We start from the raw sequence: 121896 nt of genomic DNA on the forward strand, positions 1-121896 counted from the left end.
GGGTGATGGCGAGAAGGGGTAAGAAGCAGTCAGAGCAGCGATCCCCTGGATCCCCTGTTCCTCTGTATAACAAGTATTCCATTTTGGATACTGTTGGCGGGGGGGGGGGACTTAACAGGGGTAAGCCATGGGGTACAGGTCTCTGGCACAGAGTCTGTCCTTGTTGCTCAGAAGGGAAGGGGGGAGAGGAGTAGAGCATTAGTTATTGGGGACTCCATAGTTAGGGGGGGAGATAGGAGATTCTGTGGGAACGAGAGGGACTCGCGGCTGGTGTGTTGCCTCCCAGGTGCCAGAGTCCGCGATGTCTCAGATCGTGTTTTCAGGATCCTTAAGGGGGAGGGGGACCAGCCCCAAGGGGGGGGGGGGGGGGAATTTGCTAATGCTCTTCAGGAGGGTTTAAACTAATTCAGCAGGGGGTTGGGAACCTGAATCGTAGATCCAGTGTACAGGAGGTTGAGAGTAGTGAGGTAATGGATAAGGTTTCAGCGTCGCAGGAGTGTACTGGCAGGCAGGAAGGTGGTTTGAAGTGTGTATACTTCAATGCCAGGAGCATCCAGAATAAGGTGGGTGAACTTTCAGCATGGGTTGGTACCTGGGACTTCGATGTTGTGGCCATCTCGGAGACATGGATAGAGCAGGGACAGGAATGGTTGTTGCAGGTTCCGGGGTTTAGATATTTCAGTAAGAGCAGGGAAGGTGGTAAAAGAGGTGGAGGTGTGGCATTGTTAGTCAAGGACAGTATTACGGTGGCAGAAAGGACGTTTGATGAGGACTCGTCTACTGAGGTAGTATGGGCTGAGGTTAGAAACAGGGAGAAGTCACCCTGTTGGGAGTTTTCTATAGGCCTCCGAAAAGTTCCAGAGATGTAGAGGAAAGGATTGCAAAGATGATTCTGGATAGGAGCGAAAGTAACAGGGTAGTTATTATGGGGGACTTTAACTTTGCAAATATTGACTGGAAAAGCTATAGCTCGAGTACTTTAGATGGGTCAGTTTTTGTCCAATGTGTGCAGGAGGGTTTCCTGACACAGTATGTAGATAGGCCAACAAGAGGCGAGGCCACATTGGATTTGGTACTGGGTAATGAACCAGACCAGGTGTTAGATTTGGAGGTAGGGGAGCACTTTGGTGATAGTGACCACAATTCAGTTATGTTTACTTTAGCGATGGAAAGGAATAGGTATATACCGAAGGGCAAGAGTTATAGCTGGGGGAAAAGGAAATTATGATGCGATTAGGCGAGATTTAGGATGCATAGGTTGGGGAAGGAAACTGCAGGGGATGGGCACAATTGAAATGTGGAGCTTGTTCAAGGAACAGCTACTGGGTGTCCTTGATAAGTATGTACCTGTCAGGCAGGAAGGAAGTGGTCAAGTGAGGGAACCGTGGTTTACTAAAGAAGTTGAATCTCTTGTGAAGAGAAAGAAGGAAACTTACGTAAAGATGAGACGTGAAGGCTCAGTTAGGGCACTTGAGAGTTACAAGTTAGCCAGGAGGGGACATGAGAAGTCTTTGGCAGGTAGGATCAAGGAAAACCCTAAAGCCTTCTATAGGTATGTCAGGAATAAAAGAATGACTAGGGTAAGATTAGGACCAGTCAAGGACAGTAGTGGGAAGTTGTGCGTGGAGCCTGAAGAGATAGGAGAGGCGCTAAATGAATATTTTTCGTTAGTATTCACGCAGGAAAAAGACAATGTTGTCGAGGAGAATGCTGAGATACAGGCTAGACGGGATTGAGGTTAATAAGGAAGAGGTGTTAGCAATTCTGGAAAGTGTGAAAATAGATAAATCCCCAGGGCTGGTTGGGATTTATCCCAGGATTCTCTGGGAGGCTAGCGAGCCTTTGATCTTTATGTCATCATTGTCTACAGGAATAGTGCCAGAAGACTGGAGGATAGCAAATGTTGTCCCCTTGTTCAAGAAGGGAAATAGAGACAACCCTGGTAATTATAGACTAGTGAGCCTTACTTCTGTTGTGGGCAAAGTATTGGAAAGGATAAGAGATAGGATTTATAATATCTAGAAAGGAATAATTTGATTAGGGATAGTCAACAGGGTTTTGAAGGGTAGGCTGTGCTTCACAAACCTTAGAGTTCTTTGAGAAGGTGACCAAAGAGGTGGATGAGGGTAAAGCAGTTGATGTGGTGTATATGGATTTCAGTAAAGCATATTTCAAAGAGAACAACAATTTTGTACCTAGGTGAGTCTTGTAGCTGGAGGACCAGTTTCCTTCTCCAGGCAAACTCTGAATCTTTCAAAACAGGTGACCTGTGGCAGCCATTTTAAAGATCAACAGTGTCTCTTACTGATATGTCTTCATGTCAGCTTGGCCTGACAGGGTGCAGAATGGTTGGCAAATGGGCTCTGGGTGAGGCATTGCCTTGGGAAATGCATGAGGGAATACGTATCTCCCATGTTTAAGTTTAATTGAAAAAGCTGGAATATATGGCATGATCTTTCTGCTTGCAGTGTACATAGAAACATACATGGAAAATAGAAGCAGGTGTAAGCCATTAGGTGCTTTAAGCCTACACTGCCATTTATTATGGTCATGGCTGATCATATTCAATTCCCTGATCTCTCTCTTTCCTCCCACCCCCTGCCAATATCCTACTTGAAATCACTACTTTTGTGGTAGTGAATTCCACAGATTCACCATTCTTTGGGTGAAGAAATTTCTCCTCTCCTCAGTCCTAAAAGGTTTACCCCTTATCCTCAAACTATGATCCCTCGTTCTGGACTCTTTCCTCTCCCACCCCCCCCCCCATTGGGAACATTCTTTCTGAATCTACCCTGTCTGATCCTGTTATAATTTTGTAAGTTCCTCTGAGATCCCCTCTCTTCTAAACTCCTATGAATACAATCTGACTGTCCTCATATGACAGACCTGCCATCCCAGAAATCAGCCAGATAAACCTTCATTGTACTCCCTCTATAGCAGATCCCTGCAGTATCCCATTAGTCACTGGCTGCCAATCAGGGAAAAGACTCGTTTATTCCAATTCTTTGCTTCCTGTCCAACTAGCTTTCTATCCGTCTGCTGACACGACCCACAATTCCATGCGCTTTAACTTTACGTAGTAATCTATTATGTGAGACCTTGTCAAAAGCCTTAATATTAATAACTGTAGCTTCTAACAAGTGATTTATGCTGCACGTCCAACTAATAATTCATTGTTCGTATAATTCCGAGCAAACTAGCTTGTTCAGCAAGTGCTATCCAAGAATGAATTTTTTTAAAAATTGTTCATGGGATTTGTGCATCGCTGGCTCACAGTACTCTCCCTGATCAGAATAACATACAGCTTCTAAATGGCTCGAGTGTGATACGAATTAATTCAGCTAAAGCCCAGATAGCCTATTTACTTTATTTTCTGATGCTTTTTTCACGTGACGATCAAGAAATCAACATCCATTGCAATAAATATTCAGATTAGCTACATCTGTATATGTTTGAAACTGAGAATTTCTACAACTAGAACAAGCTTGCAAAAAAATTGTCCACGGGATGTGTGCATTTCTGGCTGGGCCGACATTTATTGCTGATCCCCAAGGGCAGTTAAGAGTCAACCATATTGCTATGGCTCTGAAGTTAGCAGGTGAGGATAGCAGATTTCCTTCTCTAAAGGACATTAGTGAACCAGATGAGTATTTGTGACGATCGACAATGGTTTCACGGTCATTGACTTTTAATTCCAGATTTTTATTAAATTCTAATTTCACTATCAGCCATGGTGGGATTTGAACCCGGGTCCCCAGAGCATTCCCCTAGGTCTCTGGATTACTGATCTAGTGACAATACCACTGCACCACTGCCTCCCCTAATGTTAGAGGAAATCTGCCATTCTTTCTTGGTCTGGCCTATGTGTGACTCCAGATCCACAGCAAGTGTGTAAATGCCCTCTGACAAGGCCCATTTCCAGGCAATAAATGCTGGCACAACCAGTCAGTGATGCCCACATCCCATGAAAGAATATAAACTCTTAAAGGCCTAATAGAGGTCTTTAAAATTATGAATGTTTTGATATTGTGCTTTCTGCTTGTGGGGAAGAGCAGAACTAGAAGCCATCGAGAAATCCAATACTGAATTCAGAAAGTACCTTTGTGAAAAGAGCCAAGAGTGTGGAACTCTGTACCACAATGAGTGATTGAAGTGAACAGTATAGATATGAAGGAGAAGGAAAGATGGTTGCAATAGTAATTTAGATGAGACCCAAGTGGAGCATAAACACTAACATGGATTGTTGGGTTGAATGACCTGTTGCTGGGTGATTTCTATCCTACATAATATCCTATGTAATTACAAATGGTATGTTGGTCTTCATTGCAAGTTGACTCGAGTACAAGAACAAGGATGCCCTACTGAAGTTGTACAGGGCCCTGATAAAACCACATGTGGAGTTTCATGTGCAGTTTTGGTCTCCCAAGAAGGATATACTTGCCATAGAGGGAGTGCAGCAGAGGTTCACCAGACTGATTCCTGGGATGGCAGGCTTGTTGTATAAGGTGAGATTGGGCCTGCATTCACTGGAATTTAGATGAGAGAGGATCTAATTGAAACACAAAATGTTGATACAGTTGAATAGATTGGATGCAGGGATATTGTTTCCTCTGCCTGGAGAGTCTAGAACAAGTGATCACAGTCACAAGATAAGGGGTAGGCCATTTTGGACTTTGAGGAGAAACCTCTTCACTCTCAGGTGGTGAATCTGTAGTAATCTACCGCAGAAAGCTGTGGAGGCCAAGTCATTGAATATATTTAAGAAAATGGATAAGATTTCTACATTCTAAAGGTGTCAAAAGGTATAGGGAACAATGTCAGGAATATGGTGTTGAGAGAGGATCATCATGTTGTTAAATGGTAGTGCAGGTTCAAAGGGCCGAATGTCCTGCTCCTATTTTCCATGTAGTCGTGTAGCATTACCATTATGCTACTGTCCCCTTAATTTAAGGTTTTAAATGACAGGTTTATGTCACTGCAACTGGAACTGTTCACAGTACTCGACCCGATCAGAGTAACATTCAGCTTCAAAATGGCCTGAGGGGGATGTGAATTAATTCAGCTAAGCCCAAATAGCCTATTTACTTTATTTTCTAATGTTTTTTCACGTGATGACATGATGATCAAGAAATCAAACATTCATCCCACTAAATATTCAAATTAGCTATATCTGTATATGTTAGAAACTGAGAATTTCTACAACTAGAACATGCTTAGAAATTCTCAAAAGGTACTCTAGACAGGATTTATAGGTAGAACATGACCACACACACACACACAAAATACTTAAGAGTAGTTTATTCTCCCAATTTCATTTTTTAAAATAACAAAAACACAATCCCAAGCAAAAAGATTTATTTGTGGCTCATATGATAAAAATATATCATATCTATCATGCTTAAAGCTATATTCTGCAAATTATTTTCATGCTTACAGTATTTTTTCTTGAATAGGAGCCTGAGATTTTAGCAGAACTCTAAATATTCATAAAAATGTTTGTAATAATGTGCTTTGATAAACTAGATCTTATAACTCATTTTAATTTAAAATTAGTATTAAATTGCTATTAGATAACCTGTGAGATTTATCATCTTTAGTTTGCAATTTTATTACAATGCAATTGAAAAAATATTGCACTTGCTTTTATATAGTTTAATTTGTACAACTATTAACAGCATTGATATGAGTAGACTTCACAGTTGACAATAATATATAAAGATACATGCAAGAGAAAGGACATATTAATGCTGTATCGAATGGATGAATCTCAGTACATTAGTGTCCGGTTACATAATCTCAATTTTAGCCAATACTCCAGCAAAAATGCTGGAGATGAAGCATCTTCTATGTCCACTCTATATGGCTTGTTGCTAAACAATAAACTACATAAAACAAAGACCAAAATATCCATCCAATGGGTCATCCAAAGGAACTGATCAATGGGTCAAAGCACTCCATTCTATTACGACAATTCAGGGGGGGATATTACTTTGTGTTTGGTAGCACGCATACACTCCCATTATATAATCTTTGAATTATGAACCACAAAGGAAAAAATATGTGCCAAATTGCTTTACAAGCAATTTTTTTTATTTTTAAGTGCAGTCACTATTTTATTGACAAAGACAGCAGTCAATTTGTGCACAGCAAGATCCCACAAGCAGCAACTGAATAAATGACCATATAATCTGTTTTGGTAATATTGGTCGAGGGAATGTTGGCCGGGATAGTAGGAGGACTTGAGTGCTCTTCTAAAGGTTTTTCAATGAAAAAAATGAAATCCTTGGTTCACTGATACCCAACTGGCGAGGAATTTGACCAAAGAACTGTAAGGTGCAACATTTTATTGACTGATTTCTAGCTAAAACACTAGAAATGATCAATTAAGTATTTTATATTTTTCTAATGCTTAGAATTTCCCATTTTCCATCCAAAATCAATTTTAGCTATATCACATGCAGCTAAACTGACTTACATTCAATAAGATGACAGTGTCACAAATTTAAAAAAAATAAGAGTACAACTTAAAGATAATTATTAAATTCATCCAGAGTTAAATTAATTTAATTATTTGGTTCAAGTATCATTAATGTCATAGTATTTAGTTACATACAGTGCATTCGTGGTAGCATCAAAGCAAAATGCACATAATTGGACTACATTAAGGTAAAATACCACTGAATGAACAAACGCAAACCATCATGTCACAACTTCTATGCTGTCTAATTTTCTGAGTTTGCAGCCTTCACAATCCCAGGTGGATACCTAATTTGGTTTTCTGGAATTTGAGACAGAAATGAGAAAAATTCAGTGAGGTTGCAATCATTTCTGGTGAGTAGAAACCAAAAGAACTTATTCAAACTTTACCTCTTCCTCCTTTGAAAATACACATGTACCAATAACTGGACGACAACAGGCCAAAGAATTGCAAATGCTATAGTACGGCCAGAAACATCAAAAGGCCACCAGGATGGTCTCTGAATGGAGAAAAAAAAACACACATACACAAAACAAATGCTGTCTTTCAGCAATAAAAATATGAATTGCATAAAACATACAAAAATTAAAATTATACACAACATAAGCTTTTTTCATAGTAACTTCATTGTGGCGTTAATGTAAGCCTACTTGTGACACTAAAAAAATAAACTTAAAAACGTTGAAGAAGCAATATGATAGTGTTGTGCCTGGCTACATAAATTAATACAAATAGAAATTTATTAAAAGAAAATATAATAATTAAAGCTATTATCTATGAAAACATATGTGCTGGGGAAATAGAACATTGCAAGTTTAAAAACTTAACTCTACTTCCTTAAATTCTTCAGAATGATTTACAATTGGTTATATTAATATGCTGTAACAATTACCTTATCACTTTTACCATGCTTAAACTTCGATTGGGCATTTTCAGCCTTGGTCTGTGATAGGAAGGAAAGAAAACAAATTTCATAGCTTTGCTTATTGAATTAAATGTAAGCAAGGTTGTATGGATAAAGAGAAAAGCATTTTACAAATGCTACCATTATTCCAATTATTGATGTAAAACCATTTCAAACTAAGTACACTCCAATTACTATTAGTGTTCATAAGGAGACTCTCCTGAAATTGCTCTTTCATCTTTTATATACTTATGGAGACTTCTTAAAAACTCCAGCATTGACGAACCATATCTCCTTTCATCCTATAGTATTTGCCAATATTAAGCAATTGCAAATGGTCTCTTCTCTTACCTCATGGGGAAACACAAACATCTTAGCACTTCCACTGATGGTCTAGTTAAGACTGGGAATGCACTCTAGTACAAATCTACTCCCCATCCCTTGATTCACCACAATAATGCATTAATATCCATGGGTCTGCACCATATGATCTTATATCATAAAGGGCGGCACGGTAGCACAGTGGTTAGCACTGCTGCTTCACAGCTCCAGGGTCCCGGGTTTGATTCCCGGCTCGGGTCACTGTCTGTGTGGAGTTTGCACATTCTCCTCGTGTCTGCGTGGGTTTCCTCCGGGTGCTCCGGTTTCCTCCCACAGTCCAAAGATGTGCGGGTTAGGTTGATTGGCCAGGTTAAAAAAAATTGCCCCTTAGAGTCCTGGGATGCGTAGGTGAGAGGGATTAGCGGGTAAAATATGTGGGGGTAGGGCCTGGGTGGGACTGTGGTCGGTGCAGACTCGATGGGCCGAATGGCCTCCTTCTGCACTGTAGGGTTTCTATGATCAAAGAACTTATAAATCATGAATCGGAAGAACACAATTACATACTTGTTGAGATCTACAAATACTTATTTTTTTGTGATTAGCGCACACCTGAGAAGCAGTCACTGCTTCTAACATATGAAGCCGTTCCAACACACTCTGCATATCTTCCTGGAGTCTGATGAGTGCTACTGTGATCTGTTCATTGACATTGCCTTTTTGTAGCCTTTCCGAGCCCCTTCGTTCCCCATCACCACCATTACCCAGCTGTGCAATCTGAAAACCATCTCTCGAGGGCTGCATCCTATTACCTAAAAGGTAAACAGGAACACAATATAAAAACTCAATTTATCAACAATACAGAACAAACGCATAACTGTCTGGAAAGATGAATGGTTACATATATTTTGATGTTCTAGAAAATTCAATGGCAAAGACATTCAGATCCAAGAATATTAAGGAGTGACTCAATAGATGTCGTCAACATGAGGAAGAATTATGGCAAGATGAATTGTTTCTACTGGTCAGCAAGATTGTAATGAGAGACAATTATAAAAATTAACAGGGGTGGGTAGAGAGAAATCTTTTAATAAATGATGGTTAGAATGTGGAATTCTCTGCCATGAAAAACTGTTCAAGCACAGAATATAAATAATTTAAAACAGAATTGGAAAGTTCATAAGACCATAAGACATAGGAGCAGAATTAGGCCAGTCGGCCCATCGACTCTGCTCCGCCATTCAATCATGGCTGATGTTTTTCTCATCCCCATTCTCCTGCCTTTTCCCCATAACCCCTGATCCCCTTATTAATCAAGAGTTCGAGCAATGCTTGTAATTACGAACTCCATATACTTTATTTACAGGAGGGGGAAAAGGTGAGACGTCTTTCCTCCCTCTTAATTTTGGGCCGGAATTTTCCAGCCGTTCACACCCCGTCGCTTCTGCGAGTATGGAGAATTTGGCACTCAGCCAAATCTCCGTTTACTGCAGCGGGACCAGAGAATCCCATGATTGGCCAGAAAATTCCAGCCATGGTCAACACATGGAAGTCAACTATAGGATTAAGTGAGTGTTTCCTGGGAGGCGATCTTCAATTTTTTATAGAAGGGAAATGTGCAGGACAAGTGTAGCTTCAAATATAAGAGGAAAGAAAATAAGCCACAACCTACAAACAACAAAATTGATCACAAAAACAAGTCCTTGGGACATTTTTGTGGGACAATAATTCAAGTGAAGATCCTCTTTCAATCCAAAACATACCTCGCCCTCTCCTGGGCACATGAAAATCCGTTCTTTTGCTGGTTATCTTCTCTTTGTGAGGGCCACTTCCACCTGACTTTGCATCTTCACCACCATGGGTAACACCTCCTTCTCCTCCCAAATGCTGTAACTTAGTTGTTCTGGGTTTCCCAAGGGAATTTAGGGAATGTTCTAACTCTGTTTTGGAATTATTTATGTTTTCCAATACCTGACCATGACCAAATTCTGAGATTATCGGAGAACTGTTAAAATTCTCTCTGCCACGGAAGTCAGCTTCTGAAATCTACAAAAATGAAGTAAAACAACATGTTTACAGTGCTTGAAAAGATCAAATGATTACTTATGCACTATTCACGTTTGAGCATATTTAAATAAAAATGCTGTAACCCAAGAAAAAAAAACTTTAAAGTTTCATTTGATTAGTAAATTCACGTTACTTGTTCAGACTAATATAATAGGCTTTTGTTTCATTTATGACCATTAAGAGTAATTTCTGAACATGCACACAGTGAAGAAGTTTCTGGTACAGGTGGTAATGGAAGATAAGTTTGGTTAGGCCAGGCTTGTCCCACCTTTTCGTGCAAGGAAGTACATTTCAATATTTTTCTCACTCAAAAACATAAGTAAATTTCAGAAGGATAAGGTTTGGTCCAATATTAAACATGAATTTCCCTAAAGTGTTGAGGTATGAGGAAAAGAAACAGTTAAAAGCAATGTCAGAGTAATACATTGGAAATGTTAAAAATAAGCAATTAATGAAGAACATTTGAGTGAGGGTCAAATTGGGTTTGTCTGACTCACTACCAGCTCAGAGTGCTCTCATTCACTCACCCCATCTGCAGCCACCCTCATTCCCACACTAGTAGCCTCTTTCTTGCCCTCCTCCACCAGCAGCCTCTTTCACGTCCCCATTTTTCCCCTCACCACTTCAGCAGCAGCAGCGTTCCTCACCCCACGCCACCCCCCCCCCCCCAAGATCAGTAGTCACCCTCTCCACGCTCAGTAGTCGCGCTCTCCTCTGCTCAGTTGTCATCCTCTCCTCATTCCCACCCGCCCCGGCTAGGTAGTCACTCTTTGCTGCTGCTCGGGAGTCACTCTCTGGCCCCTGCTCATTAGTCACTCTCTCACCTACTCGGCTGTCACCCTCCCCACCCCCGGCTAGGTAGTCACTCAATGCACCCAGAGAACTCCCTCCCTCCTCCTCTCCACCCACCCCCAACAGATTCACCATTATTTTTGTGCTGTTTTTCAGGCCTCAAACTGAAGGAAGTTGCTCTTCCAATTAGAGACGGTTTGTCTCCAACTTTTACTGCTGATTGGCTTATTAGTGATCCTATCAACAGAAAACATCTGTGATTGGAGGAGCAGAAACCCAAAGAATCTTCAAATTTACTTTCCAGCATTTTGAACACAGGTCCAGAGGCCAGATAGAAAGGCCTCACAGGCTGCATAGTGGCCTGCAGGCCGTAGATTGGACAAGCCTGGGTTAGGCAGTAATAGCAGAGGTGAAAGATGATCCTAGGTTAGCAACAAAGAGAATTGCTGCCATATCAACAAAGCCATTTACTATACTTTAGTTTCTCAAATTTCTGACTACATGATATCTCCATGAGAAACTAATCTCAAAGTACCACATAAAATAATTACGACAAATCATTCGCATTGAAGGAAAGACAAAGTCCAAAACAACAATTTAAAAAAACACAAACAGAGGATTTTAACAAAACTATCCTTTTGGCTTTTTACATTCAAAACGGAGATGGGAAATTTAGAAGCATTTTCTGAATGGAAATGCCCCATATCACATCTGTGCTAATTTGTGGAATTTTCCTGCTCTGGGACAGGTGAGTGCAGGTCACTGAAATACTTTCACTTTCTACCAGCTCCCTTGACTTGGTTTGAAAATACTTTCATGGCAATTCCAGGAGCATTTAGGGCAATGGTCTCATTTTTTTTGTTTCAGATCCTTTTGTTAAGGATGAGCAATTTGTGATCATAAACTCCAGGAGTATCACTTGAATAGGAGAGAAAAAAGCTGCAAATTTAATGGTAGTTGGGAATCAAGTTGAGGCTGCTTGAAACTTAACTCACGTCCTTATGGTTGGCAGAGACAACTGGCTTCCATCCCATCAGTCTGGGCTGGTCTTGACCCTACCAAACTATCCACATCACCCAAATAATTCTTGCTGATAGACAGTGAGATAGCAATCAAAACAGGTACAAATAGATAGTGGTAACAAGGGATAACAAATAGAAATGGAACAAGAGATCAAGATAGATAAGATGTAAAAATAAGAGTTGAATTAATTATAACATTGTTTTCTATCAATCATTTTAACATTCATCTAACTGAGGGCCTTTATTGGGTATAAATAAAGCATATATACAGGTCAGGAACAAAGAAGAGCATTGGATTTCTGCACAAATCTGTTGTGGAACCTTTGCTGTTTGTTGTGTTAAAAAATTATAAGACGACATGCATTTCATAATTCAAAAGTTCCTGGTGACGTTAAACTATGTAACTAGGTGACCAATGTGCAGGTTAAAGCCTTGAAATGTATCTGGAAAGATAAGGAAAACTTGTCCAACACTGATCAGCTGACCTTCAAAAAAGAGTGACAAGGAAAGTTCAGAGTAGATAAAATAAAATGAAGTCTGGGTATGGGTGTAACAAGTTGATTTGATTTTGAAATTAAGTCAAAATAAATGAGCATTTAAGTAAGTCTAGAAATCTGTCCACCCCAATAGAAAATAAACACTGATCTAAAGCAGATAATGTCACATTATCTCCTTTAACTTCAAAATGTCTGGCTATGAAATATAGATATATAACACATTCTGCAGGCCTACTGCTTTACTCTTTTGGGGATAGATTAGCTCATTTGGCTAGATTATGATACGGTATGATGCCAGTGGCATGGGTTCAATCCCCATACCAGCTGTGATAGTTCATGGAGTTCCTGGTCATGTCCCATGCTTGTGAAGTGGTGTCCCTTAAGTTACTTATAAACAATTGTCTCTCTCTCTAATGGAGAGAGATGTCTACATGGACTATGGTTAATTACCGATACCTTAAGCCTTCTTTCTAAGCAGACCACTACAATGCCATTGGTTCACAGAGTAACGTTCAGGATTTTTAAAACTACATTGGCTGATGGAAAGAACACACCAATACTTGTTGTTGCATTTGTTCCTTGCACGACATTTATTTGATTTTGATAATCACAAGGATTGTTGAGCACTATTCTCCATATAAGCATTTACCTCTTCAAGTCCCAGCTGTTCCATTGAGTCACAATATACTTCACTGTCTGAATCACTTGTAATGTGCTGAATTCCTGAAAGCTCACTGACTTGATTTTCCAGCCCATCTGTACAAATATAAGGATGAATAAAACAAGTGATAAGCAGTAACAAAATAAAATGTTGAGAGCACATTAAGAACTGAGGTAACCAATGCATGGAGCCAGAAACTTGATGACATACTCATAGAATCATAGAATCCCTACAGTGCAGAAAGAGGCCATTGAGCCCATCAAGTCTGCACCGACCACACTCCCACCCCGGCCCTACCACCATATTCCTAAACATTTACCCACTAATCCCTCTAACCTACGCATCTCAGGACACTAAGGGGCAACTTTAGCATGGCCAATCGACCTAACCCGCACATCTTTGGACTGTGGGAGGAAACCGGAGCACCTGGAGGAAACCCACGCAGACACGAGGAGAATGTGCAAACTCCACACAGAGTGACCCAAGCTGGGAATCGAACCCAGGTCCCTGGAGCTGTGAAGCAGCAGTGCTAACCACTGTGCTACCATGCCGCCCACCAGAGCAATGTTTCACACAAAATGTGAGGAATTTAAAACTATTAATGCAAACTACAGGGTTAATTCTAAAAAAAAAAGAGGAAACCGATCTCTTAAAAATAACTTGGTTATTCTCTTCGAAATTTAAAAATTGATTATATTAACCAAATGAGTGCAACTTAAATTTTAAAGTTGGCTTTTCATTAGTCTATCAAGTTTATTAAACAAATATCAATTTCAAGAACATGCAACATACATTTATTTGATTTTGATAATCACAGGGATTGTTGAGTGCTATTTTCCATATCAGCATTTACCTCTTCAAGTCCTGATGTGGAGATGTTGGCGTTGGACTGGGGTAGGCACAGTAAGAAGTCTCACAACACTAGGTTAAAGTCCAACAGGTTTATTTGGTAGCACAAGCTTTCGGAGCGCTGCTCCTTCATCAGGTGAGTGACTTCATCAAAAGTTGGACTTTAACCTGATGTTGTGAGACTTCTTACTCTTCAAGTCCCAGCTGTCCCATTGAGTCACAATATACCTCACAGTCTGAATTACTTGTAATGTGCTGAATACATGTAACACTGGTATTGCTCGTCTCTGCACATTTTTAATCTCTGCAGATGTTTCATTTAAAATTCAAGTGAAGAGTTAAACCCTCACTATAAGACTCTATCAGGGTTGAAAAGTGTAGGAAGAAAGTAAATCAAGAAGCACACTGGTTAGGCCACACTAATCAAAGAATCACACAATGTTTAAAGTGCAGGAGGCAATTTGGTCCATCACGTCTGAACTAACTCTCCAAATGGGTTTCCTCCGGGTGCTCCAATTTCCTCCCTTGGTCCAAAGATTTGCAGGAAATAAGAAATCTATAAATGGATATGGATAGGTTAGATGAATGGGCCAAAATTTGACAGATGGAATTTAACATGGATAGTGTGAGGTTATCCATTTTGGTTGGAGGAATAAAAAGGCAATTTATCGAAATGGACAGAAACTTAAAAATGCTTCAGGTGCAGAGGAATCTGGAAGTCCTTGAGCATAAACCGCAGAAGGTTAGTATGCAGGTACAGCAGGTAATAAGGAAAGCAAATGGAATTATGGTTTTCCTTGCTCATGGAATAGAGTACAAAAATAGGGAAGTGGTGTTGCAACAGTATATGGCATTGGTGAGACCATATCTGGACTACTGCGCGGTTTTGGCCCCCTTACTTGAAGAAGGACGCAAATGCATTAGAGGTGGTTCAGAGAAGATTCACTAAACTGAGCAGTTTAGGCCTATACTCATTGGAGTTTACAAGAATGAGAGGAGATGTAGGAATAAGTGAAGAACTTCTATGTGTAAATCCTGTTGATCCAATCTCCATTTCTATGGAATTATGCATTACTTAAAAGGAAAGAGATAAAGATGGTGGATGTATCTTGGATTTTTCCAGAATTTTAGCCATGAGTGAGGTTGTATTGTACATGAAAAAAAAAAATTTTCTTTTTCCAAAATAGGTTAATCATCATTTTTTGCAATTATTCATTGTAAAAGTCAACAAATTTTATGCAAATACAAAAGTAGATCAAAAGCATAAAATTTTCTCTTCCTCTGTCAGTTGCATGGTGAGTAAACACCAAAGTGCAAGAACAAACTGCATGATTAAGAAAATGAATATGGCTTTGTAATTATTATTCATTATTCCATGTAACCTTTTAAGTCATGGTTTCAGAATGCTTATGAAAACAATTATTGCAAGCCATACCTATTTCACCATTAATATCAGGTAGATGTATGCTTTGAATCTTTCCTTTCTGTTCGTCTTCATGGTCCTCTGCATTCAGCACTGATTTAGGATCTGGAGCATCATCGTGGACACATGGGTTTGCCATCTCCCCAACAGTGTCTGGAGAGAGTAGGAGTCCTGATTTCACATCTTCTAATTTCACATCTGCTGGTCCCTTCAGTTTCACTACTTCATTTTCTTCTAGAAGTAAACCCACAAGAACAGGGTGAATATTTTAATTGATGCAAATTAGCTTTTTCTTTTAAACAAAAAAGGTTTTCCTTCAAAATACAACTAAAAATGGATAACAGAGCTACATTACTTGGCACTTCCCCATTTAGACTTCAACCAAGTTGCTCAAAAGGACAAGAGCTGTAGTTATGAAGGGAAAGCGAGGGCTTTCAGATGCTGCATTAAAAAAATGGTAGTCCAACTCAAGAATTATGCAACAAAAGCTTCCAGACAGAAAATAGCAAACTTGAAGGCTCAAAATGCCTAACAATTCATATTTTGGGTTGGAGAATGTTGCCCAATAGCATTCAAAAAAGTTGTTTGGTAGTACAGAACTTGAGTAGTGCTAAAAAAGACACATTGTCGAAGTTATTCATCTTGCACTCATCAGGACAATTTGCAAGAATACCAAATGTAAAGGGAACAACAATATATCATTTACATTTGGAGGAGCTTTTCTATTGATGACTAGCTATTTTGAACTGCACTTGCATTCTGGGGATGGTGGTGAAGAAACAAATAAAAACAATTATGTTTTCTGATATTTAAAGCAAGGAGTTATGTAAAATATTTTCGATCTGATGTAATGTACCATTTACTTGATTTTTCCACATAAAACCTTTCTCCTGTGTTTTTTTCATTACACCTGCTAATCTTTATTTACTTATAAATGGTTTTGAACATTACCAGTAAAACTTCTTGGATACCAGGGGAAGTCAAAGGGCATTGGATTGGTCAAAAAAGTGGAGTTGAGATCAAAGATAAACTATCTTGCTGAGTGGCAGAGTAGACTTGAATGGCCATATGACCTACACCTGCTCTTACTCTATGTTCTTATTTTGCCGATTTTGCAGTTTTTAATTGTTTATTCAATTAATTGCCACTTGACCTTCATTAAAGTGAAGAGTTTTTAAGCTGTGTCTGAAACATTGGAATCAATATTAATAACTATATAAATTTACGATGTTTCAAGTATTTTTAAGTCTTCAGAGAAATGACTTTCATTTCCTCAAGGGGGAGCAATTGCTACATTATAATGGCACTATTAGAAAATCATTTTTCATCTGTGTCATAATTTGCAGTAAATTTAGGAACTACTGCAGGTACACTTACTGAAATCTTTATCCAGAAACAGATCAAACAGGCTGGAAAAGGGTTACTCAGAAGAGTGTTGACTTCTGTCATACTGTGTCACTTCAATGTTATTCCAATTACACAGCCTTACCTTGAGGCTTTTCCCTGCCTGGTTGATGTTCTCTAACTAGAGAGTTGAAAAAACATATTTTTTATTATGAGCTTCTAAGAGGTCATTCCGCATCCAACAACCTGCTCTCAAAAATTCTTCTCACATTTTGACAGCCATGACAAATTTCACCACAGCTGCTGAGACAGTCCACAACATTTTAAAACAATCAACGTCTTTCTAAATAAAACAACCCACAACATCCTAAAAAATCAAATTGCTCTATCAGGAGGTGTGAGCGGTTTCTTTAAAAAGTCTAGGATTGGGATTCAGAGATTTGCCAAAAGCCAATCAGTTCTTTCTTGGGTCCTACGTTATCGGTGTACCAAGGTTTTTGAAATCCATCCATTTTTTAAAAAACAAAATATGTTGTTTACAGACAAACAGCCTTAAAGGGGTGAAAACATTCACTCTGCTCATCTTAAGTGGAGGAGGTAAAAACCACATCCAGAACAACAGCTTGTAAAAGAAAACCCAAGCTGAAGAACACCAATTGATTTGTCTAGCTTATCCTGCCACATTGTGCTGGTATCACAATCACAATATCCAACTGCCTCCTGTATGACTCCAGAATTCTTCAACTGCTCCTCAGTGCATTACAGGTATTAGTCACTCTTTCCATGAAGCAGCATTTCCTGACATCCGTCTGTCACTTGATCCTAACATTAAAGTTCAACTTGACGTGTTGCTAAGAATTAACCACTTCAATTACATTTTTTGTCTTGCCTTCTTCTCATGGTTTAAGAGTCCAGGATTTTCAAGCCTTTCCTCTTTGCTCAACTGTTGTAACACCCTGTTTGAGCTTGGATGTTTCCTAGTGTCAAAGTGACTATAACTGAACATCCTAACCCATAGACCGCAATCAGTAAGGACAGGCAACTACATCTCCTCCACAATTATCCTCAACACCGGTGCCCCACAAGGCTGTGTCCAAAGCCCCTTACTATACTCCTTACACACCTATGACTGTGTCACCAAATTCCACTCCAATTCGATTTTCAGATTTGCTAATAACACCACCGTCGTGGGTCGAAATTCAAACAATGATGAGATGGAGTACAGGAAAGAGAGAGAGAGAGAGCCTGGCAAAATGGTGTGATGACAATAATCTCAACCTCAATGTCAGTAAACGAAGGAGATTGTCATCGGCTTCAGGAAGTGTAGTGGAGGACATGCACCTGTCTACATCAACGGGTTTGAAATGGAAATGGTCAAGAGCTTCAAGTTTCTAGGTGTCCAGATCACCAACAATCTGTCCTGATCCCTCCATACGGACGCCATAGTTAAGAAAGCCCACCAACACCTCTACTTTCTCAGGAGGCTAAGGACATTCAGCTTGTCTGCTACGACTCTCATCAACTTTTACAATGCACTATAGAAAGCACCCTTTCTGGTTGTATCACAACTTAGAATGGCTTCTGCTCTGCCCAAGACCGCAAGAAGATACAAAGGGTTGTGAACTAAGCCCAATCCATCACACAAACCAGCCTCCCCTCCATTGACTGTCCGCACTCCCGCTGCCTTGGAAAAGCAACCAGCATAATCAAGGATTCCATGCACCCTAGACATACTCTCTTCCACCTTCTTCCGTTGGGTAAAAGATACAAAAGTCTGAGGCCACATACCAACAGACTCAAGAAAAGCTTCTTCCCAGCTGCCATCAGACTTTTGAATGGACCTACCTTATATTAAGTTAATCTTTCTCTACACCCTAGCTATGACTGTAACACTACATTTTGCACTCTCTCCTTTCCTTCTCTATGTACGGTCTGCTTTGTCTGTATAGTGCGCAAGAAACAATACTTTTCACTATATACTCATACATATGACAATAATAAATCAAATCAAAGTTGCAGTTCTACAATAATTGGATATAGCCAGTGTAGAATCGATCGATCACTCTCGGATCTCTTTCAGCCTTTTCCTTTTTGGCTCAACTTAATTCACTCATTAGATCCTCCATTTTCCCATTCCAATGTACAATATTGTACTCAACAATAGGTACTCAAGTACCTTGTACTTACCTATGCTGAATTTAATCTGCCATAGTTCTACCCATTATAAGTATTGTCGAGGCCCTTTTGCAAATCTTTGAGCATTTCATCAGACCCCACTGAAGTTGGGAATCAGCTGTGAATCTGACTATCCAGATCAATCAGGAGCATAAACTCAGAAAAAAGCACAGATCCTGAGGTCACTTTATATAGAAAGCACCAGCCTTAACATAATGTTTCTAACTGCTTCCTGTCTTTCAGCCAATTCTTTACTCAACAAGATTTGCCTAGGACTGTTGTACAGGAATCTTTCATGTGGATGATGCAGTTATTTCAGGTGAAAGCTATGACTGAGAGTTTTGCAGGACTAACAGAGAAAAAAAAAAAGAAACATCAAATATTTACTACCTTACATTTTTAAATCGAATGTCAGATCAATAGAATGTGGTGAAAATATCCGAGTAAACTATGGAGGAAAATATTTTCTTATCTATGCAGTCCATCCATTGGTTTTGGTGCATTGAACTTGACTTTCAATTTAAAAGAGATTAAACAAACTATATGTATTATGTCACAATTTAGCAGTATTGAATTATGCAGCAGTTTGAATCAATGCTCATGCAGGTTAATATTACACAGTAAATTCATTTAGCTGTAATGACAAGTCTGCATATGATCTGATATTTATAAAGTAATTGGGTCAAAAGCCCAAACCACAAGGCGTGAAATAACAGTCGGCCATCTGCCACTGGCAGCACAAATTTCTGATGATTGCAGTTGGAGTGTTGCACTTAAAAATAATATTTTTTACAGAATGCTTTATTAGAGTTATTTGGTATAATTTGGAAACCTCATTTTGAAAGTGTACATGAGAGGGCTAACTGATGGCTCAAACAGTTAATGAGTATTTGTGCTCTACTGATCAAGAATTTCTGAATTTCAGTCCATGGATCTATGAACTAGATGATAATGGACATGGCAACAGTAGGGGTGCTACAATAGAAGCTGAAAAAAAAAGCCCTAACAGGCTCCTATCCTAATACCTATTCTAATGACTTCTGCTGGAAGCATGCATCAGTTGAGAACAGGATCAGGTTGAGTGATGATGCAACTCCAGGTCAAATAGCTTGCTGACACCTGCAAGACTGTCACACAAATAAAGCAACTTACATTCATACTGCAACCGTAATACAGGAAAAACAAATAAAAAACACTGGTGCACACCAATGTATGTATGGTGCGCATGTGCGCGTGCATGTGGATACAAAATTAATACGAATGCAGATAACAAATTAGCATAAGTTAAGGAGCAGGAGATCCTGTAGAGGTGGAGCAAAATCAGATGCCTGGGCTAATATATGAAAATCACCTTGATGTTATGTTAAAACAGTGTCAAAACTGGTGGGAATTACACCATGCAGCAGTTTTATAGATTCGATAGGTGAATCAGATTGAGGGGTGCTCAAGACAAAGATGTAAACTTTGACAAGTGTGCAATTGAAAATGCCCATCCTTCAAATGGGAGCACTGTGAATTTTTCCAGAATGAGTAGATGTGATTAAAATGTACATTATATCTTTGTACAGGTCGAGTTGGGGACAGCTAGGGAAGAATCTCCATTTTCTCGCAACAATTTACCTTCTCCAAAAAGTGAATATTAAAAAGGACTGAATGAAAAGGTTGGACAGAATTTAGTTCTCCTCCTCATGGCAAGTTTGGTGCAGGAGGGCATTTAAGCAGTTGGACGGGTAATGGATGAAGACCCGGCCCCATCTCACCTTCACCCCACTTAAGTCCATAGTGGAAAGGCCCGAAGATGGCCCGCTCGTCCCATTATTAATTGACGTCCTTAAATGGGACATTAACACCAACTTAAGGGCCTCGTCCTGTAGCCACTGATAGTAGAAACGTAGAAAATAGGAGTAGGCCACTTGGCCCTTCAAGCCTGCTCTGCTATTCAATATGATCATGGTTGATCTTCTATCTTCTCGCCATGATCCCAAACTCTCCTCATATCTCTTGACTCCTTTAGAGTACCTTGAGACTTGTACTTTGTACCTTGAGCAGTTGTTTAAGTGCTCTCTCATTTCCTTGTTCTAGACCCCCCTCCAGAGGAAACATCATCCCTGCATCCAACTTGTCCAGCTCTACCAAACTTTAATACGTTTCAATGAGATCCTCTGTTATTCTTCCAAACTCCAATGAATAAAGGCCTATTCAATCCTATCTCTCTTATGATGATCCTGCCATCCCAGGATAGCAGTGTGGTGAATCTTTGCTGCACTCCTTCTATGGCAAGTATTACATTTCTTAGGTGAGGAGACTAAAATGATACACTAAACTCCACGGGCAGAATTCTCCCCCAAAAATTCTAAGTGTTGAATTTGGGTGAAAATTGGAGTAATTCACGCTAGTTTTTTTTCCAGTGGGAATTCAGGGAAGAATCTCCCTCGCTGTACACTGCAGAGACCACCAGTGTGAATATCATTAGGGGCGGGGCCTATGGAGAGGTTGAAATCAGCGTGCTGAGAGGATTACTGTGCATGCACTGATCCGTCAGTGCCAAGATTGGCACATGCATAGTGGCCCCACACTAACAACCTCCGGATTGCTGGCCAGCCCCGCGACTCCCACAACACAAGCTCACTGCCCCTTCCCTAGGCCCCATTCCCCAATATGCCCCCTGCACAGTGCCAGGGCACACAATATGGCACCTTCAGGGTGCCAATGCCCGGGGGCTCCCGATTGCCCCCCCTTCACTCCAGTGGGGTCGAACTGCTAGTTCCCCATTAGTGGGGAGCTACTGTAATCCCCGCTAGAGTGAACTACTCTGGTGGAGGTGTGTGTGTGTGTGTGTGTGTGTGTGTGTGTGGGGGGGGGGGGGGGGGGGGGGGGGAGAAGAGATTTCAGTCCTGGGCCCGCTAATCACATTTAAATTATACGCAAATGACTATTTAAATTGTCTTTGCACCTCCTTGCTGATTTCTGGTGCATATCGGACGCTGCCAGAAATCTGGCGCTCGGAGATGCTAGTGGGGTGCAAACGCGCATGCCGATCCCCTGAATCAGTCGACGTGCGAATCTCCCAGCCCATTGCACTAAAAGATTAGCACAGCGGGATGGAAGAATCGCAGCCCACGTGTGGTCCCAACAAAGCTCTGTACAACCACGGTAAGACATCCACGCTTGTGTATTCAAGTCCTCTTGCTAACTGCTCTGTAATTGCCTGCTTTCTCGTCCCTCCAATTTGTCAGGTTAGTTCCAGAATCTATAGAATTTTGAAAGATGACAACCAACGCATCTACTATTTCCATGGCCGCCTCCTTTAGCACCCTGGGATGTCGATTATCAGGCCCTGGGGATTTAGCAACTTTCAGTCCCTTTAATCCTTCAGCACTATTTTTTTAGTGTCACTAATTTCCATCAATTCCTCCTTCTTACTTAGACCCTTAGTTCCCTAGTATTTCTGGGATGTTATTTGCGTCTTCTTCAGAAGCTATTATAAATTTTCCTGTTTCGGACTGATTTATCTGCATAGAAAGGAGTAGGCCATTCGGCCCTTCAAGCCTGCTCTTCCATTCATTTTGATCATGACTTATCGAATTCAATATCCTGATCCCCCCCCATCCCGCCATATCCCTTGATCCCTTTAACCCCAAGGAATTAATCTTCATTAATCTTTTTCTTTTTACATACTTATAGAAGCTTTTACAGTCCACTTTTATGTTTCTTCCCTGTAAGATGCAATGCAGGGCTTTCCAATTGGTGAGCAGCATTGAGATATATTCTATGAGGATGTTATTTTGTTCCAGGAAACTTAATACTACAATATTTGAAAATAGTCAAAATAATGCATAAAAGATAGGTAAACAATAGCAATCATTCCTCATAAGATAGACCCACTGAGGCTTTAGAAACACTAATCATTTGATCAAGAACTTGGTAAGTACACTAGTTGTTAGGAAAACCTTCACTTTGTATCTTGGGTGTGAGGCAGTTAGGAAGAGTGGAAAAAAATAAAAATCTTGCATTAATAGAGAATAGGCAATTATATCTCCCCATATCCTCAGAACATTTTTTTTTTGTTTTTATCTATTTTTCCTCTAACCTGGGCAAGCTTGACAGGCACTTGGCACATTCTTAATATCACACTGAATGCACAAGGCAAACTGAGCCTTATCATTCCTATTTTAAACATTTCTAGTTGCGGTGCTACAGCTTTGAGAAACAATGTTAATGTAAAATGATAGCATGGTTAAATACCAGCACTGCACATCAATTATTCTTCTGCAAAAATCCTTCACCAAAACATCTTTCCATGGATCACAAATACCCTGTTTTTTTAACAGTGGTGGCAGGAAACAGATGTACCCAATTCTCTGCCACAAAGTGATGCAATGCGTAAAAAAGTTTGTCAGTTGATTTATTTATAGAAACAAAGAGGATGCGAAAGGATGCGGTACCATCAGTCCTAAGTTTCACAATATCAAAAAGGAAACACATTGAGAGAATTTCACCACCAGGACTACTTTATAAAAGTAGAAAATAAAGAAAGGAAATTTTCAGGCTTTATAATCTTCAGGAAGGACAGGAAAATTGGCAGTGTGTAGATAATAGATCCAATTATCACAATAGAAAGTAAAGTTGGTGATCAGGCGGTGGAAGTACCATGGGTAAGGAGTAGCAAAGGTTGCAAGACACTGACAGTAGTGGATTATGCATAATAGAGCTCAGGGAAGCATGCATCAAAAGCAATGCAAATGTGACGCCACTGTTTAAAAAAGGAGGTAGACAAAAGGCAGGTAACTATAGGCCGCTTAGCTTAACTTCTGCAGTAGGGAAAATGCTTGAATCTATCATCAAGGAAGAAATAGCGAGACATCTGGATTTAAATTGTCCCATTGGTAAGACGCAGCATGGGTTCATGAAGGGAAGGTCATGTTTGACTAATTTGGTGGAATTCTTTGAGAACATTACAGTGGACAATGGGGAACCTGTGGATGTGGTGTACCTGGATTTCCAGACGGCTTTTGACAAGTTGCTGCACCAAAGACTGCTACATAAGATAAAGGTGCACAGTGTTACGGGTAATGTATTAGCATGGATAGAGGATTGGTTAACTAACAGAAAGCAAAGAGTGGGGGTAAATGGGTGTTTTTCTGGTTGGCGATCAGTGACTAGTGTTGTGCCTCAGGGGTCAGTGTTGGGACCGCAATTGTTTACAAATTACATAGATGATTTGGAGTTGGGGACTAAGTGTAGTGCGTCAAAATTCGCAGATGACACTAAGATGGGTGGCAGAGTACAGTGTGCAGAGGATGCTGAAAGTCTGTAAAGAGGTATAGATAGTCTAAGTGAGTGAGCGAGGGTCTGGCAGATGTAGTACAATGTTGGTAAATTGATGCATCCATTTTGGTAGGAATAACAGCAAAATGGACTATTATTTAAATGGCAAAAAATTGCAGCATGCTGCTGTGCAGAGGGACCTGGGTGTCCTTGTGCAGGAATCTCAAGGAGTCGGTTTGCAGATGCAGCAGGTAATTAAGGCGGCAAATGGAATTTTGTCCTTTATTGCTAAAGGGATGGAGTTTAAAAACAGCGAGGTTATGTTGCAGCTGTATAAGGGGCTGGTGAGGCCACACCTGGAGTACTGTGTACAGTTTTGGTCTCCTTACTTGAGAAAGGATATACTGGCACTGGAGGGGGTGCAGAGGAGATTCACTAGGTTGATTCCGGAGTTGAGAGGGTTGACTTATGAAGAGAGACTGAGTAGACTTGGGCTATACTCATTGGAATTCAGAAGAATGAGGGGAGATCTTATAGAAACATATAAGATTATGAAGGGAATAGATGAGATAGAAGCAGGGAAGTTGATTCCACTGGCAGGTGAAACTAGAACTAGGGGACATAGCCTCAAAATAAGGGGAAGCAGCTTTAAAACCGAGTTGAGGAGGAACTTCTTCACACAAAGGGTTGTGAATCTGTGTAATTCCTTGCCCAGTGAAGCAGTTGAGGCTACCTCACTGAATGTTTTTAAGGCAAGGATAGATACATTTTTGAACGTAAAGGAATTAAGGGTTATGGTGAGCAAGCGGGTAAGTGGAGCTGAGTCCACGAAAAGATCAGCCATGATCTTATTGAATGGCGGAGCAGGCTCGAGGGGCCAGATGGCCTACTCCTGCTCCTAGTTCTTATGTTCAGTTTGAATTTCAAGAAAGACGAGCTTCAAAGGGATGAGCAATGGACTGACCATAGCAAACTGGACTGACCATAGCAAACTGGACTGAACTGTTAATGGGTGGCCTACAATTATGTACTAAATATTAGTACATTACCCTAAAAGACAATGGTGCCACTTACAGCATTAAGCAAGCATTGTCAAGTAAGCAAGCATACCAGAGAACAAGAAAAGGGAAACCCTTTTCTAAGGACTAAGAGAATTGTTAAAAAAACCTTGCAACCATTGGAACCAGGAAAAGAACCATTGAAGAAGAAATGTTGACACATTGAAGATGGATGGAGGCCAGAATATTATGGATTTTAACAAAATGCACATTTACTCAATTAATATTTTATATCCTTTTACCACAATGAAGGAATGAATCAATGGCATAAGTTCACGCAAAAATGAGTGAAGTGTGATGGCCCAAGTGCTTTTGGGGAAAAATCTTTATTTTAATGTTGGAGTTATGGTCTTTAAGAACTAAGTTTCTCTGATAGATGATTTCTTGCAAAAAGCAACTTGCTCCCAATAACTGATTTTGATTTGATTTATTGTCACATGTATTAGTATACAGTTAAAACGATTGTTTTTTGCGCACTATACAGACAAAGCATACCGTTCATAGAGAAGGAAAGGAGAGAGTGCACAATGTAGTGTTACAGTCATAGCTAGAGTGTAGAGAAAGAAAACTCAATGCGAGGTAGGTCCATTCAAAAGTCTGATGGCAGCAGGGAAGAAGCTGTTCTTGAATCGGTTGATATGTGTCCTCAGACTTTAGTATCTTTTCATTACTATGTGACAAGCTCCGTGGGAGATAAACCATAGAAAAAGGGTCAACAGAAGTTAATTATAGTGGGGAATAAATTTTGGTGTGTGGTTCTGTTTTGAAGCAGTTTTGATTTTAGTCGAGAAGAAGTTGGCTGCAGGGAGGCATTTTTTATAAACAGAATTCAGTTGAAATTCTATGTGCTGGCTCAAGGATTTTAAACTATTTCTAACCAAAGGACTCTACTGACAGTGATTTGCACTTCTGGGATAGCCAAGCTAGGAGGAGAGAAAGAATTCTTAGATATGATTCCAAAAGTAAATAATATTAGACGATTGCTGACCCAAGATGGCTAAAGATGTGAGTAACGCTGGTGTTGAACAGAAAGGCTACACCATGGGACAGTTGGATGAGATTTGAAGGGATAACCTTGCTTGAAGCAAAGGGAAGGCTCAAGAAATTTCAACACTTGTATGGCTGAGGGGTGACCTTATAGAGGTCTACAAAATAATGAGGGGCATAGACAAGGTAGATAGTCAATATCTTTTCCCAAAGGTAGGGGAGTTTAAAACTAGAGGGCAGAGGTTTAAGGTGAGAGATACAAAAGTGTCCAGAGGGGCAATTTTTTCACACAGAGAGTGGTGAGTGTCTGGAACAAGCTGCCAGAGGTAGTAGTAGAGGCGGGTACAATTTTATCTTTTAAAAAGCATTTAGATAGTTACATGGGTACGATGGGTATAGAGGGATATGGGCCAAATGCAGGCAATTGGGATTAGCTTAGGGGTTTTAAAAAAAAAGGGCGGCATGGACAAGTTGGGCCGAAGGGCCTGTTTCCATGCTGTAAACCTCTATGACTCATTGTTCTTCTGCAGCGAGGCAAGGAGGAGCAATTTGTTGCAGGAGTGCTAGGGTGAGAAATTGACCTTTAAATTACATGTTCGTGGGCTTTATTTATTTATCTATTTTTTAAAGTTTCAAACTGTAAACCGGAAGTAGGCCGCGGGGTGTTCTGGGAAGGGTTTTTTGGAGTGTTTTTTTTTTAGCGCGCGGGAGGTTTAAATGCAGGCCGCACTATTCAGCGGGCAGCGTTGTAGTGGGCAGCGGAGTGAGCAGGGAGCAGAGTGAAAGCTGAAGGGCTTTGGCTCAACGGGCTTCGGCGTAAACAGGCAGAGGCAGGGTAGGTTCTGTTCTTCGTTCTTCCAGTAATTTAAAGAAAGGGGTAATTATGAGTGGGAGGCCAGTTTGTTGCTGTCGGTGTCGGATGTGGGAGTTCATGGAGTCGCCTAGCCTCCCGGAAGTCCATATCTGCACCAGGTCCGTCGAACTGCAGCTCCTGAGAGACCGCGTTAGGGAACTGGAGCTGCGGCTCGATGACCTTAGTCTAGTCAGGGAAAATAAGAAGTTAATAGATAGAAGTTACAGGCAGGTCGTCACACCAGGGCCACGAGAGGAAAATACGTGGGTCACGGTTAGGAAGGGTAAAGGTCACGTACCAGAGAGTACCCCGGTGGTTGTCCCCCTTAACAGTAAAGGATGGGTGACAGACAGGAGAGAGGAGGGGAGAGAGCAGTCAGTGATGGGATCCCCTGTGGTTGTCCCCCTCCAAAATAAGTATACCGTTTTGGATACTGTGGGGGGGGGGGCCTCCAGGGGTAAGCCACGGTGGCCAGGTCACTGGCACGGAATCGGGCTCAGAAGGGAAAGAGGGGGACTAGGAGAAAAATAGTAGTGGGAGATGCAATAGTTAGAGGCACAGACAGGCGGTTCTGTGGGCGCAAATGAGATGGTAGTCTGCCTCCCTGGTGCCGGGGTCCTGAATGTCTCTGAGCGGGTAGGAAGCATCCTAAAAGGGGCGGGTAACCAGACAGACGTCATTGTCCACATTGGTGCAAATGACGTAGGCAGAAAGAGCAGGGAGGTCCTGCGAGAGCAATTCAGGGAGTTGGGTAGTACACAGGGGGTCACGGGTTCAAGGTGAGGGGGGCAAGGTTCAACACAGATGTCAGGGGGACGTATTTTACACAGAGGGTGGTGGGGGCCTGGAATGCACTGCCAAGCAAGGTGATTGAGGCGGACACGCTGGGATCGTTTAAGACTTATCTAGATAGCCACATGAACAGACTGGGAATAGAGGGATACAAACAAATGGTCTAGTTGGGCACATTAGCAGTGCAGGCTTGGACGGCCGAAGGGCCTGTTCCTGTGCTGTATTGTTCTTTGAATCTATCTTCAGATTAAGTGCTGAATTTTCATATTTCTGACAAGTATCTGACTTGAGGTTCTGGGAGTGTAAATCAAATGAGTATAGAAGGAAATCAGAATTAAAAATTATAGTTATCAGAGCGCAAGTTGCTGTGTTCATTGCAGTTTAGTTTAAATAGTCAGTATGTTAAAAACATGGAGTATAATTGTTAGTATTCATGTCCTTTGATTTGTGTGTGGTAAAATCATTTTGTTTTAAACCGTGAACCTTACGGCTCCTAAATTATTTTCAGGGGTTTTCAGAGATCCAAAAGTTAGAAACAATAAAAACTTTACTGGTCTCTAGCAAGATCACAACAGATGGGAAGGAACTTAGCTGATTTAACACAAGCTCTAAATAAAAAACAATGGAGAAATTACCGAGCACACAATAGACAATTCTTTCCACCCCGGAGATGAAAGGAAATTGGTGAGGAAAATGCAGACGTATTAGTCATAATTTTCCAAAGCTCTCTCGATCCATGAACTGTGTCTTTGGATTGGATAATTGCAAATGCTGCTTCATTATTTAGGAAGGGGGGGCATAACCAGTAACTGCAGGCCTGTCTGTTCAACATTAATTGTGGAGAACATATTGTAATTGATCAGAAACAGAGGGCTGGATTATAAGTAGAGAGCTGGCTCCCCAGCATAAATATCAGGAGTGAGCCCACCTCTGCTCAGCTGCCTTGGCCTACTCTAATATTTCGGTCAATGAGCCTATAATTGTAATGAGATAAGATGTTTACTCCATTCTCGGAGAGCTACTGGCCAATTGGAGGGAGAAAGATGGATGCGGGGAGGGAAAGCTGAAAGGGATGCAGAGGAAGGGGGCAGGATAGACACGGGGAAGGAAAACCATGGTTAGGGGATTCTGATTCACATCAGGGACCCAGAAAGGAGGCACCTCCTCCCTTTCATTGGCTCATCACTCTTAGAATGAAGTGTTACGCGTTAGGCATAAACCTCACCCATCACCCGCTAAAGGCTAATAAAATAAGAGTGTAGCACACAGGAACATAGGACTTGGGAACAGGAGTGGGCCATTTGGCCCTTCAAACCTGCTCCACCATTCAATAAGAACATGGCTGATATAGTTGTGCTCTCAACTCCACTTTCCGATCTGCCCCATAGCCTCGACTCCCTTATCTACCAAAAATCTAACCCGGCCGACGATCAAGCTTCCGCCACTTAGTGAGGAAGAGAATTCCACAGATTAAAGACCAGAGAAAAAAAATGCTCATCTCTGTCTTGGAAGGAAGACCTGTTATTTTTAAATGTGTCCTGGAGTTTTAGTCTCCCCAGCAAATGGAAACATCTTCCGAGAATCTACTCTATCGAGTGCCCTCAAGATCTTATATGTTTCAATAAGATTATCTCTCATTCTTCTAAACTAGAGTGGGTAGAAATGCCAACCTGTTCAATCCTTCTTCGTAAAATAAGCTTTTCATCCCAAGAATGAGTCCAGTGAACCTTTCTGAACTAGTAAAGAGACCAAATCTGCACATTCTACTCCAGATGTGGCCTCACCAAAGTCGTGTAGACTTGCAGTGAAGCTTCCTACATTTTATATTCCATTCCTTTTGCAACAAATGGCAACATTCCATTTGCCCTCCGAACCACTTGCTGTACCTGCATACTAACTTTGTGATGCGTGTGCCAGGACATCCAGATCCTTCTGCACCATCAAGTTCTGCACTCTTTCTCTATTTAAATAGGGTACTGCTTTTCTGTTCTTCCTGCCAAAGTAGAGAAGTTCACATTTACCCACATTATACTCCATCTGCTACATTTTTGCCTACTCACTTAATTTGTCTATACTTCTTTGTCGTTCCTGACAACTTATTGTCCTATCTTAGTATCATCTGCAAATTTAGTGACCATACATTGGGCCCATGATCCAGCCATTGATAGTTGAGGCCACAGCACTTATCCCAATGGTACACCACTAAATACAGCCTGTCAGTCTGAAAAAGTCCCATTTATCTCTACTCTCTGCTTCCTATTAAACTAACCATCTTTTATCAATGCTAATATGTTAAGTCCTACACCATGTGGTTTTATGTTGATGTGTCGCCATATCAAATTCCTTTTGGAAATCTACCAGTTTATCCACCTTGCACATTACTTTGCCAAACAATTCTAATAGATTCAATAAATTAAACACAATTATTTTTGTATAAAGCCATGTTGATACTTACTGCATGATCACATTGTGATTTTCACATTGAGATCCTGCTATAACTTCCTTAATAATAAATTGTAACACTTTGCCCATGGCAGAAGTTCAGCTAATTGGCTTTTTGTTAAAAACTCTTTCAGGATATAGGCATTTCTAGCTTTGCTAACATTTTGTTGCCCATTCCTAATTGCCCTGAAGGTGGAGGTGAACGGCCTCCTTGAGCCACTACAGTTCATGTGATGTAGGTATACCTACAGTGCTGTTAGATAACATAGAACAGTACAGCACAGAACAGGCCCTTCGGCCCACGATGTTGTGCCGAGCTTTATCTGAAACCAAGATCAAGCTATCCCACTCCCTATCATCCTGGTGTGCTCCATGTGCCTATCCAATAACCGCTTAAATGTTTCTAAAGTGTCTGACTCCACTATCACTGCAGGCAGTCCATTCCACACCCCAACCACTCTCTGCGTAAAGAACCTACCTCTGATATCCGTCCTGTATCTCCCACCACGAACCCTATAGTTATGCCCCCTTGTAATAGCTCCATCCACCCGAGGAAATAGTCTTTGAACGTTCACTCTATCTATCCCCTTCATCATTTTATACACCTCTATTAAGTCTCCCCTCAGCCTCCTCCGCTCCAGAGAGAACAGCCCTAGCTCCCTCAACCTTTCCTCATATGACCTACCCTCCAAACCAGGCAGCATCCTGGTAAATCTCCTCTGCACTCCTTCCAGCGCTTCCACATCCTTCCTATAGTGAGGTGACCAGAACTGCACACAATATTCCAAATGTGGTCTCACCAAGGTCCTGTACAGTTGCAGCATAACCCCACGGCTCTTAAACTCCAACCCCCTGTTAATGAAAGCTAACACACTATAGGCCTTCTTCACAGCTCTATCCACTTGACTGGCAACCTTTAGAGATCTGTGGATATGGACCCCAAGATCTCTCTGTTCCTCCACAGTCTTCAGAACCCTACCTTTGACCCTGTAATCCACATTTAAATTTGTCCTACCAAAATGAATCACCTCACATTTATCAGGGTTAAACTCCATTTGCCATTTTTCAGCCCAGCTTTGCATCCTATCTATGTCTCTTTGCAGCCTACAACAGCCCTCCACCTCATCCACTACTCCACCAATCTTGGTGTCATCAGCAAATTTACTGATCCACCCTTCAGCCCCCTCCTCTAAGTCATTAATAAAAATCACAAAGAGCAGAGGACCAAGCACTGATCCCTGCGGCACACCGCTAGCAACCTGCCTCCAATCCGAAAATTTTCCATCGACCACCACCCTCTGTCTTCGGTCAGACAGCCAGTTGCCTATCCAATCGGCCAACTTTCCCTCTATCCCACACCTCCTCACTTTCATCATAAGCCGACCATGGGGGACCTTATCAAACGCCTTACTAAAATCCATGTATATGACATCAACTGCCCTACCTTCATCAACACACTTAGTTACCTCCTCAAAAAATTCTATCAAATTTGTGAGGCACGACTTGCCCTTCACGAATCCGTGCTGACTATCTCGGATTAATCCGCATCTTTCTAAATGGTCGTAAATCCCATCCCTAAGGACCCTTTCCATCAATTTACCAACCACCGAAGTAAGACTAACCGGTCTATAATTACCAGGGTCATTTCTATTCCCTTTCTTAAACAGAGGAACAACATTCGCCATTCTCCAGTCCTCTGGCACCATCCCCGTGGACAGCGAGGACCCAAAGATCAACGCCAAAGGCTCTGCAATCTCATCCCTTGCCTCCCAAAGAATCCTAGGATACATTTCATCAGGCCCAGGGGACTTATCGACCTTCAGTTTATTCAAAACTGCCAAGACATCCTCCCTCCGAACATCTATTTCCTCCAGCCTATTAGCCTGTAACACCTTTCTCTCTCCGTTAGGGAGAGAGTTCCAGGATTTTGACCCGACGACAATGAAGAAATGCCAACACCATTCCAAGTCAGGATGGCATGTGGCTTGGAGAGGAACTCGCGGATGGTGGTGTTCCCATGCATCTGCTGCCCTCGTCATTCTAGTTGGTAGATATCACAGGTTCGAAAGGCGCTGTTGAAGAAGCCATGGTGAGTTGCTGCAGTGCATCTTGCAGATGGTACACACTGCTGCCACTGTGCATCAGTGGTGAAGGGAGTGGATGCTGAAGGTGGTAGATGGGGGACCAATCAAGCATGCTGCTTTTTCCTGGATAGCGTCAAACTTCTTGTGTGGAGAGTATTCAATCACATTCCTGACTTATGCCTTGTAGATGATGAGGTACTCTCTGCAAAATTCCCAACCTCTGATCTGCTTTAGTGGTCATACTGATCCAGTTCAGTAACTGGTCAATAGTAATGCCCAGGATGTTGATAGTGCGGAATCCAGCAATGGTAGTGCCACTGAATGTTAAGGCGAGATATTTGGATTCGCCCATATTGGAGATGATCATTTCTTGGCACTTGTGCGAATGTTATTTAACACATATCAGCCGAAACCTGAATGTTGTGCAAGTCTTGCTGCATCTGAAACAGGCTGCTTTAGTATCTGAGGAATTGCAAATGGTATTGAACATCCTCACTTCTGACCTTATGATGGTGGAAGGTCATTGATGATGCAGCTGAAAATGGTTAGCCTATATTTCCCTGCTTGCTTCCTCCTCCTTTCCTGACTAACAGGGTTACATTAGCTATTTCCCAATCCGTTTGGACCATTCTAGGATCAAAGGGATTTTGGAAGGTTATAACCAATGTACCGACTATCTGCACTGCCTCTTCTTTAAAGACCATAGGATGCAGGACATCCAGTCCTGGGAGCTTATCAGTCTTTCGGTCTGATACTTTTCCTAGCACCTTTTAGTGATTGTGATTTTTAAAATTCACCTCTATCACTTCTTGATTATCAAGTATCTTTGGAAAGTTTTCCAAGTCTTCTACTATGAAGACAGACACAAAATACTTCATAACGCCTCCACCATTTCTTTGCTTCCCATTATCAATTCCTCCGACTTACTCCCTAGAGGACATACTCAAATTCTTGTAGAAACTTGCAATATCTGTTTTATATTACTGGCTAGTTTTCTTTCATGCTTTGCTTTCTGCCTCTTATCTTTTCAGTCATTCTTTGCTGGTTCTTAAAATCTGTCCAATCCTCTGATCTAGCACTAATATTTGCAGATTTGTGCCGCCTTTATTTCAATTTAATATCCAAACTTTCTTACTCAGCCATGGATGATGCATCCTTCTCAAAGAATCTTTTCTTCTCATTCTCAGTCTTTTTTTCCTCAATGGGTTAAATGTTTGCTGAGAGTTATTGAATATCTCCTTAAAAGTCTGCCACTGCATCTCTGCTATCCTACCTTTTAACCTAGTTTCCCAATTCACCTGGGCCAATGGACTTCATATCCTCGTAGTTACCTTTATTTAAGTTCAAAACACTAGCCATGAACCCAGACTTCTCCTTTTCAAATTGAACATGAAACTCTATCACGTTGTGATCGCTGTCACTTCGAGGCTCCTTTGCCATCAGGTTATTGATTAATCCCGTCTCATTGCACATTACCATGTTTAGGATAGCCTGATCTCTGGTGGGCTCTAGAATGTACTGCTCTAAGAAATTGTCCCAAAAACACACCATGAACTCATTTTGCAGGCTACCTTTGCCAATTTGATTTTCCCAATTCTCATTTATATTACAGTCACCCATGATTATTGCTGTACCTTTCTTACACATCACATCTTCCTGTATTCCCTGTCCTACAGGTGCAACTACTGTTAGGAGGCCTATAAACTACAACCAGAAGTGACCACTTACATTTACTATTTCTCATTTCTATCCAAAAGGATTCTGCATATTCTTCTTTCAAAGTAAGGTTATCTCTCAGTACTGAACTAATGTCACCCTTAAGAGAGCTATCTTGCCCCCTTTTCTTAGGATGCAGGGGTAAGGGGAATTACAAAATTAATGGTAGAGGAGAGGGTGCAAGTGAATGAAGGCGGTAATTTAGATAAGGGAGTAGAGGGAGAGGGTGTTCGCGACTCATCAAAGCGGGTCCAGATAAAAGCTGGAATAAGGACACTTTGCCTGAATGCACGAAGCATTCGGAACAAGGTAAATGAGTTGATGGTGCAAATCAGCACAAGTGGGTACGATCTAGTGGCCATTACAGAAACGTGGCTGAAAGGTGACCAGGACTGGGAGATGAATATCCAGGGGTATCAGGCGTTTAGGAAGAATAGACAGGAAGGAAAAGGTGGTGGGGTCGCGCTATTAATAAGAGATAATATCAGGGTAGTACTGAGGGATGACATAGGCTCTGAGGAACAAAACGTGGAATCATTATGGGTAGAGATGAGGAATAGTAGAGGGAGAAAGACACTAGTAGGTGTGGTATATAGGCCCCCAAATAATAATGTTGAGGTAGGGAGGGCTATAAACAAGCAGATAAGGGATGCGTGTAAAAACGGAACGGCAATAATCATGGGGGACTTCAACATGCACATTGACTGGCAGACTCAAGTCGGTAAGGGTGGAATGGAGGAAGAGTTCTTAGAATGCTGTCGGGATAGTTTCCTTGAACAGCATGTTACGGAACCGACGAGGGAACGAGCTATTTTGGATCTGGTATTGTGTAACGAGGTAGGTAGAATTAAGGATCTTATTGTGAAGGACCCTCTTGGGTCTAGTGACCACAATATGGTCGAATTTCTGATTCAGATGGAAGAGGAGAAAGTTTGGTCCCAAACCAGTGTCCTCTGTTTGAACAGAGGGAAATATGATAGGATGAGGGATGAATTGGCTAAGGTAGACTGGGAGAGCAGGCTGGCAGGTAGGATAGCTGAGGAACAGTGGAGGATTTTTAAGGAGATCCTTTTCAGTTCTCAGCAAAAATATATTCCAGCAAAAAACAAGGATTGTAAGAAAAGGGAGAACCAGCCGTGGATAACGAAGGAAATAAAGGAGAGTATTAAAATAAAAACAGCTGCGTACAGAGTGGCCAAAAATAGTGGAGAAACAAGTGATTGGGAAAAATTTAAGAAACAACAAAGAGAGACTAAGAAAGCGATAAAGAAAGGAAGGATAGACTATGAAGCTAGGCTAGCAATTAATATAAAAAATGATAGTAAAAGTTTTTATAGATATATAAAAAGGAATAGAGTGGCTAGAGTGAATGTTGGACCCTTGGAGGACGAGAGGGGGGAGTTAATAGTGGGAAATGAGGATATGGCCGAGTCTTTAAATAAGTTTTTTGTGTCGGTCTTCACGGTGGAGGACACAAATAGTTTGCCAAATATTAACAATAGAGGGTTGGCAGCAGGAGAAATACTTAGTACAATTAATGTTACTAGAGAGGCAGTGCTGGGTAGACTAATGGGACTGAAGGTGGACAAGTCCCTGGGTCCGGATGGAATGCATCCCAGGGTATTGAAAGAAATGTCAGAGGTAATAGTGGATGCGTTAGTGATTATTTATCAAAACTCGTTGCATTCTGGGGTAGTGCCGGTTGATTGGAAAACGGCTAATGTTACGCCGCTGTTTAAAAAAGGAAGGAGACAAAAGGCGGGTAACTATAGGCCGGTCAGCTTAACGTCTGTAGTAGGGAAAATGCTGGAATCCATTATTAAAGAGGAGATAGCAGGGCATCTGGATAGAAATGGTTCGATCAATCAGACGCAGCATGGATTCATGAGGGGAAAGTCGTGCTTGACGAACATGTTGGATTTTTATGAAGATGTGACTAGGGCGGTTGATGGAGGAGAACCGGTGGATGCGGTGTTTTTGGATTTCCAAAAGGCGTTTGATAAGGTGCCCCATAAAAGGCTGCTGAAGAAGATTAGGGCACACGGAGTTGGGGGTAGTGTGTTAAAGTGGATTGGGGACTGGCTATCCGACAGGAAGCAAAGAGTCGGAATAAATGGGTGTTTTTCCGGTTGGAGGAAGGTAACTAGTGGCGTGCCGCAGGGATCGGTACTCGGGCCGCAACTGTTTACCATTTATATAGATGATCTGGAGGAGGGGACGGAGTGTAGGGTAACGAAGTTTGCAGACGACACAAAGATAAGTGGAAAAGTGAATCGTGTGGAGGACGGAGAAGATCTGCAGAGAGATTTGGACAGGCTGAGTGAGTGGGCGAGGATATGGCAAATGGAGTATAACGTTGAGAAATGCGAGGTTATACACTTTGGAGGAAATAATAACAAATGGGATTACTATCTCAATGGAAACAAATTAAAACATGCTACCGTGCAGAGGGACCTGGGGGTCCTTGTGCATGAGACGCAAAAGCCCAGTCTGCAGGTACAACAGGTGATCAAGAAGGCAAATGGGATGTTGGCCTCTATTGCGAGGGGGATAGAATATAAAAGCAGGGATGTCTTGATGCACCTGTACAGGGCATTGGTGAGGCCGCAGCTGGAATACTGTGTGCAGTATTGGTCCCCTTGTATGAGGAAGGATATATTGGCATTGGAGGGAGTGCAGAGAAGGTTCACCAGGTTGATACCGGAGATGAGGGGTTTGGATTATGAGGAGAGGCTGAGGAGATTGGGTTTGTACTCGTTGGAGTTTAGAAGGATGAGGGGGGATCTTATGGAGACTTATAAGATAATGCGGGGGCTGGATAGGGTGGAGGCGGAGAGATTCTTTCCACTGAGTAAGGAAGTTAAAACTAGAGGACACAGCCTCAAAATAAAGGGGGGTCGGTTTAAGACAGAGTTGAGGAGGAACTTCTTCTCCCAGAGGGTGGTGAATCTCTGGAATTCTCTGCCCACTGAGGTGGTGGAGGCTACCTCGCCGAATATGCTTAAAGTGCGGATGGATGGATTCCTGATCGGTAAGGGAATTAAGGGTTATGGGGATCAGGCGGGTAAGTGGTACTGATCCACGTCAGATCAGCCATGATCTTATTGAATGGCGGGGCAGGCTCGAGGGGCTAGATGCCCTACTCCTGCTCCTATTTCTTATGTTCTTATGTTCTTAGCTCCCTGTCATTCCAATATGTCAAATACCCTTCAACATTCAGCTTTGGTCACCTTTTAACTGCATCTCTGTAATGCCCATCAGGTCAGGCATATTTATCTCTGTGTAACAATTCTTCCCTTTAGTTACAGATACTGTGTACATTCAGACACAGGGCCTTAAACTCTGTTGTTTTTAACCATTTTACCACATCCAGCCTTGTGTTGGTGCGCTCCTATGATTGTAAATTCTGTCCCTTCCTGTCGCAATCTGGTTCTTCTTACCCAAATTGCTGCCCTGCCAAATTACTTTGTTGTTTACCTTTGCTTTACTACATTTCCTCTCCACATAATCCCCTCCCCCCACTATTCAATCTCGCTGGTTTTTATTGTGCAGTGAATGAAATTCAAAATTGAGGAATGGAGCTAGTTTAAATTCATTGAGAGATACAATCAGCTGAATACAGAGAAACTATTTCCTCTGGCAGGGAAATCCAGAACAGGAAGGCATAATCTTAAAGTTAGAGCCAGGACATTTAGGAGTGAAGAGTTAGAGCAAAGGCATTTAAGAGTGAAATCAGGAAACGGTCATTCAGACAAAGGATACTGGAAATTTGGAACTCATGTCCTAGAATGGATGCTGGGTCAATTAAAATTTACAAGATTGATGTAGCAAGAATATGGAATCAAAAGGTAAATAAATGGAATTGAGGTAAATAGCAGGTATTATTTAACTGAATGGTAGATAGCTGCAAGGGGCTGAATGCTCTAACTGTGTTCCTTTTTGGCACATGGGAGATAGTGTAATTTACTTTTGGTTTAGAGAGAAGCAAGTTTAACATGAGTCACTCTTACCATTTGTACTTTTGACTCATGTCATTTCTATGAGTGAAAACAAGATTAGCATGTTCAACACCTCTTAGAAGATTTGAATTGGAAACTTATAAATTAATACATCCAGTTTTAATAATCAGAACTGAACTACTCCATCGTATTACTTGCTGTTCTATTTATCGTCTTCAGCTGTTTTTTACTCCTTTAGTAGGAGAACTATTGTTTACTTAACTAAGCCATCCCATCATTTCCTCTGTTGAAGTTAAATAACTTACTGCAGACTCATAGTTCCTGCATCAACCACACCCAATGGCTTCACTTGCATTTAGTAAATGATGTAATTAGAGGGGAAAATCTGCTATGGAGCACTGAAATCATAGATGAATTCGGCAAGAGGATCAGATGGAAGAACATAATTAAAAGAAGGGAGTGCAATTGAATGGAATAAATGATTTCAACTGATGTTTAAATACAAGACAGGTTTTGCAACAGCAGAATTATCCATTTCCTGCTAATTTAATCCATCATTTCCGAAGAGTGACTTTCATGCTAGAGTTTTGGATCTCACCGGGCAACGATTCCCGTGGCAGGCGAGGCCAGAAAATCTGCCCCATTGAGTTTATTGTAATTCACAATTTAATTGAAAGAATATGCATGGAGATGTGTTGTATACTTATGAGGGGCGCAGATATAGTAGAAAACCCAGTTACCTTGGACAAAAATCGCAAAGCCCAAGCTCTATCAATGAAGTTCAAGCATTCTATGCCCATTTTGAGCAAGAGGTCAGCGAGAGCACGCCCTCCATCCCGGAAGCCTCGGACGAACCTGGATCGAGGTCACCTTTGCCGATGTCAGAGCAGCCTTCTCAAAAGTCAATCCACAGAAAGCAACTGGCCAAGATGGGGTACTCGGACGAGCACTCAGGCTCTGCGCGGACCAGCTGGCGAGGGTATTCGCAGACATCTTTAACCTCTCTTTACACCAACCTTTACACCTACCTGCTTCAGTAAGATGACCATCATCCCAAAGAAAAGCCAGGCAACGTGCCTTAATGACTACTGTCCGATGGCTCTGACATCCATCATTATGAAGTACTTTGAAAGGTTAATCATGACACAAATCAATTCCTGCCTCCCAGACTGTCTGGATCCACTACAGTTCATCTATCGCCGCAACAGGTCCACAGCAGACGCCATCTCCCTGGCCCTACACTCAACCCTGGAACACCGAGATAACAAAGACACCTACCTCAGACTCGCATTCTTAGACTACAGCTCAGCCTTTAACACCATTATCCCTACAAGATTCATCTCCAAATTTCGTGGCCTGGGGTTCGGCTCCTCCCTCTGCAGCTGGATCCTAGACTTCCTAACCCACAGACCGCAGTAAGTAAGGATAGGCAACAACTCCTCCTCCACCATCATCCTCCATATTGGTGTTCCGCAAGGCTTTGTCCTCAGCCCCCTACTATACTCCTTATACTCCACTGACTACATGGCCAAATTCCCCTCCAACTCAATTTTCAAGTTTGCTGATGACACCACCGTAGTGGGTCAAACAAACAATGACGAGACACAGTACAGTAAAGAGATAGAGAATCTGGTGAACTGGTGCGACGACAATAATCTCTCCCTCAATGTCAACAAAATGAAGGAGATAGTCATCAACTTCAGGAAGCGTAGTGGAGGGCATGTCCCTGTCTATATTATTGGGGATGAACTAGAAATGGTCGAGAGCTTCAAGTTTTTAAGTGCCCAGATCACCAACAATCTGTCCTGGTCCCACCATGCGGATGCTATAGTTAAGAGAGCCCATTAATGCCTCTACTTTCTCAGGAGACGAAGGAAATTTAGCATGTCCATTAGGACTCTCACCAGCCTCTGCAGATGCACCATAGAAAGCATCCTTTCTGGTTGTATCACAGCTTGGTATGGCTCCTGCTCTGTCCAAGACCGCAATAAACTACAAAGGGTCATGAACAAAGCCCAGTCCATCAGTCAAATCAGCCTCCCATCCATTGACACTGTCTACACTTCCCGCTGCTTTGGAAAAGCAGCCAGCATAATTAAGGACCCCACACACCTCGGATATACTCTTTTCCACCTTTTTTAATCAGGAAAAAGATACAAAAGTCCGAGGACACATACCAACTGATGCAAGAATGGTTTCTTCCCTGCTACCATCAGACTTTTGAATGGACCTACCTTGTATTAACTTGAACTTTCTCTACACCCCATGACTGTAAACACTACATTCTGCACTCTCTCCTTTCCTTCTCTATGTACGGTATGCTTTGTCTGTACAGCACACAACAATGCTTTTCACTGTATACGAATACGTGACAAAAATTAATCAAATCAAATGAATTAGCTGCTTATCAAACAGATATTATTGTTACTTTAAGTTACTTTAAAAATCTGTAGAAATCCATTCTGCAATTCACAATTTCAGTCAGAACTATAATTGGTTGCTAGAATCAGCTGTCAGGACAGCTGTAGCATACTGGGTCAGCCAGCCATAGCTGTAGAGTAGCTAATGGCAGCTGATTCTTCAAGTGTCTTACAATTTGTGCCATAACTGATTTGAACAAGAATAAACCCGTAAGCCGGAATGGCAAAAGATTAAGGCAGGACAGCTGCTTTAAACAGATGAAACCAAATGCACAAATCAGCTGGTTATGAACAGCTTGTACCACACTATAGCAGCCCAATCTTCTGAAATATTAGCCAAGATACTAAATTGGACAAGTTTCCAAGTAAGTCTCAGATCAAACAGCAAGTACTTAGTAGTACTTTAAACTTGCACACTGATCTACAGCTTGGTTATCTCCTGTTCTGAGGACCTGGGTTCGAATCCTGACACAGCAGATGGCGGAATTGAAATCCAATTAAAAAAATATCTGGAATTAAGAATCTACTGATGACCACGAAACCACTGTCAATTGTCGGAAAAACCCATTTGGTTCACTAATGTCCTTAAGGGAACGAAATCTGCTGCCCTTTCCTGGCCTACATGTGACTCCGTGGTAACTGCTCTCAGGCAACAAGGGATGGGCAATAAATGCTGGCCAGCCAGCGACGGCCATGTCCCACAAATGAACAAAACAAATGTTGTAAACCAGAACATTCATAAAGCTCAAGTTCATCCAGTAGGAAATATGAAATTTCTTGTAAACCCACATTTTAAAAATTGCTAAATAATTCATGCATCTTACAACACAAAACATATTTCAGGTGTTGATGTCATTAGAATGTTGCGATGATTAAGAAAACTGTAATCAGAACAATTTACCTGTTTCATCATCATCATCAGTTATATCATCACCCGCCTGTTCAGATTCTGCACCACTATCATTGCCTTCAACTTTTCCATTCATTTTGTTACAGTTATTGGGTGAGTTGAAAACATTGCCAAGATCTGGATATTAAAAAAAAAGTTGTTTGAAATATCAGCCAAATATATCAAGTATAGAAGAAAAAATCATTCATCCCACAAAAAATATTCTTTAGATAGTATACATTTCAATATTCAAATTTTTTTTTTAATTAGACCAAACTACAAATTTGGAAATTTGACAGAATCTAACAATAATTTTTTTTCAATAATAAGATGTGGGCATCGCTGGCGAGGCCAGCATTTATTGCCCATCCTCAACGGCCCTTGAGAAGATGGTGAGCTGCTTTCTTGAACCGCTGCAGTCCATATATTTGCAATAATCGCCATCTGCCATTCCTTTGGTTATCCACTTAATTGTTCAAGTTTTCTGGAATTCTATTAATTTTCCCTGACTCTTGCCCAAGTTACAAGGTTATGGATTCAAACCACACTCCTGGACCTAACATCTAAATAAAGTCTGAGAGAGAGTGTTGCATTGTTGGATGCAATGTTAAAATCAAGGCTATTGTCTGCCCTCCCAGATGGATATAAATGATTCCTCAGCACTATTTGAAGAAGAGAAAGAGATTTCTCCTGGATAATATATATCAAACGCCACCAAAAAAGATCTAGTTATTTTACTTCATTGCGTGCAGATTTGCTGCCATATTTCCCAACATCATAATGATTCACTTCAAAAATGCTTTATGAACTTTAAAATGCTTTGTGATGGCCTAAGGTTGTCAAGAGTGCATTATAATGCAACTATAATTGGTCAGTTGGTATCATAATTTAATTGCAAATTTCAGGACATTAGAGCTATGGCTGAAAAGAGAGACGTGTTGCCAAAGCTTTTAATATTTTATTCATCAGGACAAATGCAAGAATGCCAAATTTCAAATGGTTACAACAATGTACAATACAGGAGAAAAGGGTGCTGATTGTTAGCCAAGATGTTGCCATGGAGGAAGCCACAGGAAACTATAGGCATATGAATAAACTACAAGCGACTGGATAATACTAAAAGGGCGCAAGGCCTGAACATGTTCTGTTTGTTTGCAGATAACAGGTCCCTGTACATGAATGTAGATCACTTCTGGCAAATAGAAATGAACTACCTTAGGAGCTTAACTGATTATCTTAAAATGGTTGGTAGCATAGCTATTAGCGCACTCAGCATTGTTCAACAACTGCTGCCCGATTCCAAATCACTTAGCAGTAGATATTTTGTATTGGCCTTTGCAAACACAGACTGGTTGGGTACAGTCTGTGCAAGATGAAAAGTTTCAATATCATGTCTCTCTTTTCAGCAATATTCAAATTTGGTACTAACCAAGCAAACATTAGAATTTCCTTCTCCAAACTATTTTACAATGCAAATTGCAAGAGACACACTGCAAAAATGTTTTATTTTAATGCAGCTCCTGGAGGGAGTTGGAGAAATTGGAGTGGGAATTCCAGGGCATCGGATTCACATGGTTCAAGGCAAGTTAACCATGATGGGGTAAAGGAAATGGTGGATACACAAGGGTCTAGAGTTGGAGAAGTAGGGATCAGAGAATTGTAGGACTGGAAAATGTTTCAGCAATAGAGGAGGATGAGGCCATGAAGGGATCTGAACAGAAGGATTTAAATTTATGTCATTAAGAGACTAGCTGTCAATGAATTTCAGTGAGAAAGATTGCTGCAGAATAGGATACTAACAGCAGGATTCCAAATATACTGAAATTGATGGAAGGCTGTCCAGAAGAGCATTGGAGTACTCAAATCTGGAGATGACAAAGGCATGGGGATGGGTTTTGACAGCAGATGCCTCAAAGCAGCAGGGGAAGAGACAGGCAATGTTACTGAGAGGGTCATTGTGATGGTAAGGATATGGGGTCAGGAGGACAGCTAAAGGTAAATGGTATGCCAGTGCTTCAAAAAGTTTGGTTGAACTGGGGACAGTGGCAGAGGAGTGATATGTATTTTGCGGAAAGGGCAGTGCTTTCGTAATGACTGGAGATCGTCTCAGGGTTTAATGATAGGAAATTGTGGCTCATCCAGGGCTGCATGCCCTGGATAAGCCACAAAGCCACAAACAGGCTGACAATATACAGGGGCAGTGCAGCAAGAACTGTCAAGAAATGTTTGGGATGTTGGGCTGGTATATACATATATATATATATATATATATAATAGAGAGAGAGAGAAGCTGACCCTAGAACTCCAGTTGATGTCTCCAAAGAAAGTGTGTAGATGAGGAAGAGGAGCATTCAAGCATAGAGTCTTGGGGGGCTCCTTGAAATAACAGTGTGGAGAAGAGAGAGATTATTGCTACAAATATTCAGATTTAACTACTGTTATGTGTTTATGTCTTAATATTACAACAGTTTTCTAACTGGGGTGGAGATATAATTTTGCTGGAGATATAAGTTTACTGGAGCAAACTCCTGAAGCGTGAAGACCACTGCTTGTTTTTATTTTAAAACCAAATTTACTTACAGCTCCTTCATGCAACAGATCATCTTGCATAATAAACTAAAACAGGTAAGTAATTTTTGAAACTTAGTACAATTACTTGCATCCATCTCACATCATGTGCTTGTTACAATCCCTGTAGAGGCCAATAACATTTTAAACTGGAATGGAATCCCCACAACGCCAATGGAAAGAAAATCACAAGACAAGATTCCAGCCTGCCCTGTGTGGAAAACAGTTACACTGCGATTTTCTTTGGAGCAGCCCATTATTGGCCAGAGGGTGAGCTTGCTGTCCAATTTTAGTCAGAGGCCATCCAGCTTGAAAGCAGCAGCAGGACATAATAGCAGCTAAGTGAGGGAATAGGTGGCTCTCTCCAACTTTTTTAAAATACAAAACAAAAAATGACTTTTGCAGCCAGACCATGGCAGTTGGATAGGATGAGGGTATTCCCTCTACAGTCTAGTCTGTGACTGCTGCTGATCAAGGCAAGTAGGATCTCCAAGCCTGATAGCACTGGGGCCCTGATCCCTCTGCCACTTGGTAGACACAACCAAGCAGCTAAACTAGTCCCCACTGTCTCTGGGAACTTGGAGGCCATCTAGAAATTCCAGTTGGCTTCTGTTCGCGGGCCATAACAGGCCCTTAATCAATTAATCAGCTACCTGCCCTGCTGCCCCTCCTCATTCCATCTCCAGGCAAATGATGTGGCAAACAGATGGACCTGAACTAGCACACAGGCTGATGGCACTGTTTTAGCCCCCATCCACCTTTGTTCTTGGTGAGGGATGCAAATCAAGCTTCTAGAATGTCCTTCTACTGCTTATAGGTTGTGCAAATAAACTGTAATTTCTTTTTTAAAATACCCATAGTAAAATTAATGAATTAAATATGAAATTAACAGGCCTTTAAAATCAGATAGGACATTACACCCAGAAGTCTTATTCTATTTTTAATATATCGCAGTTTTCAAACTGTGCTGTAACTAAGCAAATTATTGCCCATGGGTCCAAATTAAAATTAAAAATTTTCTTCTCTTCCTGGGCAATCCCACAGGACGGAGGATAACTTGCTTCCATTCCGGTTCAATGGGTTCTGAGGTGGCTGATAAAGTCAATGCACAATCTGCAGACTCTGCCACACATGGGGATAGTGCTTGTAGGACCTGGTAGATAAGTTGCTGGGAGGTTTGTGCTCTTTTTCCAACACTTCAACTTTCGTTTCTCCAACCAAGTCTCTCAATATGTTTGATGCCTTCCCAAATAAACCCAGAAGACAGGGACTCGCACGAGTTAGTGGGATGTGACTTCTTTAGAGTTGCACTGAGTAAATCCCAAAGCATTTCCACTGTCCCCCTGCTGTGACCGAGTTCCGAATAGAGCAGCTGCCTCAAGGGTCTGGTGTCAGGCATATGAACAACATGTCCCACCCAGAGGAGCTAGTTTTCAGTGATTAGCACCTTGATGCAGGGCATCTCGGTTTGGGAAAGAACATGGTTGTTGGAAGGGGGCCTTATTTTGTTTTGGCAATCTTGCAAATGCACCATGGATGGTACTTTGAGCGCTTTGAGATGCTTGCTGTAGGTTGCCCAAGTCTCCAAAATACATAGGAGCATGGGTTCACAGCTGCCCTGTAAACGATGACCTTAATCATAGAAACCCTACAGTGCAGAAGGAGGCCATTCGGCCCATCGAGTCTGCACCGACCACAATCCCACCCAGGCCCTCCCCCCACATATTTACCCGCTAATCCCTCTAACCTACGCATCCCAGGATTCTAAGGGGCAATTTTTAACCTGGCCAATCAACCTAACCCGCACATCTTTGGACTGTGGGAGGAAACCGGAGCACCCGGAGGAAACCCACGCAGACACGAGGAGAATGCGCAAACTCCACACAGACAGTGACCCGAGCTGGGAATCGAACCCGGGACCCTGGAGCTGTGAAGCAGCAGTGCTAACCACTGTGCTACCGTGCCGCCTTAATCTCGAGTTTGAGATCATTGTCCTCCAATGCTCTTTTCTATCTCTGTCAGTCTGGCCCCAAAATAACAGAGGCAACAGAAGCAATGCTGCAAGAAAGTTATAAAAGGCCTCAAAGGTTTCTAGGCGTCCAGATCACCAATAACCTATCCTGGTCACCCTGTGGTGACACTATAGTTAAGAAAGCCCACCAACGCATCTACATTCTCAGAAGACTAAGGAAATTCGGCATGTCTGCTACAACTCTCACCAACTTTTACAGATGCACCATGGAAAGCATTCTTTCTGGTTGCATGACAGCTTGGTATGGCTCTTGCTCTGTCCAAGACCACAAGAAACTACAAAGGGTTGTGAATGAAGCCCAGTCCATCACTCGAACCAGCCTCCCATCCAGTGATACTGCCTACACTTCCTGCTGCCTCGGAAAAGCAGCCAGCATAATCAAGGACCCCATGCACCCTGGACATGCTCTCTTCCGCCTTCTTCCGTCGGGAAAAAAATTGCAAAAGTCTGAGGTCATCTATCAACTGACTCAAGAACAGCTTCTTCCCTGCTGTCTTTGATTTGATTTTTGCCATCAGACTTTTGAATGGATCTACCTCATATTAAGTTGATACTTCTCTACACTCAAGCTATGACTGTAACTACACTCTGCACCATCTCCTTTCTTTCTCTATGAACAGCATGCTTTGTCTGTATAGCAAGCAAGAAACAATACTTTTCACTGTATACATGTGACAATAATAAATCAAATCAAAGATCCCACCACGGCAGCCCTTCTGAGTCAGCACCTCACTGCCAACCACTCAATCACCAGGAGCTACACAGTGTGCCATTGTACTTGGTCAAGCCTAATGCGCATCATAACAAGCATCTGCAATGAGTTCCTTGGCTTCTCGACCAAGAAACATCACAACTGGTTTGATGAAAACAACCAAGTGATAGAGGAGATGATTCAGCAACAATGCAAAGCTTTCACAGACTGGAAGCTTCACCATACTTCGAGAAAAGCAGCATTTCTACAGGCATCTGAAGCCAATGATACAACATAAAAGCTGCAAAATAAAGAATGATGGGTGGAAAGTGCATGGGAGATCCAACAATATGCAGACACCAAGAAGGGGAATTTCACAGTAACTTCATTGCAATGTTAATATAAGCCTTGTGACTAATAAATAAACTATTTTTACTTTTATGTGATTTTTCCAGCATTGTCAAAAATCTATTGACCAAGCACCCAGCAGAGAGGCAAGCATGGAAGAGAGCTCATCATTGTCACAGAACAATCAGTGCTCATTGGAGAAAACATTTTGAAGAATTCCTGAATCTACTGAAACTCTGTCTTCAACTTAGCATCTTCAACTCTATTCCTCAATGCACCATCCATGTGCCCAGTGTCACGCCAGTCCGAAGCAAGTTGAAAATGCCATCTAATAGCTGTAGAACAACAAAGTTTCTGGAGCAGATGGAAGGCCAGCTAATATTCTGAAACATTGCAAAGGTACACTCTGTCACAGTTGGGCAACCTCATATCCCTCATCTGGGAAAAGAAGTGCATGCCAGGGATCTCAGGAATACAGTGATCATGACTATATTTAAGAGGGAAACATGTCTGGTTGTGGTATCTACAGTGGAATCTCCTTGCTATCTGCTACAGGGAAGATAATTGCAAGGATTCTCAACTACCTGCAACCAGTGGTTGAAGAACTCCTTCCAAAGTCATAGTACATTTTCACCCCTCTCAAGAGGCATCACAAAAATGCTCTTCATTGTGCAGCAACTGCAAGAAAGGTGCAAGGAACAGCACCAACTGCTATACACAGTCTTTTTAGACTTCATGAAAACCTTCAATTCTGTCAATGAGGAAGTCTGCCAGAGTACCCTCCACAAATTTGGCTGTCCTCAGAAATCTGCCACAATCCTCCACCTACTCTACGATGATATCAAAGTCATGATCTTCACTAATAGGACCATCATAGACCCTATCTCAGATCAAACAAAGCTGCATCACTGCACCAATCCTCTTTTTCAAGATGGCACCTCACCTCCAGCAAAATACCCACAGACATGGAGATCATTTACAGAACAGACAGAGAATTGTTCAACCTACGCCGTCTTCAGTCCAAAACCCCTCCAATTCATCACTGAACTCCAGTTTGCAAGTTCTCCCCGTGTCTGTGTGAGTTTCCTCCAGGTACTCCGGTTTCCTCCTACAGTCCAAAGATCTGTAGTAGGTGGATTAGCCATGGTAAATGTGATGGGTCAGGTGCTCTGAGAGTTTGTACAGGCTTGATGGGCCAAGTGGCCTCCTTCTGTTCAGTAGGGATTCTATGCAGATGACACTTGTATGTGCACTCACTCAGAAATGAGCTCCAGTCATTGTCAGCTCCTTCTCCAAAACATATGAGAAAAAAGGGCCTGTCACTGGACACCTGGAAAACTAAGATCCTTTTCCAACCAGGTCTCACTGCATAACACCTCTGCCCATCGAGTAAGATCACGGACAAGATCCTGGGAACTGGAGACCGTTTGAGGACCAGGATCTCAAACATAAGACGAAGGCCATGGTCATAAAAATATCTTTGGTAAGGCAGTTGACACTTAAAAAAAAAGAGTTGTCTTCTCAACTGTTAAGTTTGAAACAGATTTACCATCGTTGCCACAGTTTTGACTTGATTCACCATTGTCAATTATTGCAGCAGTCTGTTTATGAAACAGTCTTAAAATAAATAAAAAATTGTTGCCAAGCAAACTACAGCTTAAACTCCTTCGGCCTAATGCCAATTTGTGGAGAGTTTATTGCTAATTGGGCTCAGTGAATAACAAGAGTAAAATGCACTTCTTTTACGTTTTAAATCTTGATTCAATTTAGAACAATTAGTTGTTGTTTTCTGCAATTAGTCTTAATGTCCATTCCGACTGTAGCAAAAACTGAAAAAGTAACATATTTTTCATTGCTGCACAATGCCCACTTCAACCAGTCTCAACCTCATGCTGAACTATTCAATTGTGACATAGCTACTTCACCCAAGGATCAATTCTTCACCAACTGATAGCCTTTCACAAAGTACCATTTTCCTATTTGTAGAAAAAAACTGAACCTTATATATAAAATCAACTCTTTTGACATAAATAAAATGCTCATCCAACACATTAACCGCCCTCTGAGATGTGCCTGTGACTTGGTTTGTGGGTGATGCATTCGGTGGATTATTTTTCAGCCATCCAGGTCTCAGCAAGTACTTTCAACAGCAAAAGCCAAAGTAAAAAAGCAATCTACCACTCGATAACAGTAATGCTAAACAAATATGGTTCCTTACCTTCAAGTGACTTAACCACTTTCTCCAATCGGCCTGCACAGTCAACGCAGGATGCAGAAAGTAGAATAGCAGGACACTTATTATTTAAGCATGTTTCAAACAAAGGATAATGCAATGTTTTTTTTTGAAAAGCAGAATATAAACCATTTTCAGTTAATCTGATCAACATAAACAAGAGTTAAAAAAACATCTAATAAAAATCATGGAAATGTTGTACAACTTTCTGAAAGGTCTAACCTGCTGAGATTGCATAAGGCGATATTGGTTGTTTTTTGTCATCAACAAGTTCATAAAACGGTCCAAGAACACGAAGCAGCTCCTCCACCTCCTCAGTTATTGGCATGGACTCAAGGATCTATAATGTGAAAAGCAGATAATTCATAATGTAATAGCACTCAGTAACATGGAGATGAGCTCTGTTCCATGCTTGAAAAAGAACACTGAATAAGAGCTGGAAAATTCCATTCATCAAGCAGTTTGAAACATCTGGAATTGCAAGAAAATGACTCAAACTTCTCCTCTATTCCTAGCACTGCAACCCTGTATATATCAGAGTAGCTTCCACTTGGACCCTCCCAAATGACATGATTGAAATCAGGCATGCACCAAGTAAGCAAATAGCAAGTGCCAATGCACATCTTTGAATGTAAATTTACAGAAAAAATATCATATTTGATAGCTGCACAATTCCAGAAATTATCACATTAATCCAAGTTCCATAATTCACAAACAGAGCTTCTAAGGAAGAATTAATCCTAGTAATTAATCAAGATTGTTAAAATATTCTACTAATCGGTACTTTTAAAAGATACAAGATGGTTAATTCTAAAAAATTTTAAAATTATATATTTTTATACCATTTTGCTTAACCTTTCCATCTCTCTCTCCCTCACTGGCAGCATTCTAACTATTGACACAATGGTTTGCACCTTGATAATCAACTCTCTTTATCAGGAGCCCTACTCTGACATGGCAGCCTCTGTCGCCTTCTGAGCTAGCCGAGCTTTCCATTTTGCCTCGTCTCTTCCAGACAGTCAGCCTCCAGAGGTAATGACCATCAGTGACTGTTTTCAATGAAAGCTAATGTTTACATTTGATTTGATTTATTATTGTCACATGTATTAGTGTATAGTGAAAAGTATTGCTTCTTGCATGCTGTACAGACAAAGCATATCATTCATAGAGAAGTAAACGAGACAGTACAGAATGTAGTGTTACAGTCATAGCTAGGATGTTGAGAAAGATCAACTTAATGCAAGGTAGGTCCTTTCAAAAGTCTGATGGCAGCAGGGAAGAAGCTGTTCTTGAGTCGGTTGGTATGTGACCTCAGACTTTGTATCTTTTTCCCGAAGGAAGGCGGCGAAAGAGAGTATGTCTGGGGTGCGGGGGTCTTTAATTATGCTGGCTGCTTTGCCGAGGCAGCGGGATGTGCAGACCAAATCAATGTATGGGAGGCTGGTTTGCGTGATAGATTGGACTACATTCACAGCCTTTTGTAGATTCTTGTGGTCTTGGGCAGAGGAGGAGCCATCCCAAGCTGTGATACAACCAGAAAGAATGCTTTCTATGGTGCAACTGTAAAAGTTGGAGAGAGTCGTGGCTGAAATGCCAAATTTCCTTAGTCTTCTGAGATAGTGGAGGTGTTGGTGGGCTTTCCTAACTTTAGTGTCACCATGTGGGGACCAGGACAGGTTGTTGGTGATCCGGACACCTAAAAACTTGAAGCTTTCGACCATTTCTACTTCGTCCTCATTGATGTAGACAAGGGCATGTTCTCCACTACGCAAGTCGATGACAATCTCCTTTGTTTTGTTTTAGTTGTTTTAATTCTTAAACTTGAATATTTATTGACTAATCGTCCTCAATAATCAAATTACACATCCTACACAACTAGTACTTGAATTACATTATCGCAAAGCTTTCAGAACACCCTTTTATTTCGGGCACCATGGTTAGGATGAGTTCTAAACCAACTTATATGTTCCCTTTTAATAATAGGCAACTTTGTATATAGGGCCAGAGCGCTTTGCCCGCTGTCAGATCATTGCTCGCTGTGCATTGTGCATACTCACAAATGGGCCCAAGGCCCTCACTTTCAGACCTGAAAAGTGACCAGTCTACCTCAAATTACTCTTAAAGGTGATGTTAGCCGGTTCACGCTGCTGCCAGGTATGAGTAACACAAGTGACATTTTCCACTAACAGGATGCTGCCAACCACAGAAATGAGTAATGTGAGATATGAATTTCCGTGCTGGTATGGTGCCAAGTACATTAGTTGGAATGTGCAACTTAATGATGGATCATAAGAAACAGCACAATCCTGTTTGCAATTGGCGGAGTACGACTGTACACAACAAGTCCATGCTTGCAAAACTCAGAACATATTGTTTAATGTTAGATATGATGCCATGATTGGTTAGCACTTGCTTTGACAGCATATTTCTTTTTGTAAACAGTACTCAAGTTGTGTACTACCAAGTGACTATTTGGAATACTTCTGCAATACAATCAGTGCACAGGAACCAGATTTAATCAGATTCCAACCACAGGTATTGACAACATGCAACAAAAAAACAGGGAATAGGGAGAATCAGAAACTCTATTAAAGAAAAAAAAAGAAAAATAGATGTGAATACAAATTCCGAAAACAGATAGATCCACCCAAAAATGTACAACTGTATTTGCAGAAATGGAATTCTAAGAATGGATTGCTCTATTAAAGGATAAATGGAATAAGCTATTATAAATGATCAGGATATGGTTGAAATATTGCAAAAGAGTCTTCATACCAGCTTGCACAATGGAGGATTGTGGATAATTTCTGTAATGTGATACCAGGAGTCAAGAGTCATGGAACACTTGGCAAATTGTCCCTGTATAGATTAGGGTCACTTGACAATCAAGGGCAAGGATGAATAGAAAATCTTCCAGCAAAGAAGTAATCAGTGAAGTCCCGTGGAGATCTGTCCAAAGATCGTTATCGTCTTTAACAAATGTTGAAAATATGGAATAGTTTGGCTGTAGATGAGACAAAGATCAGTGGGTTGCCAATGAGTAGAAAGGAGCTCGACTGTCGTGAGAGATGATAGGACCAATTATGTAATTAAACAAGCAGAGTTAGGAGAATTTATAATGGGAAAGGCAAAGAAACCAAACAAATACTTCTTGTCCGTCTTCACAGAAGAAAATACTAAAAGCATCTCAGAAATAATGGAGAATCAAGGCATTAGTGTAAGTGAGGAACTGCAAGACATCAATATTAGTTTAAAAAAGTACGAGCAAAATTAATGGGGCTTAAGGTAGATAAATCCTCTGGACTGATGATCTACATCCCAAGTGGTTGTGGAGATGACCGATGCATTGATGGTCATCTTTCAAACTTCTATAGACTCTGGATCGGTTCCTGCAGATTGCAAAGTGGCAAAACTAATCCCATTACTCAGTCATGTAGGGAGAGAGATAAAAGGGAACTGCAAACCTGTTACCCTGATATCAGTAGTGAGGAAATGCTAGAATCTATAATATTGTGGTTTCTGTAGCGTAGTGGTTATCATGTTTGCTTTATATGCAAAAGGATCTCGGTTCGAAACCGGGCAGAAGCATTATTAAGTCTCAGTGAGGAGCTCTATGGATGACACAGTGGTTAGCACTGCTGCCTCATAGCGCCAGGGACCAAAGTTCAATTCCCAGCTTGGGTGACCGTGTGGAGTTTACAAATTCTCCCCATACCTGTGTGGGTTTCCTCCGGGAGTTCCAGTTTCCTCCCACAGTCCAAAAGATGCGCTGGTTAGGTGCATTGGTCATGCTAAATTCTCCTTCAGTGTACCCGAACAGGCGTTGGAGTGCGATGACTGGGGGATTTTCACAGTAACTATACTGCAGTGTTAATGTAAGCTGACTTGTGACACTAATGAGTAAACTTAAAACTTAAATGGATGTGACAACAGGACACTAGAAAATAATGGTAGGATCGGCGGAGTCAAAAGGAAATCATGTTTTAAGAAACCTGTTAAGAGTTTTTTTGAGGATGTAACCAGCAGGAACCAATGGAGGTGGTATATATAGATTTTCAGAAAGCTTTTAATAAGGTCCCACACAAGAGGTTGGCAAACAAAATGAAAGGAACTGGGGGAATATACTGGTTAGTAGTTAACGTTAACTGAGAACTGGTAAATGGACAGAAAACAGAGGGCAAGAAGAAATGGGTCATTTTTAGGTTGGCAGCCTGGGATTGAGAGATCACAAAGTTCTTGACTCAAGCCATTCACAAACTTTATGATTTAGATGTGAGGATTAAATGCATTGTAGAATCCCTACATTCGACCTATCAAATCTGCACTGACTTGCACCCATGCCCTATCCCGTATTAATAAGTCTACTTGTAACATGAATAAATAATAAATCCTTGTAACCTCACCTATTTACCCCCCTGACCTAGACATCTAGGAACACGAAGGGGCAAGTTAACATGACCAATGCACCTAACCTGCACATAGAAACCCTACAGTGCAGAAGGAGGCCATTTGGCCCATCAAGTCTGCACCGACAACAATCCCACCCAGGCTCTACCACCACTAAGCTACCCTGCTGATCCCTCTAACCTATCACATCCCAGGACACCAAGGTTAATTTAGCATGTCTAATCAACCTAACCCACTCATCTTTGGACTATGGGAGGAAACTGGAGCACCCGGAGGAAACCTACGCAAACACGGGGAGAATGTGCAAACACCACGCAGACAGTGACCCAAGTTGGGAATCAAACCCAGGTCCCTGAAGCTGAGAGACAGCAGTGCTAACCACTGTGCTGCCCCACATCTTTGGTCTGTGGGAGGAAACTGGAGCATCTGGAGGAAACCCACACAGACACGGGGAGAATGTGCAATCTCCACACAAATATTCACCCAAGGCAGGAATCAAACCAGGGTCCCTGGCACTGTGAGGCAGTGAGGCAGCAATGCTAACCACTATGCCACTATGTAATATTTCTAAGTTTGCAGGCAACAAATGAGAGTTGTGAGGAGTATGCAAAGTCACCTCAAGGGGATTTGGAGAGGCTAAGCAAGTGGGCAAATATTTGGCAGATGCAATACAATGTGGAGAAATATGAAGTTATCCACTCGGGGAGGAAGAACAGAAAGACAGAATATTTGTTAAATGGTGAAACATAGAAACATAGAAAATAGGAGTAAGAGTAGGCCATTAGGCCCATTGAGCCAATGATCATGGCTGATCGTCTAAGTCAATACCACACTCCCGCACTCTCCCAGTATTCCTAGATGCCTTTAGAGTCTAAAAATCTATTTTCTTCTTAAATAAATTCTTCTTCCGTGGTAGAGAATTCTGCAAGTTGTTACCTTCCAAGTGGAGACGTTTTCCCTATATCAGTCCTAAGTGGCTTATCCCGTATCCTGAGACTGCGACCCCCTTGTTCTAGACCACTCAGCCAGAGGAAACAATATTCCTTCATCCAGTCTGTCCAGGTCTGTCAGAATTTTATATGTTTCAATTAGATGCCCTCTTGTTCTTTTAAATTCCAGTGAATACAGGCCCAGTCGACCCAATCGCGCTTCATATGACGATCCTGCCATCCCAGGAATCAGTCTGGTGAACCTTTGCTGCACTCCCTCCATGGTAAATATATCCTTTCTTAGAAAAGTAGACCAAAACTGCACACAGTATTCCAGGTGTGGTCTCACAAGGCTCCGTAAAGCTACAGAAAGACATCCTTATTCCTGTACTCAAGTCTTCTTGCAACAAAGGCCAATATACTATTTGCCTTTCTAACCGCTCGCTGTACCTGCATGTTTTGCTTTCAATGACTGGCATATAAGGACACCAAGTCCCTTTATACATCAACATTTTCCAATTGATCACCATTAAAATAATACTCTTGTCATTCTGTTTCTCCATCTGAAGTGGATAATTTCACATTTATCCACATTATACTGCATCGGCCATGTATTTATTTGCCCACTCACTCAGCTTGAAGCCTCTTAACATCCTCTTCACCACTCACATTCTCACCAAGTTCTGTGTCATCAGCAAGTTTGGAAATATTACATTTAGTTCCCTCTCTAATGTATATTGTGAATATCTGGGTCTCAAGCACCAATCCCTGCTAGTTACCACGTGCCACTTCAAGAAAGGTCCATTTATTCCTACTTTCTGATGCCTATCTGCTAACTAATTCTCAATCCACGCTAATATATTACCCTCAATCTCAGGTGCTTTAGCTCTGCACATTAACCTCTAATGTGGGACTTAATCAAAAGCTTTCAGAAAATCCAAATACACCACATCCAGTGGTTCAAACCTTATCCATTCTACTAGTTATGTCCTCAAAAAACTCCAATAGGTTTGTCAAACATGATTTCCCTTTCATAAACCCATGTTGATCTTGTTGAATCCAGTTGATATTTTCTAAGTTCTCTGTTATCACATCCTTTATAATAGACTCAAGCATTTCCCTACTATTGATGTGAGGTGAACCAGTCTGCAATTCCTTATTTTCTTCCTCCTTTCTTTTTTAAATAGCAAGGTTACATTTGTTACCCTCATCTGCCAAGATTGTTTCAAATGTCAGGAAGCAAAGATAGTTTTAAGTGATCAATGTTTGTGTTGTTGGTTATTAAAAATGTGTGGATTTAAGCAAGTTTAATTTGGTGCTTCTGTGTAAGAAAGGGTAAAACTCTAGTTAGACTCATGCTAAACGAAGGCGTTTGCATGTATGGGGGCTTTTGATTTCAGTTCAATCTGAAGCACACTCAGCATTGGGCTGGGAGAGTTTATGACATGAAAAGTAAACAGGAGCTTGGAGAAAGAATGACATGTTGCTTAGCAGCCAGGGGCTTTGTGAATGTATTTTAACTGACATCATGGCAGCTTAGCAGCGAGAAAGGAAAGGTAGCACTCACAACCCTGCTAGAATCAGTGAGGCCATGCAATGTAGTAATAGGCAAGAAAGCAAGTACCAGAAATTAAATAACAGCTAGTTATGGCAACTAGAAACTGAAGAGAAGTTTCCAGGAAGATTGAAGTAAAAAGGAAACCAGAAACTGGAATTTGAGAAAGGTATTGTTCACTTAAGTTAAAGATAGAACTGGGTATAGCAGGGCTGATGAGGTTGGCTAGAGAAACGCAAGATACCTGAAGCAATCACAAGGTCCTTATTTCCAGTCTTTGAAACAACAGTATTCTGTTGGGGACAGAGTAACTTTATTAGAAGTTTAGATGGACATGGCAATTCAAGACAAAAGAATACTGAAAGGATCTTTGCCAAAACGGCTGAGAGAAAGCATTGTATAAAAGAAGATTCTTTGAAAGAGGAAAGAAGAGGCGTATATTTTTGAGAGTGGAGTTTGAAAACACGTGTATGGAAGCCAGAGTCCAGTGAGATCAGTTGGCTCACGCTGTAATAATCATCTGGGGAGATTTAAAGGAGCAATTCACAGAAATTTGATTGGTTGGCATCTGCCACTTGGTTTCAGCGTGCAGTGTATCTGACCACAGTTAGCCTGCTGGATTATAGGGACTGTGTGTTTACTGAGAACATTATAGCACATGATATATTTTGTAATCTGTGCACATTTGTGAAGATAAGGACTACTGTATTATAGTCAAAGTTTTCATGTTTAATAATTTTTTTTGTTAAAAGCTAATTCCTGTGATTCTGTTCATCCATGTTTTCTAAAAAAAAGATGAAAGCTATGGTTTTTTGAGCCAGGGTTCCATTCTAGGACTTTCCTGTCCAGTGGTATCAATTGGAATCATAACACGGAACCTACAGAGTTTTGGAAGAATACAACCAATGCATCCATCATTTCCATGGCCACTTATTTTAGTACCTGAGATGTAGATTGTCAGGCCCTGGGGATTTAATCGGCTATCAGTCCCATTAATTTCTCCAGCACTACTTTTTTAGTAGTACTAATTTCCTTCAGTTCTTGCTTGGTTCCCGAGCATTTCTGTGAAGTTATCTGCGTCTTCCTCCACGAAGACAGAACTAAAGTAGTTGTTTATTTGCTCTGCCATTTCTTTGTTTGCTATTATAAATTCACAATCTGATTGAACGGCAAAGCAGATTCAAAGGGCTGAATGACCTACTCCTGCACGCGCTTCTTATGTTCTAAATTGAATATAGCATATAAATTTTGATGCAAATTAATGCATATTGTTATGAACATCTAGTTCGTGCTTCATGTTAATACCGTGTAGGTAATGTTTAGCCCGGGAAGATTAAAGTTTAACTGTAGAAAATGGGATAAATGCAACTAAAGCAGTTTGGAGTTCATTACATTTAAAAGATTGGGGCCAGATTAACAAGGGGTTAACATCTGAAAGGCAAAATCCTAAAAATTGCAGAGGGGCCTACTTAGCCAGAGAATTTGAAGATGTGATGTCTACACTGCCTACAAATAAGTGCAGTTCAAAGAAATGTTTTGAGAGTTAGAACTAAAGTAGTTTAAAGGCACTCATCCTGAAAGATTATGCCACCATGGGGATGGATGGAGTTCAAGAGGGTACTCTGGTTTCAATTTATGAGTGGTCACAGCAAGGGGAAGAGGATACCAAAAAATGCTGCTGTTAGCAAGCTCGGCAATCAGAATTCAAAGAACAAAGAACAGTACAGCACAGAAACAGGCCCTTCGGCCCACCAAGTCTGTGTCGACACCGGTGCCTCTCTAATCTAATATTTTCTTGCCTCCATGTGGTCCATTTCCCTCTATTCCCTGCCTATTCATGTATCTATCCAGATGTCTCTCGAACATTGTTGTAGAATCTGCTTCCACCACCTCCTCCGGCAGTACGTTCCAGGCATTCACCACCCTGTGTGTGAAAGACTTGCCCCTTGCATCTCTTTTAAAACTTTCCCCCTCTCACTTTCAACCTATCCCTCAAGTAATTGACCCTTTGGTCCTCGGAAAAAGACTCTAGACTATCCACTCTATCCAAGCCTGTCATAATCTTGTAAACCTCTATCAGGTCCCCCCTCAACCTCTGACGCTGCAATGAAAACAATCCAAGTTTGTTCAACCTTTCTTCATTGTCCATATCCTCCAAACTAAGCAACATCCTGGTAAATTTTTTCTGCACTCTTTCCAATGCATTAACATTCTTCTGGTAGTGTGGCAACCAGAATTTTAGACAATACTCCAAATGCGGCCTAACAAAATTCCTGGGGAGCTGAGGTGGAGGAAGGTCACTGGTACCTTGCTGGAGGCAGTTAGGGCTCAGGGAAGCCCTGCGAGCTACCTGCAACCGGGAAGTTGGAGTTTGAAGGAACCTGGGGCAGTGCCATCTTAGTGAAGCTAGTGGTCTGTGAAAGAGCTGGAAGTGTGTCAGTAACTCAAGGCAGGAGTGCAGCTTTGTACACAGTTTCAGTAGAAGAGATTGAAATATTGGGAAGCGGGCAGTCACTGAGGCAACACAGTGGTTTTTGCGGAAATTCAGAGTCTTGATCTTCAAAAATAAGGAGATGAAATCCCTCGTAAGGGGGACAGCGTTTTCATGAGATTCTGTGACTCACAGTGGCCATTGACGTTCTGGTGGGTTGCTGAGAAATCCGTGGGAGCGCATCTGTCATTTAATGTGGAGTGTTGAACATAATTTACCTGTTAATTTATATATACCTCATTAATTCTGAATGTTAGAGTATTAGATAGTGTTGATTGTTTTACTTTTCTGATTTGTACAGTAAAGTTTATTTTGTTTGTTTAAAGCCATGGATTCTTGCGCTTTTATTGTCTTAAGTGGGTAACTGGGATTTTTAAACTTCGGGCGGGATTGTCCAGTCACACTCGCCCCAAGGTTGGAAAATCCTGCCAGAGATCAGTGGACGTCTGCATGGTCCACGTCCTGCCCGCTACCTTTCCCGTGGTGGGCGGGACAGTAAAAGTCCCCCCGTCATCTCATTTAAACAAAAATGTTACTGGTCCCTAAACGGATTGTAACAATATACTTACAGGAACTAGTAAAAGTAAATATGTGTGTTGTGTGAAATTTAATGTTCCATAAGAATCCCTACAGTACAGTACAGTACAGGAGGCCATTTGGCCCATCGAGTGTGCGCTGAGCACAATCCCACCCAGGCCCTATTCCCGTAACCCACATATTCAACCTGTTAATCCCCCTGAATTTAACATGGCCAATCCACCTAACCTGCACATCTTTAGAGTGTGGGAAGAAGCCAGAGCACCTGGAGGAAACCCACGCAGACACGGGGAGAATGTGCAAACTCCACACAGTGACCCGAGGCCAGAATTGAACCCGGATTCCTGGCGCTGTGAGGCAGCAGTGCTAACCACTGTGCCACCGTGCCACTCTGTTGAAATGACTTTTCTTGAGCCACATAGGCGCCAAGCTCTGAAATTCCTTCCATTAACTTCTCTGTCTCTCACCTCCTTCAGAATCCACTTTAAAATTAGCCTCTTTGACTAAATTCTCAGTCAGCCATTCTAATTCTGCCACCATTAGCTCTTTGTCTAATTACACTGGGTTTGTTTTCCTGTAATAATGTTGCAATACTTTTCAGTGTATCCCAATACATGTGACAATAATAAATCAAATCAAAATCAACATAATTGCAAGTTGCTTTCAAAACTCAAATAAAAAAGCAAAAACTGATTTTGTACAAGCTTCTTGATCAAAAACATGATCAAAGAAAATTTTCATTGAAGGAAATCAATTTGAGATGTTAATATGAGCAAATAATTAACTTGCACTTTAGTACAAATGCCCATATTTTGTTTCAGCTACACTACAGAATAACTGACAAGTACGATCCTTTGAAATACAAAACGATGCATTCCCAGTACATATGCACATTGTTCTAATAAAAGCATGAACTCAGTTACAAAATTAATCACAGTGTAATACTTCCAAAAAAGGCCAGGGACCTGTTGCAGAAAGCAAGCCAAGAGCAATGCCAAGTGAAAAGAGTAAAGACACTAAAATGTGTGGAATGGACTGCCTGCAGTGATAGTGGAGTCAGACACTTTAGAAACATTTAAGCGGTTATTGGATAGGCACATGGAGCACACCAGGATGATAGGGAGTGGGATAGCTTGATCTTGGTTTCAGATAAAGCTCGGCACAACATCGTGGGCCGAAGGGCCTGTTCTGTGCTGTACTGTTCTATGTTCTATGTTCTATATAACTTTGGCAAGAACAGGTGTGGACAACAATGACTTCATATTGATTAGAACCAGATTTGCTACAAGTTATATTCTAAAATCATACAAGGATTCAGATATAGAGAAACTATGAAATAATGTTGGCACTCTTCCGCGTGACTTTTGAGCTCTGCTATGACACTGCGCAGTATAAAACCTGAAGTAAATATACCCTTGCTCCGTGCAGCAATTTGTTACTACTAAAAGTAGCAAATTACTATTTGATTTGGGAAGGGAAAGTAAGCAAAATTTCATAGTTGCAGAAACATCTTGGTCTCCAACTTGTCGAGGTTTGGTTCAGTATTACCCAATTTATTTATTCTGTTTGGCTGGAGGATGAACCGAATGAAATAGCAGCCTGACATCAGTAGAGTATTTTAAAGCAAATTCTGTCAAAATGGCACATCTGGTAGGGTAACGCCTTTAAATGTATAGCAGTTCAAGTGGGAAAGTGAGAGAACGAGCACAGACAAAACTCTGCATTTTGAGCTTAAACACAAACATACATACTAGCTTCTGCCATGCCAATTTTCTCAGGTCAACTCAGGACAGCTAAAAATAAGTTACTGAGATAACATATGAGCACAGAAAAGAGTGTTATTTCTTAGGGACGTAAACGGTGAGGAAATCAAAAGAACTTATCCTCATTCTCAAATACTGAGGACCCAAGAGCATTAAAAAGACAAATACACTTCAAAGGACACAATAAAGTTAAGTTGGAGCATGGTTAACTTGTACTCCAGCTATTTTGCTTCTAGGTATCTTTAAAAAGAAATTTCTCGTCTCTTCAAAAACAAACATCATCACTTCCTTCCTCAAGAAGAACAGCCTTGGCCCTATATTGGTTGCAATTACTGCCCCATGTCTGCATTCTCTTTCTTGGCTAAGGTCCTAAAAGTGTCATCGCTTGTCCTCTTCCTTAAAAGTCCTCTTCCTTATTCTAGTCCAGGAAGATGATAGCTTTTTCTGCAACCAAAGGAGGAGTGCCATGGCTGGCTCCAGTGAGAGGATTGAAGTAAGTGACACAAATGATCCATCATTAGCTTTAACCATCTTTCCACTACTCAACAGTGATTAGTCTTAAACAGCGGGGTGGTTTTATGGGTTCCCACAGCCCATGTGATGATAGCAAGTATCCCACCGATGGGGATTGAGGGGGGCAGGGCCCAGAATTTCCCAAAGAGCAGCACCATGGTCAGTGGGAGAGAAGCCAGCCAGTAAAAAGGCTGGGTCACTGTGAGGATCAATGGCATAATGGAGATATCACTAGATCAGTTATCCATGGACCCATGTTAATGCTTTAGATACATGGGTTCAAATCCTACTATGGCAGCCAGTGGAATTTAAATTCAATTAATTAAATCTGGAATTGAAAGCTAGTCTCCGTAATGGATGAAATTACACCAGTATGGCTTATTGTAAAAATCCATCTGGTTTACTAATTTCCTTTAGGGAAGGAAATCTGCCATCTTTACCTGGTCTAGCCTACAAGTGACTCCAGGCCCACTTCAATATGGTTGACTCTTAGCTGTCCTCAAATAGCTTAGCAAACCACTCAATTCAAGAGTAATTAGCGATGAGCAACAAATACTGGCCTCACCAGTGACACCCATGTCCCATCCAAGACAAAAGGTCCTGGAACACCCTTCCTAAAGCACTGTGGCTGTACCTACAATCACATGGACTGCAGTTGTTCAAGGAGGTGGCTTATCACCATCTTCTTGAGGGCAATTAGGAAAGGGCAATAAATGGTGCCTCATCAGGAATGCACACATTCCATCAAAGAATTTTTAAAAATTATCCCATTTTCAGGAGTTCCTTTGATACAAATAAAATTTATATCCATTCCAAAAAAATGTAAAGTGTAATCCTACTTCATATTCTCCAAGTTGGAGTGTACTGGCAACAGCAAATGTGCATCAAAATTAAATTTTCTTATCCCAGGAAAGTGAACCTGGCAAGAGCTGCCTCCAATCCACCAAAGAGCAGGACATTTGATTCTGAACTGTGCTATTTCAAGTTCAGCCACCTGTCCACACCAAGAGAATTGTAAAGTGAAAGATGATGAATTATAACCAGAATTAACTTTACATTGGAAAGGATAATCTTTTGTTGGAACAAAACATGTGAGAATAAGGTGGTGATGCAAAATTTTACAAGATTTTAAACACCCATGACAGAAAGTAGAGTTGTACAGCCTAAAGTACAATTATTGTTTCAAATGCAAGAAAGCTTGGATCCAGTCAAAATATTTTTTTTTGTTGCTCAAGAGTTATAAAGTTCATCAACTATTTCCATTTAGTGCTGTTTGAAATGGGACAAGCTGTAATTTATACTGTACTGTTGTAATGCTGAAGGCCAGATAATTAAGTTGTTTGGGCACGTCAGTGCCAGGTTTTATGAAGGTGTTGATAATATGTCACTAATTTTGGCCCAGCAAGACACATGTGCATTTAGTGCTAGTATATTTATAGTAAGTCTTTCAAATACAACGAAAGCAAATTTCAGAGAAGTTCTTGATCCAAACTTATCAACTAGAATCATTTTGTCAAATGTACAAAAAGATAAAAATTCTGTACAATTTGCAAAATGGTTATTTACATCTTTCTATTAAGTGACAATCCAAAACAGGATTGCTTTTGTCACTAAGACACATACATAGGTAATAAAGACAATAGGTTTTCAAACTACAGGAACAGAAACAGACTTTTCAGCTTTGTGCCTGTCAGATCATAACTGATCTTAGAATAGAAGGAGGCGGCCATTTGGCCCATCAAGCCTGCACCGACCACAATCCCACCCTGGCCCTATCCCCTTAAACCCTCATATTTACCCTGCTAATTCCTTTGATCCTGTAACTCTCAATTGCCTTTCCTAACAAAAATCTCCATCAATCACAATCTTTAAATTTGCAATCAATCCAGCCTCAACAGTCATCTGGGGGCAACTTCCATTATCCTTTGTAAGAAGAGGCGTTTCTTGACATCTCCTCCGAATGGCCTAGCTCTAATTTTGGTTACGTCCTTTTGTTCTACGCTCATCCACCAGAGGAAATCATTTCCCTCCATCCACCATGTGAATTCAATTAATCATTAATTAAATTAAGTCAATTAATTAATTCAATTAAACACTGGTATTAAATTGCCACTTAATCTCCTATACTGAAGGGAATATGAACCTATTCATATGGATTTCAGCAAAGCATTTGATAAAGTTCACCATGGTAAGCTATTGCAGAAAATATGGACACATGGGATTGAGGGTGATTTAGTGGTTTGGATCAGGAATTGGCTAGCTGGAAGAAAACAGAGGGTGGTGGTTGATGGGAAATATTCATCATGGAGTTCAGTTACTAGTGGTGTACCGCAAGGATCTGTTTTAGGGCCACTGCTGTTTGTCATTTTTATTAATGACCTGGATGAGGGCGTAGAAGGATGGGTTAGTAAATTTGCGGATGACACTAAAGTCGGTGGAGTTGTAGACAGTGCGGAGGGAACTGGCAGGTTACAGAGGGACATAGATAAGCTGCAGAGCTGGGCTGCGGAAAAGTCTGAGGTGATTCACTTTGGAAGGAGTAACAGGAATACAGAGTACTGGGCTAATGGTAAGATACTTGGTAGTGTGGATGAACAGAGGGATCTGGGTGTCCATGTGCATAGATCCTTGAAAGTTGGCACCCAGGTTGATAGGGTTGTTAAGAAGGCATACGGTGTGTTAGCTTTTATTGGTAGAGGGATTGAGTTTCGGAGCCAGGAGGTCATGTTGCAACTGTACAAAACTCTGGTGCGGCCGCACTTGGAGTATTGCGTACAGTTCTGGTCGCCGCATTATAGGAAGGATGTGGAAGTGTTGGAAAGGGTGCAGGGGAGATTTACCAGGATGTTGCCTGGTATGGTGGGAAAATCGTATGAGGAAAGGCTGAGGGGCTTGAGGTTGTTTTCGTTAGAAAGAAGAAGGTTAAGAGGTGACTTAATAGAGGCATACAAGATGATCAGAGGATTAGATAGGGTGGATAGTGAGAGCCTTTTTCCTCGGATGGTGATGGCTAACACTAGGGGACATAGCTTTAAATTGAGGGGTGATAGATATAGGACAGATGTTAGAGGCAGGTTCTTTACTCAGAGAGTAGTAAGGGCGTGGAATGCCCTGCCTGCAGCAGTAGTAGACTTGTCAACATTAAGAGCATTCAAATGGTTATTGGATAAACATATGGATGATATTGGAATAGTGTAGGTTAGATGGGCTTTAGATTGGTTTCACTGGTCGGCGCAACATCGAGGGCCGAAGGGCCTGTACTGCGCTGTAATGTTCTATGTTCTATTCTGGGCAACCTGTCCTACAATTTGCCACTTTCAGTCCTGGTATCATTCTGCTCAATCTACACTGTATCCACTCCAAGGTCAATAATCTTTCCTAACTTGCAGTGCCCAGAACTGAATGAAATAACAGATGTGTTCTAATCAGAGATTTATACAACTGTAACATAACTGCCAATCCCTTGTATTCCAGCCCCCTTGAGATAAAGGCCAAAATTCCATTAGACCTTTTTTTGTATATGTCCACTCACTTTCAGTGGTTTCTGTACTTGGCTCCCATAAATTTCTTTGCTGTTCCACAGTTCTTAGATTTACACCATTTTAAAAATATTCTGATCTTTGTTGGGTTCCAAGTGGATGATCTCACACTTAACAATACTGAATTCAAAATGCCACAGTTTTGCCTGCTCACTTAATCTAGGCACATTCGTTTGCATCTTTCCCATCTGCACTACTTACTGTGCCAATTAACTGAAAGTTTTTTTTTAAAAAACTTAAATGAAAGAACAGAGAGCCATATATCCAAGTAATTTTTAAATATTGAAAAGCAGAACCCTTGGGGAGATCCCAGGGCATCACTAATTACATCTTGCTAAATTGAGAACATATCCATTATCGTTACATTGTCTTTGACCTCCGAACCAATTTCCTACCCACATCAATCAGTTGCCTCAATTCTGCTAACAGTCTCTGATGAACCTTATATAATGCTGTTTGGAATCCTATATAAAGAACATCCACAGACACTTGCTTAGTTATCACATTAGCTATTGCCTCAAAATATTTAATTAGGTTTGTTAATCATGATTTTAAATGAACAAATCTCACTAATCAGTTCAGTTACTTTCTCCCCTATAATATATTCCAGTAGATATTAGACTAAAAAAATCTGGGATTAAAAGTCTAATGATGACCGTGAAACCATTGCCAATTGTTGTAAAAGCCAATCTGGTTCACTAATAGGGAAGTCCTTTATGGAAGGAAATCTACCATTTTTAACTGGTCTGGCCTGCATGTGACTCCAAATCCACAGCAGTGTGGTTGACTTTTAAATAGCCTCTGGAATGGCCCACTCAGTTAAAGGGATTTAGCGATGAACAGTGAATGTTGTCCCAGCTAGCAACACCCACATCCCATGAATGAATAAAGAATAATTTTCTATTTTATCGCCACTACCCTGCTTAAATGGTATTGGCAATTTTCTAATTCAGGGGATCAATATCCAAATCAGAGAGTTCTAGAAGGGCATGACTAAAGAATCTAAATTATCCTAACCTATTTCTTCAACAAGTAATAGCAAAAATATCAGGCCTTGGTGATTGGTCTTTCCCTAGTCTTTAGTTTTCCAATCTTTTATTCAATCTAGTAACTTCCTCTCCTTTATTTATTTTTACATTTCCATATATAGTTGGTACTTAACATCCTCCACTGTGAAGATCAATACAAAGTTTTAGCACATATCCAATTTCTTGATTTTCTAATATTTTTCTGGAATCTGGACTCGGACTAAAAGGGGATCCCAGAAGTTACCCAAACTCATCAATTTATTTGTTCACTTATTCGCAAGTTGTTGCTGTTATTCTATTAAAAGCAGCTTGCTCAGCAATAACACTGTCTTTCCTGGGATATCACATTCACTCTTTCTGAAGCTATTGAAGTTCTCTGGGCCACTCAACATTTACAGGAGTCCCTCAAAAAGAAATGTAAATAATTGATGCAACAGATCACTGTATTAAGCAACAGCTTCAAAAACCCGTGTCACAATTTATCCTACCTTTTTCATTTCCTCAACATAGGCAATCATGGCTTCCTCTTTGGTCATGTCTCCCAAGGAATTCCAAGCATCCCTGTAACAAACGCAGAAAAGAATTTTAGTTAATGGCCTATGACAAAATGCAAACTAAGTTTTAAGCTCCAGTCACTCTAAGCCACACCTTGCATTTAAACTTAACCTTCAGTGCCAAGAGATGATTTACTGTGATAACTGTTAAGCAAATTAAGATCTAATTCTAACAGGGAACACCCAATTTGTCAAATTAACTTGGCTACTCTTATCTTTTTCCCCAATCTGGGCTCTCAATGACACAGCAATTCCTGCATTAGCGGTAGTTGAGAGAAGGTTTACTAGGTTTATTCCAGGGATGAAGAGGTTACACCATAAAGAAAGATTGAGCAGATGGACCCAAAGTTATTGGAGTTTTGAAGAATGAGAAGTGATTTTATTGAAACAGATAAGCCTGGGTGGGATTGTTGTCAGTGCAGACCCGATGGGCCGAATGGCCTTCTTCTGCATTGCAGGGATTCTACGAAGATTCTGTAGGGTTTCAACAAGGTAATTGTTGAGATATTTCTTCGTATGGGGAATGTGTAGGGGAATCTGAAACAAGGGATATGAATAAAGCGTCACCTTTTAAGACATATATGAGGAGAAATTTCTTCTCTCAGAGGATCATGAATCTCAAGTTCTTCTGTTCATATTTATTCCAACCAAAAAATTTAAGCAGAATGAATTTATCTTTCTAATTATCAAATCCTTTAAATATTAAAATAACAACATTTGTTCTTTTAGATTTCAGACTTTTCCATCATCCAACAAAATACAACAATTCTCAGTCCTTATTTGTTTTCCAAACATATACAAGCTGTCTCTAGTAACAGTTAACACGTAGCAACATTAAAAGCTAAAAGAACTACAATAACAACATATATGCAAAGAAAAAACACATTGGAAGTTACCCTGTATGTTACTCCATATGGAGCTTCTCCAGAGAATCAGACAAAGACAGCAAAATTGAAAAAGTTCATATACTATCTTTTCGGACATTCCAAAACCAACACAGAGCCAATGAATTACAGTTCATTGGCAGATAATTTTGCACAAAAGGTCCCACGGACACAAGATAATCTAGTTTAGTGATGCTGGGTGAGGGGTCAGTATTGTTAAGGACACTGGGTGGACTTCTTTGCTCCACTTTGAATAGACATGTGATCTTACAAGTCCAACTGAAAGAGCAGATGTCGTAAGCAAAAGACAGCCATGTAACAAGACAGTACTTCCTCAGTACTGCGCAAAAGTGGCAACCTAGGTTCACTGGAGTGAATGTAAACCTATGACCTTCTGCCTCAAAAGGTGAGTGTGTTAACCTTGATGCCAAAGGTGATATAGTCTGTATTTCTCTTGCACTCCTCCAAGGTGTACTCAGAGTATTAATTAGCACAAGTCGCAAATATATCATTACCCACTCTCTTGAAAGGGGTCTAAAAAGTTACAAGACAGGAACAGACAGGAAAAAAGTGATTCATAAACATCTACCTCATACATACATATTTTGTGATAATATGTATCAATGAGCTGGTTTTAAGACAAAATGATCAGAACTAAAATGTGACATTTCTGAGATAAATTTGGAACATGGCTGCAAAAAACAGCGATTATTGCAAAACACTGCAGGGTTCAGACTCCCATTCTTCACATTTATTCTTGGGATTTTGATAAGGCAGCATTTATTCCCCATCACTAATTGCCCCAATAGCATTAATAGTCATATATAGGCTGCAATGTGTACGGGTGGCATTTCCTTTTCCAAAAAGGATATTTGGGAAGAAATTGATTCACAATTCAACACTTTGCATGGTTATTTTTTAAAAAACCAACTTCACAACTAATTATGGTGGTTTTGAACCCTGGAAATCTAGCACCATGCAAATTAGAGCTATACTATGCCCACTGTGGCTTGGTATTTGCCAGGATTAGAGCAACCTTTAATTTACCCCATCATTCTTTTCTCCCATTTCCTGAAGATATTTACCATTCTGCCATCACTAGGTACCCTATGGTAACTTGCCCAATTGGTAATCCATGTACGAACATTAGCTGGAGGTTATTGAATTGTGAGACACATCATATTGAACTTAATCTTGACCATCGATTTACATTTATACTGAAGGCACAGATCAGCCATGTCCTCCTTAACCTTAGCCATTGAGGTCAATTCTAAGTATCCTTACTGCAATCCCTGCTGATATTAGCTAGCTCAATGAGGATGGTAATTTGCTTGTTTATTCAGTTCAGATGTATTAAGCAGCTGAGTCATTAGGAGAAACTAATGAGAAACCTACTATACACCTTATACACCTACGACTGTGTGGCCAAATTCCCCTCCAATTCGATTTTCAAGTTTGTTGACAACACCACTGGTTGGATTTCCAACAATGATGAGAGTACAGGAATGAGATAGAGAATCTGGTGAACTGGTGTGCCGACAATAATCTCTCCCTCAATGGCGACAAAACGAAGGAGATTGTCATCGACTTCAGGAAGCGAAGTGGAGAACATATCCCTGTCTACATCAACAGGGATGAAGTAGAAATGGTCAAAAGCTTCAGGTTTTTAAGACGTCCAGATCACCAACAACCTGCGCAGGTCCCCCCACGCCGACACTCTAGTTAAGAAAGCCCACCAACACCTCTACTTCCTCAGAAGACTAAGGAAATTTGGCATGTCAGCTATGTTCCACCAATCTTTACAGATGCATTCTGGTTGTATCACAGCTTGGTATGACTCCTGCTCTGCCCAAGACCGCAAGAATCTACAAAAGGTCTTGAATGTAGCCCAATCCATCACGCAAACCAGCCTCCCATCCATTGACTCTGTCTACACATCCCGCTGCCTCGGAAAAGCAGCCAGCATAATTAAGGACCCCATGCACCCCGGACATTCTCTCTTCCATCGGGAAAAAGATACAAAAGTCTGGGGTCACGTACAACCGACTCAAGAACAGCTTCTCCCCTGCTGCCATCTGATGTTTGAATGGACCTACTTCGCATTAAGTTGATCTTTCTCTACACCCTAGCTATGACTATAACACTACATGCTGCACTCTCTCCTTTCCTTCTCCATGTACAGTATGCTTTGTCTGTAGAGACGCAAGAAACAATACTTTTCACTATATACTAATACATGTGACAATAATAAATCAAATCAAAAAAACCTCAAGGTTGCATTTAGAAGGAAAATATTTAGAACATCTGCAGTGTTAAAAGCCACAAAGACACCAAAGAAAAATAAAGAAAAATAGAATGATGGTTAAATGAACAGTGAGAAACTTTTTCTTAGAGATATCTCAGGAAGAGTCTTAGTTATCACAGCCAGAGCACTGAGACACCATATTTGGCCTTAGGCTTTATGCATAATCAGTTATCAGTGAAGTGAAGGATTTGCATGATTTCATAGATTTAGGCATGTCTATTCATTGTTACATTCTTACTTGACTTTACACACCATTTAGTATTTGCATTACAGCTGCCTATGTTATCCAAATTTCATTCCACATAGTTCGGTAAATCTCCTCTCAGTTTAGCAGTAGCCAAACAATGACAGGACTGTCAGATAAGCAAGCCATGCAATGAGGTAGGAAAAAAAACAAAATTATATTCTTAGTTTCTACTACAACCTATGAAGATCATCTCCTCTCAGGTAATATTTCCAAGAGAACAGAAATTTACAAGAACCTCAACTTCCAACCACCATTCCAAGGTGCTACACAAGAGCATTATAAAATAAAGTGTGATGTTAGTCTACCTTTAAATTTTTTTTTTGAATCATGTTCTCTGCAGTTGTGAGCAGACCTTTCCAGTTTTTTTCCCCCTCATTGTTGCCGGATCGTCTACTAGAAGTCTTCTTTTTATTACTACTTCAATGACTTAAATGGGGTTTTGTTTATTTTTACTCTGGGATCTTTTATGACCTTGCATTATGAGGGGGAAGATTGATTGATAAGTCAAAGTCAGGTGGTTCCTCCCCAGTAAAAAAAATCAAGAATTCATTTTCAGTTTTTCAGCTTAGAAGGGGGTGAACATCAAGCTAAAAATAAGTGCTTCTCTTTCTCTCTCCTTGGTTTTGGAAATTCTGCGGTTAGCTGGAAGGTCCCTGATCTTCCTGGAGTACAGAATCTGCTGTTGGTGGTTGGCTTAACGAGAATATTTTTGGTATTTTGGGAAGCTGTTGACTCCAAGCTTGTCTGTCTGTGCTTCAAGAGAACTGCAGCATTCAACCAAAGGACTAATTTCCAGTATCACGTGAGCACTAGTCTTTGCAGCGTTAAACCTGAGGCAAAGGTTCTCTTTATAGGATTTGTTTCGTTGGAACGGTGTTTAGCAGTGAAGGTTTATACAATATCATGTTTTTTTTGTTTGAAATTGGTAAAAGTTATTGCTAATGTTCTTTCTATACATGTTAACTGTATTCTTAAATAAACTTTGTTTGATAAAAGCTCCCTTGTGGGTCATTTGAATCATACCCAAGTGAAATATCTCTTGCTCACCCTCGCCAAATTCAAAGTGCAAGACTTATGATCCAGGCTGACTTCATAAAACACTTTGGAGTTTCTGACCTGAATTATAACAAAAGTATGAAACCAAGCCACATTAAGGAGATAAGGAGTTTGGTCAAGGAGATATGTTTAAAGGAGTCTGAAAAGAGAAAAGTGAAGTCAAAGATAAACAGGTGTAGGGAGGGAATTCCAGAGTGAGGGACTTGGTGGCTGAAAGCATAGCCCCCATGATGAAGCAATTTTTGGGATTGCACTCAAGAATCCAGTTGCACTCAGCTATGCAGTTGATGTAGTTTATGTGAATTTCAGCAAAGCCTTTTGACAAGGTCCCACATAGGAGACTTATAAAGAAGGCAAATGCACAAAGGATACATAGGTATTCACAGATATCTTCAATCTCTCATTACAACAATCTGAGGTCCTTATCTGCTTCAGGACGACGACCATCATCCCAGTACCTAAGAAAAACCAAGCAACGTGCCTTAATGACTATCGACCGGTGGCTCTGACATCCATCATTATGAAGTGCTTCGAAAGGCTAGTCATGGCATGAATCAATTCCAGCTTCCCGGACTATCTGGATCCACTACAGTTTGCCTACCACCACAACAGGTTCACAGCAGACGCCATTTCGCTGGCCCTGCAATCAACCCTGGAACACCTAGATAACAAGGACATCTATATCAGACTCCTATTTGTTCACTACAGCTCAGCCTTCAACCCCAATATTCCCACGAAACTCATCTTCAAACTCCGTGGCCTGGGCCTCGGCACCTCCCTCTGCGACTGGATCCTGAACTTCCTAACTCAGACCACAATCAGTAAGGATAGGCAACAATACCTCCTCCACGATCATCTTCAACATCAGTGCCCCACAAGGCTGTGTTCTCAACCTCCTACTATACTCCTTATACACCCATGACTGTGTGGCCAAATTCCCCTCCAATTTGATTTTCAAGTTTGCTGACGACACCACAGTAGTGGATCGGATCTCAGACAATGATGAGACAGAGTACAGGAATGAGATAGAGAATCTGGTGAACTGGTGCGGCAACAATAATCTCTCCCTCAATGACAACAAAATGAAGGAGATTGTCATTGACTTCGGGAAGCGTAAAGGAGAACATGCCCCTGTCCACATCAATGGGGACGAAGTAGAAAGGGTCGAGAGCTTCAGGTTTTTAGGTGTCCAGATCACCAACAACCTCTCCTGGTCCCCCCATGCCAACACTATAGTTAAGAAAGCCCACCAACACCTCTACTTTCTCAGAAGACTAAGGAAATTTGGCATGTCAGCTATGACTCTCACCAACTTTTATAGATGCACCACAGAAAGCATTCTTTCTGGTTGTATCACACTTTGATATGGCTCCTGCTCTGCCCAAAACCGCAAGGAACTACAAAAGGTCGTGAATGTAGCCCAATCCATCATGCAAACCAGCCTCCCATCCATTGACTCTGTCTATACTTCCTGCTGCCTCAGCAAAGCAGCCAGCATAATTACGGACCCCACGCACCCCAGACATTCTCTCTTCCACTTCTTCCTTCAGGAAAAAGATACAAAAGTCTGAGGTCACGTACCAACCAACTCAAGAACAGCTTTTTCCCTGCTGCTGTCAGACTTTTGAATGGACTTACCTTGCATTAAGTTGATCTTTCTCTACACCCTAGCTATTACTGTAAGACTACATTCTGCACTCTCTCATTTCCTTCTCTATGAACGGTATGTTGTGTCTGTATAGCGCACAAGAAACAATACTTTTCACTGTATGTTAATACATGTGACAATAATAAATCAAATCAAAACTTTGAGGAGGTGCATTCAAAATTGGCTTAGTTGTAGGAAACGGAAGTTGATGGCAGAAGGCGTTTTAAAGACTGGAAGCCAGTGTCCAGGGACAAGTGAGAGGGTGCAGGGAGAGATCCCAAGAAGAGTCTCAGGTGAGCAGCAACAACATGGAACAGGAACAAATCCTAGTTAAGCCACGAAAGGGAGAGGAGCAGAGAAAAAGGCACCTGTGGAGAACGGACTGAAGTGGGCCTGGGAAAAACCCTGAAAACCCAAGAAGACAGCAAAAGATTGGTGACTCCATGCTGTGGGCGGGTGGGGCAAAGGTATCCCTTTGGAGTCGTAGCACTCTGTTTGGCATGGCCAAAGAGCTGAAATCCTACTTGTAAGCTGATGCTTGAATGTACTCAGGAATCAGAGATTGAAATCCTGCGAGGTGAGCTATCATTGTATCTATCCAAGTTGGAGCAGCTTTTAAGGTGAAGACTGGAAACCCTTGTGAGAAAGACGAAGTTTCAGTGAGATTGATTAACTTCTGGGTGGGCTGTTGAAAAATCCATGGAATCTGTTTTAGTCACATTTGGCATTTATTGTGCATTGTGGTGTGTTTGATGATAGTTTGCCTGTTGATCCACAAGTACCTCATATTTACCATGTACATTCGAGTACAAGATAGATATTGCAATTTGTTTCATCTTTTCCAACCTTGTATAGTACTTGTTCAAATTCCTTTTGTACACTTTAAATACAATTGTTATTGGTCTGAACCAGATCTCACCAACAATTTGGGGTCTGACCAATGTTTATAACGAGAGTATCCATCAAGCTCCTGACTTGTGCCTTGGTGGACAGAGTTTGAGTAGTCAGGAGAGGAGTTACTTGCAGCAGAATTACTAGCCTCTGAACTGCTCTTGGAGCCAAAGTATTTATCTGGCTGATCCAATTAAGTTTCTGGGCAATGGTAACCTTCAAGATGTGAACAGTGGGAGATTCAGTGATGGTAATGCCATTCAATGTCAAGGAGAGATGGTTGGATTCTATCTTGTTGGAGATGATTATTGCCTGGCACGTGAGGGGTGCAAATGCTACTTTCCATTTATCAGTCCAAGGCTGAATTTTGTGCAGGTTTTGCTGCACATGGACAATGATTGCTTCAGTGTCTGAGGAGTTGCAAATGGTGCTGAACATTGTGCAATCATCTGCAAACATCCTCTCTTGATCTTATGATTGATGAAGCTACTTCAAGCTGGTGAAATAGACTGAACCATCTTAAGAACTATAGCGATGTTCTGGGACTGAGATTATTAACCTCAAAAACCACAACCTGTCCCGTGTCCCCACCCCCTCCGCAGGCCCTGCCCCCTAGAACCCACCCCTTGGCTCTACCCCCTTGACAGTGCCAAGGTGCCCCTGGACATGGGCACTTTGCCCCTTGAGCAGTGCCAGGGGGCACAGGCTGGCACTGCCAGGGTGCCCATGCCAAGGGGGCACCATCACCCCCACCACGCGATTGCCCCCCTTCACTCCAGCAGGGTCTCCTGCTAGTTCCCTGCAAATAGGGAGCTACTCTAAACCCCGCTGGAGTGAAATACTCCTGGTGGGGTGGGAGATGTTATCGGGCTTGGAGAATTCTGTTCCAGGCCTGATAGACATTTTTAAAATATTTAAATTACTTACCTCTCTTCCCGCCGGTTTTCAACACGGTCCCAACTGCGCCTGTTCCCTGGCTGTGGGAGACCCGCATGCTTTGGGAATGCATGCGTGAATCCCGCGAAATGCGGACGTTTTTTGGCATGTCGGGATGGGAGAATCGGGCCCCAAATGTCAGTGAGCAGGTTATTACTGAGTAAGTGCCGCTTGATAGCGCCGTCGACAACACTTTCCGTTATCTTGCCAATGATTGAGAGTAGACCGATGGGGAGGTAATTGGCCATATTGAATCTGCCCTCCTTTTTCTGGACAGGATATACCTGGGCAATTTTCCACATTGCCAGGTGGAAGTTTAATGGGACTGAGCTCCAGGGAGTAGAAATTTGGTCTCATAACAAGATGAGCTTGGAGAAGACACGAGGAGGAGGAGAGAAATGAGAGGAAGTGGGGGCTGCGGCAAGAGAAAACTTTAAAGGAAGTTTGACCCAGTGTGCTTCTGGGAGCAAGGATGTGACAGAAGCAGCTGATTGGATGATTTCAATTTTACGCGACATAGTCCACGAGCTCCTCACACGTATCGTTGACGGCGAGGATGGAGGCCACAAATGAAGGGAAAAACACAGTTTGCAGTAGAAAAAAGAAGCCAAGGTTATCTTTGCATTCCAGGATGACAGTGAATAAGATCATTTGATCACTCATCGGGGCCAATATTTATCCCGCAACAAATATCACCAAAATAAAACAGATTATCTGGTCATTATCTCATTGCTGTTTGGGAGACCTTGTGTGCAAAGTGACTGCTGGGTTTCCTGCAACAGTAACTAAACTTTCACAGCATTCCTTTCTTTGATGCCCTGAGGTTGTGAAAGGGGCGAGGTTATGAACGCATGTCCTTTCTTTCTTTCATTGCTCTGGAGTTAGATAAAATTTACCAATTTTCAATGCATTGCAAAGAGGAAATGATTAATCACTAATTAGCATCTTTTCAACAAATGGCACAGAATCTGGCTGAATTGGGAAATAGGGGTCAATAGCTTCAAGCCAATTTTTTTTTTCAAGTATTCATGGTCATAGATATTTTTCAAAGCTTATAACAAAAATAAACCAAAAACCATGACAACACTCAAGCTAATTACAGTTAACCATGATTAATTTTGAAAACAGTGACCATTCTGCTGGTTTTGACCTGTTTGTGAAACTGCAATTTCCCCTTTCTAATTTTATTTTGACGCACGAGTGCTTCTTCACTTTTTCTGGCCAAACAAAAGAGTCAGAAAGCTCTAGTGCTGGATATTTTATTGCACAGGAAGTGAATGGTGAATTGGTCGAATTTACTATGGGAAAATACATTCACAGGTTTTAAATGGAATTTTCTATTAAAAAGTACGATAGATTTTAGATACAGAGAAAGACAATTCAATCAGGGAAATGAAGAACTGCAACCTTAAACCAAAAGGGTGAAATGTTTCAAGAACAGAAGAAAAATGATTGCAGAGGGGGTTTAGTAAATTGTGCCAAACCTAGAAAATAAAGGCAAAGCTAATGGGTTTATTTCAACTGTCTTGGATAAAGCTTAGCAAACAAAGACAAAATAATAATTATTAAGCTTATTTGGGGCGGCATGGTGGCACACTGGTTAGCATTGGTGCCTGACAATGCCAGAGACCCAGGTTTGATTCCAACCTTGGGTCACTGTCTGTGTGGAGTTTGCACATTCTCCCTATGTCTGCATGGGTTTCCTCCGGGTGCTCAGGTTTCCTCCCACAGTCCAAAGATGTGCAGGTTAGGTGCATTGGCCATGCTAAATTGCCCCTTAGTGTCCCGGGATCTGTAGGTTAGAGGAATTAGTGGGGTAAATATGTGGGGTTCCAGGGATAGGGCCTGGATGGGATTACTGTCAATGCAGACTCGATGGGACAAGTGGCCTCTTTCTAGGGGCGGCACGGTAGCACAGTGGTTAGCACAGCTCCAGGGACCTGGGTTCGATTCCCGGCTTGGGTCACTGTCTGTGTGGCGTTTGCACATTCTCCTCGTGTCTGCGTGGGTTTCCTCTGGGTGCTCCGGTTTCCTCCCACAGTCCAAAGATGTGCGGGTTAGGTTGATTGGCCATGCTAAAATTGCCCCTTAGTGTCCTGAGATGCGTAGGTTAGAGGGATTAATGGGTAAATATGTAGAGATATGGGGGTAGGGCCTGGGTGGGATTGTGGTCGGTGCAGACTCGATGGGCCGAATGGCCTCTTTCTGTACTGTAGGGTTTTTCTATGATGATTCTATGATATATTAACAGTTTCAATGCCCAGCTTTGCTGTTCCCTACAAAAGCAAAGGCCAATGCTACTAAAATGAATACATGGAAATCATCAGGAAACATTACGACATAAACAATAAATGAACACAGCATTCAAGAACATACAGGTCAGACAAAACAGCTCTCTCTGAAAATTTGGTGGAAATTTATCTTCTGAACAGCAATGTGCTTGGATTATAGAAATGTAGATTCCACACAATATTCTGCAAAAGCAAACTGGTATGAAACTTTAAGCACTAATCAATGAGGAGAATTTCATGCCTATAATTAGAAAGAAATGCCTCCCCATATTGTCCAGCCAACATCAGTGAAATGCCATGGCTAATATTTATGATCAGCAAGTGTAGCTTATTAACCAATTTAATGATATGGAATGATTTTTTTAAAAATGCGACTCAAAATACATTTGACTTTTAAGTTATGTCATTCCTACTGCAGGGCATAAGCCACAGCACACAAATAAATGGCTGGGGCTGATGGATAACAGGAAGTTGAGCTCATAGTTTAAAATAGGTTCAGTGGTTCACGTAGATTAAACCAGAGTTTACCATGCTTCACAATAATAAGACAGCAAGCGGAACTGATAAAAAGTTACTGACCTGGGACAGTAACTGTTTCTTTACAGATGCTGCCAGGCCTGCTGAGGATTTCCAGCATTCGGTTTTAAAATTTTTATCCATGTTCTAAAATTGGGACTGGGTAGCATAGTGCGCCATCATACTGTCCTTTAATTTCTATGATTAAGTCCAATTGGTTGGACAAAAGCCTCAATTCTCTGACAGTTGTTTTTTTCATATATTCATTCCAACTGGGCTATGAGGCTCGCTGCCAAGGCCAGCATTTATTGCCCATCATTAATTCACCTTGAGAAGTTGTCACTGAGCTGAATTCTTGAACCACTGCAACTCATAGGGTGTAGATATACACACAATACTGATCAGAAGAGAAGTCCAGTTACAGTGAAGAAAGAATGATGTAGATCCATCATGGGATGATGTGTGGCTTGGAGAGGACCTTGCAGGAGGTGACGCTCCCATGCATCTGCCATCCTTGTCCTTCTAAAGTAGTAGAAATCATAGGTTTGTAAGATGCTGTCGAAGGAAACTTAGTGAGTTGCTGCAGTGGATCTTGTATATAGAACATAGAACATTACAGCGCAGAACAGGCCCTTCGGCCCACGATGTTGCACCGACCAGTTAAAAAAAAAAATTTAAAAAAAAATAAAAATAAAAAAAAACTGTCTGATACACACTGTCACTGTGTGCGATGGTGGAGAAAGTGAGTAATTTGATTTGATTTGTCACATGTATTAGTATACAGTGAAAAGAGTAACATGGTGGATGGAGTGCTAATCAAAGAGGCTGCTTTGCCATGGATCGTCTCAAGATTCTTCAGTGTTGTTGGAACTGCACTCATCCAGGTGAGAGTATTGTATCACATTCCTGATTTGTGGCTTGTAGATGATGGACAGGCTTTGCGGAGTCAGGAAGTGAGCTACTTCTAGGGGATTTTCACAGTAACTTCATTGCAGTGTCAATGTACACCTACCGGTGACTAATAAATTTTTAAAAAAAAATTTTGCCACAGAATTCTTAGCTACCGAAACAAAAGCAAAATATTGCAGATTCTGGAAATGTAAAATGAAAACAGAAAATGCTGGAAAGACTCAGCAGGCCTGGCAACATCAGTGCAGTATATGACAAGAATAACGCAAACTCGAAATGTTAACTCAGTTTCTCTCTCTACAGATGCTATCAGACCAGCTGCGTCTTGCAAGCACTTTGTTTTTATCCCAAGCTTGTGACTTGCTTTTGTAACAACAGTTTCAATGGCTGTTCCAGTTCAGATTTTGGTCAATGGTAACCCTTAGGGTGGGGGATTCAGTGAGGATAATATAATTGAATGACAAGGGGAAAGAGAGAGATTATTTCTTGTTGGAAATGGTCACTGACCAGCACTTGTTTGGTGTGAATGCTAATTGTCACTTATCAGTTCAAGCTTGAATGTTGTCCAGATTTCACTGCATGCAGCCACAGACTGCTTCAGATTCTGTAAGTCACTATTCCTATTTGTGACCTTATGACGGAGGGAAGGTCATTGGTGAAGCAATTGACGATGGCTAGACATAGAACACTACTCCTGCAATGGCGTCCTGGGGTTGAGACATTTGACCTCCAACAACCATGAGCATCTTCCTTCAAGCTAGATGCGACTCCAACCAGCGTTTCTTTCCCTGCTAGTTTCCCATGACTTCAATTTTATCAGGGCTCCTTGATGCCACTTGTGGTAACATGCTGCACTCAAGTCAAGGGCTACCTCTCGCCTTATCTTTGGAATTCAGCTCTTTAGTCCATGTTTAGACCAAGCCTGTAAGAAAGATCTGGAGCTGAATGCCCCTGGCAGAACCAAAAGCAAGTATCGATGAGCAGGTTATTGCTGATTAGGTGCTACTATACATGTGTGCTGCATCTTAGATTATACAATCTTAACTCAGCTATGGTCAAAGATAAACAATCCATAATTTACCAAAAATTGCCATCAAGTTGATCCAGAGATCGTTACAATGGTTCATTTGAAAAATGGACCAATTCGTACACATAAAAAGGATTTGCTTCAGAGGTTGTCTGATGTTGCAGCTGTATAGAACGCTGGTTAGGCCACATTTGGAGTACTGCATCCAGTTCTGGTTGCCGCACTACCAGAAGGACGTGGAGGCTTTAGAGAGAGTGCAGAGAAGGTTTACCAGGATGTTGCCTGGTATGGAGGGTCTTAGCTATGAAGAGAGATTGGGTAAACTGGGCTTGTTCTCCCTGGAAAGACGGAGAATGAGGGGAGACCTAATAGAGGTGTACACAATTATGAAGGGTATAGATAGGGTGAACAGTGGGAAGCTTTTTCCCAGGTCGGAGGTGACGATCACAAGGGGTCATGGGCTCAAGGTGAGAGGGGCGAGGTATAACTCAGATATCAGAGGGACGTTTTTTACACAGAGAGTGGTGGGGGCCTGGAATGCGCTGCCAAGTAGGGTGGTGGAGGCAGACACGCTGGCATCGTTTAAGACTTACCTGGATAGTCACATGAGCAGTATGGGAATGGAGGGATACAAACGAATGGTCTAGTTGGACCAATGAGCGGCACAGGCTTGGAGGGCCGAAGGGCCTGTTTCCTGTGCTGTACTGTTCTTTGTTCCTTTCTTAGCATCTACCTGTAGTATTCTTGATGCAGTTGGTGAATGTTCTTTAACTGACATTTCTCATCTTAAACTTAAAACTCACCACCTTATAAAAAAAACAATTCTAGCAGGCAGTTGTAAAAATACCTTTTCAGAACAGATTAATCAGTATTCTGAAATTCAATATTATGCCTTAAAGTTAGATTTTGAATTGTTTTCACATGAACTTTGCAGCATTAAAGCTACAAACTGAAATACTATCAAATCAAAACATTTAATTAATAGCTACTTAGCAACAGTACAATATGTACACATTGGAACATAATTATGGTCAGTAATTTAATAAATTAGTTACTTGATGTATTCACAAAGGAGCATGAATATTACATAATATTGTAGCTCTCTAAATGGCTTTGATCTGTGCTGAGTTAGTTGATCCAGGCAGGAGAGCTTTAACATGTCCTGAATCATAGAATCTCTACAGTGCAGAAGGAGGCCATTCTTGCAGGTGGTGATGCGATTGGTGTCCTTGTCCTTCTAGACATAGAACCCTACAGTGCAGAAGGAGGCCATTCGGCCCATCGAGTCTGCACTGACAACAATCCCACCCCTATCCCTATGCTGGTTTGCGGTGGACAGAAAGGATCGAGCATGTGGACATAAAGAAAGAGGATGTGTTGGAACTATTGAATGGCATCAAGGTTGGTAAGTCGCCGGGACCGGATGGGATGTACCCCAGGTTACTGTGGGAGGCGAGGGAGGAGATTGCGGAGCCTTTGGCGATGATCTTTGCATCGTCGATGGAGACGGGAGAGGTTCCGGAGGATTGCAGATGTGGTCCCTATATTCAAGAAAGGGAACAGGGACAGCCCGGGAAATTACCGACCGGTGAGTCTAACCTCAGTGGTTGGTAAGTTGATGGAGAGGATCCTGAGAGACAGGATTTATGATCATCTAGAGAAGTTTAGTATGATCAAAAGTAGTCAGCACGGCTTTGTCGAGGGCAGGTCGTGCCTTACGAGCCTAGTTGAGTTCTTTGAAAATGTGACCAAACACATTGACGAAGGAAGAACGGTGGATGTGGTCTATATGGACTTCAGCAAGGCGTTCGATAAGGTCCCCCATGCAAGACTTCTTGAGAAAGTGAGAGGGCATGGGATCCAAGGGGCTGTTGCCTTGTGGATACAGAACTGGCTTGCCTGCAGAAGGCAGAGAGTGGCTGTGGAGGGGTCTTTCTCTGCATGGAGGTCAGTGACCAGTGGAGTGCCCCAGGGATCTGTTCTGGGACCCTTGCTGTTTGTCATTTTCATAAATGACCTGGATGAGGAAGTGGAGGGATGGGTTGGTAAGTTTGCTGACGACACCAAGGTAGGTGGTGTTGTGGATAGTTTGGAGGGATGTCAGAAGTTGCAGCGAGACATAGATAGAATGCAAGACTGGGCGGAGAAGTGGCAGATGGACTTCAACCCGGATAAGTGTGTAGTGATCCATTTTGGCAGATCCAATGGGATGAAGCAGCAGTATAATATGAAGGGTACCATTCTTAGCAGTGTAGAGGATCAGAAGGACCTTGGGGTCCGGGTCCATAGGACTCTTAAATCGGCCTCGCAGGTGGAGGATGCGGTCAAGAAGGCGTACGGCGTACTAGCCTTCATTAATCGAGGGATTGAGTTTAGGAGTCGGGAGATAATGCTGCAGCTTTATAGGACCCTGGTTAGACCCCACTTGGAGTACTGCGCGCAGTTCTGGTCACCTCATTACAGGAAAGATGTTGAAGCCATTGAAAGGGTGCAGAGGAGATTTACAAGGATGTTGCCTGGATTGGGGGGCATGCCTTATGAGGATAGGTTGAGGGAGCTTGGTCTCTTCTCCCTGGAGAGACGAAGGATGAGAGGTGACCTGATAGAGGTTTACAAGATGTTGAGAGGTCTGGATAGGGTAGACTCTCAGAGGCTATTTCCAAGGGCTGAAATGGTTGCTATGAGAGGACACAGGTTTAAGGTGCTGGGGGGTAGGTACAGAGGAGATGTCAGGGGTAAGTTTTTCACTCAGAGGGTGGTGGGTGAGTGGAATCGGCTGACGTCGGTGGTGGTGGAGGCAAACTCGTTGGGGTCTTTTAAGAGACTTCTGGATGAGTACATGGGATTTAATGGGATTGAGGGCTATAGATAGGCCTAGAGGTAGGGATATGATCAGCGCAACTTGTGGGCCGAAGGGCCTGTTTGTGCTGTGGCTTTCTATGTTCTATGAGGCCATTCGGCCCATCGAGTCCGCACCGACAACAATCCCACCCTGGCCTGCAGGAGAAGGGGCAAAGAATCGGTGTTCCCTCACCTGATTACCACACAGCAGCTTTGCTGAATGTGCAAATATGTGGTAATAATGGGAAGACAGAGTTGGGTTTGACTTGCAAAACAAAAATTGCATTTAAATGGGAACTTCAATGTCTTCAGGCAATATCAGAAAGCACTTTACTGCTAATGAATTACCTTTGAATTATAGTCAACTTTATTATATAACCAATTTGCACAAACTTGCCAGATCAGCTATGATTAAACTGAACGGCAGAGCAGGCTTGATGGGCTACGTAGCCAACTCCTGCTTCTATTTCTTATTTTCTTGAAAATGCACTAAAGTTGCACCTTATATTAGGCAGTGTCCAATGGCATAGCTGAAAAACCTGAAAATCTTGGAAAAAGTTTGTATTATAAATTTGAAAAAGAATTGATTTAAACTTTTACAGTATTAAACATCTATACTCTTTAATGATTTCAATATGCATTCCATTTAGTTCATAAGTAAAATACTTTGACTGAGAAATTGATTTTCATCACTTAAAACATACAGCACTAGTACTATAATTTGCATTCTACAGTAATAATTGTACAAAGCTCTGAGAATTTTATATACTGAAAATGAATCATAATGGATGAAGTCAGAGTAAGTTCATAGAAATCATAGAAACCATATAGTACAGAAAGAGGCCATTCGGCCCATCAAGTCTGCACCGACCACAATCCCACCCAGGCCCTACCCCCATATCCCTACATATTTTACCCATTAATCCCTCTAATCTACGCATCCCAGGACACTAAGGGGCAATTTTAGTATGGCCAATCAACCTAACCCGCACATCTTTGGACTGTGGGAGGAAACCGGAGCACCTGGAGGAAACCCACGCAGACACGAGGAGAATGTGCAAACTCCACACAGACAGTGACCCAAGCCGGGAATCGAACCCAGGTCCCTGGAGCTGTGAAGCAGCAGTGCTAACCACTGTGAAGCAGCAGTGCTAACCACTGTGCTACCTTGCCGCCCAAATGAAATCTCAAACATGCCCAAGAAAGACAGCAATTATTTTTACACCAGCAGAGACCCTGTTTGTGGCTGCTAGTATACTTAACCAATGCCTTATATAAAGTTTAAAGAAATAATTCACATTCGGAATATTTAGAGTATTTAAAGACATAAAATTGGGTCTAGTGGACAAAGCGCTGAATTAAAGTATATTATCAAATCAACTACCACTCAGAAGCTAACTGTAGCAATTTCCAATACCAGTTATTGTAAATAGAAGCATTTATAATTTTATTTCTGTGCTTAATGAGATGAATGTTTCTGCTGTAACAATCAAGGAAAAAGCACAGGATCAGGAGTAAGCCATTCAGTTCCCCAAGTCTATTCCACTATTCAATTAGATCATGGCTAACCTGTATCTAACTATTTACCCGTCTTGGTTCTATATCCTGTGCCCAACAAAATACTATGAATCTCAGTTTATAAATTTTCAATTGACTAAGCCACAACTGGTGTTGCATGTGTGGATCAATGAAAGAAAAAACAATCATCCCTGACCGACCTAGTCCTAATTTTCAGGTTATGCCCCTTTGTACGGCAAAAGACTACATTAAAGTAAACATGGTGAAAATTAATCTCCATCTCAGAGATCTAATTTAAGCATGACTAATGGGTCTCCAATGGCTGAATAGGTTCCAAACCACGGTGGTCTCAGCTTAAATTGTAGCTCGACTAGTTCACAGTACCAAACTAGTCAGGCATGGTCATAAAATCCTGTAACTAATCTTTCTTCTCTGCAGGCTATAATTCTTGCTTTAGGAAAAATAATCAATGCAAAAGTTTGAGAAAGAAACAAACTTGTACAAACATTACCAAGTTTTGGAGTCCCAGAAGCTGATTTTTGCAGTCGCAGTGCTGTTGTTCTTATGTTAAGCTGTATGGGTTCAATTTTGCAATGACTGATATCGTAATTGCGCAGGTAATTCATGTAAAAAGAAACCAACTTCAGATCAACAAGCAGAATGCAAATGACAGCAAGTCAATTCTACACATTTAATAAATTAAGTCAGTAATTATAAAATAAATATCATCACCATTTGTATTTGCCAATAGGATCCCAGAAGCCAGGCCTGGGGGTGTTGCAGGGCCCCAAGGTTGCTTGCTTGTAGTAACTGTAGAATTTCAGCATCAGCTCATTTGATGGTTGAAATGAACCTATTTAATAAGACATTTCAAACATTTAATTAGTCCTACATTTTCACTTAATTAGATTTTAGCTGATTTTTTCAAAAAACAGCTGCAAGTCATATTGCAAATGGAAAGTCACTATAACAGTATCAACAGATCTTCTGCAAAATATTACATCAGACAAGACAGCAGAACAGTCAGCAGGGGCTCTGCCTAATTGGCAGATTAGCTGTTACAAACTAGTGAACGAAAATCCAGCACTTTTAGATTCCCAATAGATCGGTTAAGGTACTGATCTTTACCAGCGTGGCCCAATACATCTGCCTCATGTGGCTAATTGGGAATCTAAATGTGGCTAATGCAATGTTGATTAGCAAATTCCAAAATGAGTAAGAGAGATCATCATTGGGCAAATGAACTCAATACTCATTCATATAATAATCACCTCTGTACTTTAACCTTTACGTGTACTTTGACCTTGATGTGCATGTCAGTCAAAGGGTAAAGCAGTGTGTGTCTGCTTTACTTCCTTGGTTCCTTTTGAAATTGTGTATAATGTGGGTGAAATCAGTGAACTTCAACATAGAGTTATAGAGCAATACAGGACAGAAACAGCCCTTCGGCCCAATCGGTCCATGCCGACCATGGTGCCCTCCCAGCTAGTCCCAACTGCCTGCGTTTGGCCCAAATCCCTCTCATTCTTTCCCAGCCATGTACTTATCCAAATGCTTTTTAAATGGCACTATTGAACCTGCCTCACTTATCTCCCTGGATCCCATGCAACCTAACCTTCCAGATTAGTCTGCCATGCGGGACCTTGTCAAAGGCCTTGCTAAAGTCCATATAAACAACATCTACTTCCCTACCCTCATCCATCCTCTTGGTTACCTCTTTGGAAAAACTCAAAGATTCTTCAGACATGTTTGCCAACCCCACTGAAATTGCCCAGTGTAACGGAGCATTGGTCTCCTGGGCACTGCTGCGAGCAGCCCAATAAAAATATGCTCTTAACTTTTCACCACAACAACATTCCCTGCCCCCCCACCCTCATCACTTCCTTGTTTCCCATTATTAATACTCCAGTCTCAACAAGGGACCAATACTTACTTTAGCTACATTCTTCCTTTTGATACACTTGTAAAAACTTTTACTGTGTTTTTAAAAAATATTTCTTGCTTTCTCTCATTCACATTTCTCCTTTTTTATTATTTTGTTAGTTACCCTTTGCTGATTCTTAAAATTTTCCCAATCTTCTGCGCTACCACTAATTTTTTGCATCTTTGGACATCTTTTAAGTTTGATACCATTCTTAATTTCCTTAGTGTAGTGCATCTTTCTCCTAAAATTGTTCTCAATGGAATATATCTTTGCTGAGAGTTATGAAATATTTGCTTAAATATCTGCCATTGCTTTCCTCCCGTCTTATCTTTTAACTTATTTTCCTGTGCAATTTTAACCAACTCTGTCTCCATACCTTGCAATTGCTTTAAGTTTAACACACTAGTTTCAGACCCAAATTTCTCACCTCAAACAGAATGTGAAATTCAATCATATTGTTCTCATCACTCTTACCTAGGGAATTCCCGGATTCACCTTATGTAAAAATACAATTTTCTTTACGCATCATTCAATCCATAAAAATATTTGTTTAAATTCCACAATTTTCCTTCTATATCACAGGCTTCATTAGGTGGTTTTAAAAATACTTCCCTTTGAAATTTCTCACCCTGTAAAAACACAGCTTTTATGTGCATCAAGTTGCACTCCCAGGAGTTGGCTGCTAAAATGGCCTAACTCACTTTCCCTGCAGTAGGGGAGTCCACCCTGATATCTTGATTCCCAAAACTTTTCTCAAAACCCCCAACCACTAGTCTAGCTTTAACCTTGTACGTGCTGACAAAGTAGTATATCTTCTGTGCATGTCCACCGGTGTGTCAAAGCTGGCTGTTCCATCTGGTATTTTGGTATATGCTCCAAACTCCTTCCAACTCTGTTTTGCTTCCTTTACCAGTTTATCTTCCAATTTATTGGCAACTACTCAAGCATCTCATTCATGAGGGTTTCTACTTCTAGCGACATTCCTAGTTTGTTCTGCAATTCCCTTTCTTGTCAAGCTACAACCTCTACACACTCCCTTTTCTCTTTCTGGACTGCTGTTACATGATCTGTGATCAGAGTCCTGGTTGCAAGTCCATGATCTTTTCCTGGGATCGTGACTCCTTTCCAGTTCAGTATTGGAACTTGCACTGCACTTTCTGGCCAATCACATCTTTACCTCATTTATCTAATCCACGGATCTTATTTTCTGACCTTCATCCTGCACATTTCACCAATGTTCATATTTACCTGCTCTTCCATTCATGGTGGCATCCCTCCACACATTGGCCCCTTCTAGTATGCGTGTTACCTTCATTCCTATTTTGAATAATTGTCTTTTTGAATAAATAGCCTTATTCTGCGCTTCAGCATTACATTGTTCATCATCAAACAACTCTCTATTGTCAGTCAGCTCCACATAATTGCCCAATATGTACGTATGTGAAGTACACCTGCCTCTTCACTCTCTATGTCTTGTTCCAAATCTATTAAGTGCCAACTAGCCTTGAAGAATGAACTCTAACCCTTAAATCCCACATTGTACAATTACTACTTTTCCCTCATTGCCTGTCACTTTACTAGGACCTTTCCAGTCTTTCAGCTCTTCTCTTTTGTTATACAACAGGTCCCCTGGTCTAAACTGTATGAGGTGCCATAAGACTCGCTGAAGTTTCTCCAGAACCTCAGTTTTAATGGAAGCCTTGCTCCTTGCATGCCAAACATTCAAATGAGCAGAAAAATAGAGCTAATGCTATTCCCTTCTTGAGCAGGGGGAGCATCCGATATGACTGATGGTAATTTCAGATTTCTCCATCACACAAACTGATACTGACTATAACCCTCAACCATTTGCAAAGAGTTCTTTCATATCCCATCCATGCCAGTCCCATTTGCAATTTATAATCTGGTTGATCAGCCAATATTTTATGTAATATGTCATCCATCACTGCATGGTTTCTCTCGCACAATAACAGAGCATGGATAATTATGATATTCAAATTTTCATGACTCAAAATTCCTCATTGGCAAATTCCCTGCCATTATAGAATCCCTACAGTGCAGAAGGAGGCCATTCGGCCCATCGAGTCTGCACCGACCACAATCCCACCCAGGTCCCATCCCCGTAACCTCACATATTTACCCCAGCTAATCCTCCTGTCTCTAGGGGCAATTTAGCATGGCCAATCAACCTAACCTGCACATTCTTGGACTGTGGGAGGAAACCGAAGCACCAGAGGAAACCCACACAGACACAGGGAGAATGTGCAAACTCCACACAGTGACCCAAGCCGGGAATCGAACCCAGGTCCCTGGCGCTGTGAGGCAGCAGTGCTAACCACTGTGTCACCGTGCCATCCTGTCAGAAATTTTGTACATGTTCCTAATCCTGTTCCCAGCCATTTCTCCATGGCCTTATCGACAATGGTTAGTTTGTCCTTACCGCGTGTTAGTGAATAAATCTGGTTGCCATATCTATACAGTGTACCAAAAAAAAACCCCATCTCTTTCCTATATATTTTTTTAAGTCCACTGGCACTGCATCATTAAATTCCATGGCTAGTGGCAAGCTCACAACAGGATGTGGTCTTCTGATATTTTATACAAATTTCACACTGAGTTGTAACTTGCTCAGTAAGGTTGTTGTATTCTTTATCAAGCACTTCAGCATCTCATAGTGGTGCTGGATGTGCAAACTACCTATGCAACTTCCAAATAATCTTCTTTTTGTTCACCAAATTCTTATTCCCAGGAGCTAACAAGGCATCTTGAATTCTTTGTCAATAAATTTCTAGCTTCCTTAATGGCAGGCAGTAATGCCCTGACCTAATAAATGTACATCGACAATCTCCCCAAACACTCTTCCTGTCTAGTGGCATCTGCGCTTTTTTCACCAAAGATCTACTTAACAATAAAGGCATTTCGCTAGAAACCACAACTGTACTGATGAAAAGGCTGATCCCAACTACACTGCTAAAGAGGACTATCCTTTTGGAAGAATTTGGCATGTTGTCATTTCCAAACCTGAAGCATGTAGCGTTTTCATATTCTTTGACCTTCCTCTGATCTACTTCAGCAAGAGACTACAGGTATCAGCTAAGCTGGACTACCCCACACACTGTGGAAGTGCAACCGCTATCTAAAGTGGCACAGTTGAATGAATCAGCCACCCAAATACACATCACTGGATTCAGACTCAGCGACCAACACAATCTCTTTCTTCATGGCAGCCCCTATTGTCATTTTCAGCTTTGGAATTACCGGTTTCATGAATTATTTCAAAAACTTGATTCTTTCGCTGTAGGCAATGCATTACGTAATATACTTGGAATCACACAGATAACATTGATTAACCGCTCCCCGTGCATTTCTCACGTTTAAGCATCTGAGGTCATCTTCCCAGACTCTTTCAAATTGGTTAAAAGTACAGCCATCTTCAGACTGCCTTTCAATAACCCCATCTTTGTACTGGCATCTGCGTTTAACGTTTTATCAACCTCAAAACTCGGCCATCATGGAATCCTCCATCCTTTGCGTTATCACAGTTGCCTGTATTTGATAGGAAATTAGCAGGAAATAATTTGTCTTCCTAAAAAAATATATTACAGCAGCAACCATTTGGTCTCAAAGAGATTCTTTACTTTGGGATTGAATTCCCATCAATACTAAAAGTCTATCAACATGATGAATGCATGCACAATCAAGTAACTTAAATGTCAATACCGACTGCAGGATGTCAAGTTCAAACCTCTTCAATCTCTTACGCCATCCGTCAAAGTCCATAATATATTTCTCCATGGACTGACCATCTGTTTTCTTAAATCTATCAAAGCCTTTTTGTCGAAATTATCCATAAACTGTAACAGAAGATCAAATCCCTCTTCTTATCCACATTTTTCCATTCAAAAATACTTTGGCTCCTAATTTTACTCTTTGTTGGTAATGATAAAGCCAAAGTCGTACCGTGTCCACATCTCAACTTCAGTTTTCCATTGTTTGTACGATTTTGTCTGAGAAAATTAGTGGAAAATCAAAACCTGATATTTTGCATTGTCCTTTTGCATCCTGTAACTTAAATTGGTCAACAGCAGCATGTTTCTTTTCCTTCCGATAATAGAAACATAATGTTCTTTTAAAGTGTCCAATCATCAAGACTTAATGCTCATCCTCTGCTACCATGTTAAATCCAACGGATTGTATGTGGTGAAAGAATAAGTTTTAAGCTTATCTTCTACCTTGAGCAGACACATTCGCCAAATAGTTCAGCAGAAAGTCAGAATCTTTCTTGTTCCTTTCGCACCAATTGTTCCAGCTGCATCCAGTTACAGATGATCCAATGTTCATCCGCTGTCTTTAACAATGCAATTGGTTTGATTTATTGTCACATGTATTAATATACGGTGAAAAGTATTGTTTCTTGCATACTATACAAAGCATACCATTCGTAGAGAAGGGAAGGAGAGAGTGCAGAATGTAGTGTTACAGTCATAGCTAGGGTGGAGAGAAAGATCAACTTAATGCAAGGTAGGTCCATTCGAAAGTCTGATAGCAGCAGGGAAGAAGCTGTCCTTGAGTCGGTTGGTACATGTCCTTGGACTTTTGTAACTTTTTCCCGACAGAAGGTGGAAGAGAGTGTGTCTGGCATGCGTGGGGTCCTTAAGTATGCTGCCTGCTTTTCCGAGGCAACGAGAAGAGTAGACAGTGTCATTGGGTGGGAGGCTGGTTTGAGTGATGAACTGGGCTTCGTTCACAACCCTTTGTAGTTTATTGCTATCTTGGATAGAGCAGGAGCTGTGATACACCATAGAAAGCATTCTTTCTGGTTGTATCTGTAAAAGCTGATGAGAGTTGTGGTGGACATACCAAATTTCCTCAGTCTTCTGAGAAAGTAGAAGCATTGGTTGAAACAATATAAATGCAAAAGGGTGCAAATGCTAATACATTGACAAATAGACTTTCTGAACTCATCCTTCAGCCTACTTTTGCCAATTTGATTTGTCTAATCAATATGAAGATTAAAATCTCCCATGATTATTGCAGTAACTTTATTACAAGCTTCCATCATTTCTTGATTTCTCCTCTGTTGTTCAGTGTGGCTAATGTCAGTAGGCCTATAAACTACTCCCACCAATGACTTCTTGCCTCTGCTATTTTTCACCTCCACTCAAATTGATTCCTCACATTTTAATCCTCCAACCCAAGATCATTCCTCATTGCTATACTGATTTCATTCTTCAGTAACAGTCACCCCACCTCCTTTCCCTTTCTTCCTGTCCTTCCAAAAATGTCTACTACACCCTTGAATATTCAGGTTCCAGCCATAGTCGCTTTGCAATCTAGTCTCTACAATGGCTATCATATCTCACACATTTATTTCTACTTTCACTTTGTCTGTCTTGTTACAAATGCTGCGTGCATTCAGATATAGAGCCTTTAATTTTGGCTTTTTACTATTTTTCCTTACACTGACCTTATTTGCTGATGCACTTTGATGTTTGAATGTCATGTCCTTTCCAGTCACACTGTTATCATCATTACTGATAAATCCCAGAGTAAGATGATCTGTTACACATTTACAAATATAAACATTAGTTATGGACAATCCCAATGTTTATATAATTTAAAGCAAGATGATACTAGAGCAGAGTCAAATATCTTGTTCTGCACACACAGCGGTGGAAGAAATAAATTGTCTACTGTACAACTCAGCACAAGAGATCCTAATTGCCTGTGGAAAAGCATATGTAAAATATCTGAATGTGGAGGTAAGAGGGAAAAAAGAGACATCACAGAAGTAAGACTCACTCTCGACACATGTTCGTTACTCCTGGATCCAAGAAGACAGAGGAAGGTGAAGAACCTATTCACCCCGTTACAATTGTGAGGTTTATAAGATTATGTTGAGGATTATCTTTTGGTTTATAACGTTAACTATATTTTCGGACTGTAGTTTTCAATGTAGGCTCAATGAAAAGGCTCATGAGATCTGTGGAGTCTGCCTGGCAATAAGCACAAATAATTGCTTGGGATCTGAAGAAGACCTGAGATTGTTTTATTGAAATGGATGTGCAAGGTATTTATGCTTAGAGACAATGTCAGCCAGATAATTAGTACACTAAGAATGGATCCCAAGTCTTCCAATGTCCAAGAAAGATTTTATACCTGTTAAGTTGTAAACAGTGGGTGTAAACTATTCCTTTACTTCTAAGATGAAAGAGAGTTGTGATCAAAGATAACTGATCAGCGTTCCTACTTAGATCCAAAGCAAATATGTTGCCCATGGCCATGGAGGAGAGAGAAACCATTTCTGAAATCAGGCTACAGGCTTCCACATGAGCCCAGGCAATTTACAGACAAACAGCAGTTGTAGTTTGGTCTTGTATAGTGTGTAGCCAACTTGAGAAGTAGAGAGCAAGAAACAGAACCAGCCATCTTAAGCAGAGAAAATACTGACTCTACATTCACCACACAGAACACAGGGGGGAACTCGCACTGAAATTGAAGACCAAGTTCGTTGAGGAATTAAAGGAGGCTGGAAGATTCCACTAGCTTGGAGCTAAAGAAAGGCATCTACAGCACAACTCCCATAGTGAAAGACTGTTATGGGAATAGGAGTTATCCAGCTGGGAAAGTAAAAAAGTAAGGGGCAACCTGAACTGTTATTAAGAACTATACTTCCATTGAGAGGTTTAAGTGACAAGAGGGTGAAGATTGGTCATTTCTATAGTTTAAAGTGAGTTGCCTACAAAAATAACGTTTTGTCAAGAGTATTTTTTTCAGTCATTTAAACAATAAAAGCGTGAAATCTTAATGTGTCACTCTTTCAGCTAATAACTAGAAGTTTTATTTTCTGTTTAAAAGACAATGGTCTCTATAGAGATCACAACAATCCACTGCAGGTCTAAGTTCTGGAAACTTGTTAATTACAAGCATGCAGTCTTTAATATAGCCAATACTTGTTTAATAGCTAAGGAATTAATATCACCAATTAATACTACTTATTATAAACTACAAAATCACAATCAGCAAGCAGTTACCTCTGACAAAACTGAACTGTCTTTACAAGTTCATTCATTTTGTCAAGTAAGCCTATCTCAAGTTGCTATGTTGCTAATTATTACTGCAAGGTTAATGAATGATTGTTAGTTCATGATTTTGATGTCTGAGTTGATAATTAAGAAGGAAAGCTTGATTAATTTACTCCATAGCTCGTGGAAGGTTGGTTATATAAATGCTAATACAATCCAAACTGATTGAAGTCAAACAGTTCAACAATCCAAATTTAGACATCATTAACTCTTAGGCATTATCAGAGTGGTAAATCCCAGATATCTCTGATGTGGAGTTAGGTGCCAAGTTAAAGGTTTGTCTGGTGCCAGTGATAAATATTTTCATCAGGATATTAATTCCAGTGTTTTTACAAAAGCTATACTCTTGACACACAAGATTGTACTAACTGGAGAAGTAGCAGGAAAGTTATCTATGCTCTGCACTGGCAAGTTGTATATTTTGCTTTAAACTTAGCCAAATTGATGCATGGGTCAGCCTCAATTCTTTACTTGGTTTATATAAAAGGTATGTAGCCAGATTAGCAGAGTACTCATATCAAGGCAAGCAAACAAAGTGCATATCTGTGGATTTCTCAATAGGTTGGAGCCTCAAGCATGAAGAAGGGTTTCCAATAACTTTTAAAAACAGATTCAAATTTCCAGTTACTAGCTGAAAGAATAACACAAGATTTCATGTTTTAAAACAAGTGACTAAGACAACACGATAAATTTTTTTTTAATAGGTACCAACACTTTTTTTTATAGACAACTTGTACTTTACTCTTCAGAATGTGACATCCTCCTTTTATACTCATCACCCTTCACACTCAGAGAATTATAGTCCTTTAAGCAAACAGGCCACAATTGCTTTGCATATCCTCATAATAACTTTAAGTAACCATCTCAAGGCATTTTCCTAAATTTTCAGAGAGTTTCTTACATCTACCAGCAACAGGAAGCTTATTCCGTGATTGATCTTCCTCAGCCATGCCAGGAAAATCTCCCAGAATTCTTAAATGGTTGCAGGATGCATCGTTTTCAGTAGAATCCATCTCTGTCCCATGCTTGGCTGTAGTAGCTTGCAAAGCCAAGCAGCCATGTCACTTTGCTGACTACACAGAACCCCAGTTTGTCTGAGATATTCATTAATTTGTAAGGAAGCCTGTAACCTGATCTCTAAAGTAGTTTCCTCTGCCCTCTTCTGCATAGCAGCAGGAAACACATTTGCATTTTTACCTAAATGCAAGGGCAATTGGTTATCTTTGACCCCCAAAAGTGTAAATACCTTGCACGTTCTTCTCAGTAAAACAATCAAGTCTTTTTTTAAACTAAGCCTTCCTTTAATCCCTAACAATCAAACCACCAAGGCTTACTGTTGGGCAGACTGCAGGTCAGGTCACAAGATCCCTTTCATTTACCCTAAATTTAAAGCTACAGTGTCAAAATATGATCTTATAAACCTCATAACCATAACAGCATGATGATGTTTCTCCATATACATTTGACAGCAAACTAACCAAGAAAATGCCTGGGGTTACACATGTTATGATCCCTTATTGTATTCCCGAACGCCAGTTGAAAAAGAAACCAATTATGGAACCAAAAATGACATACTTGTTTATTTATTTATATAGTTACTTGCTTATGCATGCACAGAGTTGCTGTGTGTATCGCACATTAAAGGGGTCCTATGTGCTTTAGACATCATTGAAACTTCTGACTAAACACCAGCCAGTCACAGAATGATACTGTATCACCAGAAAAATGAGCAAGACGTGTGAACCTGAACTTTTAACACAAGGTTACACCAACGTGGGAAATGCATAGGCATTCAGTCTGTGAAAATCACACTCCCAAACACACATCACAGGCAAGCAAACTGCGGTCCACAGGCCTAAGAGTTCTGCAGGGGTATCTCACAGGGACCCTGAGGTCACAGGTTTCTCCTGTCACTATACATTACAAGTATAAGCCTCCTAACCCTACAACCACAAGTTTCATCTGTAAGGAAGCAGAGGTAGTTTTAAGTGATTGATGTTTGTACTGTTGGATGTTAGAAATAAGATATAGATTTAAGTGAGATTAATTCAGTTTTTCCGTGTAAGAAAGGGTAAAACTCGTCAGATTCATGTCAAACAAAGGTCTTTGCGTGTATGGGGGCTTTTGGTTTCATTTTAAAATGCGTCTCTATTGTGCTTAGAGAGTTAACTGTGTGAAAGTCAAACAAGAACCTGGAGAAAGAATAAGCTGTGGCTTAGCAGCCAGGGGGCACCTTTAAGGAAAAGACCTGGGACAGGATTTTCTGGCTGCGCTCACCCAGAAACCGGAAAATCCCGCCACAGGGTGCGCCCCTCACCTGCTACAATTCCTGTGGTGGATGGAATGGGAAAATTCGCCCCCTGATGTTTTTGGTTTAACTGTTCCCAGGTAGAAAAGGCTCAATAGCTTGAGAGAGCACAGTTCAGCTGTGCCAGAAGCTGAACAATGCAGTAATGGGCTTTACTGCAAGTCCCAGAAACTAAAGGACAGCTAGTTCTAGAAACCAGTGGATGAAAAGAGGAATTCCAGGAAACTGAAGTTAAAAGACTGGAATTGGAGCAGGGCACTGTTCATTGAAGTTAAAGACGGATCTGATGAAGTTGGCTAGTGGGAAGTCAGAGATCTGAAGTAATCATAAGGATGGCGATATCTGACTACAGACCGTGAATCAATAGCTGAGGCAATTGTGAAGCAATCGGTGGCTTGTTCTCTGAAAGATTGAATGAAAGTTTGAAAGCTCATGGCTATTAAAGCCAAATGAATTACTGAAAGATTCAGAAATCTTGGAAATGGATCCTTGCTGGGAACAGCTGAGGGAAAGCATTGTTTGAGAGAAGATTCTAAGGTTTGTCTGTTCAAGAGTGGAGTTTGGGAAACACATGTAGAAGCCGGAGTCAAGTAAGATTAGTTGGCTCATGGTGCAACAACTCTGGGAGAATTTGATCCACTGCCTGCACAAGAGCCAGTGTTTCAGCATTAAGTACTTTTAAGAACCTTTTTTTAATTTCCTCTATTTCCCAAGATGAGAACAACATCTCCCATTTTCCTACACAAGAAATCAACTGCACTAGAACACTTCAAGAAGATTAGTATGTGAAGATTGCTGGAAATGATTACTATGGGAACTTGAGTATGCAGTTACCCAGACTTTTTAAATGTTTTATTTGTCTTTAAAATGTCCTCTACTTTTGGGTGTTTCAGCAGGCAGGGACAATTTATAACTTTAAGTTTAATTTATATTTCTATGTGGTAAGAAAGGTGGAATATGGTTTCAATTCATTTTTTGAGATTGTGCCGTAAAGTCTGGAGGGCCTCCGAGCAAAAAACGTCAGGTTTTCTGTATTTGTCTGGTATATGCATTTTTAATTAGGTTTACAATCCTGAAAGTGATTTACAGAAGGGATAGTAATTTAGTGATGACCAAAGCAGAAAAACAATTATACTGTTGCCTTGTGGCAGGAGTCCAGTGTCACACAGACACAGACAAAAAAAACAGTTCATGTCAGAGAGGGAAAACAGGAGTTCCAAGCTCTCTGATAAGAAATACTATGAGGCTTATGGGGGATTGAGTTTAAGGAACTCAGTTATTTGCTCTGCAGTTGAAGTAACAGTGAGTTTAGAGTGGAGTTTTGGGTGTCTCAGGAAGAGTTACCAGCTGGGGAAAAAGCATTGAGTGAATGCTCAGAAATTCGCCAGAAGAGAATCATACAACTGGACCAATCCAAGCAAGAAGCCAGTGTTAAGGCAGTGGTAAATCTTCACTTTTTTGTGTGTTTGTAAAGGTATTGCTGGGATTAAAGAAATGGTGCAAGTTTGAAAGATTTTCTGGTATTTGTATTGAGATCTTTCTGATCTTTTTGTTTGGTGTAATGTTTTTCTTGTTTAATAAATGTTTTATTCTTTTATGTTAAAAGTTCATCAGTAAACTCCTGTGAATTTGTTCAGTAACTTTCAAAAAACAAAGTTAGGATCTATCAAGATAGGTTTCACCCTCGGATCGAACTTTGTCTAGTATGAACTTCAGCTTGGGTAGATCTTAACTCCAATACAACAAAACTAGCATTTGATCTTATTCAAGTGTCCAACCAGTTCAACTTTCCAATTAAGCTTCCCAATTGTCCCTTCTTTAGATATAACATTATCTTTCTTTCTAATGGCCTAAAATGATTAACCGGGATGGAAGCAACCCTTCCAAGTCAGATTTGATGATTTTAAGCTATTCCAGATCTATTCTGCTTAATATCTCAACCAACATCTTTAAAAGCTCCACATGCCAAATTCCCAATGTTAAATTATAGTCCAAGCTTATTAATAATTCATTTCTCAAATTACACAGTACCACGTCATAAAAATTATCAACATGCATCAAGAAGATGTCTGAAAGTTTCCATTTACAATACCAACATTGTGAGATCAGCTTTTAGTTGAATATAAGCTATTTTCAGCAAAACAGATCACACCAAAGAACAAAAACACACCCTGGAAACATCATTCAAGCCACATATGTTTATTTCCTTAGTTTTCTGCATCTGCTGCTTCTCTGGCTGGTTTCAGAAACAGTTCTCTCTGAAACGCTTCACCGTGTAGAAATGCAGCTTTTAGGCATGTTGATCTACACATCCCATTAGCATGTGGCCAAAAAAGCTAAACAGATTTTCAAGATTACTTTTCCAGCTGTGGGAGAGTCCACTAACATTTGCAATATCCACTCACTTCATAAAACCCTTAGCAATTAGCTTCACTTGAACCTTCAAAGTGCTGTCCGCAAGGACTTTTTCCAGTGTACATCCACCTACATGACAATGCTGGTTGCCCCTTATCTGATACTTCAGAATAAACTGTAAATCCTCTCCAACTATCTTATTCTCATTCTTTTGCCTCTCCTTAGGCTTTATGGCAGCCACCAAAACTTCATGATCATGAGGACTTCTGTTCTAGTTCTGTTCTGAGACTGTTCTGTGGTCTATATATTTTTTCCTAATCTATTCAAGCTGTGGTCTTTACTTGAACTGTTTTGTCTTTCAAGAATACTATTGTACTATTGGAGCGTCTTTCTCTAGAACACAATTGTCTTCAAAAGTAAAAATCACTTCTGGACTCACTATCAGTACTTGAACTGCACTTTCTCACTCTGTGATTTTGTCTATAATAACCCTTGGTCCTTACCAAGTATCACTATAGAAAATAAATTATTTCTATAATGATACTTATTATAGAATAAGTAACTATATTTAGATAATTAAAATATTTCTGTCTTTCATACCTTTAGACCCATGGCAACTACCTCATTAATGTCAATGGAAGGCTTCCAAGAGAATGTGGTGACATTTTCCAATGTTTTTTATTAATTTCAACACTTGTCACTAATCTCTTTTAGTTTTGTATATTCATCAATCACACCTGCATTTTTTAAATAGGATTTTTAACCTTTGACAAGTAGGGTAAACAAACTATGTAACTTTCAGACAATTTGCTTTTCGTCTCTGATTCTGATTGATGGCCCCTCGAGCCTGCTCCATCATTAAGATCATGATTGATTCGATTGCAGCCTTCTTACCACTTCCCTGTGTGCACCCAGTAATCCTTGGCTCCAATATCAATCAAAAATTTGCCCAACTCAGCCCTGAGTGCATTCAATGATCAACCACCACTGCTTGGTGGGAAAGAGAATTCCAAACACTACAAACACTCAAAAACTTTCTCATCTCATTTTTAAATGGCAAACAACTTATTTTAAAAATGTGCCCCTTAGTTCTGGGGAAACATCCTTCCAGCATTCACACTGTCAAGTGCATTCAGAATCATACTTGTTTTTACAGTTTTCTTCAATGTGAGCCAAACTTGCATTTAAAATGCACTTTTTTAAACAAATGTTTCAATAAAACACTGTGGCAAACAAACATGAGGTTAATGTCCTGACTGGGTAAACTGCAGACCAACCGATTTCCCAAAAATAACTGCCTCATTGTGCTTCATGTCAAGTTTAATTTGTGCCTTTTTCATACCTTTGCTGTTGAATAAACTTTGTATCTCACTAGAGACAAATCAGTACATATACAATAGCTTACTCCAGCTATTTTACACAGAATTACAACATTCTTTACCTCAATACATTGTCATCACTAAACATAAAGCAAATATCACTTTCATATTCCTTAACCATAGAAAATTACAGCTCAGAAACAGGCCTTTTGGCCCTTCTTGTCTGTGCCGAACCATTTTTTGCCTAGTCCCACTGACCTGCACTTGGACCATATCCCTCCACACCCCTCTCATCCATGAACCCGTCCAAGTTTTTCTTAAATGTTAAAAGTGACCCTGCATTTACCACTTTATCCGGCAGCTCATTCCACACTCCCACCACTCTCTGTGTGAAGAAGCTCCCCTAATATTCCCTTTAAACTTTTCTCCTTTCACCCTTAACCCATGCCCTCTGGTTTTCTTTCTCCCCTAGCCTCAGTGGAAAAAGTCTGCTCGCATTCACGCTATCTATACCCATCAAAATCTTGTACACCTCTATCAAATCTCCCCTCATTCTTCTACACTCCAGGGAATAAAGTCCCAACCTATTCAATCTCTCTCTGTAACTCAGCTTCTCAAGTCCCGGCAACATCCTTGTGAACCTTCTCTGCACTCTTTCAACCTTATTTACATCCTTCCTGTAACTAGGTGACCAAAACTGTACACAATACTCTAAATTCGGCCGCACTAACCTCACTAACCTTGTCTCAATCCTTCAACCTAGATACCATTTTAACCTATTTGTTCCACATCCTGTTGAAGCATATACTAGCACTGCACAGTTAATGAATACATAGCTAACACATTCAAAGGACTAAAACTCCTGGTGACCAGTAAAATTTGTAAGCTTCATTATCTCCATCATCTTCTTTGGAATTCTTTGTGCCATCTGACATTGAGGACCCTGCCTTTCCACTTTGGGCAGTTCATCACATAATGATATTGAGTCACACCTTAAGCACCTGTTAACTCTTCCTTGGACATTTCTGGGATTCATGTACTTATTATTGCTGTTCCAATTCTGTTTCCTGCTATAGTAGCCAGATATGCTAAAGAAGCTTTCATCCTCATTCTGCCTGTATTTAAATCTTCCATTGAATGGGCACATTTCTGAGCCTGGCATTCACCAAGTCTTCAACTGTTTCATCACCACACAATGTGCCATTTGTTCCATGAGGGCTGAAGGAAATCATATGAATTATTTGAAGGCAGCAGATATCCAATTTTAGAGGGTCTTCCTTCCAAGAATCAAACAGCACTTAGAACCAAGAGCCTGTCCAATTGAGACATCTTAGCACAATCCAGCAATTTAAATGCATCCCCAAATTGAATCATCAATCCTTCATACAATCTGTTAAAATCTATGATATATTCCTTCTTTAACTGATCATCTGCTTTCCAAAATCTAAGTCTTACCATGCATCACAGGTATTCAACAGATCATGGTTTAGAAATGATGACTTTGCAGAAATTATCTACGTGATAGGCAAACAGCTCACAAAATACTTCCAATTTTATTCCTGATAGGAAGCAACAATGGTAAGACCATACACTGTTTGCTCTTTGGTATGAACATAACTGTCGTCATTCGTCCATTGGTTATATGGTTCAGATTCTTCAGAGGGTAATTGTATCCTGACAATTCACACTAGTTTTCTGCCATTCTCCCCAAAACTCCAATGTTGATTTTCTTTTTCTTAGCTTTCAACCTTCACCTTTTGGCAACCAACCTCTGTTAGCAGGTTATTTTTCAGAAAGCCAGTTGGTGAAGAATGAATCTTCACGTACTTTATTATTAAGAGTTATGCATTACAAGCATAACCTCCTTACTGAACCACTCCAGTTTTAGGCAGTCTCTATTTATAGGAACCCAAGTCAATGGCCTGCATACAAATTTCCCTTCTGTGGGAAAGCATATTGACTCCTCCTGGCAAATCAAACAAAAAAGGCCATTTATCAAGTCCAAAAATCATGATTGCAAACCCATATCCCAACATCTCATGGCCTTGCTCACCACAGTAAAACTGACTGAACAATCACAATATTTAAAATTCTATTCTTCGAGTATTTTTAGATTAAATGTGAGGGAATGCATGTGTTGGGGAATGGAATATATGTAAATTTTGAACATTTTGTGCCAATATCAGAAATAGGTCAGGTACAACATGAACCGGACTCAGCACAAAATTCCTCCAAATGCACCTAAAGTCTAACTCTTGAACTTTTACTAATCTGCTCTGAATGCCAGCAACTGAATGGCTTCCAAAGCTGAGAATATTCATTTTGGCTTATTGGAGGGCAATTTTGTGCTTTGGGCCTGTAATTATTCTGCAGCAGATTCAAACCTGCATTCTTGTGGTAAAAAGATAGTATGCCAATTCACTACACCAGCCACATTAAAGTAAAAACACGCACAACAGAATTCTATGAAGTAAAAATAAATGGAATGCTGTAGTTTGGTGTATGTATGCCTTTAAAATATTTTGAACAGAAAATTACCATTACTATCCTTTCCCAATTTTGCACTTGCCCATGTGGTACCTATTACTTGTCAACTCAGTGTTATTAATGTTGCACTGTGGTGTGAAAAATAAACTGAGGTAATTTGTAGCAGCTATTAGATTATTCAACATTTTAAAACAGATTTCTACACCAAGTAGTTCACTTTTAAAGTATGGATTTATGCTCTGTGTGATAACGATGACGCCTACAGCTCCAGTCTCAATTTCCAAATGGAACTAAATTTCCATTTAAAATCTTTATCTACAGTTTTAATTACATTTTCAAAATATTAATTAAAATAGTTACACATATCTGGATTACATATTTAACAGAAATCAACAAACTTTCACTAATATAGCACCTTCCATGATTAATGCTTCACAGTTAACGAGTGTAACCACTGTTACAGTGCCAAGAAATATGGCAGATAATCAGTGCAAAATAGGATCAGACAATTTTTTTTCTCTATGAAATAAATGGAATATAGCAAATATGTTTTGAAGGTTGATTGAGAAATAAACATTCACTTGCGGCACCAAAAGAACTCTGCAGTCCTTAAATAATACCATAGAATCTTGTGTGTTGATGTGCAAGATGAGACAGCACCTTGGTTTAACATCTCATCCAAGAGGCATCTCCCCTGATTATTCAACACTACATTATTCAGTACCACATTGAACTATCAGCCTATATTATAGGATCAAATCTCTAAAGAGAGGCTTGAGAAACCCAACACACAGCAAGAATAATACCACTAAGTCAAGACTGATGCAAACTAAAACAACAAGGTGCATTACGCAAAGACTGAAATGTTTCAAATGATATGCAAGGCAAAATAGGAGGGAAAAAGCATTGGTGTTCAATTGCTTGCTGTGATGCAAAAGATAGGACATGGAGGGATGGAGTAATAATGATCCTTTCTCATTTCTGATTTTCTTTGCATTATCCAATTAGATAAGATTTACTGAACAGAAAATGGCCATTCAGCCCAATAGATCTGTGACTGAATTTATGTTCCACAGGAACCTCCTCATTCTAATTCAACTGACTATATTAGCATTACATTCTATTCCTTTCTAGCTTCATATTAAATTAATATAATCTGTTTGCCACAAAAATTCAATCTGGTAGCAATCTCACTTCAATCTAATTAGTTCCATACAATCTCAAATATAGGAGTTACTAATAAATCCAATTAAAATTCAGGAGAAAAAACTTTATGCAGTAACTAATGAGATTTTTTGAATTCACTCATGGGATGCGGGCATCATTGGCTAGACCTGCATTTACTGCCTATCCCCGATTGCCCTTGAGGGGGTGGTGGCCTCTTTTTAGGTCAAACCAAATAAACAAACTCAAATTAAGTCAGGACAAAGTAAAAGGGGCAGCTCCCCAAAAGGAGGGGGAACAGCCCAAACAAAAATCAAAGTACAAAGGAAACTGAAAAGCATCAAATTAAAATATGATTATCAGGATCAATAACGCACCCCAACCCCTGCAGTGCCCAACGGGCACGGAAGGCGTCAACCGCACCTGTGGACACCGCATGCTCCCTCTCCAGGGACATCTGGCCGTGAACATAGCCGCGGTAGAGGGGCAGACAGTCAGGATGGACGGCCCCCTCGATCGCCCGCTGCCTGGACCTGTAAATGGTGCGTTTCGCCAGGCCCAGGAGCAGGTTCACGAGGAGGTCACCATCCCGACCCTCCCTCTCCGCACCAGGCGTACTAGGGATGGACAACAAATGCTGCTCCAGTCAATGACGCATCCAAAGAACGTATTGAATTATTTAGTAACTCATATGACCATTAGTTTTGGACTATCCCCACACATGGAAACATTCTTTTCCATTTCTACCTGATTAAACCTCTTCATTAACGTTAAAGGTTACTCCTCAGACTTCCTTTTTTATTAAGGGGACAAAACACACTCCAACCTGTTCAGTTTTTCCTGGTCTCTCAGTTCTGGTGATTTTTCCTTGCATCCACTGTAGTTCTTCCATATGTTTCTTGTGATATGGAGATCACAACTAGGCCCAGTACTCTCTTAAGTATGGTTTTTCAGTACTCTCTTAAATATGGTTTTTCCAATGTTCCATACAAGTTAAACAAAACGATTGTTTTTGAATTTAATCCTTCTAGAAATAAACCCTAAGGGATTCAGAACAAATTTAAAATTCTGTTCCTGCTAACAGAATGAAGCAGGACAGAGTGATGTACCAAAGGTACTTAATCCAAATAACTTCAAAAGGGAGAGACCAAATTATAAGTGAGGTATAAACAGGACACATTCCCAGGTTATAATAATTAACACTGACCAGAATTCACTCAAAACTGTAATAAGTGCCTCCTCCCATCAGTTTCTCACATGACAACAAAAATTATATGGGATGACTTGACCTGACATGCAGCATGACGACTGTCATATATCATCACAGTGCTCGAATCAGGGCTCACTGGATAAATAAACCCAATGAGCAAAGGAGGAATTTTTTAAAAATCCTAAAATAAATTCGTTTCAGACCAACCCTCCCAGAGAGATGTTTAAAAAACTCCCTCCCCCCATTAACAATATGGAAGAAGAAAATGCTTTCACCGTTTTTAGGTAAACTCTGAATAACACTGACAGCAGCTTCAAATCTTCGCTCGTGAATGGATTTAGTATCCGCCATCTTTTGCAGACGAAGAGGGTCCAAAACCTTAAGGTATTTTTCCCCTCACCCCCAACTTTGACTTTCAATGAAACAAAACAAACGAATTATAAACAGACTAGGCCCGTGCGGGTTTGCGCAACGAAGCAGAAAGCGATGGCTGGGCAAAGCTGTCAGGGGTTAATCCGGTGGCAGTGGTGGCGAGGTACAGCTGTCAGCCTGTCAGTGCCAAGTGGCAGCCCTGGCCATGGTCCTAAAGACTGTCTTTAAACCACCTTTAGATCGAGTGTTGTAATCCGCAGGAAAATGTCTGGGACCGCTCGCATCATCCTCCCAGACCGAGGGCGCGCGCGGCAGCCTGGGAATTGTAGTCCTGGGCAGCAGCTGCTAACCCGGATCTGAACCCGGCGCCTTGGGGCAAGCTGACTACAACTCCCGGCAGGCATCGCACGGGCAACTCCGACTCCAGCTGTTCAGTTGTCATTAAGTTCTTTGTAACTAATTTGGGAGATTTGTTTTTGAAACCAGAGTTTCTTTGAAACAGCAAATAGATTCACGTCTTATTTTTAAAAAAGCTATCATAATTAAATGTTTACACCAAGGTTATAATTTTCTTCTTCCCCTAAATTAAACAAAATTATAAGTTTATCATGGTCAACTTGGTGCAAAACATCTGGTCCATCAAAATCTTTCTAACAGCCTAACTCTCCAACTAAGATATCTAAAGGATATGATTCTGATGAAATAAGATTTTTCTGATTAATACAATTGAATAACATATGGTTTTTATTTGTTCGAGGGGTGTGAGAACCATCGACGGCCAGCATTTATTGCCCATCCCCTAATTGTCTTCCCACCTGGTGCGGAAGAGGGCAGGGAAGAAGGAGGACCTCCTCGTGAACCTGCTCCTGGGCCTGGCAAGGTCCATTTACAGGTCCAGGCAGCGGGCGATCGAGGGGGTCGTCCAACCTGACTGTCTGCCCCGCTACTGTGGCTACATTTGCGGCCAGGTGTCCCTGGAAAGGGAGCATGTGGTGTCTGAGGGCACAGTTGACACCTTCCATGCCCGCTGGGCACAGCAAGGATTGTGGTGTGTTATTGACCTCTTTAATCACATTTTAATTGGATGTTTTAAGTTTCCTTTCTGCTTTGTCTTTTGTTTCGAGTGGTTTTTAGGGAGCTGCCTCTTTTGAGTTGTCCCTAAGTTAATTTGATTTCGTTTATTTGGTTCAACACCAAAGAGTTCCCTAATTGCCTTCCAGGCTTGGATGAGATTCATCGCACTCCCATTCTGTCGCAAGTAGGTAACACGATTTTTCTCTGGTTTTTATGGACTTTGAGCCCCTACTTGTCACACAGACTGACAAAAAGTTTAGTCATGGGACACACGTTTATTAAGTTCTCAGGTAAACCATACTTGCTTTTCTACATATACTATATCGTGGAGTTTTGAATGTTTCTTAACCTTTCTACTTTGTGTTCACATAACCTATTTTAAAGCCAAAATTACTTCCTTAAAACAGCTTTCCCTAGGTTGAAATGAGTTTGAAAGATTGGTTTTTCAGTCAATATAAAGTTTATCAATGAAAATGAACAATATTTGGATGATCTTCCATTCCTTTAATAATCTTGTATAGCCCTATAAGTATGAGATGAAAGACCATTTAACTTATATTGCGGATTTAGTTGAGAACACAATTTTGGTTGAAAAAGTCCCTGCTTTATAAAAATACAATGGGATCTTCTGCTTTCTTCTAACCAGAAAAATAGGACTTGCATCAATGTCTCAACCAAAAAATGGCATCTTTGGTAATGCAACATTCTCTTGGATCTCATGGGATAAAGGGGGAGGTGGCTAGATGGGTGGAGAACTGGCTTGGTCACAGAAGACAGAGGGTGGTAGTGGAAGGGTCTTTTTCCGGCTGGAGGCCTGTGACTAGTGGTGTTCCGCAGGGCTCTGTATTGGGACCTCTGCTGTTTGTGATTTATATAAATGATCTGGAAGAAGGTGTAACTGGGGTGATCAGTAAGTTTGCGGACGACACAAAATTGGCAGGACTTGCAGATAGTGAGGAGCATTGTCGGAAGCTACAGAAGGATATAGATAGGCTGGAAATTTGGGCAAAGAAATGGCAGATGGAGTTCAATCCTGATAAATACGAAGTGATGCATTTTGGTAGAAATAATGTAGGGAGGAGCTATATGATAAATGGCAGAACCATAAAGGGTGTAGATACGCAGAGGGACCTGGGTGTGCAAGTCCACAGATCCTTGAAAGTGACGTCACAGGTGGAGAAGGTGGTGAAGAAGGCATATGGCATGCTTGCCTTTATAGGACGGGGCATAGAGTATAAAAGTTGGGGTCTGATGTTGCAGATGTATAGAACATTGGTTCGGCCGCATCTGGAATACTGCATCCAGTTCTGGTCGCCACACTACCAGAAGGACGTGGAGGCTTTGGAGAGAGTACAGAGGAGGTTTACCAGGATGTTACCTGGTATGGAGGGGCTTAGTTATGAGGAGAGATTGGGTAAACTGGGGTTGTTCTCCCTGGAAAGACGGAGGATGAGGGAAGACTTAATAGAGGTGTATAAAATTATGAAAGGCATAGATAGGGTGAACGGTGGGAAGCTTTTCCCCAGGTCGGTGGTGACGTTCACGAGGGGTCATAGGTTCAAGGTGAAGGGGGGGAGGTTTAACACAGATATCAGACGGACATATTTTACACAGAGGGTGGTGGGGGCCTGGAATGCGCTGCCAGGCAAGGTGGCGGAGGCGGACACACTGGGAACGTTTAAGACTTATCTAGACAGCCATATGAATGGAGTGAGAATGGAGGGATACAAAAGAATGGTCTAGTTTGGACCCGGGAGCGGCGCGGGCTTGGAGGGCCGAAGGGCCTGTTCCTGTACTGTATTGTTCTTTGTTCTTTGTACTGGGGTGAAATATCAGATTAGAATAAATTTGGCCTCTCAGGTAGTGAGCACTTATATTTGAATGGATCATAACCAGTTATTAAAATTCCTCCTCATGTCAATAATCCTACAAACTGTGTTTGGACTTTATTCTGTTTTATCTTGTATTTATTGTCTTTAAATTAGTCAATTTGTACAATAAAAAAACAACTGCTTATGGTTGCGAATTTTGAAATTAATTCAGAAAATACTTTAAAATTAAAGAAAAAGGAGCCAATAAATTAATTTTTTTCTAATAACCTATTGCCTGCATTTGGACTCCTCCCATCCTGCCCCTCAAGCTGATGTGTATTAGTCTACCTATAAAAGGAGACCTGATGATGGTATTGTAGCAATGTCACTGAACTAATAATACGGAGACCCAGGATAATACTGGGCTCAAATCCCACCTGGACTGCTTGGGTGAATGCAAAAATATAGGGACCCTTCCTTTGAAATTCTGTTTCTTTTTTGCAGTATGCCTTTGAGGGGTTGCTCTTCCAATCTGTCCCTCAGTTTGTTTGATTTAGTTAATTGGTTCACCATTTTGCTCAAAAGAGTATAAATGGGCACAGCTGCTGCTTCACCTCCTTCAGTCAGTGGAGATTCTGCATGGTGGGCTCTCTATGCATAAGTGTCTCATCCTTTCCATTGGGACATGGAGTGGAGGGTGTTGCATGCAGCAGTCCTATACAACTGTAGGATGTGTCGGTTCATGATCTCCCAAGATGCTTATGTCTTTTGTAGCCTTATGGAGTCCATGGACCATGCATTTGTTAGTTGTAATGGGCTGCACCCACTTTTCAATTTCTTAAAAAATCTTTACTCAAGGTTTTTTGCTCTTCAGCGCCATGCTCCTGATATTCAGGCACTTGGTGCAGAGAGGGACAGGGAGTGAGAAGGACCTCCTTGTGAACCTGTTTTTGGGCCTGGCCAAGCTGGCCATCAATAGGTCCAAGCAATGGGCAATTGGCCGAGTGTCCTTGGAGAGGGAGTGTGTGATTTCTTCTGGTAAGATCAAGGTCTTCCAAGCCTGGTGGGCATTGCGGGGCCTGGAGTGTTTTATTGACCTCCTAAATCATATTCTGTTCTGATGTTGTAAGTTTCCTTTGAAATTTGGTTCTGGTTTGTTGCAGTTCTCCTTTAAGGGGCTGTCTGTTTAACTGTTAATTTGTTTTCCTCAAAATAGTATAAATAGCACAGCTGAAACATTGAACGATGGAAGAATCTGTGAGTTTGCTTTGTTGTCTGGGAAATAAACCTGATTAAGGAACTCAATTATTGACATTAACATGAGAGGGCAGCTTTGAGAACCTGGCTGATCTGGTCATAATGCCAATTGAAGTAGTAAGGAGCTCACTGAGAGCTCATTAAGAGCCATGTTCATATTTTGGCAAGGACACATGTGCTTCAAGCACTGTTAGGAGCAGACCAGGTGCACAGAGGTGGCAATGCATCAGACAACCACTCATGACCTCTTCAAAAAATTGGAGTGGGCCCCTTGAAAGGGACAATGGTGCAGAGGAGGAATTGGCCATTGTCACATAAGTACCATCAAGTCAGTGGAGGTTGTGGGAGAGTGGTAATGGGCAGCTTGTAGGGTCCTCCACTTCAAACATTGGTGAAGGCATAAGAGGAGAGGGCCAAGTGTTCCAGACATAATCAAGTTCACCTGAGCACAAGGAAAGCAGCAACTGGCAACGGAATCACAACTTTCAGGTTCCAATAGTGATGAGAAGAGCTGAAACCTGGGCATCAGGAGGACAAAGGGGAGGGATGAGCAGCGGGAAGGCAATGGAGGCTATGTACTTGGCATAATATCTACTGTTCACGACAGAGCTACCTGGAGATAACCAGTGCCACAAAAGACTGAACCTATCCAGGTAGTTGGTCAGAGATTTGTGCCTTGTTGCAGAAGGCCTCCTGCCTCACAACACTGTTCACCATGCCCTGCCAGTAACCGTCAAGTTGCTGTAACCTTGAACTTCTTTCTTTTTGTCTCATTTGAACGAAAAGCTACAGATCTTAGGCATTTCATAGACTATTGTTGTGTCTGAGAACCACATGCAATGCCCAGCAAGTGGTGCCTCACAGGCTGGGTGGGAAGAGAATTCTGCCTCCACTTCTGGATTTCCCAGGTGCAGGACATCAATGATTGCACCCATGTGGGCATCAAGGTATCAACCGAGAACCAATTAGATTCTTCAACCAGAAGGACTTTTATTCCATCAACACTCAACTTGTGTGCGACAACAACAAAATATTCCTGCATATGTGTGCTCGATTTCCTGGCAGCTTCAATGACTCCGTCATCCTCTGGCTAATCGGGATGCTGTGGTTCTTCTTTTCAACTCCCCAAACTACATGAATGGATTCCAGGAAACAAAGAATATCCCTCAAAGAAATGACAACTCACAACTTTACGTGACCCTAAGCAAAAGCACTACAGTCATTTGCTCACAAGGAATAGACGCATAAGCTTCACAAGATATGGTGCCAGTGCCTGAGCCTATGGGTGGCAGTATAAGGGTTTCATGCATTGTGGTGTTCGTCTGCACTCTCCACAACATAGCAGTCCAGAGTGGTGAGGACCTTTGAAGATGCTGAAGTATTGGATGGAAAAGGCTCATCAGACGAAGAGAAGGAACAGGATATGGGAGAGGAAGATGCAGAGGACGAAGAGGGAAATGATGAGTTGAGAATCGCCCCCAACTACAGTGGACTCAGTTTCCTTATCTCATATTCAATGTGCTCAGTGTTGGCAACCTCCATCCAGGCCTTATTCCAGGAGGCTTTCACCTGTTTTTTTTTTCCCAGGAAGGAGCCCTCCCTCCTCTTTCTCCTTGCCTTGAGCATGACCCCCATATATGCATCCGTGAAACAAAGAGCTACCCTGCCCTGTGCTCCAGGCATATGTCTTTCTGGAGACATCTTTCCAACAGCAGGTAATGCAATGGACCAAAAAGGAAATTTACGCATGGTGACTGGGAACATGGCTGAGGTATAATGAATACTGTGAAAGTGCCTTCACCAAGAAAGAAAATGCTGTCAAAGTCAGGGTGTGAGGGAGACTGTTTGCCTGGGCTTGCAAAATCTCACCAACTGTCCTGGCTTGAGACAATACACACTTCTTTAACCTGTGCTTAACCCTCTCTCCACTCGCATTGTCTGAAGCTGTAAAGATTTGATTACCTGTTAAGACTCGCATTCCAACCATTATCTTGCAATTGAGTCTGTGTCTATATATACCCTGTTTGTGAACCCAATCCTCCACTCACCTGATGAAGGGGCAGTGCTCCAAAAGTTCTTGCTACCAAATACACCTGTTGGACCTTAACCTGGTGTTGTGAGATTTTTTACTGTGAAAGGGGAGGTATTTGAAATACTGGCTGGGCTAAAATTATTAAAGAGGAAGACTGGGTAGGTTGGCTGTAATGAGAGTTGATAAGTCAGCAGGACTGCACCTAAGATGCAATTCCAAAGAAGAATCGTGTTTGACTTGAAAGGTTAACTCTTTCTCTCCACAGATGCTGCCAGACTGGTGAAGTTTTTTCAGCACTTTCTATTTTGATTTCTGCATCTAAGGATGTGGAAATTGCAGAGGCAGTGGCCAGACTGTCCCAATTCTCCTTAGACACAGAGGTGATGTCAGAGGACTGGAGAACTGCTAATGATAAGTCCAGTAACCACAAGGCAGTCAGTCTAATCTCAGTGGTAAGAAAGCTTTTAGAAATGATAATTCAGGTCTAAATTAAAAGTCACTTAGGCAAATGTGAATAAGTTAAGGAAAAACAGCATGGATTTGTTAAAGCAAATCATGTTTAACTAACTTGAGTTTTTTTGATTAAATAAATTGATGAGGGTCATGCTGTTGTACAAGGGCTTCCAGAAGGAATTTGACAAGGTGCGACAAAACAGCTTGTTAGCAAAGAAAGAGCTCATGGAGTAAAACTGGCTGAGTGAGTGGAAACAATGAGTAGTGGGGAATGCTTGTTTTTTCGAGAGGCACGTATACACCACAATGAACCAAATAGCCACCTTTCGTTGTGTAACCATTTTATGAATCTATGGGCTAGCCTTTACAGGATACTATGGTCCCCGGCCTCCTGACTGGAAAGCTATTAACAACTTTACCCATCATAGGGCGGTGGCCCCACAGCAATTTAATGCTTGGAGCAACATTAATTGATTTACAGTGAGATTTCAGGAGGAAGTCCTGCCTTAAAGAGCTGTTGACCAATTGGATGGTCAGCAGCTCTGTAGCCTCAGCAGTGGGTGTGGTGGCCACTCCTGGGATTAATTTGATTTATTATTGTCAGATGTATTAGTATATAGTGAAAAGTATTGTTTCTTGTGGACTATACAGACAAAGCATACCATTCATAGAGAAGGAAACGAGAGTGCAGAATATAATGTTACAGTCATAGGGTGTAGAGAAAGATCAACTTAGTGTGAGGTAGGTCCATTCAAAATTCTGATGGTAGCAGGGAAGAAGCAGTTCTTGAGTCGAGTGGTACATGACCTCAGACTTTTGTATCTTTTTCCCGAAGGAAGAAGGTGGAAGAGAGAATGTCCGGGGTGTGTGGGGTCCATAATTATGCTGGCTGCTTTGCTGAGGCAGCGGGAAGTGTAGACAGAGTCAATGGATGGGAGGCTGGTTTGCGTGATGGATTGGGCTACATTCACGGCCTCTTGTAGTTTCTTGCGGTCTTTGGTAGAGCAGGAACCAAACCAAGCTCTGATGCAACCAGAAAGAATGATTTCTATGGTGCAGTCCTGGTGAAGAGGAGTCCAGACTTGAGATAAATCCACAGTACTGCATAGCCAGGCTCTAGCAATGGGGAATATAAGATATTCAGACCACTTATTTTGGAGTAAGGGAAATGGAGGAATGAGTTTGGGAGGCTAGAGGGATGGTTAAGGGCAAGGTTTAACCTTGGGTGTGGAGTAGGGTGGGTGGGTGAAGGGTAGGGGAATGACACCAATGGGCACAGATCTGCAAAGGAGGTCCCCTCTAACCTTGCCCAGTGCCAAGCTCCCCACATGATTTGGACTTCTTTTTCTGCTGCAAGTAAAATATTGGCAATTATGTGTTGAGGCCCTTAGTTGGTCATTGAATATGCCCAAGAGCCTCGCCTTACTATTGGCCTAAGGACGGGCAAGCCTCCCGATGCCACCACCATCTCCCATAAAATTTGAGAAGGCTTGGTTGTTCCATTTAGATCACATCCTCACAGGCAGAACTTGACCCTAAACTTGAAGCCTAAAAAGTAATAAGCCAAGTTGGTAGTTGACATCATAACAATGAATTTATATTGCAAATACAAATGATTTATTTCTGAAATGTACCTGGGTAGTCCCTTTTCCTTTGCTACTCTACTTTTCCTTTTAATGCAGATACCAAGAAATTCCTAGTGGAAATGCCATTGTATCCCAGCTAAAAGTGCATGAAATCTGGCACAACAGCAACTAATAAGCTAGAGATGTGTCCAAAGGCACAAAAAAATCTTCAGCTGTAAAGTTTGACCAAGTACGTTGTCCTCATAAGGCAGCCTTTAATTGCATTTTTGTCTGTACTTTTATAAAAGTCACAGTTGATTAGCCCATGCTCATCAAATGCCTCTGCACTGAAATGTGGGAGAGTGGAAAAAGAACAAAAGGGAAGATCAATGATGAGATGAATCTTATTCAGGTTATAAGGGAAGGAAGGGGGGTGTCTTACTGTTACACCCTCAGTTTTTGCAATTTTATAATTAGATATTGGACATGATGGGCACATGTTTAAATTTAAACTACACAGACCAATTATTAGAGTAATTAGCACCACTGCAATTAAGAAAATGCCTTGCAATTAAGAGAATACCCAAGGCTGTACATCTTGTATCAACAATGAATGAATAGTCAACAAATAAATAGTTTGGGAATGCCGTAGACAGATCAGCAATCCGTTCCTTCACACTGTCGGAATATTATCTCCTAGATTTAGTGGTGTGAACAATCTGTGATTTTAGCATTCATGGTTCCTAAAACCATTATTATTATGCTGTTGCGAAGTGTAACAGGATCACTAGCAAACATTCACATTTGTAGTTGTATCATAACCTTTGGCATTATGAAAATATAAATCAAACACAAACCTTTAAAATTAGATCATAAAGTAACGGGGGCGTCCCGTTACTATTTAGAAAGTAGTTGATTAAACTGACACTGTGCAACTTTGTCCTTCGATAAATTATATGTGGCATGAGTTTACTTGTATACTGGACTTTTTGAAGGGGGTCACATGTGACTGATGCTGTCAGCCAAAGACACTATTTTTACTGCATCTAACATTTAGGCATTTTCAAAAACAATAACACTTTCAAACTGTTTTTTTCAAAAGTGCAAATAATGTTGCTTTTATGTGACAATGTGAATAAAGTTCCAAGCTTATAAACTCAGAGTGCAGTTCTCAGCATTTTGTATTCTAAGATCTTGTGTTGCTAATCTTGATAGCTTTTTTTTATCGCCTCTTATGAAAGACACACCTAATATCTGGTTACAGTTTCACAGTTACTAGTTGCCTTCTCATACCTTACCCGCGACGTCCATTCTTGGCATATAACCCAGAAAAGTAAGATTTGATATGCTGTTTGACTATTAAGGCATCATATATAACCTCGTCGCTCCTCATTCAAATCTCATAAACATAGTTTTTCCAGTAAAAATCACTGTATTCTGATCCAGAGTGGGGAGCTCAGTTGATTTTTTTCTTGCCGAGAATGATGGGGACAATTGTAGAACCCCTGTGGCCACCCAGCAGAGATGAGCAAACACAATCCAGATTGGGAATGGAACATGACATAAGGAATAGGCTATTCAGCCCCTCGAACCTGCTCTGCCGCCATTCAGTAAGATTATGGCTGATCTGATTTTGGCCTTAACTCTACTTTCCTGTCAGCCCCCACCATTAACCCTTAACTCCTTTGTCAATTAAAAAATCTGTCTCATTCAGCTTTGAATATATTCAATGACCCAGCCTCCACTGCCTGCCGGGGATGAGAATTCCAAAGGCTAACAAACCTCAGAGAAAAAATCCTCCTCATCGTTTTAAATGGAGACACATTATTCTGAAATTGTGCCCCCAGTTCTAGATTCCCCATGTGGGGAATAATCCTATCAAGCCTCCTCAGAATTTTATGTTTCAGTAAGATCAATTTTCATTCTTCCTAATGCCAAAGAGTATAGGTGCAACTTGCTAAACCTTTCCTTCTAAGACAAACCCCTCATCCCAAGAATCAACCTAGTGATTGCAGAGCTCTGATGTAGAGGGCTCTGGGTGTCCTCATGCATAAATCACAGAAGGTTGGTATACAGGTACAACAAGTAATTAGGAAAGCTATTAGAATGTTATCATTTATTGCAAGGGGAAATGAATACAGAAGTAGAGAAGTTATGCTTCAGTTGTACAGGACATTGGTGAGATCACATCTGGAATACTGTGTACAGTATTGGTCTCATTATTTAAGGAAGGATGTAAACAGTTCAGGGAAGGTTTACCAGACTAATACCTGGAATGGGCAGGTTATCATATGATGATGGGTTGATAGACTAGGTTTGTATCCATTGGTGTTTAGAGGAATAAGAGGTGACTTAATTGAAATGGCATTGCGGCACTGTGGCACAGTGGTTAGCACTGCTGCCTCACAATGCCAGGGACCCAGCTTCAATTCCGGCCTTGGGTGTCTGTCTGTGCGGAGTTTGCACGTTCTCCCCATGTCTGCGTGGGTTTGCTCCGGGTGTTCCAGTTTCCACCCACAGTCCAAAGATGTGCAGGTTAGGTTGATTGGCTGTGCTAAATTGCCCCTTTGTGTCAGGGGGTTAAATATGTGGGGTTATGGAGAGAGGGCCTGGGTGGGATTGTGGTCGATGCAGGCTCGATGGGCCAAATGGCCTCCTTCTGCACTATAGTGTTTCTATGATTCTATGAAACATATGAGATCCTAAGAGGTCTTCACAGGATGGATATGGAAAGGATGCTTCCTCTTGTGGGAGAATCTAAAATTAGGGGGCCATTTAAAAAAAATAATGGGTTGCCCATTTAAGCCAGAGGCAAGGAGGACTTTTTCCTCTGAGGATGGTGAGTCTTTGGAACTCTCTTCCTCAAAAGGCAGTGGAAGCAGAGTCTTTGAAAAAGTTTAAGGCCTACCTGGTTAGATTTTTGATAAGAAAGTGAGTGAAAGGTTATCAAGGTCGGTGGGAATGCGGTGTTGAGATTACAATCAAATAGGTCATGATCTTATTGAATGGGCAAGCAGGCTCGAGGGGCCAAATGGCTACTCCTGCTCCTAATTCCTATGTACATATATTTGTATATTTCTTTCTGTAGACAACCTCCAAAATACATCCCTCCTATGTGGTTTGAGTCTACATTGTGCAGCAGTCCACAATGGGGCCGTACAATTGGGAATAAAAGGTAAGGTTTTTACCTGTTTATTTCAACTGTCGTTGCGCCAACTCAATAAAAACATAGAAAAAAGATCATACACTTGAATTTAATCATAAAATCTAAAGTGTGTAAGGATTCTGTTCAGCCCATCACAATTGCCTGTGGCAGCTCTTTGAAATAGTCTGATGCTTCTGCGCTTTTCCCATATTGCCTTGCAAATGTTTCCTCTTCAAGTACATGTATATATCTAATTTCCTTTTGAAAGTTAATATTGAAATTTCTTCCACCACCCTTTCAGGCAGTGCATTCCCGATTGTAGCAATTTGCTCTGTACAAACAATTCTCATCTCCCATCTGGTTCTTTTGCCAATTATCTCTACCCTGCATCCTATAGATCATGACCCTGCTGCCAGCAGGAATGGTTTTCCTTATTGATCTCATCAAAACCCCTCATAATTTTGAAGACCTCTATAAATCTCCCTTTACTCTTTCCGTTCTAAGGAGAAAAATTCATGCTTCTCAAGTGAAGGGTATTCAATCACAATCCCGACCTGTGCCCGGTAGATGGTGGAAAGTTTAGGAGAGTCAAGAGACGAGTTATTTGCTGCAGAATTCCCTGCCTCTGACCTGCTCTTAGAACTACAGTGTTCAAATGGCTAGTATAGTTCAGTTTAAGTTCAATGGTAACCACCAGAATGTTGAGGCTGGGAGTTATAATAACAGTAATGCCACGGAATGTGTCTATGAAATAAATAAATTGTGTTTAACTCGATCTTTCTCAAAATCAGATTTGTTGAAATCTGAACTTAATTTTTCACCTGTACTCATTTGGCATTTCATTATACTACAACAACTATTTTCAATGTTGATTGCAGAACGGATTCTGCGGTCATGTTGTAATGTGATTGCAAAACCGTAAGTCTCAGTAAAATTGACTGATCAAATCACCCAGGCATAAACAATTTGTTGCAGAATTAACAGTATTTTGCTTCTAATTTCTCTTATTGTATATAGAATATTCCTGAGTTATGTCGTTGTTCAATGGGTGGTTCATTTTACATAGAAATGTCGAAGATAGGAGCAGTAGGAGGCCATTTGGCCTTTCAAGCCTGCTCCGCCATTCATTACAATCATGGCTCAATAGCCTAATCCTGCTTTTTCCCCGTAACTTTTGATCTCATTCATTCCCAAGTGCTATATCTAGCTGCCTCTTGAATACATTTAATGTTTTAGCATTAACTACTTCCTGTGGTAATGAATTCCACAATAATTATTTTGCAATAATCTTTTACATAGATAGTTAGCATAAGGCTTAGGAACAGAAATAAGCCATTTGGGCCCATCGAGTCTGCCCCATCATTCAATGAGATCATGGCTGATCGGACATAATCCTCAACTCCACTTTCCTGCCTTATCTCCATAACCCTTACTGATTAAAAATCTCTGTCTATCTCAGCCTTAGACATACTTGACAACTCAGCCTCCACAACTCTCTGCAGTAAAGAATTCTACAGATTCACTACCCTCTGAGTGAAGAAATTCCTCCTCATCTCTGCGTTAAATGGCCAACCCCTGATTCTGAGATTATGCCCTCTGGTCCTAGACTCCCACAAGAGGAAACAACTTCAGCATCTATCCTGTCAAGCCCCCTGAGAAACTTATGTTTGAGGCTTGACCCTCATTCTTCTAAACTCCAATGAGTACACGCCTACTTAATCTCTCCTCATATAAGAAAATTCCTCCATACCCAGGATCAACCGACTGAACCTTTGGACTGCCTCTATTGCCAGTATATCTTTCCTTAGATAAGGAGATCAAAATTATTCACAACATTCCAGGTGTGGTCTAACTGTTATGATTATCTATGTCTCCTACCCTCACTGATTTCCACGAGCTGCCTTTCACACAGATCAATCAATTTGAAATCCTGCCTACTAATTGTTCTGTGGCCTTCCCTCATTCTGCTTCCAGCCCTGTGCTCCAACTTGCATTCTTCATTGTTCCATCTTTGATCTGCTGTGTATTTCCAATCCAATATCAGTAGACCAAGATCATACCTCTGGAATTATCTTTCTAGATTGATATAGTTCTTCCCACTTTAAAAAAATCTACTTTAAGTCTAATTTTCTACAAATCAAAATAATGTGAATGCTGAAAATCTTATACAAGAATGGAAAATTCTGGAAATACTCTGGCTCCAGGTGGTCAGGCCATCCTTGAGCCATCTTGCCCCAGACCTAATTGGGAGCAATCAGGAAAATGAAATCCTTGCCAAGCCCTCCTGTCCCATTATTTATTACTTGCCTCTCAGTCTGCTTCAAGGGGCGAGCATTAAAGTACACCCAATATTTCAGGTTAGTGATCTTTCATTTTTGATGTTTTACCCTGAAACGTTAACTCGGTTTCTCCCTGGAAAGATGCTGCCAGTCCTGCTGAGTACTTCAGAACTTTGCCACCTCAGTCACCATCTGTAAACCTCACCCTAAATTCCTGCTTGTTTTTGAGTGCCTTTTTCTGAGGTATCTTGGAACTTTTTTCCCTGTTGAAGGCTTTATATAAGTGCAAGCTCTAATCATAATCCTTCTCCATAGTAAGGAAGAGAGACATACAATTTAAATTTATGCCAATATGTGTTTTAACATAAAATACAATGAGAAACTGCAATATCAAGTTGGTTCAATGCTTGTGGATTATAGTTTTATACATCTTGGCATTGACTTTGTCTGTGTGGACAGGAATGGGGTGTTAGTGAATTGTTAAAATAGTCCGTATAAGGAATGAATTCAAATGTATTAACTGCTTGCTAAAAATAGCATAGCTGAGTAATTTAAACTCCACAGGGTTATACAAGAAATCTAAAATAAATACTCTAAAACCAAATGATGCTCCAGCTGATTAGTATTAAAAACCAGCTGTGTAGGTTCCCAGTTGTCTAAGTAGATAAATATATCACAATATACAGTGTTGAACCAAGAGGGTTCCAGCAGCAGTTCTCATCTCTACTGTTAGCCTACGTCCGGTAGTGAAAGCATTAAAATTAGCTTGGGAGTTGAGGGAAATAAATTGGGCAGCTTTGAGATTCAATGAGATGCCCCCCCACCCCCCCCACCCTGCTGAGCACCCTGCTTATGATTATTTTATGCTTGTAATTAGACAAGTTACAAGAGTACCACTGATACCCCAGCATTCATTGTCAACTTTTGGAAAGAAGAGATAAAGAAAGAAGTCAGAGGAAAAACTAAAGGAAGGAAAGCATTCTATGACACATTATTTTGGACTAGTATATTGGCCATGCTAAATTCTCCCTCAGTGTACCTGAACTGGTGCCAGAATGTGGCGACGAGGAGATTTTCACAGTAACTTCTTTGCCATGTTAATGTAAGCCTACTTGTGACACTAATAAAATAAAAAACTTTATAACATGATGATTTCTGACATACTAAGTGTTTATTTATTAGTCACAAGTAGGCTTACATTAACACTGCAATGAAGTTACTGTGAAAATCCCCTAATTGCCACATTCCAGCGCCTGTTCGGGTACACTGAGAGAGAAGTTAGCATAGCCCAATCCACCTAACGTGCACATCTTTGGACTGTGGGAGGAAACCAGAGCACCCGGAGGAAACTCACACAGACATGGGGAAAACGTGCAGACTCCACACAAACAGTAACCTGAGCCGGGACTCGAACCTGGAACCCTGGTGTTGTGGGGGCAGCAGTACTAACCACTGTGCCACCATGACACCCCTAAGTGGCTCCTAATCTCAACTGTTGCTAAACAGATATTATATGCAGCATAGGAAGATAATCAGCCTCAAATTGTTAGTAACTGGGTCAAGACTGCCATGGGTCATTCCCCGGTACAATTTTTAAAATATTAGTATTTAAGTATTCCAAATTGAAATTGAAAAAGGAACATTTTGGATAATCCAGAAATCTTTATCACATGAAGACGTTATATTTACGCAAGATAGAACACAATTCTCATGTTGCTTTTGTACCTATTCCACCTAAGATACGTATTGCAATGGCTTTGATTTAGTAACTTCTTCCACCCACTTGGTCAAAGTCTGGAAATTCAACATTCTACATCCAAGCCATTGTATACCCAGCCACTGCAATTTTAATTGTGGTGATTCAGGCCTTTCATGATGCTCCCACTAAGGCAGGGGGAGCTATTTAAGATGTAAAATTTGAAGCTTAATTATGTCATTGATGCCGTGATGTAATATTAACATCAGGAAAGGTAGAGTGTAAATAGCTGGAGCACAAGGGCCAAACCTTGTGGCACCCCACTCGTTACTTTTTGCCATTCAGAAAAAAAAACATTTATCCCGACTCTGTCTTCTGTCCATCAGCCACTCGCCTATCTAAAATAATAAATTATCCCTAATCCCATGTGATCTAATCTTGCAAATTAACCTTTCGTGCAGCACCGCATCAAACGCCTTCCAGAAGTCCAGATATGCTACATCTACTTCATTGTTACATCTTCGAACATGCTTGTATCTGGAACTATAGAACAGTTATGGTGCAGAAAGGGGCTATTCAGCCCATCATGTCTGCACTGGCCTAAAAAAGCAAAATAAACTAGTTGTTCATTTTAGTCCCATTTCCCAGCATCTGGTCCAGAGCCTTACAGGTTACAGAACTTCAGATGCAAATACAGGTGGCTTACAATGAATTGAGCATTTCAGCCTCAACCATCAACTTAGGCAGTAAATTCCGGATGCCTACCATGCTCTGGGTGAAAATATTTTCCCTCATGTCCCCTCTAATCTTTCAACAATCACCTGCCTGGGCCCCTCATAATTTTGTACAACTCAATTTTGTCACCCCTTAGCCTCACTGTTTCCTGTCAGTGAGCCAATTTTGGATCCAACATGCCACCTTCCATGTATCCCATGAAATTTCACTTTTCTGACCAGTCTGGCACCTCGCCTATATCTAGTGATGATTAGAAAATGTTCCTCAGAGCATCTGTTATTTCCTCCCTGGCTTCCTTCAACAGCCTGGGACATAAGTTTTTTGAAGGGGTAACCAAGAAGGTAGGTGATGGGAGTGCAGTTGATGTTGTCTACATGGACTTCAGCAAGCCCTTTGACAAGGTACCACATGGTAGGTTGTTGCATAAGGTTAAATCTCACGGGATCCAGGGTGAGGTATCTAAATGGATACAAAATTGGCTTCTTGACAGAAACCAGAGGGTGGTTGTAGAGGGTTGTTTTTCAAACTGGAGGCCTGTGACCAGCGGTATGCCTCAGGGATCAGTGCTGGGTCCACTGTTATTTGTCATTTATATTAATGATTTGGATGAGAATTTAGGAGGCATAGTTAGTAAGTTTGCAGATGACACCAAGATTGGTGGCATAGTGGATAATGAAGAACGTTCTCTCCGATTGCAACGGGATCTTGATCAGTTGGGCCAGTCGGCTGACGAATGGCAGATGGAGTTTAATTTAGACAAATGCAAGGTGATGCATTTTGGTAGATTGAACCAGGGCAGGACTTACTCAGTTAATGGTAGGGCATTGGGGAGAGTTACAGAACAAAGAGATCCAGGAGTACATGTTCATAGCTCCTTGAAAGTGGAGTGACAGGTGGACAGAGTGGTGAAGAAAGCATTCGGCATGCTTGGTTTCATTGGTCAGAACATTGAATGCAGGAGTTGGGACATCTTGTTGAAGTTGTACAAGACATTGGTAAGGCCACATTTGGAATGCTGTGTGCAGTTCTGGTCACCCTATTATAGAAAGGATGTTATTAAACTAGAAAGAGTGCAGAAAAGATTTACTAGGATGCTACCGGGACTTGATGGTTTGGGTTATAAGGAGAGACTGGATAGACTGGGACTTTTCTCTCTGGAGCATAGGAGACTGTGGGGTGATCTTTATAGAGGTTTATAAAATAATGAGGGGCACAGATCAGCTAGATAGTCCATATCTTTTCCCAAAGGTAGGGGAGTCTAAAACTAGAGGGCATAGGTTTAAGGTGAGCGGGAAGAGATACAAAAGTGTCCAGAGGGGCAATCTTTTCACACAGAGAGCGGTGAGTGTCTGGAACAAGCTGCCAGAGGTAGTAGTAGAGGCGGGTACAATGTTGTCTTTTAAAAAGCATTTAGATAGTTACATGGATAAGATGGGTATAGAGGGATATGGGCCAAATGCGGGCAATTGGGATTAGCTTAGGGGTTTAAAAAAAAAAAGGGCGGCATGGACAAGTGGGCCAAAGGGCCTGTTTCCATGCTGTAAACGTCTATGACTCTATAATCCATCTGGCTCTGGTGGTTTATTCACCCTCAAAGATGCCAGTCTCTCCAGTACTTCCTCTCTCAATATGCTTATTGTATCTAATATTTCACACTCCTCTTTAACTAGAATGTCTGAAAGATTTCCTTGGTGAAGACAGAGACAGAATTCATTGTGAACTCTACCCACATCTTCTGAAACAACACATAAGTTACCATGTACATCTCCAAAAGGCCCTTCCTTTTCCTTACTTTTGCTTTTAATGTATTGGTAAAACATCTGAGAATTTCTTTGATTTTTACCTGCCAATATTTCTTTGTATCCTCTCTTTGCTTTCCTAACTTCCATTTTTACTTCACCCCTGTACTTTCTATACTCTCTAGCTTTATTCAGAATTGTCTTTTCTGACGTCATAAGCTTTCTTCTTCTGCTTTATCATGGCCTGTAGGCTTCTGGATAACAAAGGTGCTCTAAATTTGGCAGAACCATCCTTTTCCTTTTTGAAGACATGTCTGTGCTGTGCTTGTAGAATTTTGCCTTTTAATACCTCCCACAGCTTTGACACAGTCTTTCCTTCTAATGGCTTTATACAATCCACTCTTGCCAGCTCATTTCTTTGCTTTGTAAAATTTGTCTCTTCCCTGACCCCCCCAATTTAGAACTTTTGCTCCTTTTCTATCTTTGTCTCTTCCCATAATGATGCTAACTACCTTGTGGCCATTATCTCCAAAGTTGTCCCCCACTGCTACTTCATCCACCTGACCAGCTTCATTTCCTAAGACAAAATCTAGGATTACATTCTCTCACTGGGCTTATGCGCTAGCTAAAA

General features: G+C 41.0%; 1 protein-coding gene and 1 non-coding gene across 6 annotated transcripts; one reads left to right on the forward strand and one right to left on the reverse strand.

The window, feature by feature from the left end:
• Window positions 1–5282: 5282 nt before the first annotated feature.
• acbd5a (acyl-CoA binding domain containing 5a) lies at window positions 5283–103783 on the reverse strand. 5 transcript variants are annotated; one of them, XM_078233895.1, is made up of 13 exons: window positions 103383–103767; window positions 90647–90738; window positions 83988–84108; window positions 66121–66193; window positions 49093–49210; window positions 41011–41136; window positions 15024–15245; window positions 12728–12834; window positions 9464–9746; window positions 8313–8512; window positions 7371–7421; window positions 6868–6977; window positions 5283–6778 (listed from the first exon to the last, which is right to left on the reverse strand). In XM_078233895.1, exons 3-13 carry the CDS (start codon window positions 84080–84082, stop codon window positions 6766–6768), a joined length of 1398 nt encoding a protein of 465 aa, XP_078090021.1. In that variant the 5' UTR covers window positions 84083–84108; window positions 90647–90738; window positions 103383–103767; the 3' UTR covers window positions 5283–6765. The 5 variants fall into 5 exon arrangements, with proteins under 5 accessions (XP_078090021.1, XP_078090011.1, XP_078090030.1 ...); XM_078233885.1 differs by lacking the exon at window positions 90647–90738 and having other exon boundaries at window positions 103383–103783; XM_078233904.1 differs by lacking the exon at window positions 90647–90738 and having other exon boundaries at window positions 103414–103767.
• On the forward strand, window positions 52386–52458 carry trnai-uau (transfer RNA isoleucine (anticodon UAU)). Its single transcript has one exon. It is a non-coding gene; the product is annotated as a tRNA-Ile (tRNA).
• Window positions 103784–121896: the final 18113 nt, after the last annotated feature.

This window comes from Mustelus asterias, chromosome 2 (genome assembly GCF_964213995.1).
Source record: "Mustelus asterias chromosome 2, sMusAst1.hap1.1, whole genome shotgun sequence".
Lineage (NCBI taxonomy): Eukaryota > Metazoa > Chordata > Chondrichthyes > Carcharhiniformes > Triakidae > Mustelus > Mustelus asterias.

Coding starts and splice junctions, on each gene's coding strand:
- acbd5a (XM_078233885.1), bottom strand. CDS start 103,458: ATGGCGGATACTAAATCCATTCACGAGCGAAGATTTGAAGCTGCTGTC. Junction 49,211..66,120: donor ATGTTGAGGAAATGAAAAAG/GTAGGATAAATT, acceptor TTCACATTATAG/ATCCTTGAGTCCATGCCAAT. Junction 41,137..49,092: donor GCCTTATGCAATCTCAGCAG/GTTAGACCTTTC, acceptor TTTAATATCCAG/ATCTTGGCAATGTTTTCAAC.